A 144,179-nucleotide genomic window follows, 5' to 3' on the forward strand; every position below is an offset into this window, starting at 1 on the left:
ATAGTAATTATGACGGAACACTTCACTATTCAAACTCAGAAATATTTTCTCCACCAGAGGGCAGTCATGCTCTTTTGACGAATAATGCTTCATTTATTTCATTTTTTTTTCTCTCGTCAGAATGCAATGATTTTTTTTTTTTTTTTTTTTGTATTTCTTTGGCTTAATGTGGTTATGTAATGAGTTGATGTACAGTATCATTATAACAAAAGTCCATATTGATAACTCTGGGCTCAGAAAAAAATACCATTGTTCAAAAAAAAAAAAATCCAGCAAAAATATAAGCAGTGACTCACAATGTTACTCATTACTTGAGTATTCTTTGGTAAATGGTAAATGGTGTTATACTTTTATAGCGCTTTTCCACCTAGTAAGGCGCTCAAAGCGCTTTACACTACATCGCCATCTACCTACTGGTGACTCACTTTGGGCCCCTTGGTATCAATTGAGCATCCTTGCAACACCACAACCTGAGTATTGTTATTGACCCTGTCTGTCCCTTTATGACCACAGTGTACCCACGGCTACTTCCAGCTGGATAATGTGTCATGTCATAAAGCTTAAATCTTTTCAGATTTTTCAAGCTAACAGTATTAGCCCAGATAGGAGCCAGGCAAAATTCTACTGGGGTCTGAAAAATCATTCTGCAGCATAAAAGGTGAAGTAAGAAGTCAGAAAGAAAGTAAGTAAGAAAAACCATAGACTTCATAATGATATTGACGGGACATGGGGCACAGGGCCGATTAATAGGAGGCCTGCAATGTTGGCATGGCTGTCAAAGCTGAACGAGTGGAATCCCAGACAAAGAGCTTTTTTCACTGAAAATTCTGGTGAATAAATGTTGAAATCCCTGAATTCTTTATAGACATGGACGTAAAACAGTCTCAATTCTTGGTTAAAAGCAAAAAAAATGTGCATTTATTTTATGTAAATATGTCAAAGTACGACGGTAGTCTGTCAGTTAACGTGGCAGCCGCCAAATGTAAATAGAGCTTTTCCAGTGAAAATTCTTGTGAATAAATGCTTAAAACCCTGAAATCTTTATAGATATGGACGTAACATAGTCTTGATTCTTGGTTGAAAGCAAAAAAAAAAAAAAAAAAAAAAAAAAGGAAGCATTTATTTTTCGTAAATACGGTATGTTTGACAGAAAAAAATAAAAATCAATAGAACAAAAACAACAGTGTCATTGGACAGATGAACAGTTTTTGTTTTTGCTATTTTGCACCAAGCAACTTGATATGCCAACTTATATGATGCTAATAGTGCTCGCTAGTTTACTGATGTAACACTGACAAAGCGGGACGATTGTTGGCAATATTCGGCTCGTTTCACTGGAATAAAAATCAAGCGGCTTATCAATGTCATTGGGGTCTAATGTTTTTAAGTGACGTCTTATTTGATTCGGCTTCCTGCTGTCCGTTGCAAACATTTTTAGACACTGACTGGTCTTTCTTCGTCTCCCGCTGTATTAAAAGTCAAAGCCAAACGCTGCAAACGCTTCGTCATATTTCCTCATCTTAGCTCTTCATATCTCCAGCGTTTCCTTAAGAAGTAGAGGCGCTGCTGTGCTTTCTTGGCTAGTGGTGTAGTGTTGGTGGTCCAAAAGAGATCCTCATCAATGTGCACGCCGAGGAATTTTGTGCTGGTGTGATGGCAGCCCCATCGATGATGAGTGGCAGGTGTTGGCTGTGGCCTCGCTGGAAGTTGACAACAATCTCCTTTGTTTTGCTGACGTTCAACAGGAGGTTGTTATCTCTGCACCACGTGGCCAAAAGGTCCAGCTCCGTCCTGTAGTGCGTCTCGTCGCCGTTGGGAATGAGGCCCACTGGAGTTGTGTCGTCCACATATTTTACCAAATGATTGTTGCTGTAAGTTGTTTTACAGTCATGTGTAAGCAGAGTGAAGAGCTTGGGGCTCAGAACACAGCCCTGAGGGGCTCCTGTGCTTAGTGTGATGTGCTCGAGATGTTGTTGCCGACACGTACTGCTTGCAGTCTCTTGCTGAGGAAGTCCAGCAAGCAGTTGCAGAGGGAGGTGCTAAATCCTAGCTTTTCCAATTTGCTAAAAAATTGTTGTGGTATTATGGTGTTGAATGCTGAACTGAAGTCTATGAACAGCATTCTCGCATATGCGTTTCTCTTGTCCAGGTGGGTGAGGGTTGGGTGGATGGCAGCGCATATTGCATTATCTGTAGAGCGTTGGGCCCTGTATGCAAACTGGAAAGGGTCCAGAGTGGGTGGGAGGGTTGATTTTATATGTGACATGACCAGCCGTTCAAAGCACTTCATGATGATAGGGGATAGGACGGAAGTCATTGAAGTTGGTTGGTGATGACTGGTATGATGGTAGCGGTTTTGAAGCAAGAGGGGACAATGGCTTCCTCTAGCGAGGTGTTGAAGATATCATTGAAGAACCACGAGACTGACAAACAGCTTCATCCACCAGACCATTAGGATGTTGAACTCCTTCCCCTGCCTCACACATTGACTTCTACACATACACACATATACACGCAAAGAGCACTTTAATAATTTACTACCTCATAAGAACTAGTTGGGCCTTGCAAAACACAGCAATGGACTGTCTCAATTGTTGCCTTTCACTACATCACTTTATTGTCATTATTGTTACCAGTCATGTTGGTGTTCCAATGTATGTATGTCTCACTTATGTTAGTCCTATGTTATGTGTCTTTCATAAGGATAGAGAAACACAATTTTGTTTTCTTAGTATGTATGTGCATATGAAGAAGATGACAATTAACTGACTTATGATTTATGACAATAGCACCCGATTCGTTAGATTATCATTATCATATTATTATTATTTTTCTGATTTATATTTATAATTTTTTTGTTTTTCTATGTGAAATTATTATTTATAATGGTACCTGCAGTATTTATAAAAGTTTTAGCATAGTTTTTTGAGCTGTGGAGCTAATTAATCGATTTATAATGTATTCTTTTGGGAAAATCGCGCTCAATATACGACCATTTAGACTTACAACACAGGTCCTGGAATGAATTAAATTTGTATGTAGAGGTACCACTGTATGACAAATCTGTCCGTTACCAGCTGAGTCAAATTCTAAAGATCAATATTAAACCACTGACCATAAAAATCAGTCTATTGGCAACGGGACTGACGTCAGGTCTTTACACAGAAACAACAATCTGTTTGTGTGCATTAAGGCTAGGTTCATACTGCAGGTCTTAATGCACGAATTCGATTTTTTCGTGTTTTTCCGACTCATTGTGAGACATTAAAGCAGAAATGTGAAGTAATTTCTTCACATGCCAAATAGGGTCACAATTAAAGTAATTAAATATTGTCCAACAAATAAAGCATGAAAAAAGAATTTATATGTTGTATATTTGACAAAATAACCGCGTTTCCGAAGTTCGAGCCTGAAAGGGGACGAACCCGGAAGTGATACGTCACACCGGGAACAGCGATGGCAGCTCTATACATACGGCCGCCATACAAAGCCCTTCAAACAATGATTCAAACAGCGATATAAGCTACAGATCGAGCGCAAGGGAGTAGATCCAAGTTTTTGAAGAGTTGGAGGAAGGAGAGGAGGTTGGAATTTTATGTTCGACCTAACATGTACTGTATTAGCCAGACGCTAATCAGGATGCAAACAATGTGCCTAGACTACCTGACATGGAATGGGTACAAGACCCATCGAGATTACAAGATTGGTAAGATATAGGGTGTTATTATTTTCATGATTTGAAGATGCAGGCATTTGCACATAATTTTATGTTTTTGTATATCTGATGACATTGTTAAAAAAATAATAATCAGACTTGATGTTCATTTTGGCAGATCTGGCAGCTCTCGTGCATATAAAATAGCAATATAAAAACGTTGGGGGGAACGAAGGAGATGAGTCGTTGATGGCTTTCTCCACTTTATTGTGGCAACAATAAGAAAACAAAATAATAGCGGACTGTCGCCACATTCGACCGTGAAGTTTTGCTTCTCGCTGATCTCCTCCTCGCCTCCTACTACTCCAGTGTCTCTTAAACGGATTGTGCATAGTGTCTTGTTATGAGCTTTTTGTTTACAAATGTATCGAACACACGACGTGCTGACAAATTTGTTTCTTTATTAACACATGGAGCTAACAGTACAATACAGCTCGGGGCTCTCGGCAGGAAGTGGCGTCTAATTGCGTGAGGAAATGTAGTTTTTTCACACAAGCGAACAGATTACAAAGCACCACTTCAGTGTTGTCCCGAGACTACATTTCCCATGATTCACTGCGTGACCTGCGCGCTCCCCGATTCGCTGCCAGACATTAAAAGCAACACGCATGTTGTTGTCACCTGTCAGTGGCTCTCGTAAAACACACACTAGAAGGCTATCAAGCGATCACCGTGAAAGAAACGCCGAACCGTACAAATGCAATGCAATGCTTTAAGCATGAAGGTGGAAATACATAATACAAAGAAATGTGCACAAACTCACCGGCGGTGTGTGTCTCTTACTGCAACGTGACCGTGAATTACCCCGACGCCGACCCCCTTATACAGTATGCACATCCTCACCCCTTTCCGATTAAAAGTGGATTAACCCTTTCGGACAAGATCGTAGATGATGCACAATTGAAACACGCTTAACCTAGCAAACACAACAACAACTATGATCGGGGATTGCCACGAGTAAACGGCTAACGTCGCTAGCTTATACTGTTCATTCCACAAAAGTTGGCAGCTCTCCTTTGACACAGTCATCAGTCATCTATCCAAAAATCACACTTACTTTTTGGCAAATCCTTGATCATAAGCAGACTGGTTAAGGAAGCAGGCACCTTCGAAGTGTTTGCAGCAGAGAACAGTACTCGATGATGGCGTGAAATTCATTGTCTTCGCGCGAACGAAAGATGTCCATTTACGTGCTCTGCTATCCTTTTGCCACTCATACAACTTTTCGTTTGAGTGAGAACAAAACATCGCCACACACCGCCATGGTGGCATCTTACCGAGAAGCAATGCAACAAACAATACTGTTCTATGGCGGACTTCCCTCGCACTTCTAGGTGTGACGTAATTTCCGAAGATTTCCGAAGATTGCCGAAGAAAAGCATTTTCGTTGTCAAGGGCGTTGCTATGGGTTAAACAAAGAATCTGGAAGGGTTGCATTAAAAAAATAACGAAAATATGCTTACAAATGTTTAGCCATTGATATTATTCAAAAACATGGTTGGCCAACCTTACTTCACATTTCCGCTTTAACTTGACGGTCTGAACATGGCAAGTCGCATAGAAGTGGACCATTTCCAATCCGATCTAGATCACTTTCGTTTGTGGTTTAAATCCAATCCGAGCCACATTTTTCCAGAATATGTCAGGGGTCTGAACTGTTAAGTCTCCCAAATCGTAATTCATGCAGCAATTACGTCAGCAAAGAGCGAGAGCAGCACGCAAGACGGCAGCAATGTAGCTGTTCATTAGTGTTAGCGCACAGCGTGAATTCTGCTTTTACTACGCAAGAGGCGGGCTTGACCACAGTCATAAAAAACTACAATGAAGAAAAGGATCAGCCTGATAATGCTCGGTTTCTTACTGTGCGTCATGCACGCACAGTCATTTGTTTTGAAGCTTCTGCGCATGAGGGTCAGTTTGCTCAGCGCGTCTCCGACTACGAATTACTGCGCATGCGTAATACTTGAATGGGCTCAATGGACAAAGGCAGTCTGAACGGGCATGCCACAAAAAACAAATATGACAAAAAAATCTGAAATTTGCATTAAGACCTTCCGTATGAACCTAGCCTAACACACATTCAGACGGGCATGGTGTGGTGGAAATAATTTGTGAAAGGAGATCTGTTTAGGAAGGCAAAAGTACTTAAAAAAAAAAAAAGAAAAAAGAAAAAAAGAAAAAACAGGGATAGTGGCAGACGTAGTGCAAGCCATGGCGCAAAGCGCACAACCAGCGAGGTGTTCATGGTCACTCTTACAAAGACAATTACTTCACAAAGCCAATTTAGTTTTTAGGGGGCAGAGGAGCTAGGTCCCAGTCAAATGGGGTTGTGGGACAGAACCGGCCCACGGGTCATTGATGTTGGCTCCCTAGCAAACTATTTTTTATTATCAAAAATAGAGCTGCAATCCCTGTATAAAACAAAACCCTTAAACGATTGATAGTTGTTCCCTTTTGTGATGGTCCATACAAACAAAAGCAGTGGTAGAAGTGCCTATTATATTTTTTTTGCAAATTTTTCTGACAAACCCTTTCTTCAGAATATGCCTAACTTATCAATGAAAGCATGGGTCTTAGAATCATTTTCATTCCTTTTTTTTGCCAAAATGTTAAAAGTTAGCGCTGGCATGCAGAGCAGTCATTATATCCTTAACTCTACTTTTGGACCTTACCTTGTGTAGAGGAGACCTGTTTTCAAAGGCCTCACTTGTTGACATTTTCTACAACTTATCTGTGAAATACAAGTTTTAGGGGTTGTTATAAGAGAAAACATGTTTTTAAATAATCTGACCATCCAGTCATCACCTTGTGGCAAGGAGAACAACAATGGGAGAAAGAGAGAATTCAATTACTGAAGGATAGAGCTTCTGATAGACCAAGAGGATCAGCTCTGATCATTGCCTTTCTTTTTTCTCGCCTGGGATGATAAGAAGGCTTAAACACACACACATAGACGCATGCACGTCAGTCAATATTGGCACACACTGACCCAGCCAGGGAAAGCCATTTAGAGTGACATCGACTCTTGGTGTTTATTAAACCTTACACCTCTCTCTGCCCTCAAACACACCCTCTATTTCTAAACGCTTGCATGGTTGTGGCCCCTGATCTGAGCTGTGATTGGACAACAACTGTCTGACCTGGGTAAGGTCTGGCAAGGCCATGCGAAGTGGCCCAGATGCTGTACATACATTCACCCAGCCACCTACACATACATGTACGCGCACACGCACACACCACAGCGCCCATCTCCTCCAAACAAAACCTCTTCATCTAAAGCACAATGGAACCTCTCCTGAAAGCCTATCATTTTCACTGGCCATGGGTCGAACGGTGATTGAGAGGAGGAGGAAGAGGAGGAAGCAGGAGAGGGGAGGGTATGAGAGGAACTGGGTAGTGTTGAAAATTGGATCAGAGCCTCGTGTTGTCGCTTGCATTTTTATCAGTAGAGCCTGATGCCAAAAGGTCATCTGACATAATGGCTGATGAATTTAAAAGTGCGCCAAGCAGGATTTTGATTTGCAATTTTCAATTTAGTCAGGCGGAGCCTCTCAGTGTAGCCCCTCCGATAACCGTCTTCATGCTGTCAACCCTATCGCACCGCCTGTCACAAACATCAAGCAGCTGTTGCAACCAACAGAGGACTTTTAGAAAGATGTTGTATGGGGGGAAGAAAACGACTTAGCGTAAGATGGGGGTCCTTCAAAGAAAGACAAACCTATATGGTTTTGGATTGTTTTTGTGGTATAACCTCCAAATTACACCAAATAAGCTACTCTGACCGTGCCATTAGCTCAATATATATTATATAACTTTTTGATGCAATTTCTCCAATCATTTTCAGTAATTCTCAATGCCACTTTTGCACCTGCCAGCAGGTATTCTGGCCGATTTGTGTGCCAACTAACTGTTCTCAGGTTGAAAGGTGCCCTCCCCAAACAGCATGTTTTTCATTCAGCCTACGTCCAACAGTGTTTAAGTCTGGGTAGAAAAAATATGTAGCGGAAAACACTTGAAGTTCCGCTCTGAGACACCCTATTTGGCCAAATTTCAACATTGTCCTATATGTATGTGTGATACATCATTAGAGAACTTAAAATCTCAATTTTCTGGGGGAAGAAAAATATCAAACAGGAGGGCATTTGTGACATGTTAAAAGTAGGTCAAATCAGCTGAATGAAAAATAGACATTTTTGAGAACTTTGAAATTGTCTTTAACTTTCTCATTTAAAAAAAAGGTTTTGGACACCCATCCTGGTACATAATAAATAATGAACATTTCAAGATGACCCTCGTTTGTCTACTTAAGTCTTTGATAATGAATATGTATGCACTAAGGCTACGTCTACACTAGGACAGATAATTTTCTCCAGGGTATTTTGCCGACTATTTTTATACCTGTCCACACTTCGTTTAAGGTGCGTTTAAGGGCCTTCAAGCCTCTGCAAGGTACGCATGCATTTCCGCAAACTACGCATGCGTAAAAATGAAGAAGCCTCATGTGTTATGTCATCACCCCCACGGTTTACCTCTGAAAAGGAAAGTCATTCCTTACCCGCGGCAAATTTCGAAATTACTACACATTATATCGAGACTGTCATTATTTTGTGATCAGTTTTTTTCGTGATCGCAATTAAATGCATCACACAGGAGCGAGAGTGGAAGGGAGAGCACACTCTGCTGTTACGAGCAGACGCCGTGTTATGATTAAAATAAATCTTTATAAAACAAGCCTGACCTCATTACTTTGGATGTTACAATCGATGCTTAGTTTCGCTCTCACCACTTGAAAAATAACAAATAGAAGCATATGGTGTGGTGCTAAGTATATTTCCTGGAAGCAACAACCAGGACTGCTTGTGCATAAAAGTGGCGATCCTGGAAGTGGCAACAGTTTTGACAGGCAGAAATGTCTGGGGAAAAAACTGATCACACGCCTTTTTGACTGGGGGTACCACGCAGGTCAATTTTCGGGGTTTAATTTTTCTCTACGCATTTTTGTATACAGTACTCATGTTCAGTCGGCATTGAGTTGGGAGGGGACAGCCCAGCAGCTGGCTGATCGGAGACAACTCGGGAGACGAGTAAAAAACGCTCATCTCCACCTCATCGGCGATGGAAGGACCCCAAAGGGGCACTGAATTTAAGCATATTATTAAGACGTAGTTTGAAGGCTCAAGAAAAATGTGTGGAAATGAAAAGAGCAGGAATGCCACGTCATGATCATCCGCCTCCATTGTTTACAATGCTGTCATGCCGCACTAAAAACAGTGACGGCATGACGTCCCTTCCCGAGTATCCGAATGTTGTACGGTGACAGCAGTCCATATTAGGCGGCGCGTAGGCGGTGGGTAACATTACCCGCCTACATTATGCGTCTAACAACTAATCCGGATAATAGGCATGCTAGTGTAGCCGACATGCTGTACAGTCCAACTAATTACATGTTTAAGGGCATTATCTGTCCTAGTGTAGACATAGCCTATGACATGTGGGTGGATGTACATTGATAAAGGAAATTGGAGTGTGAGTAAATGTAGATTTAATTTCGCCCTGTGTTTTATTTTGTAAAAAAAACATGGCTAAACAGGGAGTTAGCTGTATAGTTAATGATAACTTTACTGCATACATTTTTTCATTTGGCTTGATTTTAATCGGTGCAAAGATAAAACATTTCAATTTGAATTAAAATTTGAATCTTAGGGGTTAAATTCCAATACCATGTTTTTATTTTTGCAATGGGCTTTTGAAATATTTTTTTTAAATTACGATTAAAGAATGTGATTGCAAGATACTGAGAACAAAAGGCTACATATTCATAAAGGGAACGTATAAATGTGAGAACATAACACTACCTATTGATTGTATTTAGCCTTGAAGCCTAGGACCTAGGCTATATGATTTAAGCATGTAATGTACAGTGTATCACAAAAGTGAGTACACCCTTTGCATTTCTGCAGATAATTAAGTATATCTTTTCATGGGACAACAATGACAAAATGACACTCTGACACAATGAAAAATAGTCTGTGTGCACCTTATATAATAGAGGTGATTTATTTTCCCCTTAAAACATCTCAAAATATAGTCATTAATATCTAAACCCCTGGCAACAAAAGTGAGTACACCCCTTGTAAAAACGTACATCCCTAAATGTCCAAATTGAGTAATGCTTATCAGTTTCCCTCCAAAATGTCATGTGACTTGTTACAGGAGTGCTGTCAGCATTGCTGCAGAGATTGAAGAGGTGGGGGTGGGGTCAGCCTGTTAGTGCTCAGACCATACGCCGCAATCTACATCAAATTGGTGTGACTGCCTGTCACCTCTTCTGAAGACACTACACAACACAGCCCGCAAACAGTTTGCTGAAGACATGTCAACAAAGCACAAGGATTACTGGAACCATGTGATATGGTCTGATGAGACGGGCGGGCTTTCTTGTGTACCGTCTTCAGAAGAAGCTTCCTCCTGGGGTGAATGGTGGAACTTTGGGTGGTGCTGTTCCAGTGAGATTTACAAAGATAAATGCATGCCAGGCAAAGGCAATGGGGGCATGGCTGTGGTTAAATCTTCAATAAATGCACAAGTTTACATTGAAATTTTAGACAGCTTTCTCATCCCTTCAATTGAAAATGTTTGTCATTTTCCAAGATGACAATGCATCATGCTACAGAGCTAAAACTGTTAAAGCATTCCTCGGAGAAAGACTCATCCAGTCAATGTCATGGCCTGCAAATAGCCCAGATCTCAACCCTATTGAAAACCTGTGAGGGAAATTGAAAAAAATGGTCCACAGCAAGGCTCCGACCTGTATGGATGATCTAGCAACTGCAATCAAAGAGAGTTGGCACTAAATTGATGAAGAATACTCATCAAGTCCATGCCTCAGAGATTGCAAGCTGTCATAAAAGCCAGAGGTGGCGCTACTAAATACTAGAGCTGTGTTTCAATTGTTACTCATGATTCCATATTTTTTTTCCTCAGAATGGACTGATTCCATACATATTTCCCTGCACTTGCTCTATAAAAGTAACATTTACTGATCACCACAATGTTTTTTATTCATTTATTTTAGTGTTTCTGAATGCTAAAGAGTTGCGTTTTTGAACTAATCCATTATTTTTTCAAACTTTTTTATCTGAGTTTGTTCTACATGATAAAATGTTTGGGTGAGTGCTCGTCCGAGACTGGTGATTCCATACATTTTGCTAGGGGTTGTAGGCCTATACCAACCTGTTAATATGCAATATATGTGTGTTTATGGGGAAAAGCTTTATGAACGAAATTTGTAAATAAGTCTTAGTGTATGGAAGCTAACCTCTACTTATAGACTGCAGCTCAAGTGATGTGTAGTGTCAACATGGTATTTGCATCCTGGCATGTATTGAGCAGTTGTTTTGAATGCACGCATGCTTCTTTGTTACAGTTTCACAAAGTTAAACGAAAAATCATCATGTAAAAATAAGAAAAGACCAAGCCTTGTGTTTCACTGGAAGGCATTAATTGTTAGCTGGCCCTCGGGCTGTGCATTTTGGGCAATGCACTTAACAGACAACGAGTCTCGTCCGCAATTTTGTCTCCAGTCTTTTCTGTTTTTTTTTTTTTTTTAAAGATTTTTCATAATGTTGACTTTTATGTTGTGATGCATGGTTTTATTTTGGAACAGGAAGTGCAGGGCATGTAGTACTCCCGCATGCAAGTAAGAGCGCATGTACACATGAAGAAGAGCGCATGCGCACACACAAGGAAGAGCACATTTGCGCTCATGTAGAAGTGAGAGAAAGTGGGGGTAGTTTACAGCCTGCGCGCACATTTGTTGCTTGTGAAGCACCCACACAGGCAATGGCTGTATATCACACCTTTTGAATTGTTTATTGTGCGTTTTCAATTGTGTTCGAATAATTGGGGTGAGTTTGTGGTTGTTTTTGATGACGTGAAGACGCAAAGTGCTACTTAGTGTGGATTGTTATTGCTGTAACAGCAGCTAGTTATATATGCAGCTTTGAATTGCTGTTGTTGAAAATGAAACTGATTTAATTTCATTTTTATTTTAGTTTCATTCTGTAAGTGTTGATGTCATAAGCAGCTGAATAAAGTCAGCAAACCAGCACAAAACTCGGATGTCTGACATCGTCATTTCGGAGCTTAGCTTGCTGTCTAGCTAGGATTTAGCTCCAACCGTACAATGACTTTTAAAGTGCCTGTGACAGCATTAAAAAAAAAAAATCTTAAATAGAGTTATTATGTGGATTAAAATCATATTTTGGGACGATTTGACTATATACAACAATTTAGCAAAGCGTAGATGACGAGAAATTTGTCTTTTAATCTGTCGTTTACACCTGCCTGTCACTATAGCGCTGTAGCGTCCCCAGCTGGATGATGACGTCGGCAGGGTCAGGATTTTATCTGATTTACAAATCAGCCCATTGAGAGGGGATGATTCAGAACGAAGAAAATACAACATAGATGAGCAAAATGTCATGAATGTTTCAATCTCTCCACTCCAGTATTTTTACAGGATATTCTTTTTATCTAAGTATTTTTCCCCAAATGCTAAATAAATAGTATGGTCATGAAAAATAACAGTCTTGTGCCAAATTGAATATGAAATATTAAAATTGCATTTTTTCAGTACAACAGGGCAAAATTATTGCATAATGGTCAAAACTGGCAACTTCTTCCTCTCCCGAAAGGTATTTTATGCCACTGGAGTTAGTCCGACTTTTGTCATTTCCCTGCACCAGCTTCGTTCTTCGTTCTGCTGCAGCCACGGCAGTGTTCATCTCTGGGAATAAACGCCGAAAATAGCCCATTCTCGGTGAACAAACCAGCCGACGTCTGAGCGGGGTGCTGCTCATGGCCAAGCCGAGGAAAGCACATTCTCGGCGGGCACGCAAATTGGACAGAGTGGGCTGGATCAGCCAGCCACACCGGCCGACGTTGGAGCGGGGTGCTTCTCTTGGCTAAGCCGAAAAAAGCGTATTTTCGGCGGGCACGCCTTTATCGGCCGGTGGCCGTAGTGTGGGACAAGCCGCCGGTCATCGGCCGTGTGGCCTTCTCGGTGGACAGGGAGTAATTTCAGTTCTCCCACAAAATGCAAGCCACCTCCTCATTAAAACGTGTGCCATGATTCCAGTACTTGACATAATATAAAACACGTAGCTTAATCACCTCACAATGATCATACAGTTGTCGGACTTGCTTTGGCCATTAACAGCGGTGAACGGGAACTTTTTGAAACCCACAAAGGCTCACATGCCTCTCCCTGGTGCAGCAACAAATGCCTGCAGCACACTGGGCTGGCGCTAGGCGAAAAATAAACAGAATAATCCGCAAAATCAGCTGAATCCGCAGTTGTTCTGCATACTGTAGTATTGGCTGTATACTGAAAATGTTTATCCCGCTGACGTCACATTCTAATTCTTCGTAAATCCAGAAAGTCACTCATTTTCATGGCGCGGGAATCAAAAAATTGAAGATATATATTGATCGCTTCCACACACATCCAGGCGGCCCATTTCATTCAGGAGCATGAAATACCTTGCGAAATATCACATAAACATATTTTTTTGATGTCGTAGGGACTTTAATACATGTTTTTGGATAGTTACGTTGAGATTTAGGGGTACTTAAAGGGTTAATTCCGATTTATGTAGAAATTCGGTTTACGTCGCCAGCGTAGGAATGGAACTCGATCGTAACCTGTGGACTACCAGTAACTCATTTGAAAGAAACGATCCAACTCCCTTGAAAGTCACAGCAGTAATAAATACTTCATTACAAGCTTAAATTCCACGGATATTATTGGTTATGTAGGAGGGTTTTTCAACACTTTTAGTGTCTAATTAGCATTTAAAGTGTACTCGTGTTTGTAGTAGAAGAAGAATGATTAGTATGAGGAACGAGCCAACGTTTCCAGAGCACCCAGAACAGTGTCACATGGGTCCTTGCCATCACTGCCTATTCATCCCGCTACATCCCACCTGACAGAAAGACAGAGACGCAACAACAGAGAGAGAAGGGATCTTGGCAGAGAAATCTGGCTTTGCTGGATTCATTTGAGCAGCTGTGTCTCATACAGAGCATTGCCTTAGGAATAACTAGTGACAGATGAATAGCAGAGAGATGTTCAAAAGCATAATTAACACAAGAGAATGTCCAATCCAAAGGATAAGCATCCAATGAGCCTACCGGCTGGTTGAATGACACACTCAGGATCTTTCGCTCAGTGCTTACATCAGCCCTAGTGCAAGTCCATCCATTCTTCATGTAGTCCATTATTTTTAATGACTATGCCTTTAAGATGTAAGCTCCTTATTATTTTGTTGTTGTTAAGACGTTTAAAACACTCGTACTATATACAAGTCTACGCTGATACTGGATAGTGATCATTTCATGAATGTCAACACTGAATATTTTCCAAAATGCTATTAAAAAAAAAAAAAAATCCAGTTTGAATGAGTTGCCCTAAACAAATCCTATAATTGTGTGGCTAATGAATGACTAAACTAGTGTGAAAGAATTTTTTAATTATGAAGATGTGTTTAGTTGACTACGTCAACAACAACAAAAAAAAAAAAGTTCCACAACTCCCGAAAGCGTTTTTTGTTTTTTAAACAATATAAAGACAAAATTATTTCTGCTAGTGAATAGAAAAACATGTCCTTGAAAATGTTTATCGCAAACAATACTTTGAAATTCTCATTAGCTTTTCGATGAAAGATCTTTTTATCCAGTATGTATAACTTGTGGTCTCTTAGTTTTGTGGTTTTACAATTTTAATTGGCTCTATGACATATGCCTGTGTATTTTGGATTGAAAAGAACACTCCAAAGAAAGTATTTGAAAAGTTTTTCGCCATATTTTTTTCAGAAACTAGGCCTTTCAGTTCTCCTTCATTCAGCTTGCAATTGCTCTTTGCCATCAAGTGAAGTAGCATTCTTCATCCTTGAGGGCTCTTTACCGTTTTTTTTTTTTTAGTGTTTTAAGACACTTTAAGGAAATCACCAGCGGCAAAGTGTATGAAATTGTATATCAGCAAAGATGTTGGCAGCAGATAATATTTTGGGCAAGGATGGATGGATGCGTGGTTGAAATTAAATTGGGAAATAAGTAGTAAATAAAACTTAGATAACAATGCCCATTGTAGGCTATGCTGCTTCTCACAAGCTAATTCATTTTTCCATAGACTTCATAATGATATTGACGGGTCAGATTCAACCTTCACAGTGCCACACCTTCAAGTTGGGGGCCATACCACAATCCGCTTCAGTTATTCACAGTCAGTTGCAGCAACACATGCAGCGATCTAACACCGGATTTATGTTGAAAAAGTACGAAAGCTGTACTGCATATCAACAGGAGCTGTTGACTCAGGAGTGATTTGTTCGAGTATTCAAGGTAATTATTATATTTTTCGCTTTTTCACAAGAATTCTCAACCTAAAAACCTCTTTATTGTAAGGCTGCCGCCACATTGTCTAACAGGCTAGCAATCATTCTTCGCCATATTTACGTAAAATAAATGCTAACTGCACGATTATTTTTTTTACTTTTAACCAAGAATCTAGACTGTTTTACGTCCATGTCTGTAAAAAATTCAGGGATTCAAGCATTTATTCACAAGAATTTTCACCGGAAAAGCTCTCTTTCCACTTGGCGGCCGCCGCATTGACTGACAGACTAGCATCGCACTTCGACATACAGTATGTTTTGTATCAGGCTAAATCACTGAGTATGACAATACCAAATGTACAACTATTAATGGAAGTTTTGACCACTGTCCAGGCAATTGCTCCCTCTCTTGGTCTTTAGTGGTAGACATGTTAGTATAACACTGTCAGTGGTAATTTACCTCCCATCTGTCTTCACTAATTATTGTCACATTCATCAGGTTCATCAAGGAAAGAGGGCCTCTTGTGGAGATAGCACGATTTGCCGTTAAAACCGTATCAACTGCTATTAGGCCCCAGAGGCTTAGGTGTGCGTGCGTGTTATTTGGTGTAGCAAGAGGGACCACGGGTATACATCTTTAATTAGACCAAGCTGTGTGATTAATTATACATACGTACATATTCACAAGGGCTGAGAAGATTGTATTAATGAGGTGAAATATTTATATAAAAAATACAGGTGAAAATGCTGGATAGACAATTTCAGTCAGTGGCAGAAAAAAAACCGAGTTACAGTATGAAGAAGCAGTGTTGCTTTTGGCAGCCCTTTAAATTTTTGCCTTATTTTAAGTCTTTTGGATGATAATACTTATTACTGTTAGTCATATTTTAGTCATTTCAAAATGTGTTTGTCTTAGCCTGAGATTTTGCCCCAAAAAACTCGAGGAAACCCCATCTAGTTTTAGTCGATGTTTACTCAAAATTTTTTCGTCTGTAAAATTCAAAAGTTTTAGTCGAAAAATAAATGTTTCCAACAATTTTGGAAGATCAATGACAGTCAAGCACATATTGTAGTGTCCAGTGGCGTTCCTACCCATCTGGTGCTGTGGGCAACAGATGCTTTGGTTTCAGCTTTTCGGTTTTGTTTTGTTTTGTTTTAACAATGGCCCAAATTCAGTAAGGAGTCACTTGCTGGATCAACAACCAGTTTTGAGCCAGAACTAGTCCAAAGTAGCAGACACAACATTAATGTATGGCCCAGATATGGCACACATGTTACCCAGTCTGGGCCAGATTCGTATCAAAACTGTTTTCAGTATTAAATTTGGGGTCCATTTTGTTCAACGTATCATACCGTAATGTGTTTATATTGCAAATTAAATTTGTCTATTAAAAGCAATAATGACAACACTTCTTTTTAATACCGGCCGGCCCAGGCCATTTGGGGGCCCTGAGCAAAATAATGCCAAGGGGCCCGTATTTTGGGCCCACCGTTTCGTCACAGTGTACTGTGAAACCCATACATGCAATCCAACCTATATGTCCATATTTTGTATAATAATCAGATTTTGTTGCACTGCATTCTTCAAACTTCTCACCCCAAATGATTGTCAGTACTTACAGTAGATAACGCCAAACCTTTTTCCTAAAGAGGAAAGAAAGAAGTTAAGGAAGAACTTTTATTTTTTAAGCTTGTAATCAAGTATCAAAAACTCACAAAAGGCAAATAAAGCAAACTGTAGTAAAAAAAAAAAAAAAAATAGAATATGAATTAAACAATTGCCAGCTTGCCCCCTATCTGGGCCCCCTAGTGGTCAGGGGCCCTAAGCAGCTGCATAGCCTGCGTATAGGCTGGGCTGGCCCTGGCGTAACCTATCAGTTGCACTGTCATAGTGCTGATTTGGGCCGCATCTGGCGCACTGACATTAAGTGGGTGTGATTGCTATGCAGATGTGGCGAGCTCCAGGACGCAGTCGCCTGCTATTGGGGTAGGAGTGCCAGTTACAATTATAGATATAGCACCCCTAGCAATTTGCCGCCCTGGGTGACCGTGTCAGGAACCGCAGTTGGTAGCGTCTACAAGGACAATGCCAACTTGGTGATAATGCACTGTTTTCCTGCTGATTGTGTATTATTTTCAAATAATTATACCCACCTGGACGCCACGATCTGCATGTAAAAAAAGTTGTCCGATAGTTTAGGAGGACGCTCGCCGTTACCATTAGCCTAATGCTAACACGAATGTGAATGCTATGCTAATGCTACAAGTTACATTTAGTGTGCGATGATATCTCAGCACAGACCTTTAAAGGCTAAAGCAGTGCTTCTCAATTATTTTCTGTTACGCCCCCCCTAAGAAAGACGTAAATGTTTCGCGCCCCCCCCCAAATTCTGCCGCCACTGTAAATAGTATCATTTGTCTATAATATTACTATTATAAGTTCGTCTCTGCCTCATATTGTCATTTTTTTCTATTACAGAAAATAACAGAGATCAACTTATAAAGTATAACTTTATCAACATTGTTTTGTTTGTAACAGAAAAGACTTAACGCGCATCAATTTGCCTGAATTTGAAAAAAAAAAAAAAGTCACATCCAAACTGTAAAAATACACTCAAGGTACATTTTTAACATTTGATCATTAAAAATAAAATCAGTAAATAATAACAAATTCATATTGATTAGAAACATTAACTCATGAGGACAATATGCCAAAAAATTTGACTGAAAAAAACAAAACTAAATAGAAGGGGGGGTGTCTTTGGACAAAAGGACAGTTTTTATTTTCGCTGCTCACATTAGCACCTCCAGTTTGCAATAGTGTGGGGTTATTTTCCACGGAGCATGCTAATAGTGCTCACTGGTTTACTTGTATAACGCTGACAAAGCGGGACGATTATTGGCAATATTCGGCACGTTTTCGCTGAAAAACAACCAAGCGGCTTATCAATGAGATTGGGGTCTAATGTCTTTAAGTGGCGTCTTAATTGATTTGGCTTCCGGCTGTCCGCTATAATCATTTTTAGACACAGTAAACAGTGGTCTTTCCTCACCTACCACTGTATTAAATGTCAAAGCCAAAAGGCAAACGGCCCGAAAAAAGCGCATTCTCGACGGCCGAGGGAGAACCATAGGTGACGGCGGTCGTCGTGACGATCCCAAGCCGAAAATGGCACGTCTCGGGCGGACACGTGAGAACCGGAGAAGACTGCGCTGCGTGAGTCCGGCCGGATGCCGCCGGTGTAGACGGCTTTCGAAAACGGCGCACAGCTCTTCATATCTCTCGTCCGTGTGCTCTTGCTTACTTCAAAAATACTGCGCGCACTTTGAAAATGAGAGCGCCACTGCCACCCACTGAGTGGATGCGCAAGTACACTTTATTCTAGTATGGCAAAAAGTGAGAAAAAAAAAGGATGTTCCCCAAGGTCACATGCGCCACCCCTGGCATCGCTCTGAGCCCCCCTGGGGGGCCGCGCCCCACTATTTGAGAAGTACTGGGCTAAAGCAACATTGCACTATCTCTCTTGCCAAGATTAAAATAAATCTTAGGACTCTGGTGAATTGGGGGGGGGCGCAGCAAGTCACATGAGTGATACAGGCTAACTACATATAAAAATATTACACATTGTGAACATGTGACAGAAGCGCATTTTCGTCTCGTTCATGTCTCGTCAAACGAAAACTGTAATTTGTCTCGTTTTGTTTTATTCTCTAAGGACATGTTCGTTACTGTCTTGTCATTGTCATGACAATTTTGTTCGTCAATGAAATATTTTTGTTATTGTCATCGTTGATGAAAACAACACTGTGAAGGAGACAAAAATGGTCACTGGCAGAAAGCAGAGGGAAGGAACACAAGGAAAAAAGAGGAAAAATCCATGGATGGAATTAAAAGCAAGGGAATGTAGCAGAGGGATGAAATGCTCTCTGTAATTCCTACCTGACAAGGTGGCCTTGAATTGGGGAGAAATTGCAAGTTGTCACTCAACAAATAAACCGCTCTAATAACTGATTAAGAAAGACTACCTCTGACAGCTGCTTGCCCGCAAAAGCGCACTAACCTTTACACCGGTACCTTGACTTGCGGTATAATTTGTTTTGTGACCAATTTAACTGATTTTGACTAGTGTTTTGTCAGCAGGTGCATGATCAGTAAACACAGTGGTGAGTCTACATACAAATTTAATTCCAGGACCTGGGTTCTAAGGCGAAATGGTCGTATGTCGAGCCGAATTTTCCCATCAGAATACATAACAACTCGTTTAATTCGTTCTACAGCCTAAAAACCTGCGCTAAATCCTTCATAAATACAGTACTGTAGGTGCAATTTAAAATAGCAATTACACAGAGCAAAACAAATAAATTATAAATATAAACCATAATAACAATAAATCAGAAATAAAAAAGCATGTTTATTGTCACCATGTAGTGGTATTTCTATAGTTACGGGTATGATGGTCGGGGGGGGGGGGGGTGTTGGTTAAGAAAAAAGCCAGAGGTTGTTAGTTTTTACCTGTGTCAATGCTGGTTGACTTGTGTGTAACGTTGCTGCTGGAATGTCAATAAAGCATCACGGTTTGGCTGCTTATTTTGACACAACACCTGAGACTTCCGTCCTCGCTCCGTGCTACAACCTTCACTTATAGAGACAGGTGAACGGAGGTTGGAGTAGACGGCGGGTGGACGTCTTATTATCATTAATCCATTTCAACAAAAGCCGTTCCATCTCCTCTAAAATAGCACTACAACATTTAGAGAGAATAGTCATCTCATTCAAAGCATCCAATGCTTTGACAATTTTATGGCTATCATCAGCTTGAGGACAGTCGAAATCGTAGACATATTCCGGCCGTATTGTCCAGCCAGGTCACTGACGCACACACCACCCTCATAGTTTTCTACCATTTCCTTCTTAATTTCAAAGGGAAGCATCATCTTTTTTTTTTCACCAGCTGCATTAATCTTGGGACCCATCTTGATTTCTCTCAAAAGAAAATCCGCCGTGCTGCTGTCTTGCGAGAAAACAATGAAATTGTAACACTTTTGTAAATCGTCGTATTTCGAGCATATCGTTATATGTCGAGACAAATGACGAGTCTAATTTTACGTCGCAGGTCGAAAGGATCGTATGTCGAGATACCAGTGTACAAGTAAACTAGTTGTATTGACAGCCATAAATGCCCTACTTTATACCTACTGTATGTATGTATACTGTGAAAGAGCTGAGCACACAATTGTCCCATTACTTTTTGCCAATGTTTAGTACTGTCAAGTTCAAAATTAGATCCTTAGGTTGACATTGTAAAATTACCCAAAAATAAGGAGAGAAGACACTCAGTTTCTTGGCCAAGGAGGTCAAACATGTGACTCGTGAGCCACCAAGATTGATCTAAAGGACAAAAAACCTCCTTGGTATTTTATTTAGGGGTTTTTCCTAAACAAGATGGATGCCGTCCTAAAGGGGAAGGGAAAAGCAAGCTGGCGACACCCATGTGGTTTTTTATTGGATATGTGTGTGCATGTAGGTGGAATTAAGTGATACACGTGTGTGGAGCAAGAGCTTATGTAAACAATCAAAACAATCATATAAACAGTCAAAATAATATATAAACCGTCAAAATAATGCGGACACTTTTAGTTATGCAACGTTAAACAATCAGCAAAATAGTCCAAACACTTCCAGCTATGCACCGCTGTGGCCCTGGAAGATGTCCTCGGATGGAAAATCGTCCTCGAAGGGCTAGGCGAAAGTCCAAACCCCAGGTGCTGAGGATGCCTGGAAGGTCTAGTTACGCAACGACGCGGCCATGAAGCCACCCCGACCCTCTTCTACACTTTGTAACACTTAAGCATTATACTACAATCTGGTATAGCAAGCAATAATCATTTACTGGTTATATACGTAAGAAAAATATGGCAATATGTATTATTTATGGTATATATGAGCATAAGCAAATCTAGAAGTAAGAAGAATATGGCAATATGTATTATTTATGGTATATATGAGCATAAGCAAATATTCAATCAACCAATCAAGTAAACATTTAATAAATCAAACCCCGATAATTATCTCAACAAGTACCATTACCACCACTGGTTGCTCTGGTGTTCAGTGGCATAAGCCAAGGGTCCCCAAACCTTTTGCTCCCCAAACCTTTTGCTCCTGAATGAAATGGGTTCAATGGGTGGCTGTGGTCGGGTGAAGTGCATAACATAGAATTGTATGACCCAGACCATAGTAACTTCCAGTAGGCAGGGCAGCCTTTTAGTGTTGTAGAAATTTCTAACTAGACTGGTACAGGAATCCACATAAATTAGTGGTGTGACAACATATCGAAATGGTGATATATCATGATACTTTTAGCATTTTTAGTTCAAGGTGAAAATATATTTAGCAGTAGGACATTTACAGTTCAAAACTAAAGCAGAAGAACAATCAAGTGGATTTTAGAAAGTCAGGTAAACAGGCTTTTAAAATAAATACCTGTTCATAAAACACTGATGAAATTATAACAGGTCAAGAGTAATACAGTAGCTATAGGCAGTGTTGGGCACGTTACTTTTATTAATTATTAATTTATTAATTAATCAGTTATAGCTACTCACTACTTCTTCTAAAAAGTAACTGAGCTAGTAACTGAATTACTCTATAGTAAAAATAACTAGTTACCAGGGAAAGTAACTATTTCCGTTACTTGTTGTTGTATGTCAAAGAATTTGACATTTTCTGAGCAGTATTCGAGTCAGTTGAATAGAGAAGAACAGACAGGTAGTTGTGTTATTGAACCTTTTAATATTTATTGCACCTCACCAGCATCCTACACTTGAAGTGCAACAAAAATAAACAGATTTGAATTGCTTACCACAAATGTCGACAAAAGCTTTGCCCCGGGACATAAATTACACTTTACATGCACATTCTTTCCTTTAATTTCAACCAACTTGAAATAGTGTTTATATCTCCACCTCGTAAAGGACAAATTTTCCTCTGAATGCTCTGCCATCATATCCCTCTGCATCTGTTTTGCGTGTGTGTGTTTACCGCACGCGCTGTTCCGGTTTGTGTGTGAAAACACCGGCTCTGAAGAACGTGCGCTATTAGGCTTGAGCGTTTAAGTCACAGAATGGGGGATCACATGAGATTTGACAACAACGCAGCCATATTGGAAGCAGGTCTGGCTCGCGGGACATTAAACTTGCCAGTTCGATAAAGAGACAAACTCGTTACTAAGGCGAAGAACAGATATGTGATCAAACCTAAGGATGTGAACAATGTTGACCCTTACGAGCAAGCCAAAGACAAATGGAGTAAAGATGTCGACGGGCTTCCACAATTATGTGAAATGGACATTCTGCTGTATTTATTGTTTGGTGTATGTTACTAAACTCATCAGCGATTCCGAAATTACAAATCGCTACAAAGCTACAAACAGTTTTGCTGCGGATGGGTACAGGACTTGCACATTATGACCGTATCAAACGGCAACTCCATCGTTCTTGCAAAGGTAGGCTATGTGTGTTTACTATTTTCATTGCCATGAACCTGAACGCACCCCAAGTCTTGGATGACAAATACACAGAGCAGAGTTGACTCGCTACGGCTGGTAGTTTCTTCAATTTATTCAATGTAAGTAACGCACCACTTTTGACTGTCAGTAACAGTAGCGGCAGAAAAAATAATTACCGGTAGTTAGATTACCCCGTTACTGAAAAAATAACGCCATTATGTAACGGCGTTATTTATAACGGCGTTATTCCCAACACTGGCTATAGGAGAAGAAGAAAGTTTTTCTCTTTTCACAATTTCATTATTTCTCTCAAAGACCACAATTCAGGAATAAAAATAAAACAATTATCACCTAAGCCAGTGTTTCTCATTTATTTTCTGTTACGCCCCCCAGGAAAGACGTAAACATTTCGCGCCTCCCCAACATTCTGCCGCCACTGTAAATAGTATAATTTGTCTATAAAATTATTATTATAAGTACACGTCTGCATAACATTGTGTGCTTTTTAATACTAAAGAAAAAAAAAGTAATATAGATCAACTTACAATACAAAATACAGTGGTACCTCTACATACAAAGTTAATTTGTTCCAGAACCTTGTTTGTAAGTCAAAATGGTCGTATGGCGAGCAGGATTTTCCTATAAGAATACTTTATAATTCCATTAAATCGTTCCACAGCCCGAAAACCTACACCAAATCCTTAATAAATACTACTGGTACTATTAAAAATGGCAATTACAAAGAGCAAAACAAATACATTATGAATAAAAATCTGAATAATCATATAATAATAGCAATAATAATAATAATACCTGTAATAATGTAACAAATCGGGTTCTAATGTGGCGAATGTGTTTGCATGATGTACCTGAGCGCATCGCGTGGCTGACTTGATAGTGAGCCTTTTTAGTTTCACTTTCACTTTGTTTACTTGATGCGGGGGACATTAGGCACAAGTCAATGGAATAAATGATTCGAAACCTGACGAAGCTGGCGATTTCTTTGGCGATGTTACCACAATAATAATTGCCACCTTAACTTACACAGACTGGCGAACGGAGGAGGACCGTCATAGACCGTCTACGTCTATATTGTTGAGTGAGCCATATCACGGATGCGCACCCTACGCTAATATTTTTCTATCATATCTATCGTCATGTCAATGGTAACGGTAAGCATCACCTTTTTTCCTTTTTTTCACCACCTGCACTAACATTGTTAGAACCCATGTTGATTTCTCTCACAAGAAGATCTGCCATGCGTTCGTCTTGCGGGAAATCAAAGAAACTGCGGTGCTGTCATAGATTGTCGTATTCAGAGCATGTCATCGGATGTAGAAACAAATGGCAAGTCGAATTTTACGCCGGATGTCGAAAAGATCGTGTGTTGAAGCGATCGTATGTCGAGGTACCATTGTATAACATTATTAACATTGTTTTGTTGGCAACAGAAAAGATTTAAAGCGCATCACTTTGCCTGATTTAAAAAAAAAAAAATAAATGTCGCATCCAAACTGTAAAAGTACACTCAAGGTAGGTTTCTTGACCATTTAATACGGAAAAATAAAATTTAATAAAATCAATAAATAATATTAAATTCCAAATTGATTAGCAACATGAACTCATGAGAACAATATGCCAAACTACAGTATATATACTATATACAGTATGTATAGCCTACTGTCATTTCGGATGTTAAAGGACACCTATGGTCGTCAACTGAAAATAAATGTGTGGTTCTTGGAGCAATATAGTACAGTTTACTAAATATCTTGTGTAATAATATCTGTGTCTAGTCTTATATTTGCTAAAATTATTCCTTTAGTGAGATTTCTTACACACTGCCCCATTAGGAATGGATGTGACGTCAAGTTGTTGAATGTTGAACATTTTTATTGCCATATTCTCTGCAATCAAAACAATGTTATGGATTAACACATTTTAGTATGCAAAACTAGTGCTTATACTATACTTTTTCCCCTTCTTTTTGAGATATCTATATGTTTTGCATTTCCACCACAATAGCTCAGAATCCTGTGCAAGGAGAGATAGCTGGTGGCATTTTTATAGACCCTACTCACGTGACGTCACAGCCACGCCCCCGCACCATGTTGTCTGGATACTCATCATGTTAATGCATTAGCGCTTCGTAAATTCCTCCTATTATGGCGTGTTTTTCTGCTCGTTAACGTTAATAATCAAAATGGTGAAGTCGTGTGTGGCGGTCGGTTGCAAAAACAGAGAAGATAGACGGAGAGACTTGAATTTTTACCGTATTCCGAGAGACCCGAAGAGGAGACCGAGATTGACTGCTGCAATTCGACGAGAAAACTGGGCTACAAACGACTACCACAGATTATGTAGTAGTCATTTTATATCTGGTAAGATGCATTTAATATATATTTAGAGGGTTTTGGGCTGACAACCACAATTAAGATCATTGCTAGGCTAATCGCCGACAACATACACTCAGACGTTGTGAATGAAAATATAAAATATATAATTATAAGGGGATAATCAGACAGTTGTCATACAATTAATTTACAATTTCACTATTGAGGTCAAAAGCCAAAAAATAAATTCAACTAGGGACAATCTGGAGTAGTGCTATCGCACTTCATATTTATTACATATTATATATGTATATAGTGAGAGTGCTATCGCTAAACCATATAAACATTAAAAGCCCTAGCTCCATTGACAAATGATATGAAATACATTAGACTTGACAGTGGATGTTAGCAAGAACAAAAGATTTTGAATTAAAAATTTCGTAACTCACCTTCCGAGCACAAGATTCCTGCCGAATTTTCGTGTACGAGGACCTGTTTCACCCAACCAGCAACGTAGCATTTATAAGCCTCCAAGCTCTTAAAGTTTTTCAAACTTTCGTGAGAATAGGCTGATTTTGTGTGGACAAGATAGTTGTAAATATCAGGATATCAGATGTCAGGCGAAGCCAGCGGGTCGAAAAACATCGATTTAGGCATCAAATATGGATCTGGCGAATGGATAAACGGAAGCTTTTCCACGTAACGCCTTTTATGCAACGCATCCAATGAGTTTACAGCGTCAGATAACACCGGGGCTTCCATGAATTGCTCTATAACTTGCTCGACTAATTGAAAACAATGAGAATAGGTCTAAAAAAATAGGTACAATATGGCGGCCGGAAACAGCGACACGCCCATTTTGTGACGTAGGTGAGTAGGGTCTATAGACACTGTTAAGGACACTGCATCACAACGACGCCCGCTGAAGACCAAGAATGGAGCAAATTTATGATTTTTTTTATTAGTGGTGCTGTGTGACCACAATTGGCTAGGTGTAGGTGCATTGCAAGTAAGGATTACCTCTTTTGCACCTAATTACTAGGGGTGAAAGTGGCTAGAATTTCTTGCCGAAACTCCCTTACATAAAGGTCGGCACGGAGCCCTTTTTTTCCCTTTTTTAAACCTTTTAAAACCGCCGAAATGCAAAAACTGCTTTTGGCACAGTTATAAATACAGATATAGCACACAATAAAACACATGAGGTTTCACACACACAGTGGTTAGCACGTCCGCCACACAGTTCTGAGATCAAGGGTTCAATCACGGACTACGGCCTTGCTGTGTGGAGTTTGCATGTTCTTTCCGTGCCTGCGTGTTTTATCCGGCTACTCCGGTTTCACCCTACATCCCAAAAAGATGCATGGTAGGCTGATCGAACACTCTAAATTGTCCCGAGGTATGAATGTGTGCGCAAATAGTTGTTAGTCTCCTAGTGCCCTGCGATTGACTGGAAACCGATTGAGGGTGTACCCTGCCTACTGCCCATAGCTAGCTGGTATTGGTTCCAGCGCCCTGTGACCCTGGTGAGGAAAAGTGGCTCGGAAAAGGAATGAAAGGTTTCACATGTATTAGGCTACTGCATTACACTGATACAAGGCATAAAGGAGAAACTGATTTCCATTCAAAATTGTATTTTTTCACTCATTAACTGAAGATAAGGTAAACATTGACTTTTTTTTTTAATCCATTAACAAAAAATAAGTACAAATGATTTTTTTTTTTAATTATAAGGAAATAAGTAGCCTTACATAATTTAACAAAAATAAGTCCAAAGTGCACATTAACACTGAAGATCTTCTGCACCTCCCAAAAAAAAAAAAAAAAAAAATCCTCATCAGCTCTTTCCTTTCACTTAAAGATCTAATTGTTTTTCCATTGTCTTGCCCTTTTAATTCAACAAGCTTGGTTTTTCCTGTATTTATTGTTAAAAAAAAACGTGCATTTGAACCATTTGGAGCTAACTATCCATCTTGATCACATGTCAGTATGTCAGCCAATTGAATGAACAGCAAAGTCCAGTTTTTTTTTTTTTTTGCTGCCAGCAAGTGCTCAGCGACGTGACTTGACAGATAAAGAGAGATGCTGGGAAGAACAACGTAGAATAATTCATTAATAAATATTGGTGGAACCAGATTATGCTACACAAGGACTTTATTAAGCTTGTTGTTAACACTTGTGTATGTCAATCTGACGTTAGTAGATTGTTCTTTTTGGAGATGCCTGTGTGGCAGCGTAGCAGTTTTTTTTTTTTTTTTTTTTTGACAGTTGCTTTCATATTTTCGGGATCAAGGAACCGTATGCGGGAACGGGCCCCTACTAAAAGCTTTAATGGGCCCCTACTAAAAGCTTTAAATAGCTTATTCGGAGTGTCCGTTTCATGTATCCTATCAAATGAACTGCTTGTATATATGACGATGTTCTTGTGTGTACCATAATACGATGTGTAAATAAACTGAAACTGAACTGAACGGTGTTCCGGCCCCAAAACTTGTGCCAGAACGGTGTTCCGGCCCGGTCCAGCCCACTTGCACCTCTGGGTGTACGGTGCATTCAAGTCACAGTTCTGTTACAGGGGTCTCGGTTCTGTACGGTTTCGGTGCAACAGGAAAAACAACAAGCCTTTCTTTATCATAGTATTTGGAAGTCAAAGTTTGTTCTATTGGCTAAAACTAAAAAAGCAGCTCTATCAAAGTGCAAAATAAAAAGAAGAAAACTTCAAACTTGGAAATGTGTTTTTATTTTTCTAACATTCTTTAATTCACATTTTATGTGTAAAAATAGACAACACACCCTTTTTTGTAGGGATCGACAGAGGTAACCGTTAAAGTCAGGTAGCACTCCCCCGCTGGCATCCTTGGTAACTTTATAAGAAAATAAGATACTACAATTTTCAATGTTTGATTACACAGAGTTAACTACAAACCAAAACCAGTGAACATTCACTCCCACATGAGATATATTTTTTTACTGACCAAAATGAAATAAAAAGTTCAAAATAGTGCAAAAAAAAAAAAAAAAAACATCTGTTGAAATACTCGGCAGTAAGTCGGATTCAATCCTAGTGAAGGTTGAACTCCGCCATGGTTGCCCTTTGTCACCGATTCTGTTCATAACTTTTATGGACAGAATTTCTAGGCGCAGCCGAAGCGTTGAGTGTGTCTGGTTTGGTGGGCTCAGCATTGCATCTCTGCTTTTTGCAGATAATGTGGTGCTGTTGGCTTCATCAAGCCGTGACCTTCAACTCTCATTGGAGCGGTTCATAGTCGAGTGAGAAGTGGTTGGGATGAAGATCAGCACCTTCAAATCCGCGACCATGGTCCTCAGTTGGTGCTCTCTCCGGGTCAGGGATGAGATCCTGCCCCAAGTGGAGGAGTTCAAGTATCTTGGGGTCTTGTTCATGAGTGAGGGTAGGAGGGAGCGGGAGATCGACAGGCGGATCGGTGCAGCGTCTGCATTGATGCGCACTCTGCACCGGTCCGTAGTGGTGAAGAAGGAGCAGAGCCAAAAGGTTAAGCTCTCGATTTTACTAGTCGATCTACGTTACTATCCTCATCTATGGTCACGAGCTGTGGGTTGTGACCGAAAGAACATGATTGCGGATTCAAACGGTCGAAATGAGTTCCCTCCGCAGCGTGTCTAGGCTCTCCCTTAGAGATAGGGTTAGAAGCACGGTCATCTGGGAGGGACTCGATGTCGAGCTGCTACTCCTCCGTGTTGAGAGGAGCCAGTTGAGGTGGCTCGGGCATCTGGTTCGTATGCCTCCTGCACGCTTCCCTGGAGAGGTCTACCAGCATGTCCCACTTGCCCCGGGGACGACCCAGGATACGCTGGAGAGACTATGTCTTTAGGGTGGCCTGGGAACGCCCTTGGATCCCGCCGGAGGAGCTGGTTGAAGTGGCTGGGGAGAGGGAAGTCTGGGCTTCCTTGCTAAAGCTGCTGCCCCTGTGACCCGACTGCGGATTAAGCGGTAGATAATGGATGGATGGATGGATGGATGGATGGATGGCATCCAAGGTTGTCAAAAATAATTCAATTCCTAACTTTAGCGCCACTTTAAATATTTTTTACCCTCAAGCTAATCTAAAACTTGATTAAAATGCTATACCAGACATAGTTTATGCATATTTACTTATTTTGTTTTTGTTATAGCACAGAACCAATTTGCCATAAAGTTTAATATGTGAGCTCATAATCACTAACTGGTATTTGTCTTGTAAAAAAGGGCAATTATTGTAATATTTATTTGTGTATGTGCAGAATATGAAGACATTTTAACAGCCTATTTGTAATAACAAATAAAGGCTGTTTCACATTTTTTTTTGTTTCTCTTTGCTTATAAAATGTTTTTCATTAACACCGAACAATTGCTCTTACAGTTTTCAGGGTCCCCCCAGCATTGATAATTCTAAATTCAAGACTTTTAAGACCTTTTTTTAATGCCATTTCAACTGAAAATTAATACTTTTCTCGCACCCATTATTTAGATAATATTGAATCATATTAAAAAAATAAAGCACTGAACATCAAATTTTACCTCAATTACTAAGTGTGTTTGACAAAAGAATGCACATTTATTGAAGATACAATTAAAACACGTTTAAATATAAGGTCTTTCAGAATTTTTTTCCCAGGACAGAATTGATTTTACACTATTATTGTAAAGCAACTTCAGAAATTACATTTGCAATACAAAAGGTTTCCCTTTTAAGAGGACCTAGTCAAGGTGGTAGGTAGGTGATTGTCCAGTTCGCCACCTTAACTGTAAAGTGCTTGCAATTGGCAGTGAAAGTTTAAAAAACAGCCACTACATGGCAGTAGTTTACCATTAATTACCACAAAATAAAAAAGCTACAAATGACCATTTCCCTTGGTAATTGTTTTTTTCTAATCACATTATAAGAAGTATAAAAAACACATGTTAATCCTTTGTTAGCTATTGAAGACATTTCTTTTAATCAGATAGAGAAAATCCATACTCTTATTTAATCAAGAAAAACATTTAAATATACCAGGAGGTGTTTTACTATCACCTACATTCTAATTTGCCTATCACCATGCCATGTTATTCAGATCAACGTTAGTATGTTACCCCGCACTCGTTCCAATAATAGACAGTGTCAACCGTGTTGTGTATCTGAGAGTGATGGTAAATCAATGACTCCGGTTTATCCATGCTAAGGCTAGTGCACCTGCCAATACCCCATTCAACATGGCTAACTCTTAAGTTAAAACTGCGAAATTCACATTCATTCAAAAGGCAAACCGTGCAGAAATACATTATTGCATGATTTGCATCTAACACATTTTAATTGTAGAAATTGGCAACTTACTTTGAAATGTTAAACAGGTCCACTGCCTTCGCATGACCCATAAACTGCGACCCAAAGTATCTGGATGCGACTTGGTCGCCGATCCAATACCTCACATGCTGGTCCAACTGTTTGGACTTGGTTGTCTTGTTGAGGCTTTCGTCGAACATAACAACTAAGGCATCTGAGCAGTTCCTTGCGTTAGCACACAGTACTGTGCGATTGCCTGGTGTTGTGATGTTAATGCTAATGATGCTAACTGTGCGCACGCACGAGGTGCAGCGCATCGTAAAAATTCTACGCGTCCAGTGGCGCCACCAGGGGGTGGCCAGGGGTGGCCACGGCCACCCCTATAAATTGGTTGGCCACCCCACTGGCCACCCCGCTTGCCAGTATATCGTTAGATTGTTGTAGCATCAGTTATGCATTTCTTCCCAAATTAATGCATTTATTTATTTTTTAATGTAGGGCTGTCAAATTTATCACATTATCAGGCGGTAATTAATTTTTTAAAATTAATCACGTGAAAATATTTATCGCAATTAACGCATTCGCGGTACGACTCATTTACCCATTGCCGCAAACAGCCTACAATGGCGCCGTTTTACTTATATACAAAGAGGCAGAGTAGAGTAGATACAATCATTCATTGGGGCCGTGCTTTAATTGGCAAAAGCTTTGTCATCTCTCCCACAGCAACTATAATTATTGTGGGAAGCGACATGGGGAAGAATGACAGGAGTCGATCTATTTGGGCAGAACAGTTAAGTCGCTACAGTATCATTTACTGAAAGCTCAACAAATACACTAGATGGCAATATTTAGTCACAATATACAAACTCAAATTTATCCTTTAAGAATTATAAGTCTTTCTATCCGTGGATCCCTTTTACAGAAATAATGTTAATAAAGTTAATGCCATCTTGTGGATTTACTGTTATAATAAACAAATTCAGTACTTATGTACAGTATGTTGGATGTATATATCCGTCTTATCTTTCCATTCCACCAATAATTTACAGAAAAATATGGCATATTTTAGAGATAGTTTGAATAACGATTAATTAATTTTTAAGCTGTGATTAACTCGATTAAAAATTTTAATCGTTTGACAGCCCTAGTTAAATGTACACCTTATGCCTAATGTATACATAACACAATAAAAAAGAATTCTTGTGGAACTCAAAATGTTGACTGGACAGTTATGGACTATGCACATTTAATCATTAGTAACATCAAATTTTACACAATACATCAAAGTATATCAGTAGCGTGTCCTTAAGTCTTTCTGATAGTTTTCCCCTGACCTTTTTACTGCAATAATATAATGAAAACCTGAAATTATGGCTTTTAGTTTTGGCCACCCCAAGATTTTAGGTGGCCCCATCTGGCCACCCCTATGAAAAATTTCTGGGGGCGCCACTGTACGCGTCATCTTCGTTATGGATTAAAAAAAAAACTTCGTCACGGATATAATTTAGGTTGCACTGAGATGTTCTTGAAAATGAAAACCACGATGAAAAAATTCCAGACTTACGACAGCTCATTTAATGCTTTTAATACCTTTAATAATGGAAAACTAAATTCAGTGCTTTTTTAAATACTTTTAATAACCCGCGGGTACCCTGGTTTTTTGTCTTTGTTTCCTGCGGTTTCTTTTTTGTATTACTTCCCAAAACACTATTTTCCAACCTTAATTAAGCCCAGGCACCCATTTCACATTAGTCGTTCAGGGACAGCGGTCACTACAGAGGACAGCTATTTAGAAGTCGCCTACTTAAAAAAAAAAAAAAAAACTGACTGAATTGTTACATTTTCTATAGTGTCATGTAAGGCTACTAACTGAATCTAATTTGCTGGTATTTAGATCATCTATTTTGACATTAAAAAATATTGGTATGCCAGTGTCATTATGTGAGACGCTGTGCATCTAGTTGCATAACACAGTGACTGATATGGTCTTCACACTGTGTACAAGGATAAATTGTATAGCAAGCATGTTTGTATATTACAACCTCTCATTAGGATTGCTAATTGTGGGATCAAATCAGTTCCAAATAAAATTGTGTTATAGTGAAATGTATGTTTTATATCTTGCGCTGGTTTGTGTTTGTTTGGTTTTGGTTGCCATGGTGTCTGGTCTGGGTGCGCTTGATTTGGTTGTCAGGCAATGCTTTTGGACTGATGTTCTGTTAGAGACCATTGCCCGGGATATGTGATAGCTTATCAAAGTCTAAGCAGCCCCTCTCTTGCAGCAGACATAAACATGCAAAAGCAAAGTGTGTTTTGTGTGGGAGTGCGTTACAACTCATCAAGGGCTCCTCGTTTGGAAGGACTTTTTGACGTCTCGCTTGGCATCATGGGACACGGCTGTCACCTGACAATGCTGCCTCTATGGAGATAACCTTCAGGGTGACAGGCAAGACAAAGACGCACATACACACGCACATATGGAGCCACACATACACGCATGGATGCCCAAACACACACAGAAGACTTCACATGCTGAGTTAAACACAGTGGAATGATAATTAACGCTTATCAATATGTTGATTAATAGGGCATTCCCTAAACAAGACTCTGACTTCCAACAAAGATTAGTCTAATAAAGTTGAATTGCACTGCCCTGAATCACCTAAAAAGCTTGACAGACACACAGTTGACAATAAAATTTTAAATTGTAAATTAAAGAAATACACAATTAACACTGAATAAGTAATAAAATTATTATGAATTTTGATCAAATCTACCCCAGCTGACCCCCACTGCATTAGAAAAACTCACCTGGGAGAAAAAAAAATGAAGAAGCCCAAAGAAGAGACCATAGATATTCACTGCCATCATCCCACTTCCAATGGATTAGACGTCTATAGTGGTCAATGGAAACCGATTAGTTTAATTTTGGGGCATTTCAGGTCATTTGCTTTTGATTGTCAGTCACTTTCTGTTGATTTTGTGGTATTTCTGGGTCACTTCCATAAGCGGAGTTTGACTTTTGGGCCGGGGGGGGGCACAGCATGTTGATGACCCCAAAACGCAGCGTCAGCAATAAAATTAACGTATAAGAATATTTATAATAATAAGTTGAAAATGAGTGTTTTTTGTTTTGTTTTCATTCTTGAGGGGAATTCTAAATCAGGCTGCTTAGGACAGCTATACTTTTCGCCAAGATCGTCATCCATTGAATATGTTACGCCCGCCCATGTCGTGCCAATATAGTTACCCCAATCAAAATTTGTTTCCACTGGGCGGAGCCATATGGAGGTAGATTTGTGTCTTCATTATTCGATCAAAAGAAATGTGTTTGAATGCAAAATTAAATTTGAAACTAAAAAAATGCATATGAAAGTTATTTTTCTTAGAATTTTTTTTTTGATTGAAGCAACTTTTTTGATTGAAGTAATGTTGTTTTGTGTTTGGGCCATATTTTGGCTAGGACATTTGTGTCTTTATTATTCAATCAAAAAATAAGTTGCTTCAAACAGAAAATATATATTTTCAATCAAAAAAAAGTCACTTCAATCAAAAAAGAAAAAAATTCAATCATAGAAAAAAAGTTCTTGAATGCGGAAAAAAAATGTAATATTTGCATTTGAACACTTAATTTTTAATTTTAAAAAAATGTCTTTGATTTTAGCAATCCTTTTTGTGTTTGGGCCATATTATGAGTCGGACATTTGTGTCTAAATAATTCAATCCCCAAAAAGCCGCTTCAATCAAAAAAAAAATATTTTCAAACATAGAAAAAAAAATCATTTGAAAAATAAAATTGCCCTCCCCCATTTTTTTTTTAATAATATGCAAAGCAAATGACCATCTAAGGTGCTAGTCACATGATCTGTTCAAAAAAATAATTTTGACCCATTACAAAAATATCTGTTTTTTTTTCATTTCATTCATTTTTGTTGTTTGCCTTATTGCTTTACAAATGTTATATATATAGGATAGTCAATTACATGCAATGAAACTTTTTGGACACCAGGGGAGCCTGGCTTCCCCTTAAACTCCGCTTATGGTCACTTCCTGTTGATTTTGGGTTATTGAACAAGTGACCCAGGAATAATTAGGCAGTGACTCAAATTAAACAGGAAGTGACCTGTAAATGTCCCCCAAAATCAGAAAGACTGGCTGTGAATGCTTTGGTTTCGAATGTACAAACGTTAATCTTCAAAGAAGTTTTTGAACGTCTGCTAGTGTACTGTATGAACACTTTAGTGAATAACTTTACATACATGACTGAAATTGCATCAACAAGAGCGAAATATATTTTTTAATATGTATGTCTAATCTGATGACATAAAATCTATGCATTAAATTGTTCTTTCAGGATGTGGATGTATGTAGCCATAGTTCCCTTGTTTAGAATGATTTACCAGATTTATTCATGCCGTGTGAATCTTAACAGTAGGCCTAAAGGTAGTTTAAATTTTAAGTGTGGCCTTCTTTAGCCAACAAACACATACGTTGAAAATAGTGGCCTGAGGGCTGACAGTTGTCCTTCCGGGGGATTTAAGGACGTCCAACGAGTTTCTGCGGTGCGGCACTCTCATGTAAATGCTTGCCAACGATCAGCTCCCACATTTAACATGCAGCTTTTGTTTTACATCTCGGCCCTTTGTGTATGTGGGGTGGGTAAGCGATGTGTGCTATGTAGTTGGTTGAGCATAAGTACATAATTCATTAAGTAGGCACTGTAAGTATTCCTTCCAGCATTTCCTGTCTTGTGGGGCTCAGATGGTGTTACCAGGGTTAGATGAGGCTTTAGCACCTGCTGTCACTCCTACTTCCAACATACAACAGGCTAGCTTTGGCTTGATGAGGATTACCTTAGCAAGTAATTGACTGATGTAGTAGATAACATCATATTATGACCTCTACTTTAAAAACATTGCAAAATAAGTTAGCAGAAGTCACTGAGTTGTCTGATGGAGAAATCTTTTTTTTTTCTTCTTGAACACCATTGAAAGTTTTCGTCATATTGAGAAAAATCTGGGAAACAGAATTAACTATGGCTGTGGATATTTTGACGACAAGTGAGTTGATAAAATATGTGAGGCTCAAATACAAAATCGGAATGAATAAAAATCTGAGCAATAATATAATATGATAATAATGTAACGAATTGGGTTCTAATGTGGCGGTTGTGTTTTGAATGCTGTTCCTGAATGCACCATGTGACTGACACCAGAATGAGAGAGGTGCGTTAGAGTGGGAAGCTTTTAGTTTCTCTTTTCATGTCCTGTAGCTGTTGGCGTCAGCTACGACGAACAGTAGCTATGTTGTCAGAAGTGGGTAGAGTAGCCAAAACTTTTACTCAAGTAAGAGTAGCGTTCAAAATAATATTACTCAAGGAAAAGTAAAAGTAGTCATCCCAAAAATGTAATCAAGTGCAAGTAAAAAAGTATTTGGTGTTTAGAATACTCAAGTAATGAATAGCATTATGACTAACTGCTTATATTTTTGTTGGATTTAAAAAAAAAAAAATATTTTTTTTTTTCTGAGCACAAAGTTATCTATATGGACTGTTGGTATAAAGATTCTGCACAATAACCAATTATATAACCACATTGTGCTAAAGAATTACAAAAAAAAAAAAAAAAAAAACATTAAAAAAAAATCATTGAATACTAATGAGAGAAAAAAAAGTTACATAAATGAACATTACTCGTCTAAAGAACATGCCTGCTCTCTGGTGGAAAAACATTTTTTTTGAAGAGTTTGAATAGTAAATAGTTCCTTCATGATTACTATTTAGAAATTAAAAGGATTATATCTCCGGTTTTCCTGGGTCAATCGGGGCCAAATAAAAACTGGGAGAGAGGTTAAAATCCGCGCATTCGAGTCATATTGAGGGCAGCGGTCTATATCAAATACTTCATTTTTTATGGTGCTTTAAAGACGCTACATGATTGAAAAGGCTGGCGCGAAGATGGAACAGCAAGCTTGCATCTGATTGGGAAATGGAGTCATGTGATTATTATTGCGACGTCTCATTGGTGAAATCGGTAGAGCTACCCTGGTAATACATCAGGAGCGTCTCTACTCTTGGCATCGCTGACTAAAAAATAATAAATCCAAAATGTAGAATAAAGAGGAAAAATGTAACGACTCATGTGTAGTCCAAAGTAGCGGAGTAAAAGTAGTGTTTTTTCTTCACAAATCTACTCAAGTAAAAAGTATAGCTTAGTAAAACTACTCTTAGAAGTACATTTTTCTCAGAAAGTTACTCAAGTAAATGTAATGGAGTACATGTAAAGCATTACTACCCACCTCTGCGTGTTGTGTTGCACAAGTTTTGAAATAAATGATTAAAAATCTGATGAAGCTGGCAACTTCCTTGCCGATGTTTTAATAATACTAATAATATTGAGAGTCGTCCTTGAGATTGTTGACATATTCTGGCCGTGTTGTCAAGCTGGTTCACCAAAGTGCACACCTCACTCATATTTTTCTGTCATTTTCTTCTTAATGTCTATGTTAAGCGCCACCTTTTTCCTTGTTTCACCACCTTTACTACCCTTCTTGGGACCCATGTTGATTTCTCGAGCAAGAAAACAATGACATTGTGACGATGTCATAAATCATTGTATTTTGAGCATGTCGTCATATGTCGAGACAAACGGCGAGTCAAATTTTACGTAAGATGTCGAAAGCACCGTATATCGATGCAATCGTTTGTCAAGGTACCACTCTACTCCAATGGAAGAGCTGCTGCAAGTGCACAGCTCTTTTTAGAGAAACATAAACTTTCACTTATACATGAATGTCCATGAAACAACTTGATCATTACTATGCCTTGTCAACTATTTCTATAAAATAGGTCTCCTCTCTTTTTTTGCAGCAGAGCAAAGCATCTCTCTGTACAGAAGACACACGACTAATCACTCTTATTGTAGCCTAGTCCCATCATGGATCTGCACCAAGCAGTAATTTTGTTATGGAGGCTAACAACACAGAGCGAGTCATTATCTTAGCGCCAGGCTAGGGCCCCTATTTAAAGATTCACACCATGAATGAACAATTAGAGAACAGATTGCTGGCCTAAGTGGGGGAGAAGCAGGAAAAGACTGAGGGAGAGGAGACGAGGCCAGTGTGTGCACCCACTAAGCGGGTGATATGGTCTGCAAATGTTATCACAGTAGTTCTAAATTTCTGTATTTAGGATGTGATAAGGATAAAACAAATACCACATAAGGCAAATTTTAAAGCATATATCTATTTTTTATAGTTCCTGCTGCAATTCCAGATTGCACACTCATTTGGGGTTCCAATAATGTAATTGAATGCACAATTGACAAAAACACACAATAAAGAACAATATCAGAGTGATGGGTGGTGCCCTGCACAAGGACACTTTGGGCAACTGGAAGCACGTCATTGCCGGCGACAAGTGAGTGGTGTGTGTATTAGTGAGTGTGTTTGTCTCTACCCATGCCTTTTGTTAATGTTTTTCAAAAGAAACTGTCAACTTCCAGAAAAGACAAGAAGCATACTTTGTTTTGTTTTCCAAAGTCTGAATGGGAGCGTTGTGAAGAGGCAGCAAGAGAAAGAGGTAAGCAGTGAAGAAAAAGAGGAGCAGCGGTAACATGTAATTTACCGTTTGCCCCAGTTGTACTGTACACAGCTTTAGATATGCTAATGCTTCTCTTTGTCGGACTCCACAGATAGCCATCAATCACCTGTCAATTGGTCTATTGGAAGGGGAAAAAAACGAAATTTTAAAGAGAGAGGAATTATCCCCTCCCTTGGTTCTCCTCTCCTTCCTCTTCTCTGCTACCTCACAGAATTGGGGATACTGGGAAAGTCTGGAAAGTGGATATTTTGGGATCTGGATAAGGATTGGGAAAGATCCTCAGAAATATGTATTTTACTTCAGATTTTTATATAGAATTAATTGTCATTTATTAGCCCTGAATTCTTCAACATTCTCTTGTTATTGTTGCTATTTTTCAGAATGCATGAAATAAAGAGTAAAGTTGGATATTGACAGCTTTGAGTAAAGTTGGGCCGCACACAACATGCCTGCTTCTGTCAGGAGAGAATAAGCCCTTTATGTCACTAGCTCATGTACATGCTTAGATAAGCTAACAGGCCCATTAGTGCCAGTTCATTTAGCTCGTTAGCTGAAGCCTCTGGGCTGATGACATTCATTACGTATCATTAGCACACAATTAAGATGTCTTACTCTGACTCTATGGATACTAATGTTACAAAACATTTTAAATAGTCCTTTATGAAATGTTTCTGTCTACAGGACATGATTTATGAGCGCTACGTGACATGACATGACGGTTATATTAACCAGCTCAGATAGACTGACTCCTTGCTGCATTCTGTTTTTGGCCATGAAGAAATAAAGGTTGCTTGTAGTGGTTGTTTAGGTTTGTGTATTTTGTTTTTCCCCAAAGCAAACCATTCTCAACATAACGCCTCCTTGTAATCATGATGTAATCAAATTCCACATCATGCGTAAATGTGTCCAGATAAAACATTCGTATAGCGGCTTCTACATCTCCAGCATATTGTAATGGAAGTGTTTTGAAAACTATGCAGACAATTCCACAAACTTAATCCTTTCACTGGACCAAGTATCAAAACCACTGGCTCAGGTCAATGTGTCAGTTACTAAATGAATGACATTTATTTTTTTTTAAAGGTAGAATTAATGAAAAATGCCAAAAAAAAACATGAATCAAGTGCAACTAATGCTAATCAAATTATATAATCATTCCATATTCACTCCAGTATACATAAATAAATCCAAATCGACTCCACTGACCACGTACACATATTTGAACGTTTTCGGTAAACAAATACACACCAAAAAAAACAACTTTTTTTTCTTCGGAACACCAGAGGGAGGCGCGCCCGCGGGAGATCCCTGTGACTGGGCAAAGCTTTCCTGTCTTCCCCTTACTGCCCTCTGGAAGTCTCCTCCAGCTCGGTTGTTGTGGCAACAGTTTAGAAGTCAAAGAGATGACTAAGCCAATTATGGCAAATGATTTTCGAGCTAGACCGTCATTATGACGATATTATTTTCTCTGCAGTCACGTGGATGAATGCACGGTTCATACCATTGGTTTCATATGCGTTAACTTTTCTCGAACTTACACTGCTGGCCAAATGTATTGGCACCCCAGCAATTCTGTCAGATGATGCTCAATTTCTCCGAAAAAAATGATTGCAATTACAAATGCTTTGGTAGTAATATCTTTATTGATTTTGCTTGCAATGAAAAAACACAAAAGAAAATGGAAAACAAATTAAATCATTATCATTTTACACAAAACTCCGAAAATGAGCCAGACAAAAGTATTGGCACCCTTTGAAAAATTGTGATGCTTCTCTCATTTGTGTAATTAACAGCACCTGTTACTTACCTGGGTCACATAACAGGTGGTGGTAATAACTAAATCACAACTGCAGCCAGTTAAAATGGATTGAAGTTGATGCAACCTCTGTCCTGTGTCCTTGTGTGTACCACGTTGAGCATGGAGAAAAGAAAGAAGACCAATGAACTGTCTGAGGACTTGGGAAGCAAATTTGTGAAGAAGTATGGGCAATCTTAAGGCTACAAGTCCATCTCTAAAGACCTCAATGTTCCTGTGTCTACCGTGCGCAGTGTCATCAATAAATGTAAATCCCATGGCACTGTGTCTACCCACCCTAGATGTGGACGGAAAAGAAAAATTGACGAGAGATTTCATCGAAAGATCGTGGGGATGGTGGATAAAGAACCTTGACTAAAATACAAATAAGTTCGAGCTGCCCTGCAGTCCGAGGGTACAACAGTATCAACCCGTACTATCCGTCGGCGTCGCAATGAAAAGGGTAGGATACTCACTTCTGACCCAGAGACATAAAAAAGCCAGGCTGTAGTTTGCCAAAACTTACCTGAGAAAGCCAAAAACGTTTTGTAAGAATGTTCTCTGGTCAGATGAGACAAAAGTAGATCTTTTTGGGAAAAGGGATCGTCATAGAGTTTACAGGGGGAAAAAAAATGAGGCCTTTAAAGAAAACAACACGGTCCCCCTAGTCAAACATGGCGGAGGTTCCCTGATATTTTGGGGTTGCTTTGCTGCCTCTGGCACAGGACTGCTTGACCGTGTGCATGGCATTATGAAGTCTGAAGACTACCAACAAATTTTGCAGCATAATTTAGGGCCCAGTGTGAGAAAGCTGGGTCTCTCTCAGAGGTCATGGGTCTTCCAGCAGGACAATGATCCAAACACACTTCAAAAAGCAATAGAAAATGGTTTTGAGACAAATCACTGGAGACTTCTAAAGTAGAGAGCAATGCGGTCAGACCTGCATCCCATAGAACACCTGTGGAGAGATCTGAAAATGGCAGTTTGGAGAAGGCACTCTTCAAATCTCAGAGATCTGGAGCGTTGGCCAAAAAAGAATGGTCTAAAATTCCAGCAGAGCATTGTAAGAATCTCATTAATGGATACCGGAAGAGGTTGTTTGCAGTTATTTTGTCTAAAGGGTGTGCTACCAAGTATTAGGCTGACGGTGCCAATACTTTTGTCCGGCCTATTTTTGGAGTTTTGTATAAAACGATTATGACTCTCTTTCGTGTTTTTGTAATTGCAAGCAAAATAAATAAAGATATTACTACCAAAGCATTTCTAATCGCAATCATTTTCTGGGAGAAATTGAGCATTATCTGACAGAATTGCAGGGGTGCCAATACTTTTGTCCAGCAGTGTACTTGTCTGCATATATGGGCATTGATATGCACACCTCACAGTAAGCCTCATTTTTGTCTAATCGTAGCCGAGCCAATTCCAGCGGTCTTACCACTGGGGCTGAAACTTTCTCTCCCTTTTGTTTTCATATTGGATTTGCTTTCCCTCAACTCCTCCGATAACTTTCTCTTTCTTGAGTGGTCTTTTTTCCTTAGTGCTTGGCCGGTAGCTGGGGGTTTCAGAAACATGTCATCTTGTAGTATAACGTTAGGCGGGTACTGAGATGCTAACAATCAATCAGCAGCAGTGATCAGGTTGCGCGCGTTCATGCAAGAGCGAGCGAGCGAGGTGTGTTTACGCCCCACAGAGAGCAAAGGCTGGCTGCAGAGAATAAGGTTTTCTTTGATCGAGATAGCGGAACGTCACCAAAACACGGAACCACTGGGAATTAATGTGAAATAAGATTATTTTTTTTAAAACAGGCACATTATTTTTACTGGCGGGCCAGTGGTTGAAGCATTCTGGTTGACAGTTTTAAAAGTACGTCCGGGCTACCGGGCCATTTTTATTGTCGACCCTTGCTTTGATTGTGTTTGTGGTATGAGGATGGATGGATGGATGGATGGATGGATGGATGGATGGATGGATGGATGGATGGATGGATGGATGGATGCGTGGTTGGTTTGATACATTTTTTTTGTCCAAAACTGTCATAGGTCATCTTTTTGTTACAGCACTTTATTCACTAGTGTGATGGAAAACATTGAAATCTTTTCACAAAAACGTCTCATGTATATACACGGTTAAATGCCCCACACACCCCTACACACACACATACAGAGGCAAAAAGAGTATTCTATTTATTCTCCCTATCACACTCCCCCACCCACTGATCCGAACACAGACAGGCATTATTGATTTTACCGTCTCCAAGATGTTGAAAGTGTGTGTTTGTGTGAATGTAGGTGTTTGTGTAGTTGTGTGTCTGTGCGTGCGTACGTGCGGGTGCATGTGCGTATACAAAAGGATTAAAACCCTCACTCAGCTCTGATACCATCAGCCATCAGGCACCCTAGTCCACTTCGTACTTTCCCGACTGCCACATTGTCTATTCTGCTCCGCTATGTGAAAAATGTTGAATATCAACAATGGCTTTCAGTGGTGTATTGTTGAGTTTTTGTATGAACTAATCTTGCCTCAGTGAAAGAGACCTAGGGCTTGGACAAAACGTCTAGAGCCACAGCATTCCTAGCTGGCTCTCCCCTTGAACACTGAGTAGAAAGCTGGAGCTGAGGAAGGCAGGCAAGGCAGGCTGCAGGATAGGCAGGGAGGCACAGATACAGGCCCACCGAAGGTAGTCGGAGGCCGGACTGGAGTATGAGGGGAAGGACTGGGGTGGGATGGTCCAGATGATATGAGATCGAGGTAAAGATGACGAAGGCTAAGAATGAGACACTGGGAATGCGAATAGACAAGAAAAAATACATGAAGAATTATGGTCATTTTGAGACTGGCCAAGGACATTAAAAGCCTCTCTTAGAAGAAATACTGGATCAGTTCTTGCAAAGATGTCTAGAAAGTCTATAGAGAGAGTTCCAAGTCCAGCATCATAGCAGTGGATTGTGTTTTCATTTTCCTGCAGTGGAACACTGGTGGGGTAGCGGCTGACATCCAATCAGAGGACAGGACTGCAGGCCTTGTCATAAGAACCAGCGTGACATCACTGAAAGGTAAGAGGACTAAAAGAATTGACTGAGCTTGACTATTTACAAGGTATAATTTTGCACATTTGTCTCTTCTTCAAATCAAACCTGAAAACAAAGTTTTAGCTATGGTCGGACAGTCTGCTGTTGATTGTTAGTATATTTATATAGTAGCTGTCACTGTGAAATGGTTAGTGTAGTAAAATGCATGTTGTGCTGCATGCATTGATATTTTCTTTAACTGGTGCTGGAGTCTAATGAGGCGAACTGAATGAGGACAAATAGATGAAATGCGATGATAAGGCCGTTTTTGTGTCGAAAGGTGTCAGGTCTGAAGATTATTGTGTGGTCAGTATAGAGTCATGGGTAGGGAGCTCAGGTGAATTAGAATGTATAAATATTGCCTTCACTTACCTTTGCGCCTCGGTGTTGATTTACATATTCAAACTGCAAAGATATTCATCCTTGGATGTGATGATAATACAGCATAAGCCAATGTGTTCGAGTAAACTTTACTGTCAAATATGCTATAAAGTGGGTACATGACATACAGCATGGATGAAATATAAATCCTATCACAGTAAGACCAAAGTGCAAAACATAAAATGAGCATTGCCTTTGAGACTTTTATGATAAATGTGTGCATGAATTAAGATATTAATAAGAGATACAATTTATATTATTGTGCATGTAATTTTGTTGAAGTCGCACCAGCCAAAAAATGCACAATGAAGATGAAAAAAATATGGATATAAATCGAACTGGACTATTCCCATTAAGTGCCATTTTGTGGTGATGGTGATGGTGGTAGGGGATTTTGTTTGATTGAAAACCTAGAACAAAAATGATATATTATAGTGATAACAATAAAATCACTACCAAATACATTACATTTTCTGCATCACTTTTGAACATCGATGAAAGTAGAGGGCACTCCTGCAATGGCTGTCACTGTGGAGGGAAAAAAATGATTAAATAATTAATGAAATAAATAAATAAATAAATAAATAAATGAATATTATTTTGATCAGTTAAACTCCAAATTACTCAAGTATGCACAGGCTCAAATGCACTGACACGTGACATCAATGGACAGCAACTTCAGAACAAGTGTGTAGCAGCGATGAAGCAAATGTATTTTACTTTCCTTCATTTAATAATTTGTATATTGCTTTGTTACCTCAAAATACCCCCAAACCGCGGACGCGTTGGCTGTGAGATAGTAGCGTTAGCGAGACCGCGTCAGCTTGCGTATTGCTTCTCTCTGTGTTTTGATTACGTCATCACAAGAGGACTCAGGTTCTTCACACTATTTGGTGGTAAACTTTCGTTCTTCAAAACTGAAAACAGATAATGCATTTTTAGCTATTTTCGGCCGATAGTTTTCGGTGCCGAATTTCTATCAAAATTAATTATACTTAGTGCCAGCAGGGGGCGTCAAAACGCTAGAAAAACTGGCAGGCAATGAGTGGACATGACAGCGCTGCCATTATGCATACTGGCCCTAAACCAATAATGAAAAACCGATGTCGATAAAATGCTTTTATCGGTCGATATTATTGGACAACTATAATGTGCGTGAAAATATACAATGTGTGTGGGGGTGTGTGGGTGCCAGAGAGAGAGAGAAAGAAAGAGGATGAAGTGAGTTTGTGTTTGCGGTTTGAGGTCAGTGCCACAGTAACCTGGAATTGAGATATGTTTGACTTAACCCTTCACCCTCTACACACACGATGCATACCCCCTACCACCACACACACGCACACACACCCTTGCAAAGGCATCATAATTGGTGGCCCCTGGTGATTTGTCCTCTCAGCTTGAAGCCCTGTCATTCCTCTCTACTCTCTCTGCTCACAATTACAGCCCTGAAGTGAACAGGAAAATCTGCTTCAATCTAGCAATTAGCCCTGAGGACACTAGCTGCGTGTGTGCGCACGCCACGCATGTGTTTGTCTGTGTAGATGTGTCTATAGGGGTGTGTGTGTGATCTCAGTGATCTCCCTCTTGTCAGGACATCAAAATGCTACAGGAACGACACACTTGCAGTGATGCTGTTTGTAGTTATGTGCACAATTTCTGACATTTACATTGTAGGTATCTAAATAATATCCAAATGGTCCTCTTGTCCCCCACATACTGGGCCTGATTTCCTAAATGCACAAACAGCAGGTGCTAAATTGTGTGTTCGCTGAAACAGATTGATGGCTGTCATGCACGTGATAAACATAGATTGCAATCTTGTTGTAAGATCCCTTAAAAAGGGCGCTGAACAGGGTCATTAGCAGAAAAATATCAATACAAACTATCTTGGATTTGTTGTAAACATGTTCCTAAAAGTACAGTGATTCAATTGTGTTGAAAGGCAAGGGCAGTCAACGTTCAGGAGGTGATGTGGTGGGTGGAGGAGGGATGATTTTTGAGGCCTGGGGGATGGCAGGCCTGACTGGGCAGCAACAGAGATGCTTAGTGCCGCCTGACTTCCTCCTAAAGACGCAGCCTCCCCTATGTGTCCTGCTCATCTCCTCCTGTGTGTCTTCTCCCTGCTTCAGTATCCTTCAGTCTTCTCCCCTCCTTTTGTCCATTCCCTCCATCACCCTCAAGTTGCTTCTCCTCACTCACTTTTCCACTCTGTGCCTTCCATTTCGCACACTTTCTTATTGTATCCCCCTCTGGGCCGTTACTGATGCTCATCAGTGGGCTTAGAAGCTGGGGGTTTGCGGCTGCAATGATGGGATGGAGAGAATAGTGTGGTGGGTGTGTTGAGGTGGACAAAAGCTCTGTGACCGTTCAGAGTGGTTGGGTCTGAAAAGAACCTGGACATCATCTTAATGCAAAGAGTGGACAGACAGACTCAGGCAGACAGATATAGCGGATTCAGCTCTTTATCCTCATCCTTTAGGTGATGCCCGCTTTGGCCAAAATAAAGCACATCTTCCATCTTGTGCTCTTCCTTCAATGACTGATGTTTTATCAAAAGAGGATAGATAGAGCAAAGAGGTAATATAGCTGAGGGACAGATACTTAAGATGAAGAAAACTTTTCTGGGAGGAGAAACTCCTCAATAAGATGTCAGTATCTACCTGTAATAGAAGTATTATGTGTTTTTATTTAATATCAGGCCATTGCAAATGAGTGGTTCAATGTTTCTGTATTACATTTATTTGGATTTATGTTCCAGAATTAGGAAAGAAGAACCGTAGATGTAGTACGAAATAAGAGTTTTTAAAGTTCTAGAAAGTTGATATTTAATCGACCTACCTTTATTTAAGTTGTTACACAAGTAGTGTTGTTGTGGTTGTTGTTGTTGTCATTCCTAAAAAAGTGAACTAATTGAAAAATAGCTCTGTAATAGTAACTGATTATAAGATACATCCTAGGATGCACTGGAACACATCATCAGTGATGTGCCTGAGATCAACGGGGGTTTCGGGTCTTTCAACATCATACACTCTCCCTCAGGTGACCAATCCAGGGATGATCAGACCCCGGCTTGTGTCCCAGTAACATTGGCTCACAAATCGCTCCTCCTGATCCGGAGCCATCTAGAGGCTCTCTCTGCTGCCTCCATGGTGGTCTTGATGGCCTTTCTTTTCTCAGCACCTGTGATGCCCAGGAGTGTGAGTACCTTGCATAGTGAGCGGCCCGCAAAGCCTCTACACCCCACTTCAATGGGCTCACAGCGTGCCTTCCAGCCTCCTCTCTGGCATTGCTCGACGAGCTCCTGGTACTTTGACCGCTTCCGCTCATTTGCCTCCTCTATACTCTCCAGCCCTGACAAAGGTGATTCTCCTCTTGTCAGGTTGTTGTTTGCTGCTGTTGTTTTTGGCCACGGCTTTAGCTATAGCTTCTGCAATGGTTTTCAGCACCTAGTCGTGCCGCCAACGGTAGCGACCCTCCCTGAGAGCTTTAGAGCAGCTGCTCAGGATGTGCTCCAGCAAGCCTTTCTTGGAGCACAACACGCAGGCTGGAGAGTCATTCAGGCCCCAAAGATGGAGATTGGCTGGGCTCGGTAGGACGACATATACAGCCTGAACCATGAACTTTATGCGCTGTGGTTCTGTCTGCCTGATCTCAGACCAGGTCATCTTCCACTCCAGTGTACCCTCCCACCTAGTCCATGCTCCCTGCTGCTGCATGCCCACCATCTTGCTGGTTCGTTCCTCCTCAACCTTTGCACGCACCTCTTTTAGGACTAGCTGGCGTTTATCCTTACCTTGTGCCTTCTCATAGCGAGGTTGGGGAAGGGCTCCAAGCCCAGCATGACCTCTTGCCACTGCACCCACCAAGATCCTATATCTCAGTCGAGACTCGGCTACCTTCAAGCTTTCCTGAGCCCTCCACTTCCTACCAGATGGCACTACGACTACGCCTGCTGATGCCACTTTGGGGCCCTTGGAGTCCCGGTAGAGCAAAGCCTCTTTGGTGCGAAAGGCCCTAAACTCCTCGTCCAGGCTGTTGAAAGGGAGCTGAAGCTTGTTGGTCTTCCCATACAGTGCATAAGCTACGAGGAAAACCCATTCATCGGCGGAGGTAGGTGCTGATCTTCCTCTTCAGAGTCTCCACTGTTGACAGAGGAACCTCATACACTAACAGAGGCCAGAGCGCTCTGGGTAAGACACCATGCTGGTAAATCCACGCCTTAAACCATCCCTTAAGCTAAAGTTAGTAAAAGCAATACAAAATCTGTGTGTGTGTGTGTGTGTGTGTGTGGGGGGGGGGGGTCCAGTCACTCAATTTACTTTATAAACATTTTTCATATACATACAAATTCATGTAATATTTGGACTATACTCTGCTACCCCCCCCCCCCCCCCCCCACACACACACACACACACACACACTTTGAACCTCGTGGCTTATAGTACAGTGCATCTTATGTATGGATTTTTACAGGCTAATGAGCTGCATAGCCCATAATTTTATGTGGACGTGTCATTGCTGGTGTAGTGATGCATTTGCCTGACTTCAATTCCCACTCAGTAGCGGTTAGATTGTGGATGCGAATGGCAATTTAGGGTGCAGTTCGGCGTTCGCCCATGGTTGGCTGTGATAGGCTCCGACACCCCGCGACCCTGACAAGGACAAGCAGTGTTGAAAGTTGACAGATGGATAATGTGGACGCCTGTTGCCCGTACTCCAGTCTGACTTATCTATCAATAAATACAGTTTTTTGTTGTTGGTTTTTTAGATGGTGGGTGTAATTTATAGTCCGTAAATTACAGTAACTCACACTCTGATAAAACTTAACAAGTAATTATTGAAACCTCACTGTACCTCACGATATGATATGATTTGCGATACAACCCACATAGCAAAATGGCCCAAACTCAGTAAGGTCCCAGGCTCACCCATCTGTGCAATCAAGGCGACAATTAAGGCAAAACTGTCATAGTGCTGATCCGAGCTGCATCTGGCGCACTAACGTTAAGCGGGTGTGATTGCTATGTGGATCTGGCGAGCTGAGGCTGGATCCGGCACGCAGTCGCCTGCTATTGGGGAAGGCTCATGATGATGAATATCTCACATTATAGCAATAAAACAATTATCGATGCATGGGCCACAATATCATTCTACAATACATTGATTTGGTTACTTCCTGTGGATTTGGGGGCATTTCTGGGTGATTTCCTGTTGGTTTTGGGTTGTGACCTGCAAATGTCCCCAAATGAATAGGATGTGACTCAAAATCAACAGGAAGCGACCTGTAAAGGCCCTAAAATGAACATGAAGTGACCTATGTAAATAACCCCCAAACCGTGGATACTGGCTCTGAATGCTCTCTTTCTGTGCCATTGACGGCCCTAGAAGTCTAATCTATCTTTGACCCTCCCTGTCAAATGTGTTGGACCTCTAGCGCCATCATTCTAGTGGAAGTTTTTGGTAGCAACCTGTTTTTTTCCCCAAACAGTGACACGTTTTTAAAACAATATATCGATTCTTGGCAGGAGCATATTGCTAACCTTTTGGGATACAAGGTATCGTAATGCATCACTATTTCGACATATTGTCTTACCTCTACACTTGCGTGCTGTGCAGTTGAGCTGATGTGTTACGTGATGACACCTGCATATTGAAGTGTACAGTGCAATTCAGTTTACACGATGACCACGTGGTCATGTAATCACGCCGTAAAGCATCAGCTTATGGGATGTCATAAACCGACAACACCTAGGAACAATTTGCAGTCGCCCTCGGTGAGGAAGCTCGAGCACTTGAAGCAATCACACATACTAAGCATAGGGAGAACATACTATTTAAACTCTACACAGGAAGGCAAGGACCAGAACCACATCCTCTGAGCTTTGAGGCAGACATACTGCACTGCCCCTGAATAAATTGAATTTCATGAAAAGAATATGCTGATCCATGAAAACATGAATTTGGGGGAACAAAATGGTCATGATGGAGATGGGCCCGCAAAAGGCTGCCAATCAATGAAATGTTAAATTCCATGATTTTTAAATCACTTTGCTTCCCCCTTCAAAATGTTACATTCATGTCAACATTTATGACATGCTGTCAACATGACTCCTACAAATACTTCAGTGTTTGTTCACAGAAAATATTATTTATTTATTTGTGTTTTATGATAACCGTAATTTTCGAAATATAAGCCGCTACTTTTTCCCCTCATTTTGAATCCTTCAGTTTATACAGTAGACCAGTGCGGCTTATTTGTTGATTTAATTAATAGGTAACACTATATTTGTAAGCGGCGTCATAAAACTGCCATAAGACCGTCATAATTATAAAATGACACTATTATGGGCATTAATGAATGCTTATGACAGATGTCATTAAGTGTCATCCAGTAAATTATGTCACTAACTCCATTTATGTCCAGCTCGGATCTTTTACATCCATCCAAAAGTGAGACAATTTGTCAGATGACACAAAATTATAGCTGTCATAAGCATTTATTAATGCTCATGGCAGTGTCATATCATAATTATGATGGTCTTATGACAGTCTTATGGCAGCACTTGCTACCAAATATCATAACTAGCAATTAATGAAACAACTGGAACAGTAACTGAAGAAAAAATTATCACAGCACATAAATTTAGATTGGTATTTACATTTGTAGCGCCACAATGCATGCTAGGAGGCATGTTGGACGACAACAGTGTCGACAGCAGGTGGCAGCAGAGGTTGACTGTCTCCCTCAAGGGAGCAGCGATGGACAAATGAAGCTTTTCAGCCAATTGGTTCAATGCTTCATAGTGGTTCATTTGGTCTCATGACAGTCTTATAATGCTGCTGTCTAATAAAGTGTAACCAGTTAATATCTTTTGGTGTAAATATCCCATAATACAGTGTGGGCAGCTGTGGCATACAGTCCAGTGCGGCTTACCTATGAACAAATGGAGTTTTTGTGTCAAATTTGGTGGATGGCGCTTTATAGTCAGGTACGCCTTATAGCTCGAAAATTACGGTATATATGTTTTAATTTGGCTGCAATGGAAAAACCTAACAGTCATACTGTTGCAGTGTTTGTTCTGCTCCCAAAACTGCGTATTTGACCTCTGTGTATTTGCAAATTAGAGAAGCATTGATGTATGTATCATCAAACAAAGAGATTATAAAAGATGAAAGAGAGCATGGGGCTTTTGCACAACAATAGCTCTATAAGACTTAAACTGATCCGCGGCATACCTTTGACAGTAGCCAAACACAGATGAGGGGGTGCTCGTCAACCTGAGAACCAGCCAACATACGCCATTCTTGAACTGGGTACAAATTTCCAAATCCATTTGGTCCTCTTCTAAGTCCAACCAAGGCTGTTTGTCATTTACACTAACACATACACAATGCACACGAGCCAATACCCGGTATGAGCCAAGCGAACTCCCCATTACACATGGACTCATAAACATATGCAAAGTGTGACCATACAGATTAGCCCCACAGTAAGGCGTAAATACTGTAGCAAGCGATAGTTGTGTGTGTTTGTGTGATTGGGGGGGCTTGACAGCGGTCAGTACTGAGGCATTTGCCTTCATTTGGGGAGCATGATGATGGGATGCAGGGAGGGTGAGCGGGAGAAAGAGGATTAGAGTGATATGGAAACAAAGAACAACAATAGTTTTTCACATTTTGTCAGAGAGGATTTTATGGAAAAGCTGATTTGGAGTATGCCACCAACAAACTGCAATCAGAACTACAGGATTTATTACTAAATCAGTTTGAAAATTTGCAATGATATCATTGCCACACTGTGTGGAAGACAGCAAATATCCTGCAAAACCATTGAAACAAAGACATTTGGGGGAAAAAAAACCCAAAAAAACACGGAACAGCAGACAGCATACGTGTTGCACACAAGAACTTATTCCAAGTCTTTTGGTAAACAAATTGTTAACACATTTTTAAGAAGGAGCAAACCGGAACGCATGGAGAAAACCCATACAATTGTGATACAGAAAGGCCTGAAAATCTGGTGTTGAATGGCAGATGAAGAGTTTGTCAGATTTCTATGTAATTTGACGGATTTAAACTTTGGATGAAGTCGTTGAAATGACTATAGCCCCTTTAACACATGCCGAAACACCGGGAAAATCCGGGAATTTAAACGGGTAGCCCTTGTATGTGAACGGAATTTTCTGGGTCGACTGACACGGAGATTACACTGACATTTCACGGGTTGCATCTGAGTATAATTCCCGGTAAAGTCCCGGGACGAGGATTATGTAAAAGCAAGCTTTAAATTCCTGGGTCGCAACACAATGGATTATGACGTAAATATCATGGCGGGCCGATCATCACTTCCTCTTTCTTCACAGTAAGACGAAAAGCGGTAAACAAACATTGCAATTATCAACATAGCAAGCTGGAAATAGCTGAAATAAAATGAAAAACCAAACCAAATAAATTATTACTGAATCGTAGAAACGAGGTAGAGAGTCCCTCGTCTATTTTTGGAAATGTGTGGTTCATTTTGTTGCCAATGTTTGGGTTTGCAACTGCGGAAACAAGATTCTACCTCAAAGCGGAAAACAACAGAGGGATGCGTTCAAGGGTTTATTAAATACAAACAAAAATACACGCGACCACGGTAAAGGGGGAATAACACAATGAGTCCGTGACAGTAGGTTGACGGTGATCAATAATAATAACCTAAGCGGTAGGCAGAGAGGCGATAAGACAACAAAACAAATACACTCAAATACCATCACAACGTAGGAGATTTTAAAACAAGGGGGGCAGAGGTGTCGAATGGCGCCCAGCAAGTTAATATCACGTCGCCGGAATAAATAATAAATAAAAAAATACTGTCTTCATGAGCTTGAATTGGCTGCAGTTACAACGTCGGGAACGCTCCCACAAACGGTTCTGTAAAATAACACGATTTTACCAACATTGTGACAGCCAATGCCGACCAAAAATGACGTAATGTCCAGGTTATAAAATCGCGCCAGCCTTACCCGCACAGAGGGCGCTAGTGGGCAACACGGGACAAGCCTGTGAAACTGTCCAACCTGCGTCATTGCTGGGATATCACTACATGCGTGAATGCAATGACACGAGTAAATTCCGTGTCACCTTACACGGGAGTTTCCCGGGATATGTGAAAGGGGCTTATAACCAGTGTTGTTAATCTTACTTTTAAAAAGTAATTAATTACAGTTACAAATGACTTCTCCCAAAAAGTAATTGCATTATTAACTAAGTTACCTGAATGTAAGAGTAATTCGTTACTGGTCAAAGTAACTGGTGACAATTTTCATGTTTTTTTTTTTTCTCAAAAAAAAAAAAAAAAAAATTAAATTAAAAAAAAAAGTAAAAACCAGGTCACACAATGTGAAGTTTAAAGGGTTTTTGGGACAATTGGCCCTAGCCCAATTCTTTACCCTAAACTTAACTAGACACAGGGGTATTGCGGATATTGCGATAGCTAGATAGTAATCTTTGCTATGTGTGGAAGTCATTTAATCTTGTGAATCAACCGTTAAAGTTGTTAAAATTGCTCCCGGTATTGCATTAGTTCCCTTCTGTCTATTTTCGACATGTGTAAGTTTTAAAACTGTTTTATCTTTTAAAGATAGATTTAAGTTAAGTTTTGCCAATTTAGGAGCATTTTAGATAAAAAGTTACTTTTTTCCTAGGAAGGTTCTCTACAGCAGAGCTTTCCTGAGATGTCTACTGCTTTAAGATGGCGGCTGTTTAACAACACATCTAGTTCTTTATTACACATGTTGCTAATGCCACTGTGTCTATCATTTGCATCTAGTTCTGTATATATGTGATATCTACCGAAGCATTATGTGGGCGTAGTTTGTAGGCTACCGGCTACAGTCAGGTATTATTGGAACCACCTAGCATTGTAGCATCGCGTTTGCAACGGCGTCACACTCCCTTGCCTCCTCCCCACTCCTGCTCTGCTCTCTCGTCTCCGTGAGTACTTCTTTTTCAGACTTTTCTCACGTCAGTCAACCACCATCGTAACGTATAGTAATGCACGCCTTTCCCCCCTCTGTAATGGTAACGCCGTTGCCAAGATGAGAAAAGTAATTAATTTGATTACTCACTACTGAAGAAAATAACGCCGTTAGTAACACCGTTATATTCTAATGCCATTATTAACAACACTGCTTATAACATTTCTAACGTAAAACTGCGAGAAGAATTTGTTGTTTTTGTTGTTGTTTTTCCGTCAATACTCCCTTCCAAAACCAGGAAGTGTGACGTCATTTACAGAAGGCAACAGAAGACGTGGTGGACTTTAACCATAGCTGCACCAGCGATAGTGATATTTCCAGTGAAAGTACCCGTTCAGGATCACTTTTTTGTGACGTTAGCAATGACAAGGGCTCCTAAGAAAGATTATCTTCAATTAATCCTTACATGTTTGAACCTGAGGCGTCAGATGACAACGATTTACTCGGCACAGTATACGGTGGCGATGACGCCGATTGGTGGCTTTACACTTCACAATAGGAAGAGTGGTAAGCCTATAAATGTATCAAATTCACATGAATCAACGACCTGTCAGCTGCCATCTCTACTTATGACAGGCCAGCAACAACAACAACAATAACAACAACAACAAAAACAGGTCGCACTTCAACGAACAGGCAGTAGGATTTTCCCTCTTATATCAACAAGATTGTATCAAATTTTAGAATTAGAAAAGCCAGTAAAGGTCTTCTTACGGGTCGAAAAACGAAGGTTGTATTCTCCTACGCTTTCAAAACTGTCACTGCTGGAATGTTGAAAACAAAGAAGCAATCGAGGAGCCGTTGGGAAGTTCTTCCGCTTGACTCTCACAAAGGATGTCCAAAGAATGTTTTTTGGGCCACTAAGTCTCGAGCCTTTATTTGAAGAATTCATCGCTACGCATCGAGATGGCATGATGAATCTCGCAAGTAAATCCCAGAAAATTTTTGCAATACTGTGGTTCTGGAAGTAGTTTCTTAACTTGAAAATTCTGTAAGTAGTAACGTTTTCCATGTAAATGCCCTGAACCGTTCCAAGCCCCCTAAAATTCAGACATAAATCTTTTATAATGCATAAAAATATATTAAAACATGTAACAAATACATGTTACAATTAGATTATTGTACAATAAACATAAAATCTGAGTTGTGCATAATGTAAAAAAACAAGAATAGAGTAAAGAATCAAAGTTAATACACTCATGTAACGCTGTCGTAACACGAGAGGCGAATAAAGAGGACGCTGGGATACACACATACACCATACAGTAGTGGTCCCTCTTAGCACATTGGATGCCAGGATTGCTAGGCAATAGCCAATGGCAGAGCAGCTATACGTATGTTACGTTCAGTAATTTCTGGGCGCTGTGAGTACCAGCCATACTGTATTTTTAACTTGTGTATCCTGAAATTTCTTAACAAGAGGCAACAGTTTCCTGTTGAGGCGTGTCTTAACCTGAAAATTCTGTATGTAGAGACGTTCTTAAGGAGAGGTACTGCTATACTTCCTGTATAGCTGCCGAGGTTTTCTGTAAATTACATCAGCGAGGGGGGGTCCCTCGTTGCTAAGGTGTTGCAATGATAGTAACTCAAAAACTACATGATCAGTTCAATTTTTTTTGTAATATAAAGTTTTGACATAGCGAATGATGCATTCAATACAATTTGCCCGAGTAAAACGCTCAAGATTTGAACTCTTCATACTTTAAGAGCGGTCCACTCTATACCAATGGAAATAGGCCCATCTTGCTGAATGACGGCTCCATAATGCTGCCAGAGGTTACAGAATTTTGAATGAATGAATGAAGTATTTTATTGTCATCATCATCGGTATCAATGACAGTTACAAAATGTGGGATAGTTTGGCCAAAGAAAGAGAATCATTGACAGTCACAAAATATGGAATAATTTGCCCAAAAATACAATGCATTTTTACTTCACATGAACTGAAGTCTGAACGTGCATAAAGGGGAACTTCAGAATTTTTGACATAAGACTTAACCTCCGAGTTATTGGGGGTTTAAATTGTTGGTGGAGTTGATTTCAACAAATTACGTGCAGTTTGTTAGTTATTTGTTAGTTTCAGTGCACCAGAGTGGCTAAACTAGCGCTAGACAATGGTGCCTGCTTAGCATATCAATAAAAAACAACATATGCAAGCATGAGAATCACCGATAACCCTTTCAGTCAATAATGTTGGTTATGTTTTCCGGATAAAGTTATCTAAATTTACCATTGTATGTCAATAATTGTAGTATGAACAGCAGGATTTGTAATCCAGCAGCTCTGCAGGTGAGCAGGGCGGAGTGATACATCACATGTTTTTTTTTTTCACTGCTGATTTTTTTTTCTGTGGGAACAAAAGGGACTACCCAGCAGACTAAGTACGAGTGGCCAAAGCACTCCTCTCTACTGTGGTCGAATTACGCATCCCCAAAAAAATAGTCCTGTAGAATGAAAAGAATTACAGCAGTTTGGTGTGACATGTTTTGGCCGTATGGGTATTTCGAACAATGATCTGCATTTTGAATTTATGTATGGCGGAAAACACTCCGGTGACTTGAAGTTCCGCTCTGATACCCCCAATTTGGCCAAATTTCCAAATTGTCCAATATGCACTTGTGATACATCATTGGAAGGTTTAAAATCTCAATTTTCTGGGGGAAGAAAAAGTTTTGAACAGGAAAAAAAAAAAAATTTTTAAACAGCAAAACCCTAACTGGAGGTGAGAGCACGCACGAGCATAATTAAAGACGCCAAGATTTTAACGAGATATTATCGTGTACCTACCTTGTTTCGATCCAAAAACTCCATATAGTATGTCTCACCGAGTGTCAAGACAAAAGTGTGAATGGATACAGCCGGATTTTGGGGGGATTTTATGGGTGAAACATGGTAACATAACAAGGGTCGCGATGCAGAAATCGTAGACATCAAGGTGGTCAAGATTTTCATTTTCATATATTTAACCTTTTGAACGTTTTTTTTTTTTTTTTTTTTTTCAATTTTACTTTGAATGGATCGATTATTTATCATCTAATATATTTGGGAAAATGCGACAGTAACGAAAAAAATACAGTTAAGCGATAGTTATGAGGTAGATATCTGTGACTTATTTACAGACGCCAATTTTTTCATTGTGACGTAATTTGTTTAAAAGTTTAAAATATGCGAGTGAATAATTTTTCGAAGTCTCTTTTTCTATTTAAACTAAATATTAGACATTAATTAATGATTCTAAGCTAAAAATGACAGACATTTCGAATAATAAATACGAACACTTATCTTCTTTTTATGGCTAGGTTGAAACAAAAGCGGTTGCGCGACATCTGTAAACGGGTTTCCAGGGTAAAACGGACAAATTAAAAATATGTAAATATATAAGCCAATATAATTCATGGCTTAATGCGCCATGAATTTGCTATGGCAGCCTATAGATATATTGTTCTATCAAACACAACAGTTCTTTTGGCTTAAAATACAGCAGTTTATTTTAAAGTGCGGTGCAAGAGCAGAAACTGCTTTTTCAGTCTTGTCTGTGTTTTCCGCCTTAGCTATGTTAGATCAGTTAATATCATTTTATATTGGCATGCTACGCAGGCACCCTTGACTCGCGCTAGCTTAGCCACTCCGGAGCCCGGAAACAAATGAATATCTCACAAACTGCACTGAATTTGTTGAAATCAACTCAACCGATGAATTAAAACCATGCTAACTCGAAGATTAAGCATAAATTCAAAAATTCTGAATTTCCGCTTTAAGTAAATTATGACAGTATGTTGGTAATTTTCCCCAAATACAACGGTTTGAGAGAGTATGTTAGGCTAAAATGACTGGGAGGTTTGTTTTAATGTCAATGGAATAATATCAAATCAATCTTGACACAAGCATGATACTGAACAATAAGCACATTATTTGTCCATCAGTTGTTCAAGTAAACTACTTTTTTAAATATCAGTAATTACTATATGAAATATCCTGTTCGTTGTTTTTTATTTTGTCACTGACTACTTTAAATTCAAGCTACTTTGATCCATTTTTTTAGAAACATGTCAGCAAAACAGCAGGCAGCCTAAGCTATTAGACATTTGAAGGAGGGAGAAACAGTATGATCAGTTCAAATGAATGAAATGATTTAATGTTTCAGTCCGCCTCGCCCTAGGGAATGGAACGATAAGGGCCCGCTAAATGACACCGGGTCAACTGCTGCCCTACACCCCCTCCCTTCCCCACACACACATACACATGTATGCACAGACTTGAACTGTTTGACAGTTTCAACTGTCTGTCTTTCTTCTCTCAAACACACATTACATAGTCTCTCCAGTAGCCAGCAGAGCCGTCAAGCTCAGGGCAGAAACATACAAAGGCCCGTGCTGTGCGACTATATTGATGGATGACCATAATTCCCATATTTTGCAGGGATTTCACAAGAGTCGGTTCATTCCCAGGCTAGGCTACTGGTCAACAGTTTTATGTCACACTCATCTTTATATTCCTTAGATGACACATTCTCATTCTTTAATTTTTAAACCATAAAGAAAGTGGGAAGCTGAATTTGATTGCAAGAGAGTGGAAAATATTTATTTCTCTCTCATTCTCTTACTCTCTTTTTTTGTTCTTTTTTTTTGTGTCAGTATTAGTAGATAATGAAAATATAACCTGTTCAGTGTCATGAATTGTCCTTTGTAATGGGACTAAGTCAACGGTAATGCACTGTATTAGGGTTTCAGCTTTCGATTATTTAAGTAATAGATTAATTAATCGATTAGTTATTTTAAATGAGTAATCGGATTACAAACATTCAATGCATTGCAGAAAAAATTTAAGGAGATGTGAAACGAAGAAACAAGTGTTAATGCTTGCAATCACAATTATTTTGGCTTGCTAAGATTGCACTTTCAAAAGAGTATTAAATGCAAATCTAAAATAAAATACCTGTTTCTTCAAATTAATCAGAATTGCGCTTTAATTTCACAAGACCAATGCATGCATTTTAAAATAAATTAAAATACCCGCGCTTAGTCTCAAACAGTTTAAAAAAAAATTAAAAAAATAATAAAAAAATAAACGGTCTACGCAGGGGCGTCTCTACACCTAATACAATACTGGGGCACAACGGGGCACTGGTGAGAATTCTTTTTTTTTTTTTCAATTTTTTTTTTTAGCACTTAGCACTACTGCAGTACTTCTCAAATAGTTGGGCAATGCCAGGGGTGGCGCATGTGACCTCGAAGAACATACTTTTTTGCTGTACTAGAATAAAGTGTAATGGCGTACCGCACGCAACATGTCACTTTTGCTCATTAATATTCATGACGTTGCATGCTAAATGCAGGTAAATAGGCTACGAACGAGATGTTTACTGAGCTAAACCTACCAATTTTGTACGAAAATGATGTCCCTGATGCCAAATTCACTGGTAAAGATGTGGAAGAACATAAAAATGTTCAATTCAAGAGATGGCTTGAGTGGCGAGGGCTGAAAAAGACGGAAAAAAGAGCCGACCTGATCCAGAGGTAGCTTTTTTATCGACACCGTTTTCTTGTGTGCATTGCCTTACGCCACTGACAATGACTGTTTCAACAATCTGTCCTTTACCACCATATGCCCTGTCTTTCGTATTTATTATATCCTCTGGTTGTCTTACGTCACTGACCATTCTTGGGGGTAATTTACATTGCTATTTTTGTGTAGCGATCACAAATGCTACTCAGTGACAGCCAAAGAGACACTTTTAATTTTTTCATTAATAACAAATCCTAATTCTATAATTTATTTACACTTCTCCCTTGCTAAAATTGTTTTTTTTTTAACAACAGAAAAGGTAACAACAGTGGCAGTCAGATACCGTTTTAATTTTTTTCAGGTCATTCATTGTCAGACAGAAGCAGCACGGCAAAATGCCACACTGAGAAATAAGTAAAAATATGAAAATACCTTACCTCTTCGTCCTCTGTAGGACCATGTCCCCCAACAAAATGTTTACTGCACATGAAGGTGAATGGCTTTACCTTGCTGGCGTTAAACTGGTCTTTTGGATGTCCGCAAAAGTTGATCCATTGTTCAAATTTTTTCCTCTTTTTTGGCTTTGGGAAATGTATGAAGAAAACATCCTTCATATGTCGTAATGTCTAGAGTCGTTTCTATAAGTTCCATTGCAGCAGTGTTTATTAGGGATATTTTTTTTACTACCGGCAGAAAAAAAAGCAGTAATAACTAGTTTTGCACTGATAACATTTTTTTGGCCCAGATACCTATACCTGGCTGTGCAGTAGGTTCCATAGCAGCAGTGTTTATTCGGCATGTTCTTTTTTGAAAGATTACAAGCAGAATCCAGCGGAATAACCATTCCGTTTGGGAAAAAAAAAAACAACAAACAAAAAAAAAACCACACCTGTATGTATCGTCTTTTGTATTATTGTGTTTTTCCACTCGCGATAGGACACTTAAAGCCAGTTGTGTAGTTGTTTGAATGATGTGCGGATGCTAGCGAATGCATGCTAACCGTTTGTGAATGTCATAACTGTATTAGCAGCTAATCATCGCAGATTTGCGTTGCTGCGAACATGTTTGTTACTGAGGACGAAGTTGTTTGTTTCATTTTTCAAGTTATGACATTAGGATCAATGGCAAAATTAAGTCAAGCAATCATACCGATGTCCTGCAACGTCATGTGGGAGTTTAGCTAGCTGTATAGCCAGGACTGAGCCGTAGCGTCTTGGTGAGGACAGTACAGCTGCGTTAAAATGATGCCAGTAAATGGTATCGGCACCCTATTTGTTGGTACTCGTCGATACCGATACCACCATTTCGTGCCGGATTGGCGCCCCCTGCCGATACTGGTATCGGTGCAACATTAGTAATAACATGAGTTGTATGCGAGAGCGTGTCTATATTGACCCACTTCCGGGTTGAGATGGCGACGTCACGGTCTAAAAATAGCATTTGTGCCGTACGCTCTCGCACATCCACTAAGTGGGTGGCAGCGGCACTCTCATTTTCAGAGTGTGCGCAGTAAATTTGAACCAAAAAAGAGCACACAGCAAACGGATACGAATATGAAGCTGTGCACCGTTTTCGGGCTGGGCCACCCACTGTCTTCTCCGATTTTCACGTATCCGCCGAGAAGCTCCATGTTCGGCTTGGGAGTGTCCCGACGAGAATGTGCCGTTTGGCTTTTGGCTTTGACTTTTAATACAATGAGAGATGAGGAAAGACCACTCTGTTTACTGTGACTAAAAATGTTTGTAGCGGACAGTGGAAGCAAAATCAATTAAAGCGTCACTTAAAGACATTAAAGTGTGTACGACAGGATAAAAAAAAAGTCTTAAATAGCCTTATTATGTGAATTAGAATCATATTTTGAGACAATTTGACATATACAACAATTTGGCAAAGCACAGATGACGAGAAATTAGTGTTTTAATCCACCGTTTAGCCACGGCGACCATTATAGGGCTCTAGCGTCCCCAACAGATGGATGACGTCAGCAGGGTAATGGTTTCATCTGATCTACAATTCAGCCCATTGAGGGGGGATTATTCAGAACGAGGAAAATGCGACAAACAGAGAAATGTCATTGTTTAAGTCTCTCTACTCCAATATTTTTAAAGGATATTCTTTTTATCAAATAATTGGTATGGTCGTGACAAATAACAGTCTTGTGCAAAATAGAATATGAAATAACAATGCATTTATGCAGTACGACAAGCAAAATTACTCCATAATGGTTCAAAACTGTCGACTTCACCTTTACTGTTGCACCTCTCGACGATATTTTATGCCACTGTAGTTAGTCAGGCTTTTGTCATGGCCCTGCTCCGGCTTCGAAGAATGTAAACAAACCAAGAGGTGTGACAGCTAGCCGACATGATAACCCGAACCCAGTGACGTCTCAAAGTCTTATTTTCACTTTTGAAAGCGAAAAATCCCACAAAACTAGCTTGGATCGTGTCATATGGCGCCGGGGTTGTCGATTGGCTTTGCCGATCGGCAAACCACCCGGCGACGAGCAAGTTGCAGCTAGTTGCCCTGCTACGGACAGGAGAGCTCGCCGGGGAAGCAGCTGGAGAGTACCGCCGGACAAATCGGCCGATGTCGGAGGAGCGCGCAGCTGCCACACGGTCACCACAAATATGGCGTAAAATAATGCTTTGTTACACGGCAAAGACATAAACAGAGAGCGGCTTGCAGTTGTTTTGCAGCTAACATGGTAGGATATGTCTGAGGAGAACGCAGCCTCTTCTGAAGGTGGTACACAAGAAAGCCCTCAAACAGTTTGCTGAAGACATGTCAACAAAGCACATGGATTAGTGGAACCATGTCCTATGGTCTGATGAGACGGGCGGGCTTTCTTGTTTACCGTCTTCAAAAGAGGCTTCCTCCTGGGGTGACAGCCATGCACACCAATTAGATGTAGATTGCAGCGTATGGTCTGAGCACTAACAGGCTGACCCCACCTCTTCAATCTCTGCAGCAATGCTGACAGCACTCCTGTAACGAGTCACATGACATTTTGGAGGAAAAATGACAAGCAGTATGCTATGGACCCACTGTGAGATTCCGGAATAAAGATCATACATACAGTACTCAATTTGGACAGTCAGGTATGTACATTTTTTCAAAGGAGTGTATTCACTTTTGTTGCCTGGGGTTTGGATATTAATGGCTATATTTTGAATTATTTTGAAGGGAAAATAAATGAATCTATTATATAAGCTGCACATAGACTACTTTTGATTGTGTCAAAGTGTCATTTTGTCAGCGTTGTCCCAGAAATGTGAGGGGTGTACTCTCTATCTATCTATCTATCTATCTATCTATCTATCTATCTATCTATCTATCTATCTATCTATCTATCTATCTATCTATCTATCTATCTATCTATCTATCTATCTATCTATCTATCTATCTATCTATCTATCTATCTATCTATCTATCTATCTATCTATCTATCTATCTATCTATCTATCTATACATCTATCTATACATCTATCTATACATCTATCTATACATCTATACATCTATCTATCTATCTATACATCTATCTATCTATCTATACATCTATACATCCATACATCCTTCTCTCCCTCTCTATTCCAATATACTTAGATTCCATTGACGCATATGTAAGTTGATGCCATTGACATGTACGTCAAATATGCCGTTGACGGCCATGTACGTCAAAATATCAAGAGGAAATGACCTGATATTAACAGGAGGTGACCATATAATATCTCCAAATCAACAGGACCCCAAGGGGTTAACCAGTGAAAGCAAAGCTAGTTCAAATTCATTTTTTTTGTAATGGAGAAAATCAATTCATTATAGGCGTACATTTATGTTACGAGCTTGGTAATAGAACGGATTGGGCTTGTATCATGAGGGTCAACTGTATGTACATTTAGTTATTGAAACAGTCTAAAAACTTGCTTTCGATTCATTAGATTGTTTTCCAAGAAAATTGTATTTTCGGACCAATAGCATGGCATCAAACAAAATTTTATATGACTTACCTGACAATGAGAGAAGTGGGTACTATGTTACGAGAGACACAAGGTAGAGTTAAAGACCAATGGCAAGAGATCATCCCACTCCATTACATTCTCAATCCTCTCATTAACAGCATGCTGCAAAAAAGTACCTCTGTATTGACTTCTAATCAGATGCCAGTCGAGAAGATAGTGTTAGCTGTATGAGAGAAAGCGCACTGATTCCCCACCGGCTGTATTGTCAGTAAACGTCTCGTTTCTCTATGGATGGTAAATGATTTAATTTGAGCACCAGATGTGTCGTTTAGATGCTGCTTGTACTCGCTGACGGAGATAGGCGGAGGAAGAGAGAGGGAGGACTGGAGAATGAGGAAATGACAGGAAGGAGAGAAAAAGCTTGGCAAAGTGACAGCCAACAGCAGCCTGGGTACTTGACGGAGCTATCAAACACCATGATTTTCTGCGTGTGTGTGTGTGCGCATGGGTATCATGACAGCTGAATGGAAATCAATCTGCGACTACATCTGCCATGCCTTGAGTAAGAGGGCACACAGATGGGCCTTCCTTGTCGCTGCACTCGCTGGCAGGCAACCAACACAGGTCTTTCCACTTCTTTCCACTCCATTCTCATCCTCTTTATCTCCTCCCCTTCTCCCTGTCTTCTCCTTGCTAATCAGATGCCAGGCTCTGAAGAGGAGCTCTTTTCCTGCGTTGACATCTCCAAGTCAATCTGGCAGCAGATGTTTGGGCCCTCAGAAGCTGCAATCTGGGCTCTAATCACCCTCATTGACAGCTCTGAGGGCCCCTGTGGCAGCTCTGAATGGTAAATTAAAGCGTTTTTAGATAACGTTGGTAATTGGCTAAATCGTTTATAAGCCCAGAGATCACAGTTATAATCTGCATTCTAACACTATGGATCATGAGACCGAGATATCTGCGCCATGTTTCTTTGCTGCTAAGTCTCATTTTGATTTCTATCCTGATGCATTGCAGTATGTTTGATGCTTAATGATTTTCCCATCAGATTAACAAATATTAATCGTTCTCTCCACTGCAGTTTGTCTCACTGTCACGCATCCTCGCTATTCCCTTTCCTCCCATCTCATCTTTGGTATTAACTCCATTAGAGAAGTAATTGGCTTTTAAATCGGCGGCCGCGGACTCTGAAGGCCACTTAATGTCCATCTCCTTCCCTTCCTTCTCTCTGCTCCCCAGTCGATCAGCTACCTTCCTCGGTGAATGGCATTAACTAGTCCTGCATAGAAATTTGAGGCCACATTAGTGTTATCCTCCTCTCTCAGCCTATTGCCTGGTTTATGAGTGCCGATCAGTCAAGATGATATGGTTAAGTGGATATTTTTCACACACATCACTCTAAAATGGGGCACCAAATAAGCCCAACTGTCAGAGACGAATATGCAAATTCTGCATACGGCGATCTTCCTCTCATTTTTTAACCAAGCCTGAGATACAAAGTATGTATTCAAAAGATGTGAATGTGGAAATTCCGTTTATCGTCACAGCCTTTACTCCCCCCTCAACGCCCTTTCGGATTGGGCCTTTCATTTCTTTTCTACGACAAAGATAAATAAAATGTGAGAATGGTTTAGTCATGTTGAAATTCAACTGTGGAATCAAAATAGGCAATTTCCAGCTGCTATTTTCAAAATCATTAATAGTGTTTATGTTTGATCAACATATAAAAACAATAATGATAATTGGACTAAGCTTTTCGCCACCTCTCAAAGTCAACAGGGGCTTGGATGTCCCTCCAAGATTATTCTGAATGATTATTCTATGGTGTGGTGTGTGTTCAGTGATTTTACCTCCCCAACCTGCTTGGAAAACATTTGAGCCCGACATAAAAGCAGTGGTCGCCTGAATCGGCATTGGATAAGGTGTCAAGAGTCAAGAATCTGCATTGGACAAGGTGATGATGCTGGAACTTTTGTTTGGTGATGTTCCAGTGAGATTTACAAAGATGTCTGCCTGAAGAAAACATCAAAATTCTGTCAGTCCTTGACGATATGGGGCTGCATGTCAGGCAAAGGCACTGGGGAGATGGCTGTGGTTAAATCTTTAATAAATGCACAAGTATACATTGAAAAGTTAGACAGCTTTCTTATTCCTTCAATTGAAAATATGTTTGTCATTTTCCAAGATGACAATGCATCATGCCACAGAGCTAAAACTGTTAAAGCATTCCTTGGAGAAAGACTCATCCAGTCAATGCAATGGCCTTCAAATAGCCCAGATCTCAACCCTATTAAAAACCTGTTGTGGAAATGGAAAAGAATTGTCCACAGCAAGGCTCCGACCAGCAAGGATGACCTGGCAACAGCAATCAAAGAGAGTTGGCACCAAAGTGATAAGGAATACTCGTCAAGTCCATACCTTAGAGACTGCAAGCTATCATAAAAGCCAGAGGCAGTGCTACTAAATAGCTGCTAAATACTAAATATGTGTTTTGATTGTTATTTCTTTGTTTTTTTTCCCCTTGGAATGGAGTGATTCCATATATATTTCCTTGCACTTGCTCTATAAAACTAACATTTACTGAGCACCACATTGTTTTTTGTTCATTTATGTTGGTGTTTCTGAAAGCTAAAGAGTTGCACTTTTGAACTAATTCATTAATTTTCAAGCTTTTTGTCTGAGTTTGTTCTACATGATAAAATGTCTGGGTGAGTGCTAGTCCGAGACTGGTGATTCCAAACTTTTTGCTAGGGGTTGTAGCAAAACAACATGGATTACCTGCCAAAGCCAGTTTTTTGTGCAAAATACTTCGTCTATTGCTCGAAATTACATTTCTGTGTCAGTGAACATGTCAGTGCTGTCGGAATGACAAGTCTCTGTTTTATTGTGTACAGACAAGAAGGTCAAATTGCTTAGTCATGCTAGCAATTGAACAGTTATTCTGGTGGAAGGCTGTGATGCTGAAGATGGTGTACGTATGTTTTGATGAAAATTGCAAGTCACACCTTTTTTGTGTGGGAGATTGATTGCAAGAGACTGGACAAGATTCAGTTTACACTTTTACTTGTCTTGACAGACCATGTCATTGCAATACAGAAAGCAAAAGAGCACTGAGTATCACAAAGAAATATAAAATAAAAGCAAAATTAGAAATGTGAACATAAGACAATCGGTATAACTTCAAATGCTGTCTAGGATTATTTACCCATTCTTTCTACACATCTTAACGTTCCTGTCCGTTTGGCCACAAATTTTCATCCACATCACAATAGATGTCTTCTCTTGCTAATAAGCGCGGAGAGAATCTTCTTGAATGCAGGTTGGCAGGTTAAAATAAGTAACATAAAAAAAGGATTGAAAATGTTCAGAAATAAGCACACACATGTTGACATATTGTGACAACATGTTCATTTATTTTACATGTAAAGGCTTATGCAGGACTAGATGTTCTGAGTGGTGAAACTTTTCAATAGAGACCCATGATAATCCATCTTGACGATCATGGCAGATGCAACTGATAATGTAGGAAACAGAAGAGAATTGTACAAAATATTTTGCATGGATGCACAAAAACATCTGCAACTTGCTTAAAGGAATGAGAAACTGCTTTTTTGATGTGCACTAGTGATGCGATGTCTAGAGGATTGAACAAGTAGTTTTGCGAATCTCATGTCTGAGCTCAGAAACGTATCAAAGCAATTGAGAAAAACTGTAATAAAGGCAATTTTCCTACCAAATGACATTTTTGAATAGGCGCGCGCTAAGACGGCTAAGTGTGACTCTGGGTCCTAGGAGTGGCAGCCTAGGTGGGTAGACCAAGAGCCATGTAGAAAGAGAGTAGTGACACTCTGTGATCTCGCCGAAGGTAAAACAAGCACAAGTAAAACTGTAAAGGTTTTCTATGGAACTGACTGCGTTGATTCGGATATTCAAGGTGAAAAAATAGATAAAATCACGTATCTAAGTACTGATGTGTTGATTATGTCATTGCATTATAATAGATTTGTAAATGCTAGTTTTACATTTGCTGTGGTAAGTTGACAACTGAAAACTACGTAAACTGTTACGCAGAAGAGAACTTTCCCATGATATAGACGGAAAGTTCATTTTTGTGTTAGCATTAGCATGGAAAATCAACTTTTACATTCAAATGGAAGAAAATTTATATGTTAGAATACTGTTTGTTCCAGAGAATGTCTAGATTTCTAGACTTAAATACCTGTGGTAATATATTGAAGGATAACAAGTGATTCCCCTTTGATAAAGAAAACTATATTTTGTTTTTTTATTAAACAATTGGTGAATGGCAGGGATCAGGGAACAAACGGACCCAAAATTGCAGTGCTCAGAACAGATTTATTGACAATGATCTCGGAAGGAGAAGTCTTGGCTCTTGGTGAGGCACGGAGGGGTGTTCGAGCAGGGGGGACGAGCAAGGCGAGGGCCCAGGCAGAGGCAATCAAGATCCGGTCCTGTAGCAGGTCGCAGAAACGAGGCAGAAGTACAGACAAGGAGCAGGCTAGAGACAAAAAACCACAAGGTCAAAAAAGGTATCAAAATCAGGCAAGACAGGGTAACTAGAAGTGCTCGTATGTTGCAGTGAGGGCTAACAAACTCACAATGGAGCAAAGGGCTGTGGGCTGTGGTAATGACCAGGTGTGCAGGACAAGTGTGTGGAATTAGTGTTGATGGCTGGGAGGGAAAAAAAAGGAAAAGGCATACAGGCCTGCAGTGGGATTCTAACAGTGAAATTGGCATCATGGTTCACTGTTTACACCTGATGGTTGGATGTACAGTATTTGGATGTACCAATCGGTCTCAAAAGAGCTATTGTATGTATGGTTTCCCCAAGGACAAAGAGCAGAAGAAAAAAATGGATGGTAATGGTAAGCCATGGGCTCAGTGGCCACAGCCAGCAGTCACCATCAGCAGGCACCAGCAGCTGTCCCCAGCACAAGCAGCAGCATGATGTGCATCATGAAAATGTAACAACTGTCCTAAAAATAAAAACATACTTCGAATATATTTGACAGCCAGCCATTCAATTGAACGGGGTCCGCCCTCATCGAAGCAATGTTATGAGGCTCCAATCTCCAGAAGTAAAATCATACAACGGATGGGAGTGTCGCTCTCTTTCTACGTGGCTCTGAGTAGACCTCCCAAGCGGTTACAAATGTTGTGCCGTTGTTTTCACGGTGCATGCAGTGAGAAACTTGACTGAATTATGGTGTTGTCTTAGATGAGAAAAGTGGACTCTGAAAACTGCATCATGAAGCTTATGCTTTCAATTTTGTTTGCTGTTAGTTCTACAGGGCAACGAGTCTTTTGCGCTTGTTAAAAGTGCCGACATTAGGCGGCATTACGAAACAAAGCACAAAACTTTGGACGCAAATTATTCGTCAGGATCATTAACGAGAAAACAACAAATGAGTAAACACAAAGGAGAGTATTAGCTCGCAACACATCGCAGCACTGGTGATATCAGCGAGTTTACAAACACTCCCTACCTTAAAAAATAGTCCGCCAGATATCCTTATTTTTGAAAATGCACAGTATGCTTGTTAAGGTGCCATGTTTGCTGTCTGTTGCACTTCACAAGTGAAACACAAAGGTGGTAAAAGGTTTGTGTCAGTGCGCATATAATGCACTTACAAGCTAAATCAGTTTTCTGAGAGGAGGTAAATTATATGTACCTTTTGTTATGAAGGGTGTAATTACTTCTCTAGGATGTGAAATGTCAATATTTGCACAAAACAAATGAATACTGTACTAAAAGGTGCCATTTGTTAATGCCACTCTTGGTCTAAAGCATAACCGCAGCCTGTGTGTTAAGAATAGCGTGCTTGTTCAGGTTTTACTGGAGTTTGGGCTGTGGCGGAAGCCTATTGTACGGTGGCCGAGAGGTGTCAGGAGAAATGCAAAGCCCAAACACTTTGCAAATAGGAAAAAGCACAAACCCCAATTGCAAACGCTTTGCAAAAGGAAAAAAGCATGAATGCAAACTGCCACAACACGATCTCCAATTTCTAAAGCGTGATTGCAAATTGGCAAATCACGGGAATTGGGGATCATGTTGAGGCAGTTAGCATTCCTGCTTTTTCCTTTTGCAAAGCGTTTGCAATTGGGGTTCGTGCTTTTTTCCATTTGCAAAGTGTTTGGACTTTACATTTCGCCTGACACCTCTCGGCCACCGTACTATTGTCCGCAGAAGCTGTGATAAGTTTTGAACAGTTACCAGCTCAAATGTACTGTGTTTTGGCCAAGCGGACACTAGGCGTAGCCCAGGTGAAACAGCCGCTGGGATGCGTGTGGATGTCGCCCAGGGTGTTCGACCCGTTCGACTCACTATTGAAGCGAAGAAAAAAATGGCTTATTGGGACAGTCTCAATTGAAATGTCAAGGTTCTGTGTACTGATCAGGGTTGGTGGAGCATACATGGGGTAGAAACGTATTTTACATTAACACTATAAACTCTAAATAATAATAATAATAATAATAATAATACATTTTATTTCTAGAGTGCTTTTCACGACACGCAAAGAGGCATTACATGAAAGATGGGAACACAGTAGCTCAACAACAATAACAAAACCATCATAAAATCAGATTAAAAGCAGGATGAAAGTACCGTAATTTCTGGACTATAAGGCACACCTGACTATAAACCGCCACCCACCAAATTTGTGATGAAAACGGCATTTGTTCATAGATAAGCCACACTGGACTATTAGCCGCAGTTGTCATCATTGTATTATGGGATATTTACACCAAAAGATATTAACTGGTAACACTTCATTTGACAATGGCATCATAAGACTGTCATGAGACCAAATGAACCACCATTAAGCTTTGAACAAATTGGGTGGAAAGCCTTATTGTTTCTAAAAGCTTCATTTGGCCATCACTGCTCCCTTGGGGGATACAGTCAACCTCTGCTGCCACCTGCTTTCAACACTGTTGTCATCCAACATTCCTCCTAGCATGCATTGCGGCGATACAGATGTAAATAACAGTCATGTTCTGCGCTAATTATTTCTTCAGTTACTGTTCCAGTTGTTTCATTAATTGCTAGTTATGGTATTTGGTAACATTCTCTTGGATAGTGATGCCATAATACTGTCATATGACAGTCATAATTATTACATGACAATGTCATAAGCATTAATGAATGCTTATAATAGAGGTCGGTTAGTGTTATCCAGCAAATTATCTCACTTTTGAATGGCCGTAAAAGATCTGAGCTGGACATAAATGGAGTTAGTGAAATAATATGCCACATGACACATATTGACATCTGTCATAAGCATTCAGTAATGCCCATGATAGTGTCACGTCATAATTATGATGTTCTTATGACAGTCTTATGATGCCGCTGTCAAATAAAGTGTTACCTGTTAACCCAAATAAATCAACAAATATGCCGCACTGGACTGTAAGCCGCAGGATTCAAAATGAGGGAAAAAAGTAGCGGCTTATAGTCCGAAAATTAGGTACTCGTATTTGGCCGAATATAAGATGGCCTTGATTATAAGAAGACCTCCTCTTTTTCAAGACTCAAGTTTGAAAAAATACTTTTGAACACCAAATTAATTTTTATACAGAAAATAATTACAGTACAACAGATTTGAAAATTGAGAGGGTAAATATATAGCAAAGACTGAGAGGTAGGGAGTTCCAGAGCTGGGGGCGTAATAACTAAAAGCTCTGGTACCGAAGGTGGCGAAATGGACACGGGGACCGAAAGGTGGAGGATAGAGGAGGAGCGAAGTGAATGGGTGGGATGGTTAATACAGAGGAGATTGCATAGGTAGGGAGGGGCCAGGCCATGGGGTGCTTTAAAGGTAATGACTAGGATCTTGTAATTGATTCTTTGTTTGACTGGGAGCCAGTAAAGTTGATGGAGGATGGGGGTTATTTGGTGTGTGGTGGGGGTCTAAATGATGAGGCGTGCTGCCGAGTTTTGGAGGAGCTGCAGGATCTGGAGGGACTTATTTAGGAAACCAAAAAGGAGTGAGTTACAGTAATCGAGCCGGGAAGTGACTAGACTACAGTGGTGGCGGTATGGCGGGTGAGAGAAGGGAGAAATATTGTGAAGATGGAAGTCGGCTGATCTGTTGATGTCATTGATATTAGAGCGGAAGGAGAGCGTGCTGTTGAGGATGACACCCAGACTCTTAACCTGAGTAGAGGGAGAGATCGGTACATTGTTGATGGTAATAGAGAAATTATTGTCATGAGAGAGCGTGGCGTCGTTGCCTACAAAGAGGACTTCGGATTTTGAGCTATTTAGGAAGAGGAAGTTGGAGAAGAACTAAGAGTTAATGTCTTCTAAACAGAGGGTGAGGGAGGAGGGTGGAAGGGAAGAGGTTGGTTTTGAAGAAATGTAGAGCTGGGTGTTATCCGCGTAGCAGTGAAGTGAATGTTGTGTTTGCGGAAGATGGAACCGAGGAGTGGAAAGTAAACAATGAAGAGGAGCGGCCCCAGGACGGAACCCTGGGGCACGGTAGTGGAGACAGGGAGGGATTTGGATTTGTGGGGGCCGAAAATGACAAATTGTGTGCGTTCATACTATTAAGAAGTGAACTAAGAACGGGGTGTGTGGGTGATACCAAGAGGGGAGAGCCAGTTGAGAAGGATTGTGTGAGAAATGGTGTCGAAGGCAGCAGTGAGATCAAGTAGGACAAGGATTGATAATAAACCAGTCAGAAGTACCTTTAAGTAATGTTCATCAAAACCTTGTGAAAGAATTAGTATAATTCCTAACTTATTCATGTTTTAAAGTGAACATTTATTTATATATATATATATATATATATATATATATATATATATATATATATATATATATATATATATATATATATATATATATATATATATATATTAGGGCTGTCAAACGATTAAAATTTTTAATCGAGTTAACTACAGCTTAAAAATAAATTAATCGTAATTAATCGCAATTCAAACCATCTATAAAATATGCCATATTTTTCTGTAAATTATATATATATTCTGTAAAATAAATTGTTGGAATGGAAAGATAAGACACAAGATGGATATATACATTCAACATACGGTACATAAGGACTGTAGTGGGCATTTCACTCTACTGTCATTTAAATCTGTCTATGCTGTCCTCACTCCAAAGTGTCTACTTTTTCCAAAGCTAGACAGCTAGTGAACGACGCCTTAATAATCAGACTTCTTGCTTTTGCATCTGATTTATTAATAAAATGGCCTCAAACCATTGTCCTCTTTAGACCGTCGTAAAACTACAAAAAAAAGTAAACAAGCATTGCATTAGCAGCAACATTAGCTTAGCACGCTATACAGGTTCACTAAACATAAACAAAAAGTGTCTCATACAAAAAATATAACATTTCGCTTACTAACATAATATGTACATTCTTTACAACAACCATACTTACGGACAAATCTTGTCCAAGGATCATATAAGCACAACATTACAACGTAGGCGTCAGCCCGAGACGTCGTGCAGCCATATTGAACTGGCAAGAAAACAATAAACCTGAGCGGGACATGTGCGTTAATTGTGTCAAATATTTTAACGTGATTAATTTAAAAAATTAATTACCGCCCGTTAATGCGATAATTTTGACAGCCCTAATACATATATATATATATACTCACCGGCCACTTTATCATCACACATCATGTCAATATGGACCAAACTCTCTGAGGAATGCTTCCAGCACCTTGTTGAATCTATGCCACGAAGAATTGAGGCAGTTCTGAAGGCAAAAGGGGGTCCAACTCGTTACTAGCATGGTGTACCTAATAAAGTGGCCGGTGAGTGTATACTCGAGTTACTGGACTTCTTGCTAATTTAGTTGGTACACCCTGCAATAGAGAAAAATGTCGTTGCTGGCTATACAGTGGACGGCTGGTTTGCAATTTCAGAGGTTGAGGCTTCGGCCTTTCTGTGTGGAGTTTGCATGCAAGCATAGGTATACCGATTTTCTCTCATTTTACACCCTTAAAAAACCATGCAAGTACTGTATTGTATTTATTAACTGAATACTCTAAATTGGTGTGAATGCTGGTCTCTTTGTTCTCAGTGATTGTAAGGCGAGCAGTTCATCGTGTACCCTGCAATGGAGATGGAGACTTTAATATCACCTCGAATAAGGGCGAAGGTTTGCATAGCGATGGGAGGGACATAACACTACCAATGTCCCAATGTTTAGGATGCTCAAATTGTCCCCACCAACTTTTAAGCAATCTTATTTGCAATATACAGTGCCTTGCAAAAGTATTCGGCCCCCTTGAATCTTGCAACCTTTCGCCACATTTCAGGCTTCAAACATAAAGATATGACATTTAATTTTTTTGTCAAGAATCAACAACAAGTGGGACACAATCGTGAAGTGGAACAACATTTATTGGATAATTTAAACTTTTTTAACAAATAAAAAACTGAAAAGTGGGGCGTGCAATATTATTCGGCCCCTTTACTTTCAGTGCAGCAAACTCACTCCAGAAGTTCAGTGAGGATCTCTGAATGATCCAATGTTGTCCTAAATGACCGATGATGATAAATAGAATCCACCTGTGTGTAATCAAGTCTCCGTATAAATGCACCTGCTCTGTGATAGTCTCAGGGTTCTGTTTAAAGTGCAGAGAGCATTATGAAAACCAAGGAACACACCAGGCAGGTCCGAGATACTGTTGTGGAGAAGTTTAAAGCCGGATTTGGATACAAAAAGATTTCCCAAGCTTTAAACATCTCAAGGAGCACTGTGCAAGCCATCATATTGAAATGGAAGGAGCATCAGACCACTGCAAATCTACCAAGACCCGGCCGTCCTTCCAAACTTTCTTCTCAAACAAGGAGAAAACTGATCAGAGATGCAGCCAAGAGGCCCATGGTCACTCTGGATGAACTGCAGAGATCTACAGCTGAGGTGGGAGAGTCTGTCCATAGGACAACAATCAGTCGTACACTGCACAAATCTGGCCTTTATGGAAGAGTGGCAAGAAGAAAGCCATTTCTCAAAGATATCCATAAAAAGTCTCGTTTAAAGTTTGCCACAAGCCACCTGGGAGACACACCAAACATGTGGAAGAAGGTGCTCTGGTCAGATGAAACCAAAATTGAACTTTTTGGCCACAATGCAAAACGATATGTTTGGCGAAAAAGCAACACAGCTCATCACCCTGAACACACCATGCCCACTGTCAAACATGGTGGTGGCAGCATCATGGTTTGGGCCTGCTTTTCTTCAGCAGGGACAGGGAAGATGGTTAAAATTGACGGGAAGATTGATGCAGCCAAATACAGGAACATTCTGGAAGAAAACCTGTTCGTATCTGCACAAGACCTGAGACTGGGACGGAGATTTATCTTCCAACAGGACAATGATCCAAAACATAAAGCCAAATCTACAATGGAATGGTTCAAAAATAAATGTATCCAGGTGTTAGAATGGCCAAGTCAAAGTCCAGACCTGAATCCAATCGAGAATCTGTGTAAAGAGCTGAAGACTGCTGTTCACAAACACTCTCCATCCAACCTCACTGAGCTCGAGCTGTTTTGCAAGGAAGAATGGGCAAGAATGTCAGTCTCTCGATGTGCAAAACTGATAGAAACATACCCCAAGCGACTTGCAGCTGTAATTGGAGCAAAAGGTGGCGCTACAAAGTATTAACGCAAGGGGGCCGAATAATATTGCATGCCCCACTTTTCAGTTTATTTGTTAAAAAAGTTTAAATTATCCAATAAATTTAGTTCCACTTCACGATTATGTCCCACTTGTTGTTGATTCTTGACAAAAAAATTAAATTTCATATCTTTATGTTTGAAGCCTGAAATGTGGCGAAAGGTTGCAAGATTCAAGGGGGCCGAATACTTTTGCAAGGCACTGTATAATGACTTCTGGTATATCGGTACCCTGACAGAAACAGATGTCGACAACAAGCCTCCTCCGATACCCCCTTCGAAGAGAGAGGGTAGTTTTTTTTCGGCTAGCACCAGCCACTGTAAGTAATATATAAAGAAGTCAATGTTGTGGCGGTCGGGAACACACATTTTGCCACTCAAAGTCCAACCTGCATCAGGGTTTTTGTGTGTACTGTATTTGCTAACCTGCAAAACTCGAGTAGGAAGTTGCTTAAAAGTGTCCTCCTGTATGTGTTTTCTACTGTTAACGTTAATTAAACTGTGAGAAACGTAGTGAACCGAGGTTTACCCCCTTCTCCCCAAATTTCATTTTTATTTTATTTATGTGGTCTTAAAACAGCCCAAAGGAGCTTTCACTTTTGTTGAGTTTGGCTGTGCTTGCAAAGTAATGGCACACCATAGCAAAGTAGGTGATACTGCCTACAGCAAAAATAAAAACTTTCACGCTGTCGTTTAATCACACTGTTTAATCACATTATGCCACATTTTTTGGCATAATGTTCTCATGAGTTATTGTTGCTAATCAATTTGAATTAATTTTTATTGATTGATTTTATAAAATTTTAATTTTCAGGATCAAATGGTCAAAAAAATGTACCTGGAGTGTATTTTTATTTCATTTCAGGCAAATTGGTGCCCTTTTAAGTCTTTTCATTTACAAACAAAACAATGTTAATAAAGTTATACTTTATTCTAAGTACTGTATCTATATTACATTTTTTTCTTTGATATAAAAAGGACACAATGTTATGCAAAGGAGTATTTATAATGATATTGTACCAACAAATTAAACTATTACGCGAACGGGGCGCGAAACGTTTATGTTTTTCTGGAGGGGGCCGTAACAGAGAATAATTGTGACACACTGATATAAGTCAATACTGTTTTATTTTCCATTGATAATTTTGCCTATCAATGAATTGGATTCACTGTATATTGGATTATGCTGTTTTTTGTCCCTACCAATGTTGAGACCAAACCTCAAACCTAGTGAGAATAAGGATGGATGAATGCAATTGCAAATAAGACAGCATGTAGCTAAATTTATTTTTCTCGTTCTAATACTTTTCCTTCCTTGGAAATTTTGGAAATCTCAATGCAGTGTGGCACTATGCCTTTTGGTCTTTGGTCAGTCTGGTGGTGCTTAAGTGTGTGGTTTATTGTGCTTCTTATCTCAAGTACATCACACATTATATAACTTGAAGCACCAAAAAAAAATATACTCATGGGAGTGCTCTCACATTTTTAAAAGTCATTTGTCAGTTATCGGTGTGTGTCTACCACAAACGTTCACTTCTAAAAGACTAACATTTGTCGCTGAGCAAACTCGAGTAAATAGGTTGTTTTGCTGGTTGTTGTAAGTTTTGACTTAGTTTTTCATTCATTCATTCATTTTCCACGCCGCTTATTCCTCACGAGGGTCGCGGAGGTGCTGGAGCCTATCCCAGCTAACAACGGGCAGTAGGCAGGGGACACCCTGAACTGGTTGCCAGCCAATCGCAGGGCACAAGGAGACACACAACCATTCACGCACACACTCATACCTACGGACAATTTAGAGTGTTCAATCAGCCTACCATGCATGTTTTTGGGACGTGGGAGGAAACCAGAGTTCCCGGAGGAAACCCACGCAGGCACGGGAGAGCATGCAAACTCCACACAGGAAGGCCGAAGCCCGGGATTGAACCCTTGATCTCAGAACTGTGAGGCAGATGTGCTAACCACTCAGCCACCGTGCCGCCTGACTTAGTTTTGAATCACCAAATTTACAAGAAATCAGTGTCATATTTTGACCTTATTTTGAAAAATTGAGTCTGGGAATGGTAACTGATTTTAACAACTATGTTTCTGCATGCACATCCTATAACACTATGAATGAGGAATTCGATTTGAATTTTATTTAAAGCAACACTTGGTAACTTTTCCGTTTTGGTCGATTTTAGCAACGCCGGTGGACAAAATCAGTAGTGTTTTGCCTTAAAGAAGACTACGTTTCCCGTTAAGAGCAGCGCACATTCGCACAGTGTCGTAAAATCATCAATCAGTCAAAAATCAATCTCCTGGTTGCCTGCAGATGGATGAAACAACATTTCTGTTTGTAGCTAATGTTGCATATGACGATTAGCAACCATGTGGCTTAGTGTGGCTAAACCGCCCAACCCACCTGAACTCATCAGTGCTGACGAGTTCTCTTGGGGTACGAGTTCTCTTGGGGAAGCGGGGCGTCACACCAGCAAGTGAAAGCCAAGCCAACGTTTATTCTGTATATCGTTGTAGCCTTCCTTTTTTCCTCTCCTCAGACAAAACTTTTTGTCTCTTTTGTTGCTCTGCCATCTTTTCAAAATTCTCGTGAAAGCGTTCGTATCGACTGCCATATATGTGTGTATATATATACACACATATTAGGGCTGTCAAACGATTAAAATTTTTCATCGAGTTAATTACAGCTTAAAAATTAATTAATCGTAATTAATCGCAATTCAAACCTGTAAATTATATATATATTCTGTAAAATAAATTGTTGGAATGGAAAGATAAGACACAAGATGGATATATACTTTCAACATACGGTACATAAGGACTGTATTTGTTTATTATAACAATAAATCAACAAGATAGCATTAACATTATTAACATTCTGTTAAAGCGATCCATGGATAGAAAGACTTGTAGTTCTTCAAAGATAAATGTTAGTACAAGTTATAGAAATTTTATATTAAAACCCCTCTTAATGTTTTCGTTTTAATAAAATTTGTAAAATTTTCAATCAAAAAATAAACTAGTAGCCCGCCATTGTTGATGTCAATAATTACTTACACAATGCTCATGGGTGCTGAAGCCTATAAAATCAGTCGCACCCAAACGCCAGCAGAGGGCAGCAAAACTCCATAAAACACAATTAACAAGTGGGCCTTTCACTCTACTGACATTTAAATCTGTCTGAGCTGGACATGTGCGTTAATTGTGTCAAATATTTTAACGTGATTAATAAAAAAAAAAATCACTTTATATATATATATATATATATATATATATATATATATATATATATATATATATATATATATATATATATATATATATATATATATATATATATATACAGTGCCTTGCAAAAGTATTCGGCCCCCTTGAACCTTGGCAACCTTTCGCCACATTTCAGGCTTCAAACATAAAGATATAAAATTTTTATTTTTTATCAAGAATCAACAACAAGTGGGACACAATCGTGAAGTGGAACAAAATTTATTGGATAATTTAAACTTTTTTAACAAATAAAAAACTGAAAAGTGGGGCGTGCAATATTATTCGGCCCCCTTGCGTTAATACTTTGTAGCACCACCTTTTGCTCCAGTTACAGCTGCAAGTCACTTGGGGTATGTTTCTATCAGTTTTGCACATCGAGAGACTGACATTCTTGCCCATTCTTCCTTGCAAAACAGCTCGAGCTCAGTGAGGTTGGATGGAGAGTGTTTGTGAATAGCAGTCTTCAGGTCTTTCCACAGATTCTCGATTGGATTCAGGTCTGGACTTTGACTTGGCCATTCTAACACCTGGATACGTTTATTTTTTAACCATTCCATTGTAGATTTGGCTTTATGTTTTGGATCATTGTCCTGTTGGAAGATAAATATCCGTCCCAGTCTCAGGTCTTGTGCAGATACCAACAGGTTTTCTTCCAGAATGTTCCTGTATTTGGCTGCGTCCATCTTCCCGTCAATTTTAACCATCTTCCCTGTCCCTGCTGAAGAAAAGCAGGCCCAAACCATGATGCTGCCACCACCATGTTTGACAGTGGGGATGGTGTGTTCAGGGTGATGAGCTGTGTTGCTTTCACGCCAAACATATCGTTTTGCATTGTGGCCAAAAAGTTCAATTTTGGTTTCATCTGACCAGAGCACCTTCTTCCACATGTTTGGTGTGTCTCCCAGGTGGTTTGTGGCAAACTTTAAACGAGACTTTTTATGGATATCTTGGAGAAATGGCTTTCTTCTTGCCACTCTTCCATAAAGGCCAGATTTGTGCAGTGTACGACTGATTGTTGTCCTATGGACAGACTCTCCCACCTCAGCTGTAGATCTCTGCAGTTCATCCAGAGTGATCATGGGCCTCTTGGCTGCAGTTTTCTCCTTGTTTGAGAAGAAAGTTTGGAAGGACAGCCGGGTGTTGGTAGATTTGCAGTGGACTGATGCTCCTTCCATTTCAATATGATGGCTTGCACAGTGCTCCTTGAGAAGTTTAAAGCTTGGGAAATCTTTTTGTATCCAAATCCGGCTTTAAACTTCTCCACAACAGTATCTCGGACCTGCCTGGTGTGTTCCTTGGTTTTCATAATGCTCTCTGCACTTTAAACAGAACCCTGAGACTATCACAGAGCAGGTGCATTTATACGGAGACTTGGTTACACACAGGTGGATTCTATTTATCATCATCGGTCATTTAGGACAACATTGGATCATTCAGAGATCCTCACTGAACTTCTGGAGTGAGTTTGCTGCACTGAAAGTAAAGGGGCCGAATAATATTGCACGCCCCACTTTTCAGTTTTTTATTTGTTAAAAAAGTTTAAATTATCCAATAAATGTTGTTCCACTTCACGATTGTGTCCCACTTGTTGTTGATTCTTGACAAAAAAATTGAATTTCTTATCTTTATGTTTGAAGCCTGAAATGTGGCGAAAGGTTGCAAGATTCAAGGGGGCCGAATACTTTTGCAAGGCACTGTGTGTATATATATATATATATATATATATATATATATATATATATATATATATATATATATATATATATATATATATATATATATATATATATTGTGTAAAACACAGACAAGCAATTTCTGCTCTTGCATCCCTCTTTAAAATTACCGTATTGGCCCGAATATAAGACGGTGTTTTTTGCATTAAAGTAAGAATGAAAACCTGGGGGACGTCTTACAACTGCGGCCTAAAAAAAAAAAAAAAAAAAAAAACTGCGGCCTAGACATATACCCATTCACGACGCTGGATGGCGCCAGTCATCAATGAATCGAATGCTGAACTTCAGTTACAGTTAGACTTCACTTTGATAATTAATGGTTATTGCAATTTTGTTTTATCACAATATTTTTTTCTTATTTATATTTCAAAAACCACAAGCCATTCATTTATGAATTTGATTGCACTTTAGTTTACATATTTAAATGTTAAATGTTTAAATGTTCAGATATTAAGTTTTGAATGCGAAATTAAATGCCTTTTCTCTCAAATATATTGTTATAATCATTTGTTTCAGATGTATTGTAATTATTTTCTGTATAAAAATTTGGTGTTCAAAAAGTCTTTTTTCAAACTTGAGTCTTGAAAAAGAGGGGGTCGTCTTATAATCGGGGTCGTCTTATATTCGGGCCAATACGGTAACTGCTGTATTTTAAGCCAAAAGAACTGTTGTGTTTGATAGAACAATAGGTTTATATGCTGCCATACTAGTTTCATGGCGCATTAAGCCTCCGAGCTATTTTTAATTTGTCTGTTTTACCCTGGAGACCCCAGTTTACAGACACCGCACAACCGCTTTTGTTTCAACCCAGTCATAAAAAGGAGGAAAGTTATTATATTTGTTATTCGAAATGTCTATTATTTTAAGCTTAGAAGCTTTAAGCTTTATAGCTAATAATTATTTATTGATGTCTAATATTTAGTTTAAAAAAATGACTTTATATGTCATTCAACTAGTTTACAGTCGACATATTATCACAAATATTATAAAAAATTATTTAATTAAGGTTGAAAGGTTGTAAAGTGTTGCTTTAAAAAATAATGTATAAATATAACAATTTTCACATTATCATTAGTGATGTTTACACCGTAGTGCACTGGTCGAGAGAGGGTATGAAAATTGACATATGTCTTACTTATTTCATTAAAATATGCCGTAACTCTTTTAACTTTGTATTTGCACTCTAAATTCTGTATTCGTAGGATGCTTGTGGATGAGAAAATACTGAATGAGGGATTCACCACCCTACTCCTTCGAGCTATTGTTAAGATTAATGACTTCCTGACAAGATCATGACGGTAACACCAATGGGGCGACAGCAACATCAGGCTCAGTGACAAACAATCATGTGGTTTTACAGCTATAGAGGGGCAACCCGGGAAAAACTACCTTCAATTCTTCAAAATGTGCCTTGTTCTCTGCAGTGATTTGTATTTAAGTGTGCTGTCTCAACTGAAAAAGGGCGAGACATTTTTTTTGGGGGGGGGGGGGTATTTTTTGGTGGGAAAGAAACCGCAGGTATGAAATGATAAGCCCTGTAGTCCTCTATGCCCTTCTCAAGTGAGAGACAAATCAATCAATAACCTACCGATTTTATTTCGCATCCTTATCATCTAATCTAATGTAATTGCTGTCTTTTGTCTGTGTTATACTGTGAAGTTGAAAGGGAAATAAATGAAGAGAGGGTACATGGGCGATGAGGTGGAAAGGTAAGGAGCTGTAGTTATTTTTTATTTTGTTTTTGTAATTTTGTTGTTTCTTTTTTGCTCATGAGTGGCGACGTTCCGCGAGGAGGCGTTACGAGCAGTGTTCAACAGCCTCTGTGCTGTTTTAGTCAATGCTGCCTCACAGGCAATAAACACTCAGTCATGCATGGAGGAGAACGAGGGGGAGAGTCCTTCCATAAATTATCAGCGGAAATTAATTAGCAATATAAATGCCAGGCAGAATGCATTATGTGCAATTGTGTTGCTATCTTTTCCGAAATTAGTCTTTTAAAATGGAATTTGTTGTATTAATCATTTTCTGAAATGTTGTGCGATCACTGAATTAATAGTTTTGCATTGGGGAGGCCGTGTATTTTTAGCCATTCATCGGAATAGGCGATTGCCTCTTAATTATGACAAAGTCCTCCTTCTATTCGACCTATTAAATCCTGTTTTGTGGTGTCGCCGCAGCTTGCTTGCCTTGCTCTGTATCTACTAATTACTTCTCTAATTGAATTTGCTCTCTGTTGCCAGGCTGTTTTTTTAAGTGGCTGTTTGTTGCAGGGCCTCATTGTGTCTTTGTGTGACAGGTTGCTAGCTGCTGACTGCCTTGCTGACAGTAACAGGATGCCCTTGATTGCACCCCACCACCTCTTCGTCTTCTCACCATCGCTCCCGCCGTATTCATGCCTCTAAGTCTATATCATTACCTATAGCTTCCAGGCCATGTACAGAGTATGAATGAGGAAAATTAATTAACAAGACTCGGTCAAACAATTACCGTATTCCCTCTTGCAGCTCACAGCTTCTCTCCACGCTCCTCTCTTGGTTTGAGCGTCTAGCAGGTTTTCAATTAATTTTGTCATGGACATCATTGGAGTTCTGGTTTTCGTCAGAGGGCTATTATGACAGTGAAAACCATTTAAATATATAATGACCTCATCATATTATTACAGAACACACATTTGACTCTACATGAGGTACATTAAAACAAAATTAACTAGATGTCAGAATTGTGGAAAAAAGTACTAATTAAGCCGTACAACTATTTCAGGTTTTTAAATGTGTTAAAAACAAATATGTACAGTATGTACTATATATGAATATATTTTCTGCAAAAATTAAATTTAACAAATCAAATTAAACAGAAAAAGACTATAGACAGTATTTGCTTTTTTGCTAAATTGGCTAATGGATCTGTGACCCATTAGTCAAAAGTGGATGAATAGAAGAGCCATAGTAAAAAGGTCGACAAAATCAGAAAACCTTGCTCATCCCACCTCCACATTAATTCTAAATCACGGTGGGATTAAAAATGGGATTTTACTGGGATTTTGCAATAGTCAACAACATAATTACAATAATTTAGTAGGATTTAATACCATGTGTAACATCACCCTCCTATCTATTGGAATTACAGACAAAATCACTTTCATTACAAAACTTAATTTTCATGGTATCTAATGCTTGAAATCTGTGTTTCTGGATCCCATGCTGGGTATTACTTAAAAAAAATATGGGTGAAACATGGTAATATAACAATGGTCGCGATGCAGAAATTGCAGACATCAAGAAGTGGTCGAGATTTTCATTTTTATATATTTACCCTTTTAAACGTTTCTTTTTTTCCAATTTTATTTTGTTTGGATCAGTTATTTATCTTCTAAAATATTGAGAAAACTGCGATAGTAACGAAAAAAAATACAATTAAGCGATAGTTATGTGGTAGAAATCCGTGACTTTTTAACACACGGTAATTTTTTCATTGTGACATAATTTGTTTAAAAGTTTAAAATATGCGAGTGAATAATTTTTTAAAGTCTTTTTTTTTTTTTAAACTAAATATTAGACAATAATGAACGATTCTAAGCTAAAAATGACAGACATTTCTAATAACAAATACGATTACTTACCTTCTTTTTATGGCTAGGTTGAAACAAAAGCGGTTGTGCGACGTCTGTAAACGGGGGTTTCCAGGGTAAAACGGACAAATTAAAAATAGTTCGAGGACTTAATGCGCCATGAATCTGCTATGGCAGCATATAGACATATTGTTCTATCAAACACAACAGTTCTTTTGGCTTAAAATACAGCAGTTTATTTTAAAGAGGGGTGCAAGAGCAGAAACTGCTTTGTCAGCCTTGTCTGTGTTTTCTGCCATAAATAAAAATCATAATAATAATAATAATAACAATCGGGTTCCAATGCGGCGGACATCTTTTGCGTGCTGTACCTGAATGCACCGTGTGGCTGACATGACAGTGAGGTAGAGAGTGCGGTAGAGATTTTACTTTCTCTTTTAATGTTTTGTTGTTGCCGTCAACTGCGGCGGACAGTAGGCGACTTGTGTTTTGAAATAAATTATGAAATACCTGACGAAGCTGGCGATTTCTTTTGTGGTGTCACCACAATAATAATTGTCACCTTAACTTATAAAGACTGGCGAATGGAGGTCGGAAGAGGACCTTCGAGATTGTTGACATCTTACGGCCGCATTGTCGAGCCAGCTCACGAATGGGCACAAACTACACTCAAATTTTTCCAACTTAATTTCATTGGTAAGCGACAATTTTTTCACCACCTGCACTAAACCTCTTGGAACCCGTGTTTATTTTTCTCACAAGAAAATCCACCATGCGGCTGTCTTGCGGCAAAACAAAGAAACTGCGGCGCTGTCGTAAATCGTCATATTTCGAGCATGTTGTCGGATGTACAAACAAACGGCGAGTCAAATTTTACATCGTATGTCGAAGCAATCGCATGTCGAGGTACCACTATATACGGACAGCACCGTAATGGCGTATCGCACGCAACACTTCACTTTTATTAATATTCATGATGTTAGCAATTGTTGCTTGGCAGGTCAAGCACGCGTTTGTCACAATGCTAAATGCATGTAAATAGTGTACGAACGAGATGTTTACTGAGCTAAACCTACCAATTCTGTCCGAAAATGATTTCCCTGGTGCCAAATTCACTGGTAAAGATGTCTAGAGTCGTTTCTACAAGTTCCATAGCAGCAGTGTTTACTCGACATATTCTTTTTAGAAAGATTACCGGCAGAAAACAAGTAGTAATAACATGAGTTGCATGCGAGGGCGTGTCAATGTTGACCCACTTTCGGGTTACAATGGCGACGTCACGGTCTAAAAATAGCATTCGTGTGGTACGCTATTTCATTGTTTTCTCGCAAGACGGATGATGGGTGGATTTTCTTGTGAGAGAAATCAACATGGGTCCTGAGAAGGTTATGTTGTGTGCGTCAGTGAACTGACTCGACAATACGGGCAGAATATGTCTTTGATCTCGACGGTCCTCCTCTGACCTCAGTTCACCCGTCTTTATAAGTTAAGGTGACGATTATTATTGTTTTTAAATCTGCAAGGAAGTCGCCAGGTTCGTCAGGTAATTTATTTGACAACTTGTGCAATGTCATTCCTGTACTGTCCGCCGTAGCCGATGCCAACAACAACAGAACATGAAAAGTGAAAGTAAAAACTCACCTCTCTGTCGTCAGTCACACGGTGTGTTCAGGAACAGCATATAACAGCATACAGCGGATTCGTTAAATAATTATTATGTTATTATTCCGAATTGTATGTATAATTTATTTGTTTTGCTATGTGCAATTGCTATTTGTAATTGTGTAGGGTTTAGCGTAGGTTTTTGGGCTCTGGACCAAATTAATCGAATGATAATGTATTGTTATAGGAAAATCCTGCTCGACATACGACAATTTCAATTTACAAAGTCCTTGAACGAATTCAATTCGTAAGTAGACGTACCATTGTAGTGTTAAACGTCGACAATCTAATGCATGCAATGCTCCATACCATTACTACATAAGTAAACAAGTAATGCAAACACCTCATAGCATAGCTAGATGTATTGTGCTACACTGCAGATTACATGAAAGGATCAACAAATGAATCAAAAGTAAATATTATTACCTTAAATGATTAGTTTTGACACATCTAATGGAAACAATCTTATGAGACTGGTACATGTGATCTATGAAATAAAATATGTGGTGAGTGTATGTATTCAGCATCTGGTTATGAGTTCCACAGTATGGTAGTGACTGAGTGACTTTTTTTCTACAATTGGTTTTGAATTTGCAAAATATTCTTTATAAATACAATTAAAAATACATTATAAAACTTACCAATGCCATTATCAACCTACCCTAGTCAAATCCTACTTCTTGCCTAAATCCCAACGCTCAGCATCCTCCCTATAACCCTCTCACCCATCTTCACCCAAATCCTTTGTAAAAACTTTCTCTCTTCACTTCATATTGATCCTGTCTCTCCTTGCTCCACATCATCCATCCGTCCATCCATCTTCTTTGCTATTGATCCGTTCCCCCCTCCACCCTCCTCTTGGTGCTATCACACTTGTCCTTTGTCTTCTTATCAAGGCCCCGCGGTTCATTCTGGTCACTTTTATTGACGAGAATGTTGCTGCAAGGCCAACTAATGCATCCCTAATCCCATTTTTGTTACTTTGGAATGTTCTGGCTCCATACACAACCCATACACACGCAATGCCAGTGCATAGTGTGTGTTAGGAAAAAAAAAAGCCACACGGATGTTGATCCCGGCTCTGTGTTTGTTGGCAAAGCCAGCTATCAATCAAAAAGGCCCACTCTTAGTGGTACTGTGTCTATGTGTGTGTGCATGTGAGTCTTGAGTGACAGGCGGAATCGAGGCTGAGGACGTTTGATAAGCTTGTATTGTTGGTTCTCTCTTCCCCGCCTCCCTTCACACCACCACCTTGATAAGAAATACATTGGAATAGAACTGATAACAGTGTTGGAAACAGCAAAGCCCCACTCTGAAAACACACACATATACACACGAGAGACGCCATGGGAGAGTGGGTGTCTTTCTTCAAGCACCTTGACTGTAAACGATACCCTCAACAAACAGCAACACTTCACTTCTCAGGGAAAAAGAAGATCCAGATATTGGGCGCATGCTTGTGGATGACATACTATAGAGTGTATGTGTTGGGAGAATGATGTATGATACAGCTGGAGGATATGCTAGGCTTACTGAAAAGTTCTCAGTGATAGCACCACTGTTTGTGTGTGTGTGTTGTGAACAGCGCTGAATGAATACTGTAATAGGCTTAGTGTGGCTGAGGCACAGTGTTAGACTTAACCAACAACACAGAGCTCTCAAAAGAATGACTGACAGCTGTCTATGTGTGTGCGGGGGTGTGCACTGGGGTGTGCGTGTGATCCTCAGATTTCAGGTCAAACTAACAATATGTTGTCAAATGTTTTTCTGCTAGTTTTACAATAAAACTGCCTTCACAGTTGTGCAAAATCGGATCACTGACATCAAGAATGTTATCAAGACAGAAATGTCACCAGTTATACCATTTAGAAATGTAATGCCTCAAAAGGCTCTTCCTTGCGTTCCTACAATCCCAGAATGTGAGGTCTTTACCTCCAACAAACATAATTTTGATTTACACTCATTTTTTATCCTCCTATAAAATCAGAGGACAAGAGACCCATAAATGGTCAGTCATGAATGGTATGCCAGTTGCTCTTAAACCGGACAACTTCTAAATGCACGTGTAATTACATAAGCAACTACAAATGTAGGCTGTAGGTAACCTGCTCCATTGTCAACAGGTCTAAAAGTAAAAACTGGTATATTTGACTTCATTTAAGGTAGCCTTAATGGTGACCATCATAATAGTTACTAATGATGCACCAATAACAGTATCGTCAGGTGGTATCGGTATCGGCGAGTACCAACAAATAGGGTGCTGATACCATTTACGGGTCCAGTATTGTAACATTTAACCTCAGCCTTTTTTTCTCCTGAAGCTCACTACACTCTCTGTTGTGTGATGACACGTGATAACTTTGCATGCCAAGCAGCTATCGCTATTGCCCTGCTCCAGACCAATGAGAGCGGGCCAATAGCTGCTCTTAACCAATGCCGGGGCAGCTTTTTCATATGTAGGAAAAACAAGGTACGAGGGCAACATGTCGGTGGTCTGAAAATATTTTACCTTAAAATCTTCGCCACGTACAGTGACTGCATTCAAGATTTGCGGCCTGAGAGTTTGGTGAGGTGGAGTTAAAACGGCCAGTTTCAATACCTCGAACCTGATAAAACATTTGAAGATGAAACATGTGAGTGAACAGAGCAGTTTGAGGCTGCATCAGCAGGACTGCTATCCAGAGGAAGGGTGCTGGACCAGAGCAACAATCTTTGGTCAGTTCAGTTTGTTTACTTTTTTACTGACAATGCCACAGTATTTGTGACCTGTTTCAAAAGCAGGATTGCCACCTTTCAGAAATAGAAATAAGTAGAGGTGGGAATCTTTTTGGGTACCTAATAATTTGATTACGATTCAGAGGCTATGATTCGATTATAGATCGATTATTGATGTAACCCCCACCCCCCAGTTATTAACTGCTTTTAATGTTTCGTACATTAGTTTAAAAAATTGTACAAAAATCATCTCAGTCTTAAATAAACTACTAATTCAGTATCAAGTTAACAGTTAAAAACAGTAAATAAAATACTCAAGTCCTTATTCTCCATCAGCAACTTTAAACTACATTCAATTAATTCAACCATTGAAGTTGGTAAAATTGCTCCCGTTATTCCACAATTTCCCTACTGTCTAATTTCCACATGTGAAAGTTTTAAAACTGTTTCATTATTTAAACATAGATTCAAGTAGAGATTTTGCTGATTTAGGAGTATTTTAGATAAAAAGTTAATAAGGTTCGCTCAGAAGGTTCGCTACAACAGCCTTCCAGAGAAGTCTACTGCTATAAGATGGCGGCTGTTTACTAACGCCGGCTCGTCCACTTCTTCTTCTATGCTACATTGGAAATGCCGGTCATATTGAAAAGGACAGCGTCCCCTTGGGGATGCCGGTAGCACTGCGCTGACTGTGTTTTAGTTCCGCTTTTCTTGGTATGTTTCAATTATTGGAATTTGGATGTTTGTGAATCGTTCTTTAATCTTCCACGGCCGAATCGCAAAAAATCTAATAATCGGAAATTTCACACACCTCTAGAAATAAGGGATGCTCTCCTCACGCCCAAAGCCGTACAGGCGACAAAAAAAAGGGACATCCCCAAAACTGCATAGAAATGTATCTATTTATATATGGCGGAAAACACAGAGAAAGGAGAAAAAGCAGTTTCTGCTCTTGCGCCCCTCTTTGAAATAAACTACTGTATTTTAAGCCAAAAGAACTGTTGTGTTAGATCGAACAATATGCCTATATGCTGGCATAGCAGATTCGTGGCGCAAAAAGCCCCCGAACTATTTTTAATTTGTTTGTTTTACCCTGGAAACCCCCGTTAACAGACGTCGTGCAACTGCTTTCGTTTCGACCCAGCCATAAAAAGAAGGTAAGTACTTTTATTTATTATTCGAAATGTCTGTCATTTTTATCTTAAATCATTAATTGATGTCTAATATTTTGTTTTTAAAAAAAAACGACTTTGAAAATGTATCCACTCGCATATTTTAAACGTTTAAACAAATTACGTCACAATAAAAAAAATGGTTTCTGTAAAAAATGTCACGGATATCTGCGATTTCTGCATCGCAACCCTTGTTATATAACCATGTTTCACCCATAAAATCCCCCCAAAATCCCGCTGTGGACATTCACAGCTGTGTCCTGACACTCAGTGATACATGCTACATGGAATTTTTGGATTGAAACAAGGTAAGTATGTGATAATATCTCGTTAAAGTCATGGCGTCTTTAATTCTGCTCTCGCGTGCTCTCACCTCCAGATAGGGTTTCGCTGTTTAATTTTTTTTTTTTTTTTTTTAATGTCCTCCTGTTCAAAATTTTTCTTCCCCCAGAAAATTGAGATTTTAAGCTTTCCAATTATGTATCACACATGCATATCGGTCAATTTTGAAATTTGGCCAAATTAGGGGTCTCAGAGCGGAACTTCAAGTCATCTGAGTGTTTTCCGCCATATATTCCGTATTGGTTCAGTATGGAATGCAACTTTTAATTCTCAATTCGGAACGATTCCTTATTTCAAAGGATGGGTGGCAAGCCTATTCAAAAGTGCCGAATAAGTGAGCAAAGTAAGCCAAGCTAAGTGGCTAAGTATGTGTTGCTGCTGGTGCACAGAGAGGGAGGGTAATAAAGAGACAGGATGCTGTGGTCAATTACTATTACTTATAATCAGGGGTGAAAGTGGCTAGAATTTCTTGCCGGAACTCCCCGGTGTGAAGATCGCCATGGAGCCAGAAATTATATGTATTTATTTATTTATTTTTCTTTCATTTTTGGGGTTGGGGTCAAACCTCTTAAATTACTTAAATGCAAAGAAAACTATTTTAGCACAGTTATTTCTATAACACATAAAAGAAACTGATTTTCATTCAAAATGGTATGTTTTCAATGATTTGCAAAATAAAAGTTAACAAAAACAGCAATAACCCCAACCTCCATCTCCTAATTACTTTCCCTCATATCCTCACATACTAAATGCCAAACATTAATTTTAACTACTTAAGAACATAGGATGTATATTAAAATTGAAGTTAATGTAAACACTTTTTTTTTTTTTTTTTTTTAATAACAAAGATATAAGTAACATACATTCAGAAAAATAAGTACAAATGACCTATATTATGCAGAGTGAAATGGAATGCCGTAATTTCCTGAATATAAGGTGCACCCGTGTATAATGCGCACCCCAAATTTACTTGTAAAATCTAGGGGAAATTATTGTACCCGTTTATAACGCGCACCCTAATTTTAGCACCAATAAATATAAGAATACAAGAAAACAGTGCTCGTGTACCGATACAGAAATGTCATTTTACTGACCGGTGAAACACAGCACAAGCATAGCACATTGGTAGTTCAAAACATTACCATAAACTGACAATGTTTACAGCAATAATATGATTTGACAACTTCTCCAACTTACCAGAATCTAGGAGAAAACAAAACAGATGTGAAATTTCTTTTAAAGGCTGCTGTATAACTTGCTCGTTTCATCATGATGAATAAATGTTTCTTCCATGGATTGATACGGTAAAATGAAAGTGAGAACGTAAGTCGGAAATCCGTGAGAGCTCATCATTGTCAACACGACAGTAACAACAGGAACTATTGTTATTTGGGTTTGAGTTTCCCGAGGGACAGATATAGTTGACGGACACAGGAAGTGTTTGCTTTCGTTTGTTGTGGTCCGAGTTGTGGAGCTGCAATAAACGTTGACTCAAATGAGTTCAAGAAACTAAATTCTGTGCTTTATGAAGAGTGAAAAAAGCAGAATTTAACACAGACAAAATCATTCAGCCTATTAGAGTGAAGTATTACCGAAACAAAACGGTGACGTCACGTACCGTAATGGTCGGCAACGGGTCACCGCATACGTTTCTTCAACACAACGTGGCCGTGTCAATTAAAAAAAATCGGTTTATATATACTGTACATGTAATATATATATATTTCTGTCTCCATCCATGTACCCGTTTATAATGCGCACCATGGTTTTACAAGTTGATTTTGGGGGAAAAAAGTGTGCGTTATATTTGGGAAATTACGGTATATTTTAAAGATCGCGCAAACATTGACTTTTTTTTAATCATAAGGAAATGAATAAGTAGCCTAACATAAATGAACAAATATAAGTCTGAAGTGCACATTGACAGCTAAGATGTTCTGAACCTCCCCATCAGAGCAAATAAAACTAAATAAGATAAATAAGTGTCCTCAACTTTTTCGTTGCTGTTAAAGATTTGACCCATTTTATGTTGCATTGCCCTTTTTTGTCGCATCAATTCAACCTTTTATTTATTTATTTATTGTTTTTTTGTTTTTGTTTTTTTTTTCAGTTCCAGAAAACATGCACATTTGAACCAATCAGAGTTCACTATCCCTGCTGATCACATGTCAGCATGTCAGCCAAATAAACTGATAAATGAGTCCAGGCGTTTTGCTTTGCTGCGTGCATTCGCAAATTGACGTGACTCATCATCGTCAGACTCAGATAACTGCAGCAACTGGGGAAACCTCAATGTCGTCCGTGGAATAAAATAAATAATAAATATAGGTGGAAACGGATTATGCAACACAAGCACTTCCTTATGCTTGTTGTTAACACTTGTGTATGTAAATCTGATGTTGGTAGATTTGTTTTCTTCTTGGAGATGAAATGCATGTGTGGCAGCTTAGCATTTTTTTTTTTTTTTTTTTTTTTGCATACCGTTTTGACAGTTGGCGTCATATTTTCGGAATCAAAGCATCGTGTACCGGAACAGCATTCCGGCACTGAATCTTATACCAGAACAGCATTCTGGCCCTGTATTTTATACCGGAACTGCGTTCTGGCCCTGAATCTTATACCGGAACTGCGTTCCTGACCGTTCTGGCCCACTTTCACCCCTGCTTATAATTTCATGAAAGTTGCACTGTTTGGCCTTTGAGAGGCAAAACTCAGTTTAAAAAAGTTTATTAATTATTCATTCATTATATTTTTACTTTCCTACTGTTGGGCTAGTATTATAGATGTTTTAATTTCACAAATGTAGCACTATTTTCGCCTTTGAGAGCCAAGTATTTATTTAATTATTGTCACCCATACCAGGTATCCAATAAAAAGTTCAACTGAATTCACTTTGTAAATATATACTGTATATTAGAGCTGTCAAAATTATCGCATTAACGGGCGGTAATTGTTTTTTTTTTTAATTAAACACGTTAAAATATTTGACGCATTTAACGCACATGCCCCGTTTAAACAGATTAAAATGACAGCACAGTGTCATGTCCACTTGTTACCTGTATTTTTTGATTTTTTGTCACCCTCTGCTGGCGCTTGGGTGCGACTGATTTTATGGGTTTCAGCATCATGAGCATTGTGTCATCATAGACATCAACAATGCCGAGCTACTAGTTTATTTTTTCATTCATTCATTCATTTTCCATGCCGCTTTTCCTCACGAGGGTCGCGGAGGTGCTGGAGCCTGTCCCAGCCAATTTTTTGATTGAAAATATTACAAATTTTATTAAAACGAAAACATTAAGAGGGGTTTTAATATAAAATTTCTATAACTTGTACTAACATTTATCTTTTAAGAACTAAAAGTGTTTCTATCCATGGATCGCTTAAACAGAATGTTAATGATGTTAATGCCATCTTGCTGATTTATTGTTATAATAAACAAATACAGTACTTATGTACAGTATGTTGAATGTATATATCCGTCTTGTGTCTTATCTTTCCTATTCCAACAATAACTTACAGAAAAATATGCCATATTTTAGAGATGGTTTGAATTGTGATTAATTATGATTAATTTATTTTTAAGCTGTGATTAACTCGATGAAAAATTTTAATCGTTTGACAGCCATACAGGGGTGCACATATTTTTTTTGCCCAGGTTCTCAGAGGAGGACCCGGAGATGTGACTTGGTCCTCATTGAGCTTGAGAGCCGACCCGCCTGATGCGATAAAATTATGACAAGCTTTACTTAGAGCCAATTACCTTTAATTAATTAAATTAACAATTAATGCTTGATTAACATCAACTGGCACAACAAAATTGCCATTACTTTGAAGTGAAATGTAAAGAAATAAACATAAAAGCACTAATTCAAAATAAAGGGCATTATGCGGCTCCCACATTAACTCCAAGCCTTTGTAAAAGTGGGACGTCGTCCTCATAAGAGCTCATTGAACGTGCATATTTAGCTTTGTGAAGTGCGAGCAAAAACACGTTTGTCAGTGCATGGCGCTGTTCTTCAACTTTATTCCGCCACTTGTCCATAGGGCGAGTGGGGTCCTGTCTGACATCGATAGTTTGCTTAATTGCCACATGCTGTTTTTTTCGTGCTTTTCAAAGTTTGGATGGCTGAAATTCTTTGATCCTACATAAAATGCGCTACTCTTATCAGCGACATTGGGATTCTCACGGCAAATTTTGTACCACATTTCCGTGCGAGCATCATTTGCTTCTAACCATGGTACCTCCTGCAGCCATTTTTCAGCAAAAGTCCTTTTTTTCGATAGCTCCGGTGACGTCTCTGTCGTCTTTTGACAGGGGTGGGGGAACACGGAAATAATTACTCAGTGGGGCCTGCCTCTTTGACATTTTGAGAAGTGATTTTCTCATGTCCGCCGCAAATACAGTGGTCAGCCATCGGTACGCAAAAGCGTATGGAAGCCGTTAAGGGCCAGCGCGTTTGTCTACGTCCAGTACGCATGCGCGCATATGGACCACTTATGTGCACCCCTGTATATATATATATATATATATTGTTTGTTTTTTTTTTTTCAAACAAAGCGGTATCGGTATGGTATCGGCTGATACTGCACAGCCAGGTACCGGTGCTGGGGCCAAAAAAATGGTATCAGAGCAACACTGTTGAGATAATTATCGGGGTTTGATTTATTAAATGTTTGCTTATTGAATATTTGCTTATGCTCATATATACCATAAATAATACATATTGCCATATTTATCTTTACTTATATAACCAGTAAATGATTATTGCTTGCTATACCAGATTGTAGTATAATGCTTAAGTGTTACAAAGTGTAGAAGAGGGTCGGAGTGGCTTCATGGCCACGTCATTGCGTAAATAGACCTTCCAGGCATCCTCAGCACCTGGGGTTTGGACTTTCGCCTAGCCCTTCGAGGACGATTTTCCATCCGAGGACATCTTCCAGGGCCACAGCGGTGCACAGCTGGAAGTGTTTGGACTATTTTGCTGATTGTTTAACGTTGCATAACTAAAAGTGTCCACATTATTTTGACGGTTTATATATTATTTTGACTGTTTATATGATTGTTTTGATTGTTTACATAAGCTCTTGCTCCACACACGTGTATCACTTAATTCCACCTACATGCACACACATATCCAATAAAAAAACACATGGGTGTCGCCAGCTTGCTCCCCCTGCCCTGAGGGCGGCTCCCAATCTTGTTTAGGGAAAACCCCTAAAAATAATACCAAGGAGGGTTTTTTGTCCTTGAGATCAATCTTGGTGGCTCATGAGTCACATGTTTGACCTCCTTGGCCAAGAAAACTGAGTGTCTTCTCTCCTTATTTTTGGGTAATTTTACAATGTCAACCTAAGGATCTAATTTTGAGCTTGACAAACACTAATAGTTACCCTGGCATTACAGCAGGTACGGAATGCACGCATGCATCATCCAGTAGAAGCGACCGGCCGCATCGAGCTGCTGAGCCTTTGAGATATTTCAGGAAAGATCACAGCGAGGCATTGAACAAGATCGGCACCCTTGTTGCATGCAAACCATTGTTGCCTAAATTCCAACCCAGGTGACAAAAATAAAGTTAGTCTGCAATGCCCTTACATTCGAAATGAGTGCTGGAATTGGAAGTGTTTTTGGTAGAGATAAATATTTTTGAGTGTGCTGAAATTTACACTGACACAAGTTATGCAGAGATGATCAGAGTTTTATAAGAGGGGTTATATGGCCTTCATGTTAGTGGCTCCAAGTCGGCCACTGGGTCATTCAGAAGAATAGACAATATGTGTCTTTTTTTCATTTCTTCATTTTAGCAAAAAAGAACTGTTCTTCGCTTTGCCTCTCATTTGGGCGGTGCCTCCTCATCACTGGACTAGCATGTTACTCGTGCAGTTTGAACCTGCCTTTCAAATGTGCTATTTAAACATTCCTAATCCTAATCTAATTCATCTCAGGTTTGAGATGTTTGCAAATTAGCTTGGAATTTAGTGCAGATGAAATCCTGGGTGTGGTGAAGTTAGTAAATCAGTAAATATGTTTACAAGTACAATGAGGTTTGTGCCCATTTTGCACACAAAAAAAACTTTCAGTAAACCACATTACCTGATGGACATCTACTCCTCCCGGTGCCTCAGCAGAGCTCTAAACATCTTCAAGGACAGTTCACATCCTGGTTTCCAGCTGTTTGAACTGCTCCCCTCTCTGAGACGCTATAGGTGTTTAATAGCAAGAACAAACAGACTGAGGAACAGTTTCTTTGCTAAAGCCATCTCCACCCTGAACTGCCATATATAACACCACATCACCCAATGTCCAATATTCATTTACATGCAATATTCTATGTGCAATGCTTACCTACGTGCAATATTAACGTGCGATATTCAATGCCTTTACTGTCAAACTGCTGCTACTTCACTTTGATTGTTTGCACTACCTGAACATAGGACTATCTCATACATATTTTATAACTATATTTATTTAGGTTTTATACTTGTTATGTTTTCAGTTTAATTTTGCTATAACCAGTTTGCCATGTTGATAATTGCGATGTTTGTTCACTAGTTTTCGTCTTACTGTGAAGAAAGAGGAAATGACGATTGGCCCACCATGATATTTACGTAATCAGCCATCGCGCTGTGACCGGGGAATTTTACGCCTGCTTTCACACATACCGCTTCCAAGAAAAGTCCTGTACAATATACTAAGACTCGAAAGAATGTCCGTGTCATCTCCGTGTCAGTCGGCCCGGGAAATTGCTTTCACACATAAGGGCTACACGTTTAAATCCCAGGATTTTAACGGTGTTTAGGTATGTGTGAAAGGGGCTTAAGATTGAATTCACCATTTTCTAAATAGTTTGTTAATAGTTGGAAGCTAAACTACTAATCTTTTGTATTTTTTAGGTCTTTTACATGGTTTTGTGGTTTGTTTATTACAAAGCAAATATAAAGTTGAGTCAAATATTTTACTTACTTCGGGAAAAAGAAGGCTGCAATATAGCAATATCCGTGATTGTGACAAGAGGTTGGCAAAAGTTGATATAAATGTAGCACACACAACATTTGCAGAAGTCAACCATTACAGTGAAAGAACAGTGACCTGTGAATAGATTTCTAGGGAAAAAAGGCCTGAGCACGAAGCAAGAAAATTAAAGATGAAAAAAGAAAGAAAGCAAAAAAAAATATATATATATATAAAGAAAGGGTGACATTACCAGAGGGCAAGGGAAAATGGGGTTATTGTGAATGTGCATTAACGGTGAATGTGATGAAGTTAGATTTTTTTGTGTTGTGTGCAGTGACTTAGGGGCTAAGGAGGCATGAGGGGGGGAAATCAATGGTAAATTACACATGCTCGGCTGGACCATTGTACAGTATGGCTGCTATATTCTAGAAAAGCCACTTCCAAGATGATGCAGCCAAATAGGAGTAGACTGCAAGATCACTTTTATTGATTTTGAGGAGCTGTCAATAAAGACAAGGGTGCGTGGCTGGCGGGGTGCGTGTGTGTGAATGTGTGTGTGCATGCGTGCACGTAAGTGAGATGTTGGGATATGTGTCACAGGGCTCATACAATACACCGGGTCTCTGGCTTTGTCCCTGCTCACACATTAGCAACTCTCTGTCCCACTGCTTTTCTTTTACATTAGTGACTGGCCGGGCGAACAAGACTCACAGATCATAGAATGAGAGAGACAGACAGAGAGAGAGAGAGAGAGAGAGAGAGAGAGAGAGAGAGAGAGGGCTTTCCATTACAGCATTGGTCTGGCAGCAGATGCCGCTATTGTTTGGGCTCAGGATCCAAGAAATGTTTGGTGTTGGGACTGCTCATGTGAACATCATTAAAGTAATCTATTTTTAAAGATAACAATTTTGGAAGATTAGATTCTGAGAGTGAATTTATGACATGTTCATTTGGAAGTGGTATAAAGTGACTTAAAAATGGTGGTTGTAGTCTAATTATGACTCTATGAGACATGATGCATATTGAACATTTGGTTTATTGGCCTGTTTATCCAGCATTGAGAGTGAGGGTGTCCTCATGTCTTCTGAACTATGTGAATGGTAGTATAATGAAACCGGTTAAAGCTAAATTAATAATGTTTTATTTTTTTTGTCAAACTAGGGAATTTTCTTATTTTTCAGATTCACTTGTGGCTCTCACTCAACCAGTAAAAGTATTTTGCGACCTTGAGTTTACAAAAACTGAATCATGGACACTCATTCAATGTGCATTTTATACAAAAATTCCAAAAAATGGAACACTTGAGAGTGCAAGCTTTCAGAATACATCAGATGTATTTTTATATCCTTGATAGTTTCAGATTCAACGTCAAATTGTGCCAAAGACTTGACACTAGAACACGCTGTATAAATAAATATATGTGTATATATGTATATATGTGTATATATTTATAGATATGTATGTAAATATATATAGATATGTATGTAAATATATTTATAGATATGTATGTATATATATATATATATATATATATATATATATATATATATATATATATATATATACATACATACATACATATCTATATATATACATACACATCTATAAATATATTTACATACATATCTATATATCTATATATATTTACATACATATCTATAAATATATACACATATATACATATATACACATATATTTATTTATACAGCGTGTTCTAGTGTCAAGTCTTTGGCACAATTTGATGCACGTTCAATGAGGTCTTATGAGGAGGACATCCCACTTTTAAAAAGGCTTGGAGTTAATGTGGGAGCCGCATAATGCCATTTATTTTGAATAGGTGCTTTTTATTTCTTTACATTTCACTTCAAAGTAATGGCAATTTTGTTGTGCCAGTTGATTTTAATCAAGCATTAATTGTTAATATAATTAATTAAAGTTAATTGGCTCTAAGTGAAGCTTGTCATAAATTTATTGCATCGGGCGGGTCGGCTCTCAAGCTCAATGAGGACCAAGTCACATCTCCAGGTCCTCCTCTGAGAACCTGGGCAAAAAAATTATGTGCACCCCTGTATATATGTATATATGTGTATATATATATATATTTTGGTAAGTTTTACAGCAAGGCTTTTTGTGCTGTCTAACAGCGAACTCTTGTGGTCGCTTTGCGACATGGTTTATTGTTTTCTTGCCAGTTCAATATGGCTGCACGACGTCTCGGGCTGACGCCTACGTTGTAATGTTGTGCTTATATGATCCTTGGACAAGATTTGTCCGTAAGTATGGTTGTTGTAAAGAATGTACATATTATGTTAGTAAGCGAAATGTTATATTTTTTGTATGAGACGCTTTTTTTTTTTATGTTTAGTGAACCTGTATAGCATGCTAAGCTAACGTTGTTGCTAATGCAATGCTTGTGTACTTTTTTTTTTGTAGTTTTACGACAGTCTAAAGAGGACAATGGTTTGAGGCCATTTTATTTATAAATCAGATGAAAAAGGAAGAAGTCTGATTATTAAGGCGTCGCTCACTAGCTGTCTAGCTTTGGAAAAAGTAAACGCTTCGGAGTGAGGACAGCATAGACAGATTTAAATGACAGTAGAGTGAAATGCCCACTACAGTCCTTCTGTACCGTATGTTGAATGTATATATCCATCTTGTGTCTTATCATTCCATTCCAACAATTTATTTTACAGAATATATATATATAATTTATAGAAAAATATGGCATATTTTATAGATGGTTTGAATTGCGATTAATTGCGATTAATTACGATTAATTCATTTTTAAGCTGTACTTAACTCGATTAAAAATTTTAATCGTTTGACACCCCTAGTATATATATATGTATATATATATATATATATATATATATATATATATATATATATATATATATATATATATATATATATATATATATATATATATATATATAATATGTATATAATTATTTTAAGCAACCAATTAGTATTTTTAGTCTAAAAAAAAGCTTGTTTGTCAGAAATGTTCTTAACTACAAAATACATGTTGTTCAAACCCTTATTTGAAATCAAATATTTCTTGATTTTGGTGAAAATTTTTCAACTTTTAGCGGTGCACCGAACCGTGGTGTCTGTACCGTGACAGTCCGGGATGAATACACATACCGTTACCTGATACTGTAATTATCAAACTGTATCAGTTTTGCTTTGGGAACCATATACATTTTTTCAGCTCACCACTAGAGGTATGCTTTAAGCATTTTACACGCGGACAAATAATATAAGTGTATGGAATTTATCTTAGTTTGCAGTTGTGTGCATTTGATCACCGACTCGGCAGTTAACGGTCAATAACATACAATCAGCATGACAGAAACATGTCAATATTGCCCAATATATGTGATTATTTTGCTTGAAGAAAAAAAAAATACAACTTTTTCTTTCTGGTTCAAGAAAGGAAACGAGTTGTTATTATTCATGTATATTTATATTTATATACAGTATATTAACCAGCCAAATAAGACTTACGGCTTTTTTTTTCCACCTATTTGGTTTCTGTCATAAAATATCTTAACCTTTTATACAAACACGTGCGCTCACACATAAACTCAGCAAGGCAAACAGTCTTGATTTATTTTCCCATGGACACTAACGTCTCTGCATCCTTTATGAGCTTGTTGTGAAATTCAACAAGTGCTGTTTAAATAGTAAGCAGACGGATGTGTGTGTGTGAGATCAGTGTTAAGTCAGGATTGGCATTGACCACAGTGTTTAAGTGGGTGCTGAAACATACATGCACATAGGCATTATCAGAGAGGTGTGAGGTTTCTCAGCCCGAAGATAAACACTGAACGTTTATAGCTTCTTCACTTTATTGCAGCTGTTTCTTTCTGTTGAACAACCTGTAGTCCCGCTGACTAGGACATCAGATGCAGTAGTTTGTGTTTGAGTCTTTGCCTACACAACATACAGTAAACAGTCCGGTAGAATTTTACAGAAGAATTTATCTATACAAAGAAGCCCTTAGCATTACAGATCCATTTATTTGTGTTTTGCTGTGAAAATTTAAGCTGTATCCCAAAAAAATTCCCTTCAGAAATTCAAACAGTTGTGATTGAAATATATATTTATAAAATGACATTGACAAAACTCATAGCTGCTTACATTTATTCATTACTTTACATTTTTATGTTGTATTGTCATCCTAATCATGTCGAGCCCTTGAAGAGAATTATTCCCCGCATACCTCAGGAATTGAAAGGCACGTAACAAGTACACAATATATTCTCGAGCAGCTTTCCTGCAGTACACTTGACACCAGACTGTGACAGAAAACAGGGCGACACTTTGCACATGGATGCAAAGGTGAAATTATTGTCGTAGTTGCAAGACACATTCCACTAACTAAATACGTGTAAAACCAAATGTGTGCCCCGTAGAAAGATAATATATAAGGTCGGCTGGAGAATTAGAATCATTTTCAGGAGTTATTTCTTTGGTATTACATCTTGGTGACAAAAATGAATCTTATTTATTAAAGGTAACCACGGACAGAAAGACATGTAGTTCTTAAAAGGTAAATGTTAGTACGAGTTATACTAATTTGATATTAAAAAACCCTCTTAATGTTTTTGTTTTAATAAAATTTGTAAAATTATTTTAACTAGTAGGCCGCCATTGTTGTTGATGTTGCAGGGTGGTGACGTCACACGGTACGCTGTCGGACTTCCACAGTGTCACTTTTTAACTACATAAGCATGTCGTCGGTTCTGCCCTTTCAATTTGAACCCGAGGGGAATATTGATGTCAAAAAATGTTTGCAATGTTTGTAAACTAAAAAATAATGTATTGACGGGACATGGGGCCGATAAATAGGGGCCCTGCATTGTTGGCGAGGCCATCAAAGCTGACCGAGTGGAATCACAGACAGAGAGCATTTTTTATTGAAGATTCTTGTGAATAAATGCTTAAATCCCTGAATTCTTTATACATATGGATGTAAAACAGTCTCGATTATTGGATAAAAGAGAAAAAAAACGTGCAGTTAGTATTTATTTTACGTAAATATGTCAAAGTACAATGCTAGTCTGTTAGTAAATGTAGCTAGGGGCCGCCTGATGTAAACAGAGCTGTTCCGGTGAAAATTCTTGTGAATAAATGCTTAAAATTGGATGTAACCCCAACCATGTTATTTCCTCCACCAAAGTAGACTATTCCAGCAGGTCTTCTGCTGTATTTGCGGTGGTTGGGAAGCAGTTCAATGGGTGAGTCATCAGAAAAATTAAATTTCTGCCAATTTTCACATTTCAGAAATTCTTGCTGCCTATTGCATTCCAAACCACAAGAAGGGGCAAATTCATCAGCAGGATGGTGCCCCCTCTCATACTTCAGCCTCCACATCAAAGTTCCTGAAGGCGACGCAGGTTAGGGTACTCCAGGACTGTCCAGCCCAGTCACCAGACATGAACATTATAGACAGGGGTGCACATAAGTGGTCCGCATGCGCGCATGCGTACTGGACGTAGACAAACGCGCTGGCCCTCAACGGCTTCCATACGCTTTTGCGTACCGATGGCTGACCACTGTATTTGCGGCGGACACGAGAAAATAACTTCTCAAAATGACGAAGAGGCAGGCAACACCGAGTAATTACTTCCGTGTTCCCCCACCCCCGTCAAAAGACGACAGAGACGTCACCGGGCGGAATAAAGGTAATGAACAGCGACATGCACTGACAAACGTGTTTTTGCTCGCATTTTACAAAGCTAAACATGCACATTCAATGAGGTCTTATGAGGAGGACATCCCACTTTTAAAAAGGCTTGGAGTTAATGTGGGAGCCGCATAATGCCCTTTATTTTGAATTGGTGCTTTTTATTTCTTTACATTTCACTTCCAAGTAATGGCAATTTTGTTGTGCCAGTTGATGTTAATCAAGCATTAATTGTTAATATAATTAATTAAAGTTAATTAATTCATAATTAAATTTATCGCATCAGGTGGGTCGGCTCTCAAGCTCAATGAGGACCAAGTCACATCTCCAGGTCCTCCTCTGAGAACCTGGGCAAAAAAATTATGTGCACCCATGATTATAGACCATGTCCGGGGTAAGAAGAAGGAGGAGGTTTTGAAGATGAAACCAAATAATCGTGATGAACTCTGGAGTCCTGCAAGACTGCTTTCTTTGCCATTCCAAACGACTTCATCAATAAGTTATTTGAGTCATTGCCAAGAAGTATAGATGCAGTCCTTCAAGCTCATGGGAATCACACACGATACCCCCCCCCCCCCCCAAAAAAAAAAAAAAAAAACACCTTGACTTTATAGTCTGATCTTAGCGTAGGATATTTGTGTTTTCAAAATAATTTATGGTAGGTTATTTTTATATACGACTAGACTTTTGTCCTTGCAAAAACAGATGTGCATGGGCTTATACCAACATCTGAACGTCACACTACTTTTGGATGGTTTCATTTTGCACCCAGTTATTAATGTGAATGCCCCTGACATTAAAATTAACATTTTATTGTAAGAATGAAATGATTAGAAATAGTTATATGCCATTTAAAGTCAATATGTCCTTATGCAACAAGACTTGTGTCAGAGACTGTATATGTATTTCTTTCTTTCTTTTATGTGTTGTCTTTGCATGTATTCTCCACATTTACTTCATGTTGATTTTGGGTAATGACTTGTCCCATAAATGAATAGGACGTGACTCAAAATCAACAAAAAGTAACCTGAAAATGCCATAAAATGAACAGAAGGCGACCTGTAAATGCCCACAAAACCAGGAAGACTGTGAATGCTCAGGTTTCAGTGCTATTGACAGCGCTAGACTTCAAAATGAATTGGATGTCTTGTGTCGTTAATGGCACCCAGCGAGCTAATGTAGACCCTATTCTAATGGAACATTTTTGTAGCAAACTTCGGGTTGCTTTTTTTCAATGCTACCTTTTTAAAACGATACAATATATGGATTCTTGGCAGGAGCATATCGATAACCTTTTGGACTACAAACTATCGCGACATATAGCCTTTTCGATATGTGTGTTAGGTGACACATTGATGAGTATACCGTAGTTGATTTGTTCATCTGTGTTGTTTTCATCCTGGAGGCACAAAACGCTTCACCCAAACTTAAACATTGTAAATTCTAGTAGGCCCTTTTTCAATATACAAAATAGGAGTATGTTGGGGTGCAAGTATCCATGTCACAGATGTGAGATGGAGGTAAATGATTTAGTAAAACATAATGCTGGGAAGTCACTTCAGTCAAATGATTTTTTAGAAGAGAATTTAACTCTTAGTAATTTTTTTACCTGACAGGAAAAACTGAAATCATTAATACATATTTTTACAACCCATATCTTATACCCTAATTATATTTTTGAATTTTTTTTAGCTAATGCTTTGTTGTTTGGTTTGCTTGAAAAAAAGTAGGCATTCAACCAATTTCAATGAAAACCATGTAGTGGTAAGGCCCTAAAAAAAACATGTAATTCTTTCTGAAAAAAAGCCAGGCTGTTTGTCAGAGGACAAGCCAGCATACTCGAAGCGCGGATGGCTGCTGTTTGAGTGTGTTTTTGCCAAACCAAAATCTTGATTCTCCTGTTGCCTCTGTGTCATCTTTTCCCCTCATTTCCTCCCATATCTTGTAAACCCGAACAACCATCCAAATAACCAAAATACGTTTTTTTTAAAAAAAAAAATTAACATTATTGATCAAAGATTGTGAGCTGCAAATGATTGTTACCTCAGTTAGAACCCAGAAATATTAATTTTGGAAAAACTTGTAAATGTAATGTAAATGTAAATTTGTTGGTAAGATTTGGAATTTGTACGAATGTAGCAATGCACGTGTTATTAGCTTTGTTGCTATATGGTGGCACTACAGAAAAAGGATTTAAGGCTAACCATGTGTAGTTTGAAATATTTTTTTAAAATTAAAAAAAAAAGAAAAACAAGAATATTTACAGTTTGCTAAGACAAAGCTGCTATGCTAGCATGTTGCTAGCTGAGTTTGGTAAGCACCATGAGGATTTTATCGCCAAAAGGCTCCATCCAACGCTTGGTGCTATTACATAAAAACAAGTTAAACTAGCCGTGAATACATTTGACAGAGTTTAAAAGCACTGACATCCACGGTTTGCTACAACGGAGCAGCTATGCTAGTACACTCGTTCATTAGGTGCTATGGGCTTTTATTACTGAAAAAGGCGTTGTTTGATGTTTCGTGCCAACGAAGGATAACAAGTTGAAGATAGATATCAAAAGAAATGACATCAACAGGAATACAGTATGTCAAGGCGACAATGCCCAATGGCATCGTCACACAATACAATAATACATGGAAATAAAATAAATACACGCAATACACAATTGCAGATCACACAATAACCAATCTGATAAACTTCCTCTGATCATAATCAATGGGAAATGTCTCTGCCATAGATTTGAGTGGTTCAGACATTTTAAAAATTGTTATCAGTTTACGCTTTCATATTTGTAGTGATACAAGTGTGTGTCTGCATGCACTTGTAAATTTGTGTCTGCTTCCGTAAAGGTATCGTTTCAGTTCGGTGGCAACTAGCTGACGGCGAAATAACTCGCCACACTTCATTAGCGGCTATGAGGTGAGCTGCTCATCTCCTCATTGTTAGCCGGCACTAAGCTGCAGTAATCCCAAACAAAGGGCTAGGGCCTCACAGCAGCCTGCATGGATTAGACCGCTTTCTAGAAACATCCGAGAGAGATTCATTCACATTCAAATTGGCCTGTAAACAAAACCAAGAGTGGTCAGGAGCGAGAGGAATGGGACGAGTGTGTGATGGAGTGAGTGAGAAGCATCTGGGATGTACACATGTGTCATAATAAGGAATTTGTGTGCTGAGCCATGCACATTACTGTGTTTTACTAAATGAAGGCTTCAGCGCAGGTTTTGAAGCCTCATCAGTAAATCAGATATGAAAGCGAGAAGTAGGTGGGGACCCATAATTTTTTTTTTCTTCTTAATTTTTACTTACACTCCTGGCATTTTACACGTTTTACAAATTCAGCGAAATATGATTATGGGAATAATAATAAAATACTTCAGTTGTAAAGATGACTTTTTGTGAAGAAATGGCTAACAAATGGCTGCTTTAAAAGGAGAACAAACAACATTTGCCAACGTTTGCCAGGTCGTGTTCTAGTATCAGGACTTTCCCGTGATGCAGCATGCGTAAAAGCTGGCGTTTAATTACCTGGTCACAACGCGAAGGCTGTTGATGTAAGTGTCATGGTGGGTCGAGCGTTATTTCATCTTTCTTCGCAGTAAGACAAAAATCGGTAAACAAACATCTTATCAACAATTGTCAACAGGGCAAACTGGAAATAGCTACATTCAACTGAAATCATAGTGAAATTAATTTTTTACTCGTAGAGCCGAGGAAAAGACATCTTTGGATAACCATCTATTGAAAAGGGTGGTCATAGAGTTCATAATTATATTGACGGGTCACACCCTTCAGACACTGCGCCACACCTTCAAGTAGGGGGCCTGCCCACACACAGCATCAAGAGGAGCTATTCTCAAACACACACACGCAGCGACTAACGTCGGATTTAGGTTGAAAAAGTACGAAAGCTGTACCGTACGTACCGTACCGCAAAGAGGAAAGATTGTCTCAGGAGTGATTTGTTCGAGGATTCAAGGTAATTATTATATTTTTCGTACCATGCATGCATTTTGAGGGAGAATGGGAGAAATTAGCCGCTACGGCATTGGCGTCATAGTTTGCAATATTTACGTAAAATAAATGCTAACTGCACGTTTTTTTTTTGTTTTTTTTTGCTTTATCCAAGAATCGCGACTGTGTTTTGTTCATGTCTTTGAAGAATTCAGGGATCTAAGCATATATTCACAAGAATTTTCACTGGAAAAGCTGTTTACATAAGGCAGCCGCTAGCTACATTCACTAACAGACTAGCATTGTACTTCGATATACAGTAAAATAAATGCTAACCAACCAAGAATTGAGACTGTTTTACGTCCATATCTATAAAGAATTGAGGATTTAAGCATTTATTCACAAGAATTTTCAACGGAAAAAGCTCTTTGTATGTGATTCCACTCGGTCAGCTTTGACGGCCACGGAAACAATTTAGGCCCCCCGTTAATCGGCCCCATGCCCTGTCAATCTCTTATGAAGTCTAAGGTGTGAAGGAAACTCTATGAATGTAAAGTTACCAAAATAGCGACTACCTTCGGAGAATTTAACGTTGTTCACTGTTGTGATTTTGACGTATGAGTTCATAGCATGCATGAATATTTACAAACTTTCTTTAGTGATTTCTAATAAGTTTACCTATAAGCAACACATTTCATGGCCACTGTTTACCGTATTTTTTGGACTATAAGTCACAGTTTTTTTCATAGTTTGGCTGGGGGTGCGACTTATACTCAGGAATGACTTATGTGTGAAATTATTAACACATTATGATATCATGCCACATGTTATTTTGGTGTTTTGGAGTGACACTGATGGTCTGGTAAACTTGTTAGCATGTTCTTTATGCTATAGTTATCTGAATAACTCTTAATTGCTATGGCCACGTTCGCGTTCTGCCTTTGGCAATGTGTGTTCAATTGTATTATTGACTTTTTTTTAATTGAAATGCATGCTTTTAGTTTGTGGCGCTCTCACGCACAAGTGGGGGTGCACTTGCACTTGTTTACGCGAAGAAGAGCGCTCACACGCCAGACGAGGGCGGACAGCTATGCAGCATCTGAGCGAGTGGGCGAGAGAGAGAGAGAGAGAGAGAGGGAAAGAAAAAGAAACACGGCTGCGAACCTATGTTCTTTGTTTATGCTTGTAAAATATCTCTACAGAGGCAGCGCCTGTGTGTATCATCTTTTCTGTTGTTGTTGTGTGTTTTCCACCCACGATCAGACACTTAGAGTCAGATGTGTGGTTGTTTGAACGATGTGCTAATGCTAGCGAACGCATGCTAAACGTTTGTGTCATAGCTGTAATAGAAGCTAATTATCATCCATTTACGTTGATGCGAACTTGTTTGGTATTGAGGATGAAATGGGTTTGTATCATTTCTATTTTTAGTTTCACTCTTCAAATGATGGTGTCACAATGACGGCTAACATAAAGTCAGCAAATTATATGTATGTCCAGCATCGTCATTTGGGAGTTTAACTCAATGTATAGCCAGGAGCGAAACGTAACGTCCTGGTGAGGACCGTACCTTCGCATTTCGTTGTTCATGCATCATGTAACATTATTATACTTTACACTTATGCAGCATGTTGTTCTCTATTGTATTTTTATTTTAAATTGCCTTTCAAGATGAAATATCTGTTGTATGTGTTGGGTTTTATCAAGTAAATTTCCCCCCAAAATGCGACTTATACTCCGGCGCGACTTATATACATTTCTTTCCTCTTCGTTGGGCATTTTATGACTGGTGCGACTTATACTGAGGTGCGACTTATAGTCCGAATAATACGGTATATGCTCAGATGAACACTTTCCTCATTTACAGTATTAAGTAAATTATATTTAATTTATTCCAACCAAAACCCATTCAGAAGAACATAAAGTAGTGAGGAACAAACGATAAGCCCTCTGAATAAACTGTGCTTGCTTCAATGGAGTCTTCGATCTGTGTTGCACAGGTTTCGCCAAGCTTTATCATGCCTAAAATGTTGAAGTATCAAATGTGTCCTCCAAACCAGTGCAGTAAAAGCAGCAACAAGGTTATAATTATATAAATTGTACCTTTAATATATATTTTCTTCAACTGGCCATACTTGACCTCATTGGCCAAGTGGAGTTGGACTGAGAAGTAACTTACATTTTATATGTTGCTGAAAAATATTGAATACATGAGTCTCTTCACATCAGTCACCGACTGATGCTTCTAAACCAATTTTCTTTTCAGAAATTCGAGGGCAGCTGTGGAAGCATGCTAAGCAGAGCAACAGTCACTCAAAATCAGATAGTTGTTCGTTGGGTGGGCTAGCAAATAAGACTGGAGAATCCAACACCATCAATCAACTCAACGGAATCTCAGTCGAAAAGAAGGCTGTGACTTGATTTTCTCCTTTTTTATTTGGGAATTGCTATTTTTCCTTTCTAGTGCTGATCAAATATTTTGATTTCTTAACCAATACAATACACTTTAAACTAACAGAAGACTTATTTCCATTATGAATAATATTGCTTGTCGATCAAATTAAATGATATTGCTATAGTTAGGGCCCCAGCACCAAGTCATGCGAGAGCCCTATTGCAATGCAAAAGATTATTGTCTAAACCTCCTGTGCTTGATGAGAGTTGTACCCTGAAAAGTTTTGTTGGGATCATTTGCATGAACCCTACAGTGTTAACTAGTGGCAACAGAAAGTCACTCATTTTACTCATGCATGCCCACTTCCTTTCATGTTGGTCAGTGTAGACGTTTTGTCATACTACATGTTAAGGCCCATGTCAACATGTCTCTGTCTTTGGCCATGACTATAGCCTTTGTTCGCAATTAACAGGACGTAGATTTCTTCAGGGACTTAGTCAGTTTATAGAGCAACAAAATTTGGCATAGATGGTAGAATTGGCCCAATTAGAAGATTTATTTTGGTTTTGAATAAGGACGTGGCTGCACAGCTCAGTAGCGCCTCCTTTTTTGTAGGACCCTCTTCAATAGTTTTTTTTTTTCACCTAGGTGTGTGAATGTATTTCTCCTCTCAGGATATACAAAAACATATCTGTCAGACATGCCCACAACTAGGCATACAACAGTATGATAACCTTAAACCAAAATATCCTGGTTTCACGGTATCACAGTACTGCAATTACAGCTCTAAAATGTGTTACTTTATATCTGCGTTTCAAAAAAAACTTATTTCCATTCATCAGGATTTTTATTTTTCAAAACATAATAGCAAATTGGAACATAAGTATAATGTTAAATAAAAATATTTTTTAAAAATAACTGAAATATTCTAAATAAAATTAGAATAAATGCAGTCCTTTAGGTGAGGCAAGGCAAGACAAATTTATTTATATAGCTCAATTCAACACAAGGCAATTCAAACAGCTTTACATCACATGAAGATCATTAAAATCACATTTAAATCAATACAACATAAAAAACATGACAATCAAAATCGGAAATAAAATTATACATAAAAATCGCATTTAATCACAAATAGAATAAAAATAAATAAATAAAAATAAAACAAAAACCACTACTACTAATAATAATTGAAATCAGCAATGGAGATAAGCACAAGAGGAATAGAAAGCAAGTAGATTGAAATATATTGACAGTTATGGATATGCAGTGCTAAACAAAACCATTTTTAGCCCTGATTTAAAAGAGCTAACAGTTTGAGCATACTTCAGACGTTCAGGTAACTTGTGCCAGAGGTGAGGAGCATAATAACTAAATGCTGCCTCACCCTGCTTGGTTCTTGTTCTTGGAACATGCAGGAGACCGGTTCCAGACGACCTTAGGGGTCTAGATGTCTCATAGGAATCTAACAAATCAAGCATGTATTTTGGTCCAAGGCCATTAAGTGTTCTGTAGACCAGCAGTAGTATTTCATAGTTTATCCTTTGACTCACTGGAAGCCAGTGTAGCGATTTCAAAACCGGTGTAATGTGGTCCAGCCTCCTTGTATTTGTGAGGACTCTGGCTGCAGCATTCTGTACTAGCTGCAGCTTCCTGACTGATTTTTTATCAAGACCCGTAAATATACCATTGCAATAGTCCAATCTGCTGAAAATAAATGCATGCATAAATTTTTCCATGTCTTGTTGAGTTAGAAGCCCCTTAATTCTTGTTATATTTTTTAGTTGGTAATAAGCAGAGTTAGTGACGGACTTCAGATGGCTATCAAATTTTAGGTCTGAGTCAATAATTACGCCAATGTTTCGGACTTGATTTGTAGCTGTAAGTGACATTGTGCTAAGTTACCTGCTTATCTTTGACCTTTCCTTTTTTGGCCCAAAAATGATCACCTCTGTCTTCTCCACATTTAACTGGAGAAAATTCTGGCAGATCCATTCATTGATTTGATGGATGCATTTACTCAGGGAGAGTAAGGGACTATAGTCATGTGGGGACACAGAAATGTACAGTTGTGTGTCATCTGCATAGGCGTGATAGGAATAATGTCGTACTGTTACATTATTTGAGCTAAGGGAAGCATATAGATGTTAAATAAGAGTCGTCCAAGAATTGACCCTCGAGGGACTCCACACGTGAATTTGGTTCGTTCTGACTGATGCTTTCTGATTGACACAAAGAAATCCCTATCATGTAAATAGGATGTGAACCACTGGTTTAGGTGAGCCTAAACCTACAGCCACAGCTCAAAATTATTACCATTTGAACAAAAATCCTGTAATTAAATTATGTTCCATAAAGAGCACGTGCGTATGATTCGTATCATGTTTACATAATACACACACTCTATCTCAACACAAACAGCTGCCAGACAGAGAAAAAACACCACGTTTTACCACCACTATACACACTAAACACGCTGTAGTTAACTCTCGTAGCTGGTGGGAAACTTTCATGACGGTGTTTACTAACCTTTAATTTTGTATAAATGCGAAATCATTTGGAGGTATTGCCTCCTTGGCAGCCACAACTCCACAAACATGTTTTACAAGTCGGTTGTCCCTCCTCTAAGCCGCGGCCGTCCATAACTTTTAAGTCGCTGAAGTATTCTCATAGCAGCGATTCCTTTTTCTTCAATGAGGGAAAAGGTTCAGGAGTTTCACCTCCTCCAGCCATTGTGTAGCTGACTCACTGAGCCTTACAGCTGCAAGCGAGGGATTTCTCCATGCATTTTTACGACATAAAAAAAAGCTAATACCTTAGGGACGGTATGACGGAAAATTTTTGCGGTTATGAAACCTTGACGTTTTCACACCACGGTATACCTTGAGATCAGTAATCGGCGCATGTTTACCCACGACACAAAAGAGGCTCCACACACACACACACACACACACACACACACACACACACACACACACACACACACACACACACACACACACACACACACACACAAAAAAACGACTTTCAAGCACTTTTTTGTTTCTCATGAGACGATGAGGGGGGATGATCTGCCCTCACCCTGAGCTGTGTGGCGTCTGAGTTTCGCCAAACTGCGAGGGCCTGTTCAGTCCTGCTTGCAGGCTTAGTGTGAAAGTGTTTCTTTTTCAATTTCTCCCCTAATGTTTATGGTTGCGGGGAAAAAACAACAACTTCTTTTTGTTAGTTTTTTTGTTTTTGTTTTGACAAAACAGTAACCATTTCTAAAATTTTCAAATTTCAAAATGTATCTCATCTTACATTTCTTAACTGATTCACATCATTTAAATGTTTTAAAAATTCTTGAAATCAACATGCACAAAAATTGTATAGTTTTTTTTCCCCCTAAAACATGCAGTCCCACCAAAATTGGACAAAATTCCTCCTATTTGTTTCTAATAGGCACATTTATTTCTAATGGGAAAAAAATGACCTGATGTCAGCAGGAATTGACCTCAAAAAGACCCAAAATCTACAGGAAGAACCGAGAAATGCACCGAAATCAATAGATACCCCAACCCATGAAACCCATGAAAAATCTCCAAAATGGAAAACCTGCAAAAAAGTTAGAAGACCATGGAGAAAAAAAAAAGGGGGGGGGGGGGACCCTGCAATAATCCAGAAAAGACATTAAACTGAAAATTGGGGAGAACAATTCATAACAGTGAAATATCGCAAAAACACAGCCCAAATGTTTAGAAAAAAAAAACACAATATAAACCCACCAGGAAACCATACTAACTCCAAAATTCGCTAAAAACTTAAAAACTATGGAAAACTGCTGTTTTAGTGTGCATACAGGCACTCATTGCAATTGCCGGCGCTAGACGTCCAATCCATTTTGACTTGTAATTGGACGCCTAGTGCTGTCAATGGCAACCAATAGGTTGAAAAGGAATTGAGCAGAAAATACCCCAAAATAAATAGGAAGTGACCAATAATCTACAGGAAGAAGAAAGCATCCCCACACAGTTTCTCCTGGAAGTGACATTCTAATTAGTTAATATGTTTATTAATGGCAATCCAGACTGATTTCTTAATGGCTCACTGACCTGCACGGCAAGTATGAATTGGTATACGTTTAGCAATGAATAGGATTGACTCTGTCAGAGAAGTACGTAAAAATGATCTGAAAAGGAACATGTTTATGACAGTTGTTGTACTTGTGAGTATAACCACAAACTGGAGTCTGCATTATTTGAGTGAGTCTTTGAGTTTGGCACCTTGGGCCGATCAACCATTATGATTCATAATGTAAATGAATGTCACTGTCACCACCGAATGACGTTAGAGTATATTGAATAATCTGACCTCTGCCTGAACCCAAAGTGAGAAAAGTAGTGTTTTGCAAGAGGGTGTCAAATATTTGAGTTAGGAGGGTTGTGTGTAATTTCTCAACATGGTTGAGATTCCAGTTCAGTCTACTTGCAAAAACTAGTTGTGTCTTTCTGCTTCTGTATTTATTCTTGCCCTCCTGTTTCTAAATAAACAACTAGATAACTACTAACCAAAATCCTTTCCCTGATGTTGGTCAGCGTCTCTCATGCATTTTAAGTTTGAGCATTTTTAGCCTGTGACAGATCCACTTTAAAATGCTACTGCACCCAGAAATTGATGCCAGCACCAGCATTTTTATGTTTGTGTTGGAATGTGATTGCAGGAATAAAATGTAACATGTTAACATTCAATTCCTGAGTTTGTGCAAGTCTTTTTTATGTTTACCAGCTATGGTTACTACTGTAATACATTTATCTGTAATCATGTGTCTGGTTTGTCAATGCAGTCATACTGTACAGAACAGATATAGTTGTAATGTCTTCCTATACAGTGATCCCACGCTAATTCGCGCTTCAAATTCATGCCCTCAGTCCATGGCGGATTTTTTTTCAGTTAGAAAAAGAAATAAGTACAGTATTTTATTTGAAAATGTTGAGATACAGTATATTCATACAATGTTCCCTCTAAGCTGCGCATGCAATCACGCACATGCACGCAGACTCAGCGCACAAGGAAATCCATGCAGCGCACAAAATAAAATTCTGCAGACACATATTGTAGCGTCGCTTGGACGACTGTCAGCACTGAAGTGATGTGTCAGTGCTACACTCGTATTGGTGCATTCAATAAAGCAACGCGGCGCTCCCTTTGGTGGGTTACTGACACCACAATTGTATATAGTTGTGAGGTGCATGACCTGAGAAGTAAAAAGTGGTTAACACCCTTGTGCTGTTTTGCTCAAGCTACGTTCCACTGCCAATTTGTGCAAGCGCTACAGTATTAACTAATACCTAAATTGAGAATCGATACTGTATAATCTAGTTACTTAGACCAATAATAGTGTTTCTATACCATTTTGCTTCTTTGGTTTGGGATCATATATAAAGAACCATTTGGTTCTTTTAAGATGGAATGGTTGTCGGAGTGTGTGCATTTTTTTTTTTTTTTAACCTGTCCTGTGAAGCTGCTTAGACACAGAGAACAGGAGTCTTGAGTGTCCTAATTGTCTGAACTGCTTTTTTGTAGGAGTTTGATATAATCCTACTGTGGTTGTTCTTTTATGTTTTAATATTGACTTCATAATTGTATTGACGGGTCACATCCGTCAGCCACTGCGCAACGCCTTCATGTAGGGGGGCCGTTCTACAGTCGGCTTCAGTTATTCGCAGTCAGTCGCAGTCAGCACATGCAGGGATCCAAGGCCGGATTTAGGTTGAAAGGTACGAAAGCTGTACCGCATACAAACAAGAAGGATTGTCTCAGGAGTGATTTCTTTGAGGATTTAAAGTAATTATTATATTTTTCGTAACATACATGCATTTTGAAACGTGAAAAAAATCAATGGGAGGAATTAGCTGCTACAGCATTGGCATTATACTTCACAATATTTACGTAAAATAAATGCTCACTGCCCGTTTTTTTTGGCTCTTTTAACAAAGAATCAAGACTGTTTTACGTCCATATCTATAAAGAATTCAGGGATTTAAGCATTCATTCACAAGAATTTTCAACGGAAAAAGGTCTTTGTTTACATATGGTGGTCGCTATTTTCCTTACTGACTAGGCTCATAGTTCGCAATATTTACATTAACCCTTGAGAATCGAAGGACGCGCCGGCGCGTCCTCAGCACACGTCGTCTTTGAAGCGCCCTCACGTTTTAATTACGTCACCCACATGCCGTTGGTTGGTCTCGTTTTAAAGTGCGGAAGTTGCGGTTTACTCTCGTTATTATTTGAAGTCAAACGACCAACTAGAACGTGAGATATTGTCATTTAAGTTTTATAGTTTTATTGTCCTCTCAAAAGAACATTAAAACGCTGCATGGATCATTTGTTTATGTCTATATTTCCATCATTTCTTGTCCTTTTTCAAAACGGAAGCTCCATGAAAAAAACACAAATCAAACGAACCCTTTCGAAGTCACAGTGGAAGCACAAAATGCGTTTTTTTTTTTTTTTTTTTTTTTTTTTATAAATATAACTGCTGTGCGAGGTTCTACCGAACGAGAGGGAGGAGTGTTCTGAAGCAGCGAGGTGGCGAGCGACGGCCGTTTGGATCGAGCAGCGACTTTGTGTGACTTTGACAATGAACGGAAAACTAAATTTAGCGCAAGCAATTGTGCTTTTTGATCAGCTTGAGGAAGAGGATGGTCCAAATTCGTCATCATCGTCTTCTTCGGAAGAGTCCTCGAGTGAAGATAGTGACGGATTTGAACACGTGGGTGACGCCATCGACGAGCAGAGGTAAGCCAACTCACTCTTTTTTTTTTATGCTGAAGAAGTTTCTTTTGAAAGTTTCTTTTGATATTGCAAGACAAAGTTAATTTTGATGCAATATAAGTGTGTGTTTGTGTATATAATAATAAAATGTGCATATCAGATCAAAATCGTACGTGCACTGTGGGTATCCCAGGCAGGAATTTATAATTTGTGGTGTTCTTCTTTCTATATGAAGATTAGGGATGTAGCACATATTCAGCTATGGTATTCTTTCTATTGTCATACATATAGATTTCCATTATTGTTTATTGCTGTAAATATTTTTCTTTCATACTTTATTATTTTCATAAATACTGACTTTTTTTCATGTACATTTATAGTGACAATGAAAGTAAAGTGAAATGAAAATGGAAGGGTGGAAAGAGGACCGACACCCCATGGAAGTGTGAGCTGTGTGATGTAGCCCTGTGTCTAATTCCAGGACGAAACTGCTTTTCGGAGTGGGAAGCCTGACAAAAATTTAACTTGCTTATTATAAATATTTTTGAAAATACTTTTTTTCCCAATGTTATATATATATATTTTTTTTTTTTCCCACAATCAGTCTTCTCAATTTGTGTATATAAATGTGTGTTCAAGAAGCTTGATTGTGTGTACATAGTTTTCATCAGGTGATGGGCCGCAATACCTAAACTCATAAAGAGATGGCCTCTAAACACTTTTTGTGTTAGATGGTATATATTTTTTCACTGTTCTTCACTGTTTGGTCTGCTGTATATAACCTGTTTTGACTAGAGCATGTATAAAGGCAAAAAACGTCTATGGCTATACCTGTTGTTTATGTTGAATTGTCAAATATAAGACTTTATTCTAAATTTTTTTGGTTGAATGTTCATCCTAACATGTTGAATAAATATTACAAAGTTTCAAAACGGTTCGTTACGCATGTTTCGTTGTCAATTGGACATCAATATTAAAAATTTTGACAAAACGATTTTGGAATTTTTGGTCTTTTTGGGCCCAAAATGATGATTTATAATTGGTTAGTGAAGGAAACAACAGTTTGGGCATGAAGTTCAAGGTGTCACAAAAAAAGGGACCAAACCAGGCCATCGTAAACAATTCTTTCTTTGAAATATAAAGGCAACTTCAAAGGCATGCAAAATCAGACAAAATAAGCCCAGACCTTAAAGGGTTAAATAAATGCTACCCGCACGGTTTTTTGCTTTTAACCAAGAATGGAGACTGTTTCACGTCTATATCTATAAAGAATTCAGGGATTTAAGCATTTATTCACAAGTTTTCACCGGAAAAGCTGTTTACATATGGCGGCCGCTACATTCACTGACAGACTAGCATCGTACTTCGACATATTTACGAAAAATAAATGCTAACTGCAGGTTTTTTTTGTTTTTGTTTTTTTCTTTTAACCAAGAATCGAAACTGTTTTATGTCCATATCTCTAAAGAATTCAGGGATTTATGCATTTATTCACAAGAATTTTCACCGGAGAAGCTCTGTTTAAATATAGTGGCCGCCATATTGGCTGACAGACTAGCATCGTACTTCGACATATTTATGTAAAATAAATGCTAACTGCATGGTTTTTTTTTTGTTTTTTTTTTGCTTTTGACCAGAAATTAAGACTGTTTTACATCCATAGCTAGAACGAATTCCGGGATTTGAGTACTTATTCACGAGATTTTACAAACTCAAAAAGCTCTTTGTGTTTCCACTTGGTCAGCTTTGACGGAGATAGGCCACCTATGAATCGGCCCTCTGTCCCATCAATACATTATGAAGTCAATGGTTTATTTATTAACTCATCCATGCCACAACTGGACCTTACCTTGGCCAAAGCAGGACTCTTCCTACTCTTCCTTTTTCATTTTATGTGGGCCAAATCAATTATATTAAAGGTAAACTCATTAAAATTGCTGCTGCAATTCGATTATTTTAATAAGCCATGTAACTTGTTATGATCCAAGGTTTTGAACAGGCGTAATACTGGTGTGTGGCCATAGCGTACACATCTGATGTTGCTCACAGTTGTCCTCAATGCACTCAGAGAGCTTGCATGTCTGCTAAGACACATGAAAAGTTAGAGGAAACGTTGTATGCATGTATACATGTACAAACCATTGTTTTGTTTCATATATTTCATTTATATCATAATTCTTACATTTGCAATGCTTAAAACCATTTATGAAAATATACATATAAGGTTTTCCAATTTTTTTTCAATTATACTTTGGGGGAAAGGGGAAAAACATATTACATGTCTTATATGTATTTATTTTCAATACTGTTAAATCTGAATAGATACATTGAACACACACAAAAAACAAATACGTATTACCATAATTTCCAGACTATAAGACGCTACTTTTCCCCCTCATTTTGAATCCTGCGGCTTATAGTCCAGTGCGGCTTATTTGTTAATAGGCAACTATTAGCTAGCAGATGTCATTAATTGTCATCCGGCAAAGTATGTCACTAACTTCATTTATGTCCAGCTCAGATTTTCTACATCCATTCAAAAGTGATATAATTTGCCACATGACACAAAATGACATCTGTCATAAGCATTCATTAATGCTCATGGCAGTGTCATTTCATAATTACGATGGTCTTTTGACAGTCTTATGGCGCCACTGTCAAATAAAGTGTTACTAAGTACTATAAATAGCAATTAATGAAACAACTGGAGCAGTAACTAAAGAAATAATTAGCACAGACTGAATTTTGATTGTTTTTTTACATATGTAGGGCTGCAATGCATGCTAAGAGGAATGTTGGACGACAACAGTGTTGACAGCAAGTGGCAGCAGATGATGACTGTCTCCCCCAAGGGAGCAGCGATGGCCAAATGAAGCCTCTTGAAGCAATGAAGCTTTGCAGCCAATTGTTCAAATCTTCATAGTGGTCTTATGCTAGTCTTATGATGCCACTGTCAAATAAAGTGTTATCCGTTAATATCTTTTGGTGTAAAAATCCCATAATACAGTGAGGACAGCTGCGGCTTATAGTCCAGTGCGGCTTATCTATGAACAAATGCCATTTTTGTGTCAAATTTGGTGGGTGGCAGCTTATAGTCAGGTAAGCCTTATTTTCCGAAAATTATGGTATTATCTTTTTGAATGTAAATAAGCATATTTTAGATTTTGGTAATTAACCGCAAAAAACGCGGGATCACTGCAATAACATCTGTTTGTAGTTCTATTGTCTTCATCATGTTTCTTCTTTGCCAACATACTGTATGAATTCAACAGTGAATATGTGAATGATTGGTCAATGAGTAGGAGAGCCATAAATTCTCAGTCTCAACAACTAAAAGTACAAAGAAAGATGAATCAACCTCATGCATTTGACAGCTTTCTGAGAACAGTGTCTGTCTGAGTGTACTTACAGTGATTTCGGTGTAAAGTCTTCAAACATTCTGATAATTCTGATGTTTTTCAAAGCTCCCATGGTGTCATTGCACTCTTTCTGCTAGCAGCCTAGCTATCACATTGCAATGCCTCAGCGGATGGATTTATAATTAAAGTTGCTCCACTTCCCTAATATGAGTGGCATGTCTGTGATTTGGACTATATAGCACAGATTGATCAGATACCAAGTCAAAGTCTTATTTCTTTCTCACTAAGCCTATTCAAAATGAGAGTGCTGATCCTCTCAGCCCGTCTCTATGTCATCCACTGTGTTTGTCTCTGCGGCTTAAAATCTCCACCAGCACTTATACCCTGCTGCTTTTCTCTCCTATTTTCCCTCACTACTCCAATTTGCCCTTGAGACTCAAGACCCACCCTGGTCATTGCTGTGGTGTAGCTTTCGGAAGCCTTGTCTCAAACTCAGTTGAGCTGTAGAAACCATCTTTATAGTGGGTTTTCGCCAGTTGAATTTCTCGAGATTTATTTCATGCTTCATTCTCTGTGTGGGAACTACACTTGGTTCTGAAATGAATACTTCACATCTTTAAACTGTGAATATTTTTCAGTGTGAGTTTGAAGGCCATATACTTTAATCAACTCAGATTGACTTTGAAAGGCCACCTGTCCTTTCGCAGTAATCATTGAACCTTATCACCACACATGAAATTCTTCCTGTAAACTTACCATCATCATTTGCAACTGTCTGTTCTTGTTATGCAGTACAGACCGAGGTGGACTGGGGAGGGGGATGTGGTCCAACACAGAGGGGTGCACTACTAATATTCACTAACCTTAACTAGAACCAGTGTTGTTAATCTAACTTTCAAAAAGTAATTAATTACAGTTACAAATTACTTCTCCCGAATAGTAATTGAGTTAGTTACTCAGTTACCTCAGTGTAAGCGTAATTAATTACCCGGCAAAGCAACTGATGTTACTTTTCATGTTCTACACATTATTACATGATCTATTTCGTGTTTCACATCAAATATGTTTATAGTAACTGATTGAATTGAACTGTCTTTTTCATTCAAAAAAAATCTTTGCTCGAGTTTTTTTGATAAAAAAAAAAAAAAAAAAAAATCACAAACGGTTTATGGATGCGTCATTCAAGAAAAGATTAGGGCAACTGACTATTTTTGATAATAAAAAACAAAAATTATCACATTGCAGCATCTACAAGGACAATGTCCACTTGGCGATGATAATGCATACTGAACAGGAAAACAGTCCAATATTTTCAATCAATTGTACCCACCTGAACGCCAAGAACTGGATGTAAAAAGCTTCCTGAGCTATTAACATGTTACTCGCCTCGCTAAATGTTAATGCTAGCTCCGAGCCACCTATCATCGCGTTTGCAACCCCCTTGCCCCCTCCTCTCCTCTCCCGGTCTGCTCTCTCTGTATCTCTCAGACATTTCTCACATAATTCAACCAACGTAGTAACGCATAGTAACGCACACCTTACATCCTCAGTAATGGTGTTGCAAAGATCGGAAGAGTAATTAATTAGACAAAAATAATGCCGTTAGTAACGCCGTTATACTCTAACACTGTTATTAACAACACTGGAAAGAACTTATTCAGAAATGTGGATTTACAGCTCCACAAAAAAGAACTGTAACCTGATCAAAGTACATATGTAGAATTTTTAATTATTCATTCATTTTCAATGCCGCTTTTCCTCACGAGGGTCGCGGAGGTGCTGGAGTCTATCCCAGCTAACTATGGTCAGTAGGCAAGGTACACCCTGAAAAATTGGGGTAAAGTACAAATGCATATTTTTGAGTACGGGAGTAGTCAGAGAGGTCTACTACTGATATTCACCAACTTTGACCGGAACTTATTCAGAATTAAGGATTTAGGACTGTCTCAAAAAATTAGAATATTGTGTATTCTAATTTTCTGAGACAGTCCAGTATAGTACCACAAAAATGAGAACTGTAACCAGATCAAAGTCCACATGTAGGACTTTTAATCCATTTTTCTAAATATTGATACAGTAACAATGCATAGTTTTGAGTATGGGAGTAGTAGTCAGAGACGTCTACAGCTAATATTCACCAACCTTGGCCAGAATTTATTCAAAGTTATGGATTTACAGTTCCACAAAAATGAGAACTGTAACCAGATCAAAGTCCACAAGTAGGACTTTTAATTCATTTTTCCAAATATTAGAACTGTAAAAATGCATAGTTTTGAGTATTAGAGTAGTCAGCGAGGTCTACTACTAATATTCACCAACCTTGGCCAGAATCTATTCAAAATTGTGTGTTTACATTACCACATAAATGACAACTATAACCCGATTAAAGTTCACATGCAGGACTTTTAATTCATTTTTCTTAAATTTTGGTAAAGTAAAAATCAATAATTTTAAGTATGGGAATAGTAGTCAGAGAGTTCTATGACTAATATTCACCAACCTTGGCCAGAACATATTCAAAATTGTGGATTCACAGTTCCACAAAAATGAGAACTGTAAACAGATCAAAGTCCACATGTGGGACTTTTAATTCATTTTTCTAAATATTGGTACAGTAAAAATGTATTGTTTTGAGTATGGAAGTAGTCAGAGCGGTCTATTACTAATATTCACCAATTATGGGCAGAACTTATTCAAAATTGTGTATTTACAGTACCACATCAATGAGAGCTATAACCTGATTGAAGTTCACTTGCAGGACTTTGAATTACCGTATTGGCTGAATATAAGACGGTGTTTTTTGCATCGAAATAAGACTGAAAAAGAGGGGGTTGTCTTATATTCGTGGTCAAGACATTATACCCATTCAGGAAATGCTAGATGGCGCCACATATCATTGAAGCAATGTTCTGTCATGACAGACGTCAGCTACTCTCAAGTTTAACCAGTTTGCATTATTTTATTGCAATGTTTTTCCTTATTCAGATTTGTTTCAAGACTACAGTTACAGTTAGACTTCACTTTGATGGTTAATGCAGTTATTACAATTTTGTTGTTATATCAAAATAGATTGGTTTATTTACATTTCAAAAAACAGAAGCCATTCATTTACGAATGTGATTGCACTTTAGTTTACATATTTAAATGTTCAGATATTAAGATTTGAATGAGGCAAAATAACATGCTTTTTCTCTCAAATATATTGTTATAATCATTTGTTTCGGATGTACTGTAATTATTTTCTGTATAAAAATTAATTTGGTGTTCAAAAAGTCTTTTTTCAAACTTGAGTCTTGAAAAAGAGGGTGTCGTCTTATAATCAGGGCCGTCTTATATTCGGGCCAATACGGTAGTTTTTTTTTTTTTTTTTCCAAAAATATTGGTACAGTAAAAATGCATAGTTTTGAGTGTGGGAGTAGTAAGAGAGGTACACTACTAATATTCACCAATCTTAGCCAATACTTAATCAGATTTGTGGATTTACAGTGCCACAAAAATGAGAACTGTAAACTACCATCTTCTAAAATGACCTGTCGCTCTGAGGAATTGCATAAAATTGTACTGACGTGACAGTGCACGTAACACACATGTAGATGGAGCGGTTTTAAGATCAGGCAACTTAATTTCATTTTTAATGAAGACATTTGTGGCGTTATATATTTTAAGAGTGTTGAGAGCGAGCGCACGGAAGTCAACTGCCTAGCCGTTCGGTCGGAGTGAATTTACCGTAATGCTTGGATTATGCGGGTGCGCTAAATTTAGGGTCTGCTCATATACCACCGGGCCACCGGCCCATCTCTGCAAATTCCAAATATCGCTGTTTGCCAGTCCGCCCTTGAGTACAGAGATTCAAAAGCTGCGGTGTGGATTTAATAGGGGTATGTGGTTAATCACATGATTGTCTCCGAGTAGCCACAATTAATGGGATGGCATGGCTAAGTAGTTCAACCACCTGACAAATGAGAGTGCCCGCACACACACACACACATGCAAACCTTTGGCCCTTTGACAGACAGGGAGAACTCACAATGTAACGATTAGTGACATCCAATATGTTTGGCCTGGGATCATCCCCGAGTGTTCATTGTGTTTGGTGTTGAGCGCTTTATTGATTAGCCATGAGTTGATTACAAATCACATTAAGTGTGGACAGACTGAGAGGTTGCTTGTCGGTGAAAGCGTACCTGCAGGCATGCACCTCAACCTCACAGTTTAAACTGGACTTCATGGTTCTACCACTGCATCTGCACAACCATGAAGTATTACAGGCTTGCAATATGTGATGAGGCGACTGAAGTTAAATAGGTAGGATTAATAACTGGAGGTTTTGAAGTGTATGCCCCCTATTCTTTAATTCTATCAAGCACAACCTGACTGAAAATTGTGTCAAATGCACAGCAGACCTTCGGAGGATAATGTATTCCGGATTTAAGCCCCATTGTAAAAATCTATGATATGCTTCCACTTGATGGGCATGGCTTCAGCCTGCATACATCTCACCTTTGACTCCTGCATTCATTAATAATAATAATGTAATAGTAATTATAATAATAATAACAATAATAGGTGGAGTAGTACTAGCGCTGAGCCAGACAGAATTTTCCCAACATGTTTTCTCTTCTTGCAGTGTCACTTTCTCTTTGACATTGCCGTGTACTTTGTGCAAAAAGGAAAAAGGAGAAAAAGAATCTTTATCAAATCCCCATTCTGGAGCTTTCAATAAGGCAGGCCATTACCTCACTGGCGCTTTTGTTCGGCCTATACAAGGAGAACAAAATGGTTATTCAGGAGGACGCTTTAGATTTTTATTGTGGGCTTGCTATTCACAAAGCGCACCGTTATTGTATTAAAAAGAACCATCTGTGGCAGAAACAATGGCTTCAAATTATCTGTGAATACCCAGTGAACAAAATATAAAGCTTTTTCCTGCTCATTATGTGGGCTAAGCTAGGGGGTGGAAGATAGGAGAGGAGAGGCATAGACTTTGCTATAACTGACTTTTGTTGTTCTTGCTTGCATTCTTCTCCTTTTTAAATCGGCCCCTTTTCACATTGTGTGTCGCCATAAACGGCTTTTCTTGTTGCAGGGCGAGCGCAGAACAGACGTTGAAGCTCCACTCTGGCGACGGGCTCCGCTCGGGTGCAAGCCGGATATAACGCGCCCGAGGTCGGATCGGAACCCTGCGGACTAGTCGGTGTAACATGCGGAGGGTGCCGATTTCATCGGACTTGTGTCGGGAGCACAAACGGAGGCTTCGTGCTCGGCGTGCAGCTGGAGAAGATTTGACGGAGGTTGTATGGGGAAGAAAACTTTTTCCCCCTTCTATTTCTGCCAATCACGACGAGAGGAAGACAACACTCGCAAAGTACCAGTAAGTTGGAGCGCAGAGAGGAGAGACATAGTGTGTTAGTGTGTATCCGCGCAAGTGTGTGACAGTTGTGGGTGTGTAAAGTGCTGCAGTGTTGTGGAATGACATTGCGTGGCATCATAGAGAGCGACAAACCAGCGGAAGTATTATTAATATTATCGCTATTACTATCATATGTAATAACATTTTAATAACATGCATGACTTCAAAATATGTTGCGTTTTAAAACGTCGTTCACTGCATGCTATGCCGAGCATTATTTACAAATACTATTAAAAAAAGATTTAATTTTATAATTGTTTTAATTTATTCCATGTATTACCTATAACTTGTGATTCTTTTTTTATTTTTTAAATGTTTTTAACGAAATTGATTTATTTTTCTCTGTAAGTCTAATTCATTTTTTAGTTTTGACTAATTTTCATATCGAGAGAGACGCCAACTGCAGTAAAATATTGAATTACAACGCCGATTTTGTTGAAAAAAGTGTAAATTATTTTAATTTCTGAATTAGGAATGGGGATGTTTAGACTATTTTTAGTGCTTCCCCAGGCCCTGGACGGCCCCTAGTGGTAAAAATATAAAATAATTTCATATTTCTCTCGTCATAAATTGTCTTTTTATTTTTTTATTTTCAAACATTTAAAATAAAGTATTAATACACTGAAATATAAACGTGTATTTCCTGTCGCATGTGATATTATTGTACCTTAAAGCTATATTGATGCGTGCTCTTACAAATTTAAAATTGAATTTTAATTGTATATCCTCATGTTAAAGTTCAAGCCTGGAAGCTTTAGTTTGTCTCATTTCGAATGGTTGCTCTTTTTATTGTTTTTACTTTATTTTTTGGTCACAGCGATGCTGATATATCATTAGATTTGTCCACACATTTTGATATCACGACTTTCTGCATGAATCACTGCAATGGGGGCTTTTACATGCACTGAGTTTCTCCGTCCACTGACCCCCCCCCCCCCCCCCCCCCTCCAAACGACGGTTTTTAATTCACGCGATGATTGTGGATGCAGGACCATTCCTAGCTGGCTGGGCCCCGCTTTCAGGGAGCCGCAGGTCCCCGCTGTTCCTTTATTATCATAAGCAGATTAGAGGTAGCGGGGAACACACTCAGATGCAGATAGCAGCCGAGCGGCCCATTTCAACCTTGCATTATAATGGAGCGAGCTGCATGTGTCGCCTCTCACAGCCTATTAAGCGCGAGATGAATCTTATGTAAGGTTGCAGGGCCGGCATAATGAGAGCACAGGGGCCTCGCTCCTCCATCTAATATCAAATGGCTAAAACAAAATAACAAAGCTTGATCTATCCGCTTCCAATTATGATTTAATCTATCGACACTTGTGTTTAATTAAATTAGTTCAGGTATATGATCTTGCTTTAGTTATAGGTTCTTGCCGATTAAGAGTGACTTGTTTCATGCAAGACACAAGCATCGTTTAAGTTGTACAATTTACTTTGTTGGCACTATGTTGTCTGATTTTTTTTTAGCCTCACGCGACGCATGATAAAACTCCAGGCGACTCCCCTAACTTGTGCTTTGCTGGTTGTAGTTTTTTCATGTTGTTCTGCCTCTTGTCGGTAGACGGCACTCGTGTCACGCAGCAGGACGACGCACACGCGCGCACGCACACAGGCTGCTGACTGACACGCAGAACAAGTGGAAGTCGGTTTTGGCCGCGCACAAACTTTTGAGGGCAGGGGGAAAAAAACATATGACTGCATTATTTCCATGGAAGTGTGTGCAAGGCTGGCTTCACGTCGTGATAATTGGGTCTCGAGCTCGGTTTGATCCGGAACATAAGAGAAGCAGGTGTATGTGGCTTTTCATTCACTAATTGGCTGACGCACTGTCATCCTGAAATCAATGAGCTTTGCCTTTACTCTATCGCACACTTTATCTTAAAATATGCTTCACCTTTATTTCTCATCCACTTGTAAACCCCGGTATGCCGTGTGCAACCCCCCCTTCCAGCCCCCCCACCCCCAAAGCTCCAACAACAACAGCAGCACTGTGGCAGTGGAAGTGGAGTGGAGTTGTGTCTTTGTCCGGACAGATGTAGCGACAACATCCCAAACAAAAAGCGCTTACTTGTGCTGAGATGAGCCCGTCTGCCTTCTGTGTGTTGGCATTCAACTTCACTAAACAAAAGGGCTGCACGGGGAAACATCTTGGATTACCTTTAAGTCTCTTTTCAAAGTTAACAAAAATTTAAAAAAAAAGGAAAAAAAAAACAAAAAACAAGCAGCACCCTCCCCATGACACACTTTGAGTTAACTAAATTTATTTAGGTGTTGCTATATTTTGTAGGCGTAAGCGTAGCCCCGTTTTTATTTATTTGTTTATTTTTATATTTGTATATGTTATGTAAAACACTTTTTGCCGCCTGACACTATTATCTTAACTTTTTGTTGCCTTTTTTATCCCGGATTTTTATGCTTTAAAAGCATATAGCTCTGACTCCCTTTTCATCATTCTGTTAAATGAATTTATTGATTTTTAAAATGAATATTTATCGTTTGTTTTTCTACTTTTCACCCAAAAACGTTTTTCAGATGTGGCTGAAAAATATGCGCGAAAGGCCAATGTTCAACAAAAATACACAGGAAAACAACTAATATAACTCTGATTTATAGACTGATATAATGTTGCAACAGTGCCTACACATATAAATGTTACATGAACTATCATCATGCACCTAGAAATAGTAAATATGTACTTTGTATTGGCTCACCCGGGCAGCCTGAATGTGCGCGCATGTATAGTGTTTCTCCGAGTAGGGCAAGCCACGCCTCTTTATGCTAAACAAAGCCTCCTATTGGTCTGTCGGGGGAGCAAAGTAGCTGTGATTGGCCAGGTCGAGGCCATTTATTTGCTGACAGCCGCGTCACTTGAATGGTTGTCTATTAACTTGTTCCCAAACTATCTGGACTTGTCAAGGCTCGGGCGGACAGGGGAGAAAAAGTACAGTTTGTTTATGCCCTTTTTGGAGAAGCGACGAGAGAATAAGTTTTGAGGACACAACATCGCAGTAACCTTTTGGGAGAAGGCTCTCTGTGTGTGGCACTCAAATACACACACGCACACACACGCAAGTCAGCGCTCACCGAGCCGGAGAGAGGGAGAGGCAGTGGAAGCTCGCCTTGTTTTTGTCGTGCAGAGAAAAGTTGCTGAGTGAATCGACAGGTAACTTTTTTGTTGTTGTTTGATTGGCTAGCGCCAACTCTCCTTGTCCCGTTTGGACTTGGTGTTCACATTTCACCTGCTCGGGAGCGCCGACTAAATAGCCGTTCCTGATGTATAACATGATGGAGACTGAACTGAAGCCCCCAGCTCCCCAGACCAACACGGGGGGCACGGGCAACACCAACACGTCCGGCCCCAACGCGAAAAACAGCCCGGAGCGGGTCAAGCGACCCATGAACGCTTTCATGGTGTGGTCCCGGGGCCAGAGGAGGAAGATGGCGCAAGAGAACCCCAAAATGCACAACTCGGAGATAAGCAAAAGACTGGGCGCCGAGTGGAAACTTCTGTCGGAAAGCGAGAAGAGACCTTTCATCGACGAAGCTAAGAGGTTGCGGGCCCTGCACATGAAGGAGCATCCTGACTACAAGTACCGACCCCGGCGGAAGACCAAGACTCTCATGAAGAAGGACAAGTACACCTTGCCTGGCGGGCTGCTGGCCCCGGGCGGCAACGGGATGGGAGCCGGGGTTGGCGTGGGCGGCGGCCTTGGCGGCGGCCTGGGCGGTGGGGTGAACCAGCGCATGGACACTTACGCCGCTCACATGAACGGCTGGACCAACGGCGGCTACGGCATGATGCAGGAGCAGCTGAGCTACCAGCACCCAGGACTGAACGCGCACAACCCCAGCCAGATGCAGTCCATGCACCGCTACGACATGAGCGCCCTACAGTACAACACCATGACCAGCTCGCAGAGTTATATGAACGGCTCCCCCACCTATTCCATGTCCTATTCCCAGCAAACGACACCGGGCATGACCGCTCTAGGCTCCATGGGGCCCTCGTCGGTGGTCAAATCCGAATCGAGCAGCTCCAGCCCGCCTATCGTCACCTCGTCCTCCCACCGGGCCGCCCCGGGCTGCCAAAGCGGGGATCTGAGAGACATGATCAGCATGTACCTGCCCGGAGCGGAGGTCAGCGAGCAGACTGCCCAGACCAGACTACACATGTCCGGCCACTACCAGAGCACCGTGCCCGGGACGACGATCAACGGCACGCTGCCATTGACACACATGTAAGACACATACGCACTGTCTGAAAAAAAAAAAACAACAAAAACAAACAAAAAAAACTTTTATAAAACAAACTGTGGACTACTTAACGTCGGACTATTTTTGTACAGAAAAAAAATGGGGTGGGAAAAGTTGTATAGAAGTCACCAGGAAAAGGACAAAAACGCCTCTTTTTTGCCTTTCATTTCTTTTAAGGAAGCTCTAGAGGAACGAATGCAGGAGGTGGCCTCTTCACTGCTGGATCAAGTTTGGACGACGAAAGTGGGAGTCGCAATCAAATGTTTTATTATTGCAATCATCTTTTGTACAGTATTTATCAAAGAAACATTACAATCAGATGAAATTGTAAAACTGCAAGAGGTTGCATCGTTTTTTTTCTCTCTTATATATAAATACACATATAAAAACAAAGCCAGTTGAGTAGAAAATATTAGAACGATGACAGAACTATTGGAGCGATCAGTTATGTTCAAAATAAACTTTGGAAGGAAAGGGACAGAAAACGAAACAGGTAATGCTGTTTTATTTTTCTTTTGATATAGATCAATATTACTAAATCGTTTTAATTTCGTTAACGAAAAAATATGACTTTTCCCCCCAGCTCTTTTTTTTTTTTAATCTTAAAGTTAATTTATATTCCAGTCTCCCACTTTTCATCTGTTTGAGGTATGATGCTTGTGCTCTTTATTTTCTAATTGATTTGTACAATTTCTGTATATTTACTGTGATATTTTATGTTTTTATCTCAAAATTCATTCCTGTAGTTGTATTTTAAAAATTGCGGCCTGTACGCAGAAGCCAACCACTCCGTGTATATACTGAAACTAATACCATCCTTATAACAGCTACGATTTCAACTGAGTATATTTTTTTCCATATGCAGTTTGAAAAGAATAAATTTTGGAAATTTGGATACTTGAAATGGTTTGAGTTTTGATTTCAATTGGCGTGCCTTTATTTTGTGTCATCACGTGTCGAGTTAAGTGGAAAATGGAAATTTATTTTAATACATTTAGAGCGCAGTGCTACTAGTTTCCCTTAAAAATTCAAATTAGTGGCTTTTGTGCTTTTGTGGTTAACCACGTTTCTGTTTTCTAGTGACTGTGCAGGATGCCCCCTTCAAGTCCCACCAAGCGAAAGTTTGTTAGGAAGATTAAAACAACAAAATGACCAAGACCTTCAGGTATATATTTCATACTCTTCTAAAATCACCCAACTCCCTAGATAAATAAATGGCAAAGTTTTGATCAGCTATTTTATTCCAATTTCAAATGAATGACATCCGTAACTCTCTCGTTTCTGGTGTTTTTTTTTTTTTTTTTTTTTTAATTGAGTTTTGAGGGGAACTAAATTACATTCTTTGTCAGTAATCAATTAATCACTTTGCAAATCAGTCGCAATTTTTAAACACCGTCTATTTCACGCTGTAATTTGATTGAATGAAAATGTATTATCGTTTTTCACAAGCAAGTGAGCACTGAAAAAAAATAACTGGTGGATTTACTTGAGAAAATCATTGTAACAATTTGCACTTACTTTTATTAAGTAAATTGTACTAGCAATTTACTTAATACAAGTAAGTAAAATGTACTTAATACAAGTAAGTGCAATTTGTTACAATGATTTTCTCAAGTAAATAAACCTTTTTTTTTTTTTTTTTTTTTTTTCAGTGAGGTTGTAAGAGTCATTCTGCAAAGTGCACATATATGTGTTGGAGTACTTTTCCATACTGCGGGTATTTTTAATGCAATGTTTAATCATGCCGGCCCTGCTGTTTCGTGTTAACCTCGCATCTCCGGTGACTCTCACTTCTTCAAGACCTCTTGTCTTTTAATAAGCTGCGTCTCTGAGCCAGCCGGCCGGCCTGCGCTGCTGTCCTGGAAAAATAATCCTTAAAATGAGCTAACAGCTCGCTTTGAATTACTAAAGGTTTTAAATCTGGTCTGGTGTGTTGGCGCGTGTATGTGTGCGTGCGCGTGCGCGTTTGCGCGCGCAGCGAGCTAGATTAAGATTAGGGCCGTTGTGTTTTGCAGGCTCCGGTCCCGGGGGATCGCAGCTCACATTAACCGGCAGATGAATATTTGAAGAGGCCCCTCGGTCCACTCCCCTCTCTGTACGTCTAGTCTCCCTCCCAGCCGGGACTATAAAAGGTCAAGGGATCGTTGGTCGCTTCATTATTTATTGATCCAAGACGCGGAATTGTTTGTAATAGCCGAGGACACCGGTGATAAACAATTTGTGTCTAAAAGGCTGAACTAGAAAGCCTATTAAAGTGGCTCCCGTTTCCTTCCCCCCACTCTTTGTACCAACATCGGGTCCCTGCGTGGTGGCCCCGAGGACAGAATAAATTATGTTGTCACCTTTGATGTGGCGAAAAGGGGTTTTGTGAAATTATGCAACGTACTTTATACCTTTCATTTATTTAACCCTCATTTTAGATTTGCTACAGGATCAAAAAACGCGGGGTAATTTGGATTATTACAACAGGCCAAGACAAAGCTTGTCTGACATTTATCTCGTTCTTATTAAATTGGTGTTCTTCGGCTGTGGGGGAGGTGCCAGTATAATTGTGATTTCGAGAAAAAAAAACCATGAATGTCAGTTTTAATATACATAAATAATTAAATACATACATTTTAAACATGTGTAAGATTTTAAAACAACACGAACATCTTTAAGCATTTTTTTTCACGGCCAAAATGCGCTCTGTTCCCTGCAATTTGTATTTTGACCATGCAGCTGCATCCATATCTTTCTTTTAAATTAGTATATCATTTTTTTTTTGTGAAAGATGAAGAGGTAAAGGTGTTCCTCTTCATCCTTTCATCCACCCCCAAGCACCCATCCAGGTCTAACCAACCGTCCAGCGCTTCCATGCACTCCTCTCCACTTCCTGTGCTCGCGTGCTGAGTGTCGCCCGGACGCTCGGGGATATTTAGACTGCAACAGGTGGTAAGCGCGCGTCTCTGCTTTTTTCGCCCGAGGATGAAAAAAAAAAAAAACCTTCCAGATGTGACGCGTGATAAAGGCCATGGCGTGTGGTTTATCCAGGGTTGGGCCTGGATACTTTTCAGTAGCTATCAGCACAGAAATAAAACATCGTCAGGGTAAACGGTATCAAATGTTGCTTGATCTAATTTTCGATATGTATTTAAAAAAAAATATATGCTTGAGCGACACTTATTTTTATTTTACCTAAAATCAGTGGTATCGCCAAAGGAGTCATATGATTTTTCTTTTTAACCAGTTGTCCAAATTGTAATAAATTACATAAAATGTATTAGGCCATAAATACAAATTATGTAATTTGTATTCTTACTTTGTGTTATTGCGCGTATTTGTTGCCTTAAAGATTGAGATTGTGCTTGAAAATAGTAATGCGTAAATCTGCCTTGTGGAAGAGAAAGCGAGCACACCGCCTGCTCCTCTTCCTTGCACCTGCACCTCTTTGGCAAACACACACACACACACACACACACACACACACACACACACACAGAAAAAGACCACACACCGACACAACTGCATGCCATGAGCCTCGCAGTGCTCCCGGCCTGTGTTCTAGGTGGCTCGAGGCCCCTGTGCACCCCACCCACACCCACATCACCACCCCCCACTCCACCACACCATCACGTCACCAGCAGCTCGAGTTCCGTTTATCATCTATGCTCATTGATGCTGACAGCTTTATAAAGCTCCATCATTAAACGGCATGCACAGTTCACAGCGGATCACGATTCTGGACCAGCCACAATGAACGGCTACATTTTTGTCATACTATCCTGTATAGGCCAGCACGGAAACTCTGCTTGACAAATTGACTTAGGTTATCTGATGTACCTTTCTGACAGGTATAGCTGCAATCAATCTATCTGAGGGGTTCTTTTATTCCTCAGCTATAACATTTCTAGATAGCCTGCAACTTTAACGCAGTCTATTTCTCATATACAATTTAAAACCCGAAGTGTTTAGCAGTGGTGGAAGAAGTACTCACTCAGGTGGAAAAAATACTCAAGTAAAAGTACATGCATCTTAGACAAAAAAAGTGCTCAAGTAAATTTACAAAAGTACGTGCTTAAAAATTTACAAAAGTAAAAGTAAAAAGTAAAAAGGTAATATACTGTATGTATGCACATATTTATAAAGTATATGCACTTTAAATTTACAAATCAGATTATTTATCTTAAATCTAGTCAAATAATTTTCTCCAACTTGTTTTGAGTGTTAAAGACTAGTTAACAGGTTAATGCGTCAGATTATTCTGTTTACTTTAAGTAAGTATGACTATTTGGCCATACATCTAAAAGAAGGAAATTTTCCACCTAAATCAAGAAAAAAATGCTGTCAGATAATGTTTTGCACAAGATCTATTCTTAAATTAAGAACATTTCTGGCAAACAACATTTTTTAAAAGATTAAATATACGAATTATTCCTTAAAATAAGTCTTTTAAGCTTATTTTCAGCTGGCTATTTTGTTATTTCAAGAAATCCAAGCGAGTAGCATTTACTTGAAGCACTAGCTGATTATTTCGCTTATTTCTGGTAGATTTACACTGAAAACAATGGAATCTAACCAATTTTAAGGAGATTCGTTTTTTGCAGTGCATACATACAGAGATCTGAGTCAATTTTCAAACTAAGAGCCAGAAAATTCATTGACTGCTCAGTTTTAAAACTATGCAGAATTGAAAAAACAAATAATAAAATCATGTTGTTAATCTTACTTTAAAAAAGCAATTAATTACAGTTACAGATAATTACTTCGCCCAAAAAGTAATTGAGTTCGTAACTCAGTTACTTGAATGTAAGAGTAATTAGTTACTTGGCAAAGTAACTGGTGTTACTTTTCAAGTTTTTTTCCATTCCAAAAAAAACAACAAAAAAGGTCACACTGTGGAGTTCAAAGGGTTTTTGGGACAACTGGCCCTAACCCAATTCTTTACCCTAAACTTAACTGGACACAGGGGTATTGCGGATATTGCGAGAACTAGATAGGAACCTTTGCCATGTTTGGAAGTCATTTAATGTTGTGAATCAACCGTTAAAGTTGTTAAAATTGCTCCCATTAATGCATTAGTTCCCTTCTGTCTACTTTTGACATGTAAACGTTTTAAAACTGTTTCATCATTTAAAGATAGATTCAAGTCAAGATTTTGCAGATTTAGGAGTATTATAGATAAAAAGTTACTTAGGTTCGATAGGAAGGTTCTCTACAACAGAGCCTTCCTGAGAAGTGTACTGCTTTAAGATGGCGGCTGTTCACTAACGCCGGTGAGTCCATCATTTCGCATCCAGTTCTATATACATATACTAATGCCGCCGAGTCTGTCATTTCGCATCTACTTCTATATACATGTGATATCTACCGTAGCATCATGTGGGCGTAGTTTGTAGGCTATCAGCTACAACCAGGTATCATCGGAGCCACCTAGCAACAGGTTTGCAACGGCGTCACAAGTCCCTTCCCTCCTCCCCACTCCCGCCGTGCTCTCTCTGTGAGTCGTGTCAACATAGTAACGCATAGTAACGTAGGCCTTTACATCCTCAGTAACAGTAACAGTGTTGCAAAGATGAGAAAAGTAAATAATTTGATTACTCACTACTGAAAAAAATAATGTCGTTAGTAACGCTGTTATACTCTAATGCTGTTATCAACAACACTGAATAAAATTGACTGCTCTGTAAACAGAAGCTTAACAAGCTCAAAAACTCCAAAACTTATCTTAATGGCAGGTTGCAAGCAACTATCAGTTGCTCACCGCCACCTACTGTACACGTGTGTGCAGCACCCATCTGAGAGCATGCTGCTTTTTTTATTTTATTTTAATTTTTTTAATTTATTTTTTTAAATTGGTCAATATCTTGTTCACCTGCCTAATCGTGGTTGTACTCGTTTTGCTGCCTCTAGTGCTCAATCACGGTCTACGGTCATCCCTCGCTACTTCGAGCTTCAAACTCTGCGCCCTCAGTCCATCACCCATTTTTTTTAAAGAAAAAAAAAGAGTAAATACAGATGATCTGTCCTAAGCCGATCGCGTCGTCTCACTCTCCTGCTCTTTGTTCGTCAGTCAGTGCACTGTAGTTGCTTATTAAAGTTAACGATGACTGACAGACATTTAATGTTTGATCTTGCCAAACGCATGTGTCAATCCTCGTTTCATTTGTTAAACAATTGCTGTGGCAACTCATTGCGTGAAAGTGAGCAGCTTGAGTGGGTTTGAATGGACTCACTCAATGAAGTACTTAATAAAGATAAGCGTTTTATACTTTATTTTTGTTTAAAAATGATTCCGTTTAAAAGTTATAGTAATTACATTTGAAGTGTTTAGAAACCATTTATTCAAAAAGATATATACATTTTTTTTTTAGTTATACTTTGGGAAGAAAAGTGAAAACATGTCTTATATGTATCTCTTCCAATGCTAAATCTGAATAAATAGATTGAATACACAAAAAAAAAAAAAAAAAAAAACAAAAAAAAAAAAAACATTGGGCTGGGGTTGCTACTTCGTGATTTTTCATTTATCACGGCGGGTTCCGGTTCCCATTAATCACGAAAAAAGAGGATCACTGTAGTTTTCCCCAGGTTTATCAATTGCGCCGGTGCCATGAAAACGAAACTATCAATTCACAATGAGAAAAAAAAGGAAACAAACAAAAGTGATGTGTAATAACAGAAGCAACAATTTGAAAAGTAGTGGAGTAAAAAGTACAAATACGTGCTGTAAAATTTAAGTAAAAATTACCACTTCATATTTGTACTCAAGTAAAGTACAGGTACACAAAAATCACCTTAAGTACAGTAACAAAGTACTTTGTTTCATTCCACCATTGGTGTTTACTGAAAATGATGTACTAAAATAACTTACAAATGAAGTGGTGGTTGTCATGCTTCTGCTAACATATTCCTGTTTTGCCTCTTGATGAGATTAGTATAGGGCAGGAGAAAGTGGCGGGTAGGGGAGTATAGAAGGGCGCTGGGGGGTGTTGAGGAGCTGAGGATTTGTGAGAAGAGCCCACAAACAACAATATAAGGCCTGTTGTCGTACAGCCAGCCTGCCAGGCCAATCCTGCTTTGTGGTTACGCTGGTCTCAAACAGCAATAAAAATAACTCTGGCTCTATCAGATGAGGTCATTTCAATGCTACATTTACTGCAAAGATCGGATATCTTCTATACCTCATTTGATCTCTTTTTGTACAGCCTGATTTTAAATGATGAAAGTCACCATCTAATCGTTTCTAATAATTGTCAATATAGTTTTTTTTTAAAATAAAAATGTGGTTGTGATTCATATTTTCCTTCAAGACTTCACATATTCATATTACTAAATTCTATTGATGAGGTTTTTGGTCAAAACCAATACGAGATATTACAATTATAAGCTTATAAGGAAACTAATTGGTCTTTTCTCCCATCACCGAACAGCATCTCTTTATTATTTGAATAAGGTCAAACGCTTGGCTGGCGGTGCTGGAGGCTGCTCATGCAAAGAGGACAATGCAGCTCAAATTAAGGAGCTTCACGGCAAACTATACAGTCAGCGAGGAAAGGCAGGGGGACGACCTTTGGGTAATTGCATTTTTTATCGTCACATATACGTGTAAAAATCACAATCTCGTTTCGGTCAGAATTAATTGAAACCAAAATGCACTCAGATTCGTACAGACCTTCTAATCTTAGTCGTGAGGAAGCAGCTGCAAGCAGCATGAGGCAACAGGTGACTGCATGGGAGCAGCTACAAGTGAAAGTGCTGCATGGTCTGCTGCTCTTTTGTTGTCCGGAAATTTGGTGGCTGTGGTGAGGATTGCCCCTCCTCGGGTCTTGGTGTGGGGTGGGGGTAAAGGAAAGCAGACGTGTAGGGAAGGGGAAAAAAAAAAGAGTTTATGGTTTAATTTTGTCGTATTGCTTAACATAGACATCTCTAAATAGTCATAAAATGGCCTGAAGAAATAATTATATGTTTCATAAATGTTATAGCAGACTTCATAATGTATTAACATGATACATTCCCCATTCGCTGCGTCACGCCTTCCCGAAGGGGGCCGTCCAATACGCCACTTCATTTATTAGCAGTCGGTCTCATGCAGCGATCTAATGCCGTATTTAGGTTGAAAAAGTACTGCATACAAACAACAAGGATTGGCTCAGGACTGATTTGTGTGAGGATTCAAGGCAATTATTATGTTTTTCATGCATGCATTTTGAAATGTTGTGAATAAAATCAATGAGAGAAATTAGCTGCTACAGCATAAGCATTATATTTCGGAATATTTACGTAAAATAAATGCTACCTGCACTTTTTTTTTTTTGCTTTTAACCAAGAATCGAGACTCTTCGACGTCCATATCTATAGGAAATTAAGAGATATAAGCATTTATTTAAAACCATTTTCAACGGAAAAAGCTCTTTGTTTACATATGGCGGTAGCTAATTTCCTTACTGACTAGCCTCATAAGTCGCAATATTTACGTAAAATAAGTGCTACCTACACGTTTTTTTCGCTTTTAACCAAGAATCGAGACTCTTTGACGTTCATATCTATAAAGAATTCAGGGATTTGAGCATTTATTCACAAGAATTTTCAACGGAAAAAGCTCTTTGTTAACATATGGCAGCCGCTAATTTCCTTACTGACTAGCCTCATAGTTCGCAATATTTACGTAAAATAAATGCTACTTGCGCGTTTTTTTTTTTGTTTTGTTTTAACCAAGAATCGAGACTGTTTTGGGTCCATATCTATAACTAATTCAGGGATTTAAACATTTATTCACAATAATTTTCAACGGAAAAAGCTCGGTTTACATATGGCGGCCGCTAATTTCCATACTGACTAGCCTAATAGTTCACAATAAATACGTAAATAGATGCTACCTGCACGTTCTTTTTGCTTTTAACAAAGAATCAAGACCGTTTTACATCCATATTTATAAAGAATTGAGGGATTTAAACATTTATTCACAATAATTTTCAACGGAAAAAGCTCTTTATCTGTGTTTCCACTCGGTCCCGTCAATACATTACAAAATCTATGGTTATAGATTTGCAAATATATACGGTATGTGTCGCTCTAATGGGAAGTGGCAGGAATTTACATAATTCTTCACAGTGTAAATCAGTTTGTTTTTGTGAAACTATTGTTTGGATTTGATCGACACTTATTTAACAGTGTGCCATTCGCAGAAATTTCTGTAGCATTGGTATAGTGTTGTGACTCTATACAGAATATACCGCTGCAAACCACAATATTGAATGTGCAAAAAAAAAAAAAAAATCCAGTCATAATTGTCTTTTGATATCTTTGTTACAATACAATTTTAATACAGCTAATCTAATGTGTACAGGCTGGGGATCATAATGTTGTGAAATCAACACTTTTTTAATTGTTTTATTAAAAGATTGAATGGGATTTGAAAGAATTCGGCAAACAACATTAAAATAACAATGCCAGTGTTGCATCTTTCTGTTGGCCGAAATAAGTTCCACGGACGCAACATCTGTTTTGGGGGAGTGATTTGGATTACTTAAGTGTTATTTCCACTATTTTCCATTTTTTGAAGGCCTTGCTGTGCAGGAGGTTGTTTGTAGGCATTTAGAGATTCCTTGATAGAGAAGGCTGTTGAGCTGATGGGACCGCATCATCATTAACAAGCCAACAGACACAGGAACACCCGCCCCCGCTCTCTGGTCTCAATTCCCAGCATAGACACTAACCTCTTTCACTCTGTCATCAGCCTGGCTCTCTCTCTTTCCCTCCGCCGACTCCAGCTCACAACAGCACCATTTATTGTTCCCGGACTCCCTCCCTCTTCGAGGCCCCCCAACCCAACTGTTGACCAACAACTCTACTCGCACATTAAACGGAGAGGGGGGCAACGGGGGTTGTCCTAATTTAGAATATGACACATCCAGAATTGTATGTTGAGAAAAGAGGGACGAGAGGGGTTGAAATGTTTGGAAAAAGTTATGAAAAGACAGCTATTGATGAACCATGCATGACACATCAGCGCACCAAATAAACTGAATATGTGGCATCATCTTGACAACAAAAAAGACTATAACAAGAATGAAGGTCGCGGGGATGTAGAACTGCCTGATGTTCAAACCGTAGTTTATTTTTCATATTATTTATGTGGCTAAATTATATTTTTTTCCAAATGACTTTTGTATAACAAAGTGGTCATGTGTTTTGAAAGTGGTAAAGTGTCACAGAGATTTCTTGAAATTGTTCACTGTCCTTGACAATCCACTAAATTGCCTACAGTTACACTATTTTTGATCATTTCAAAGAATTGGCAGATTAGATAAAAGCATCCGTCATATGCAATTTCTCAAAGATTGTTTTGGCTGAGAATCTTGATAAAGAATGATATGTTGATGGAGTTGGATTAGTGATCACCAATATTTTGCCTTAAGGCGAAAAAGGGTCCCTTCTAAAAATAGCTCACCCTTGAATGTTGTAAACCCGATCATATAAAAAAAAGTGCAATTTACGCCATACTGGTGCGCACCAGATGGTTTAAATTCATTTGATTTCTGTCGATGTCCCTTTAGGGGCTCCGTAACCAGCAGTTTCGGCGTGCTAAAAATAATAATACAGGATTTAATTGAGCTTTACTTTAATCTTGGACTCAACTATAAAGATAATACTGCATTACATGCACATCGTCACCATTACATACCAACAGTTTTCTCGTGCGCACCAGATTTTTTCTGATACGCACCACATTGATTCTGGTGTGGTGCACACCATATAGTTTCTAGTGTGCTCCACATACTATCTGGTGCGCACCAGATGGCTCAAACTAAGTGCGTATGACAGGATAAAAAAGTCTTAAATAGCATTATTATGTGAATGAGAATCATATTTTGAGACGATTCGACTATATACAACAATTTGGCAAAGCGAAGATGATGTGAAATTACTCTTTTAATCCACCGTTTAGCCACACCTACTATTATAGAGCTCGAGCGTTCCCAACAAGAGGATGACGTCGACAGGTTCACGGTTTCATCAGATTTAGAATTCAGCCCAGTGAGGGGGAATTTTTCAGAATGAGGAAAATGCGACAAAGAGAGCCACAAAATGTCATTGTTTCAGTCTCTCTACTCCAATATTTTTAGAGGAACGAACAAACGATATTTTATGCCGCCGTAGTTAGTCAAGCTTTCGTCATTTCTCTGCCCCGGCTTCGGAGAATGGAAACTAACCAAGAAGCGTGACAGCTAGCTGACATGCTAACCCAAACCGAGTCATGTCTCAAAGTTTTATTTTCGCTTTTCCAAGCGAAAAATCAAACAAAACAAACCTGGATCATATCACACGGCGGCGGGGTTGTCGATTGTCTTCGGCAATTTGCAACCCACCCGGCAGTTACAGCTCGTTCCCCTGCTACGGACATGAAAACTCGCCAGGGAAGCAGCTGGAAAGTACCGCCGGACAAACCGGCTGACGTTAGAGGAGCACGTAGCTGCCACACGGTCAACACCTATATGGCGTAAAACAATGCTTTACTACACGGCGAAGACGTAAACAGAGAGCAGAGTGCGGTTGTTGTGCAGCTAACATGGCAGGATGTGTCTGAGGAGAACTTTACTACATGTCCGTCCATGATCAAACATAAGTAAATATTCCTTTATTTAAACAAAGTTTGTAGTGTTTACTTTGTAATCGTTGTATTCGCGGCCATTTTTAACTAAAAGTTGCAATTTCTGATGGGGTTAAAAATTTGACTGGACACCGCGCACACAAAGAGGTCAATAAGTCGCGTATAGAGGGGAGTGTGCATACAAGCCGCCGGTCGTCGGCCGGGTGGTATTTTTGGTGGACAATCAGCCACAAAATGCAAGCCATCTCCGTGTTAAAACGTGTGCCATGATCCCAGTATTTGACATAATACAAAATACGATGTTTACTCACTTCCTCGTAAGTCCAATGGTCCCACAGTAGTAGGGCTTGTTTTGGCCAATATCCGTGGTGAACGGGAACCTTTTGAAACCGCAAAAGGCTCACACGCCTTTCTCTGGTGCAGCAACAAATTTCTGCAGCCGTTTCGCTGGCAAGATGTGAAAAATAAAAATCAGCTAAATCCGCAGTCCATCTGCATGCTATAAAGCAATGCTGTATTGTGAGACGCTGACTCGGGTGACGTCACATTCGCATTTGTCCTAAACCCGAGACTGAAGCCGGAAGTCACTCGTTTTCATAGCTTGGGATTCAAAAATCTATTATATAAAAACGATCGCTTTCATTCAGGAGCATAAAATACCATGTGAAATATGAAATAAACATGCTTTTTGGTGTCATATGCACTTTAAATTTATTTTATTTCTGTCGATGTCCCTTCAGGGGCTCCGTAGCAATTTGCAGGGATTTATAGGAAAAAAAAAGTTGAAGATGAATTTTGACTTTCATCATATCCTCTTATTACCAAATCTTTGTTTGTATGACTTTTAAAAAGTCATTTACATGATCAGTGTCTTCACATAGATGAATCCTATTACCGTAATTTTCGGATTATAAGCCGCTACTTTTTTCCCTCATTTTGAATCCTGTGGCTTGAAGTCCAGTGACTTATTTGATGATATATTTGGGTTAATAGGTAACATTTTATTTGATGGCGGCGTCATAAGACTGCCGTAAGATCGTCATAGTTATGACGTGACATTATCATGGGCATAAATGAATGCTTATGACAGATGTCATTATGTGTCATCCGGCAAATTATCTCAGTAAGTCCATTTATGTCCAGCTCGGATCTTTTACATCCGTTCAAAAACGAGATAATTTGCCGGATGACACAAAATGACACGTGTCAAAAGCATTCATTAATGCTCATGGCAGTGTCATTTCATAATAATAATAATAATAATAATAATAATAATAATAATAGTGGGCTAATGACAGTCTTACGGCGCCACTGTGAAATAAATTGTTACCAAATTCCATAACTAGCATTTAATGAAACAACTAGAACAGTAACTGAAGACATTTTTGGCACGGAACATGAATGTTGAGTGTTGACAGCAGGTGGCAGCAGAGGTTGACTTTCTCCCCCAAGAGAACAGTGATGGCCAAATTGAAGCTTCTTGAAGCAATGAAGCTTTAGCCAATTGGTTCAAAGCTCCATAGTGGTTCATTTGGTCTTATGACACTCTTATGATGCCGCTATCAAATAAAGTGTTACCGGTTGATATCTTTTGGTGTATATAGCCCATAATACAGTGAGGACACCTGCGGCTTATAGTCCAGTGCGGCTTATCTAAGAACAAATGCTGTTTTCATGTCAAATTTGGTGGGTGGTGGCATATAGTCAGGTGCGCCTTATAGTGTGAAATTTACGGTACTCATTAACAGTAATATATAATTTAAAATTGATTTCAACACTCTATTTTCATTCATTACATTCTCCATCTTTAAGAAAAAGCTCAATGCTCAACTCTTAGCAATGTACAGTACAGTACAGGCCAAACGTTTGGACGCACCTCAATGCAACACGAATGAAAGTCCCAACCCCATTGATAAAGCAATAAATCCCTCTAATCAACCTTGAAAAGGCATACCTGTGAAGTCAAAAATCATTTTAGGTGACTCCCTCTTGAAGCTCATCAAGCGTATGGCAAGAGTGTGCAAAAAAGTAATCAGAGCAAAGGGGGGCTACTTTGAAGATACTAAAACAAATATACGTGGTTTTAGTTATTTCACCATTTTTTGCTGTGTAAATAATTCCACACATGTTCATTAATAGTTTTATTACCTTTATTGAGAATTTACACTGCAAATAGTCATGAAAATAAAGAAAACACACAGATGGGATGGTGTGTCCAAACTTTTGGCATGTACTGTATGTCCACACTGCAAAAACACACCTTCTTAAAATTAGTTAAGTTCTCTTGTTTTCAGTGTAAATCTACTAGAAATAAGTGAAATTATCTGCCAGTGGTTCAAGAAAATTTTACTCAGATATCTTCAATTAAGAAAAATAGCTAGCTGAAAATCAGCAAAACAGACTTATTTTAAGCAATAAATCAGTATATTTAACCCTAAAAAAGATTAGAAATGTCACATGTTCTTAATTTAAGAATATATATTGTTCAAAACCTTATTTAAAAGCAAATTCTTCTTTATTTAGGTGAAAAAAAAGACCAACTTTTAGCTATATGGGCTTAATGAGAACAAATAATAAAATGTACTTAAAGTAAATGGAACAATTTGATGCATTAATCTTTTAATTAGTCTTTAACAGTCAAAACAAAATGGAGAAATTTTTTTGACTAGATTTAAGAAAAATGATCTGATTAAGAGGTTATAAATTTGCGGTGTAAGTTCTGTACCTCACATCAATTCCAATGTAATCTGAATGTTAAATTGTGTGTATGTGTAAGATATCCATATAAAGATATCTGGCCAATATCTTATATTTGTGGAAAACTGGGCCCCCGTGCATCTAACTGTACAAACATCTACTGCATATATTTGTATATAACATTTATTGTATACTTTATTGATGTGTGAATAAACTAAACTATTTTAGTAGATAAGTGTGTACAAAATTGGTAATGCTTTGCATTAATCAGTACTCAACAAGAAATTTTCAGTTACCCAAAAATTAATAAACCCTGATTTGGTGTTTTCAATGTAGGGTGACCTGGTTATTCCAACAACCAATAGAGACGAAAGCCCACAAACGACATTCCTGCATATTTAAATGGCATAATCTTGTTCAGTGGTTAATTGGACAAACTCTATTGCTTTCTCTCTACTGAATTCTGTTCCAGTAAACAAAATCTTTCGGGTTTTCCCTTCTTGTTGACCATAGTTTTTTTCTTCCTATAAATGTACATGTGTCACTTATCCAAGTCATGACTTTAACTCATTATAAAAGGATGATATTAATAGAATTGCATACTGGATACTGATAAGAGAAAGAACTCAAATGTAATAATTAATTATCAGACATTAAAGCAACACTGACAAGGTTACTGCCACTATACGTGACGACATCATGTAACTGTAGTCTATGGCTTTGAGCTCTTTTAAAGGGCAATTGTCTGTCAGTAAATCTAAAAATATCATTAATCAATGTGCTCAAGTGTTGAGCTCCACACATTTACATTCATTCATCTTCTGTACCGCTTATTCACATGAGGATCGCAGGGGTGCTGGAGCCTATCCCAACTAAATATGGGCAGGAGCTGGGGTACACCATGAATTGGTTGCCAGCCAATTTTAGGGCACAAGGACAAAAACAATCATTTACACGCACATTCATACAGTTTGGACAATTTGGAGTGCCCAAACAGCCTATCATGCATGTTTTTGGAGTGTCGGAAGAACCAAAGAAAACCCAGGCAGGCTTAGAGAGAACATACAAACTCACATAGAAGTACCAGAGCCTGTGATTGAACTCTTGGTCTCGGAACTGTGAGGCAGAAGTTCCATCCACCAACTAGTGTGCAGCTGCACATTATCAAATATTTGCACATGACATTCTTTAGATTTTAAAAAGCGACTTCTATGGGGCCCACATTTGCTGTATATTAGTTCTTTAATGCTATAAAATCTGCACTGTACAATTCAGCCAATTCTAAAGACTGAAAATGAAAAGTAATTTATAGGTATAAAAGAAAAAAAAACTCATCTGACACAAATATTGACCCCTATGATTAATAAAGCCTGCCCAATACAATAGTTAAACACTCCACAGTGTACTAAACACACTACAGTAAGATAGTGGGCATGCAATGATGGTCATATTTCTTTTTCTTTTTCTTTGCTTTTTAAAATTTTTTTTTTTTTTTTTTTTTTTTTAAGGCAAGTCAAAAAGAGTGGTGTTTTGCTATCGTTTCAAGTAACTAGAGGTTTGTAGAGGGGCTCAAAATTTGTGTATGTGTAGTGTTATTTCAAAATAATATTAACCAAGCAAAAGTAGTCATAAAAAAAATGTATTCAAGTAAAAGTTAAAAAAAAAAAAAAAAAAAAAAACTATTAAAAAAATTGAATGGGTAACTTTTTTATGTCTGTTTTTTTTTTTTTTTTTTTTTTTTTTTTAACAATGATATATTTTCTTTCTCTGCACAATGTCATATATATGAACTGTTATTACTATAATGTACAGGCCATATTAGACCCCCCATAAATACACAGAAATCCTCGAATTCTGACTAGAAAAAAATACAGAAAAGAAACATTACCTGTCTGAAGAGCATGAGTACCCTTTAGTGGTGAAAACATCTTTCCTACCATGAAATTAAAGCGATCATGTCTCCGGTTTTCCTTGGTCTATCGGTGCCAAATAAGGTTGAAATTGAGGAATGTTGACGGCAGAGCTGGATGTGAAAGTTTAATTTTTACAATGCTTTAAGACTCCACGTGATTGAACAGGCCGGCGTGATCATTGTACTTCTGACTGCAAGCCTTTGTGTGGTCAATTTACTTTATTGATTGGTGATGTCTGATTGGTTAATGGAGTCATTATCATTATTGTTGTGATGTCTCATTGGTGAAACTGGTAGACCCACTATGAGTGTCTCTGGCAAAAATCAAATCTAATATGTAGAATAAACAGGAAAAATGTAATGACTAGTGTATCCCAAATAGGCCTAACGATATTGGAAAAAACTATCATTGCAAATTTTGGGGGATTTGCGATATATTGCAATACTAAAAAAAAAATTACAATTAGAATTTTCACCATGTAACTT

At 38.9% G+C, this 144,179-nt stretch overlaps 1 protein-coding gene and 1 long non-coding RNA gene across 3 annotated transcripts; both read left to right on the forward strand.

The window, feature by feature from the left end:
* The first annotated feature begins 42,200 nt into the window (after nt 1-42,200).
* On the forward strand, nt 42,201-81,996 carry LOC130918752 (uncharacterized). The gene is made up of 3 exons (XR_009063828.1): nt 42,201-42,682; nt 61,574-61,703; nt 81,541-81,996. It is a non-coding gene; the product is annotated as an uncharacterized LOC130918752 (long non-coding RNA).
* A 42,579-nt stretch (nt 81,997-124,575) lies between these two features.
* sox2 (SRY-box transcription factor 2) lies at nt 124,576-130,073 on the forward strand. Of its 2 annotated transcripts, XR_009063826.1 has the most exons (3): nt 124,576-127,475; nt 127,669-128,656; nt 129,507-130,073. XR_009063826.1 is itself a non-coding variant. In XM_057840753.1 (2 exons), exons 1-2 carry the CDS (start codon nt 126,511-126,513, stop codon nt 127,676-127,678), a joined length of 975 nt encoding a protein of 324 aa, XP_057696736.1. In that variant the 5' UTR covers nt 124,576-126,510; the 3' UTR covers nt 127,679-128,864. The 2 variants fall into 2 exon arrangements, 1 of the variants encoding a protein (XP_057696736.1); XM_057840753.1 differs by lacking the exon at nt 129,507-130,073 and having other exon boundaries at nt 127,669-128,864.
* Nucleotides 130,074-144,179: the final 14,106 nt, after the last annotated feature.

Source organism: Corythoichthys intestinalis, chromosome 7 (genome assembly GCF_030265065.1).
Source record: "Corythoichthys intestinalis isolate RoL2023-P3 chromosome 7, ASM3026506v1, whole genome shotgun sequence".
Lineage (NCBI taxonomy): Eukaryota > Metazoa > Chordata > Actinopteri > Syngnathiformes > Syngnathidae > Corythoichthys > Corythoichthys intestinalis.

Bases quoted from the DNA above. Each gene is read 5' to 3' on its own strand.
- sox2 (XM_057840753.1), top strand. From the start codon at position 126,511: ATGTATAACATGATGGAGACTGAACTGAAGCCCCCAGCTCCCCAGACC.